This window comes from Oenanthe melanoleuca, chromosome 6 (genome assembly GCF_029582105.1).
Source record: "Oenanthe melanoleuca isolate GR-GAL-2019-014 chromosome 6, OMel1.0, whole genome shotgun sequence".
Classification (NCBI taxonomy): Eukaryota; Metazoa; Chordata; class Aves; order Passeriformes; family Muscicapidae; genus Oenanthe; species Oenanthe melanoleuca.
In genome coordinates, this window is record NC_079340.1 from 26,862,247 (window position 1) to 26,981,208 (window position 118,962).

At 40.0% G+C, this 118,962-nt stretch overlaps 4 protein-coding genes across 6 annotated transcripts; 3 read left to right on the forward strand and 1 right to left on the reverse strand.

Moving 5' to 3' along the window:
* Positions 1-1,422: 1,422 nt before the first annotated feature.
* Positions 1,423-25,289, forward strand: HABP2 (hyaluronan binding protein 2). Its single transcript, XM_056494447.1, has 14 exons — positions 1,423-1,577; positions 10,234-10,270; positions 15,309-15,437; positions 16,533-16,640; positions 17,096-17,212; positions 17,516-17,635; positions 18,247-18,418; positions 18,837-18,925; positions 19,050-19,281; positions 20,233-20,375; positions 20,691-20,825; positions 22,322-22,467; positions 23,271-23,471; positions 24,945-25,289. The coding sequence occupies exons 1-13, from the start codon at positions 1,509-1,511 to the stop codon at positions 23,445-23,447; spliced, it is 1,674 nt and encodes a 557-aa protein (XP_056350422.1). The 5' UTR covers positions 1,423-1,508; the 3' UTR covers positions 23,448-23,471; positions 24,945-25,289.
* NRAP (nebulin related anchoring protein) lies at positions 24,063-72,719 on the reverse strand. The gene is made up of 42 exons (XM_056494446.1): positions 72,452-72,719; positions 72,088-72,182; positions 71,270-71,357; positions 68,351-68,455; positions 67,712-67,816; positions 66,937-67,044; positions 66,008-66,112; positions 65,350-65,457; positions 64,274-64,378; positions 61,442-61,546; positions 59,595-59,711; positions 58,145-58,249; positions 57,086-57,193; positions 56,278-56,382; positions 53,279-53,377; positions 52,669-52,773; positions 51,399-51,506; positions 50,477-50,578; positions 49,766-49,963; positions 49,441-49,545; positions 47,129-47,227; positions 45,999-46,103; positions 45,447-45,554; positions 44,533-44,844; positions 43,367-43,471; positions 41,125-41,223; positions 39,221-39,325; positions 38,737-38,844; positions 38,186-38,299; positions 36,667-36,864; positions 35,372-35,476; positions 34,270-34,368; positions 33,347-33,451; positions 32,873-32,980; positions 30,984-31,295; positions 30,116-30,220; positions 29,363-29,461; positions 29,140-29,244; positions 27,522-27,629; positions 26,550-26,861; positions 26,170-26,322; positions 24,063-25,004 (listed from the first exon to the last, which is right to left on the reverse strand). Exons 1-42 carry the CDS (start codon positions 72,521-72,523, stop codon positions 24,903-24,905), a joined length of 5,214 nt encoding a protein of 1,737 aa, XP_056350421.1. The 5' UTR covers positions 72,524-72,719; the 3' UTR covers positions 24,063-24,902.
* A 6,119-nt stretch (positions 72,720-78,838) lies between these two features.
* Positions 78,839-99,054, forward strand: CASP7 (caspase 7). Of its 2 annotated transcripts, none has more exons than XM_056494448.1 (7): positions 78,839-78,899; positions 80,042-80,154; positions 93,539-93,687; positions 94,539-94,670; positions 95,142-95,317; positions 96,657-96,798; positions 97,510-99,054. In XM_056494448.1, exons 2-7 carry the CDS (start codon positions 80,042-80,044, stop codon positions 97,731-97,733), a joined length of 936 nt encoding a protein of 311 aa, XP_056350423.1. In that variant the 5' UTR covers positions 78,839-78,899; the 3' UTR covers positions 97,734-99,054. The 2 variants fall into 2 exon arrangements, with proteins under 2 accessions (XP_056350423.1, XP_056350424.1); XM_056494449.1 differs by having other exon boundaries at positions 94,542-94,670; positions 97,510-99,047.
* A 1,467-nt stretch (positions 99,055-100,521) lies between these two features.
* Positions 100,522-117,571, forward strand: PLEKHS1 (pleckstrin homology domain containing S1). 2 transcript variants are annotated; one of them, XM_056494450.1, is made up of 15 exons: positions 100,522-100,622; positions 102,242-102,376; positions 102,773-102,864; positions 102,956-103,062; positions 104,376-104,510; positions 105,633-105,708; positions 106,373-106,480; positions 107,141-107,236; positions 110,308-110,421; positions 111,379-111,494; positions 112,761-112,964; positions 113,188-113,289; positions 113,658-113,793; positions 114,554-114,644; positions 116,323-117,571. In XM_056494450.1, exons 2-14 carry the CDS (start codon positions 102,346-102,348, stop codon positions 114,620-114,622), a joined length of 1,386 nt encoding a protein of 461 aa, XP_056350425.1. In that variant the 5' UTR covers positions 100,522-100,622; positions 102,242-102,345; the 3' UTR covers positions 114,623-114,644; positions 116,323-117,571. The 2 variants fall into 2 exon arrangements, with proteins under 2 accessions (XP_056350425.1, XP_056350427.1); XM_056494452.1 differs by having other exon boundaries at positions 110,311-110,421.
* Positions 117,572-118,962: the final 1,391 nt, after the last annotated feature.

Genomic DNA, 118,962 nt, shown 5'->3' on the forward strand with positions numbered 1-118,962 from the left:
AAATCACTATGTGCCATGCAACATTTTTTTTACATATCATGAGCCGTGCACAAGGGCATATCTAAATAAAATGCACAGGAAACAGCATCACACAAATATGATCTACATTTTTCCTTGATCAAAGAGGCTGAGGGAAAAAATAATTAAAAAGTAAAAGCCTTATGCAATGAGATTTAAAAGAAAATTTTGGAGGCTGATAAGACGCATCTGGCACAACTTCAAAGTCCATCAAAGTACATATAATCAATGTTTGTCAATAGCAGTTTTGCATCCTTTAATTTATCTTTCATGGATATAAAGCATGATGTTATTAGGATCCAGTCCATACCTTAATTCTGTTTGAGATTTGATGAATCAGGGCTCTATTAAAATTCAGTGCAAATCAGCTTACTCAAGGACACATTACATAAAGTCGTGTGCTGTCTAACTCCTTTTATCTTGCTGTCTTTCTAACTAGTTAAAGAATCTGGAATTTCATAAACTTGTATTTGTGGCTGGCCACCAACACACTGTCCCAAACACGTATTGTTTGTAGGCACCTGCTTAAGGTATGTGGCATAGTCAGGATAGCAAAATTCTTTGTGCATTTTTTGGTGTATGAAATCTCCTTTAGGAATGTTCATGTGCCAGAGTAAGGAATCACCAGAAACAAGGTTCCCTGGCATCCAAATTTCAGCACCTGTCACTGTAATCAAGTGCTCACAACTTGATTTTTTTTCGCCACAAAATCACATTTTGAAGCCCTTGGGATTTCATTGTCTTTCTTCCTCATATTTCAATATGTGGACACTATTTCTATCACCTTCTTCCTTTTCATATTCTAAACTGTCTCAGAGACAGAATGGTCATTTCATTTGTTATTGTAACATACAGCACGAACAATATCCAGGAAAAGTTTGTCAGCATTTCCGCAACAGAGGGTTGTTTATTTTTGCAGTAATACTCTGATTTCCTGAGTTGCTACTGTTGTTACAAATGCTTCAGCCTCAGGAGAATTGAGGTTACTCAAGAATTTGGATTTTTTATTTAAAAAAAGAATAAATCCTTGTTCTTACATTAGTGGACGAAAGCTTGAGAACATGAACTCTGATTCATGTCTGAAATTTAGAAAATAATCAAATAACACACTTTGATTCTTTTAAAAATCATATGTTATATAACAAGATCTCACTGTTTTTCAGGTGGGAGAGAAGTAAGTAAGATTTATAACTTTTTTCCAATTTGAAATAATAGTTGAAAGATAATTCTAATACAAGGTAAATGTTTTTATTGTTAATTTATACTGTTCCCATCCTTGTTAGTTACTGATTTGAAACATTTGCCACTGGTCAATGCAGTGATTATCTGGACAAGATGCATTTATTTGATCAGGGCAATCTGTTGAACATTAAACAATATTTGAAGCACGGTTAATTATTTGCACTGAATTAGCTTGGCCTCGAAAGATTGTGGCTTGTCTGAAAAAACACAGGCAAGAAGAAAAAGCTAATTTCAAGAAAAAACCGAGGATGGTTAACAGTGCTTTGACACTTCAGGTTCTTCCACTGGTTATTTTCCTAGGAACCACATGTCTGGGCGTGAGTATGTTTTCATTCTCCTTTTATTCCATGTGCCAGCTCTGCCGTGTCTGCATTTCAGGCCACTGAGGTGACCAAAAGTTACTGAAACATGAAAGGGAAACCCCATGGGTTTTTTTGAAGGAGACATCTACAGTGTCAAGGAATGGCTCTTCTGGGTCCATTGAGTGGCCACATCACTCCTGGTGGTCTGTGGTGGGGACTGTGATCCCTCTCCTAGCCCTGGGCACTAGGAAATGCCCCAAAACCCTGGGCTGCAGCATGGGCAACTCATCTTAAAATCATAGAATGTTTTAAAGATCATCTTGCTCCAACCCCCTTGCCATGGACAGGGCCATGTTCCACTGGAGCAGGTTGCTCAGAGCTCCATCCAGCCTGGCTTTCAGTATTTCCATGGATGGGGCATCCACCCTCTCCTGGGCAACCTGTGCCAGTGCCTCACCACCCTCACTGTAAAAACTTCCTTCCTTGTTTCCAGTCTTCATTCTGAAGGGGCTAAATATCAGATTAAACAGGTCAGGTAGGCCCTGCCTTGGTAGTTTTGAAACCTCTTCTGTAAAAGAGAAAAATTCCACCAGACATATGTTTTGATTGACTGAATTATTGCTGTTGCTAATGTGGGAGGAAGGTTAATGGCAAAATATTCAACACAGCTAGGGGTGACCAGAGCTCTGCTCTGGCAGAGCTTGATATACTTTCCTACATCTATTCATCTCCTCCTTAAAGAAGAATGGAAGAATGACTTGTAATCAAAGGAAATTTAAAAGTCAGTTTAAAAAAAACTTCTTTTGTTCTTCCAAGCAATCAAGTAGATTTTCTCAAGAAGGAATGTGAGGTTCTTTTAAACATCTGATTTCTTAGTGACTTTTCCTGTGTGTGTAGGTTCATATTTACTGAAATGCATTGCAAAAATTCAGATGTTGAAGTGTCTAAATTGAATGCATTGGGAAAAATATATAGTGAAGGGATTTAATGTGGAATAGATTTTTTTAAGAGGTCTGGAACTTGAGATGGGTGATTTTCACAACTCAATAGAGTAATTATTAATTAGTGTATCACCAGGACCCATACCTCACTTGGTCCAGTAGTACATGTAGCATCTTACTGAGGGAATCAGCTCTAGGGTACTCAAATGCCAATTTTACAGAGTTTGTGGGAACACCATCTAATACCAATAAGCTCATCATGAATTTGGCAGTGTTAATTCATGCTCAGTAAGGAAGGTGTGAGGATAGTCTTAGACAACATGAAGTCTTGCCCAGGTTTTTTTTAACTAGTCTTAAGTTTAGATTGACTCAATGCTTTGACAGTCCTAATCTAAATTTGCTTTAAAAATTGCTATGGAAAATGTAGAGCATATCTCCCCCCACCCCTGAAAATTCATTAACATTGCTAAAATGCAAAAGCAATTCTGCTGTCACTGAAAAGCAGCACGACAGAATATTCAGCAGGCTAGTTTTTAATAAAACATGCTTTTTCTTCATAATTAATATAACAAGGCTTTCTGGCTTAGCTTTTGGCATGGATCCCAGAAAAAAAAAAAAAAGAGGTGAATGAGTTGCTATGATGTGACCATGGCATGACAAACAAGTTATGAGAGGACATTTTTGTCTTAATGATTTGTCCTGAAGAAAAAGTTGCACTGAAATAGTTTGAATGAGAAAATAATAGATGCTGCACTTCGCTGAAGCCACAGAAAACTCCCTTAAATTCCTATTTCATCCCTTTCTAGAACTATCTTTTTATTTTAATCTGGTTTGAGAAGTTTTTATAAGCAATTAGCTGATTAACAAATATTATTGGTGAAATATAACAGAAGTCAAACATGGGTTTAAGCAGTAGTTCATGTTGAGTCAGTCACAATAGAACAAGAAAATACTTAGACATTCATGGATCTATCAGGTTTGGATCAGAACCCTAAGACAAAAATTTTCATTCAGTTCCTGAAAAGAAACTGATTCCATCTGCATGAATCCAAACTATTTCCATAAAAGGCATAAAGCTGCATGGTGAGCACTGAATTTGGTCCTTTACTTTAGCATATGTGATGCAACTGCACCAAAGATTGTCTTCAGACATGGCAGGACTTCTTGGGTTGGGGCTTTTCCCCCCTGCTTTTCATTTCTGCTCAGCAAGATACTGTAGTAGAAGTGTGTCTGCCATCAAGGTATTGTATTAATCATTCCTTAATTAGTAAAAGAGAAATCCAAAGAACTCTGCTGCAGCTAAGCTGTGTATCCTTAGTTATCTAGACTTGCACTGAAGCAACTTTTCTGGAATGCACTCAGATTTAAATGATATGCTAAAATGTTGTGCTGAGTTGGGCTACAGCAATCTGGAACAGGATAATAGAAATTTGCATCCCACAACACTCCAGTGACAGACAGCCCTTACTGTACACCAGGCTGCAGCTCCCATTTAATATTGCTCTAAAGTTCACAGAAAAAAAAGTTATTTTTAAAGCTACAGGTGTTCAGGTCAGGCTTTTCCTCGTATCAGATATCCCTGTAAAGTCAATGTCCCTGGCAGCCAGCAGAAAGGCTTGCAAGGGTGAGAGCAGCAGAAGTGGCTCTTCACTGAATATTTTGGATCTTCAGAAAATTGATGTCTGCTTAGTTGTGATGGAAAGTGTTTTGAAATCATGAGCCCTGCCCAATCCAATAACAAAGTGCACTTAGTAGTGGAAAGGGAAGGATAAAAGTACCATTTAAGATCAAACAAATGCAAAAAAAGAAACCCTTATCATAAGGGCCAATCTCCCTCTTGGCTCACTGAGAGCAGGATACTGTCGCCAGCAGTGCAGGTCTTTCCTTGCCTCAGGCACTTGGAGACTAACATTTTAGGGTGTTCCAAAGTCAAGTCTGACATCTTTTTCTAAGCCCCAATGGATCCAGTTGTAAACTCCCAGTTCTGCTTCCCCCACCCTCACTGCAGTGCTGCTCCACGCACACAGGAGCTCCACGCTCCCCTGTGCTGCACACCCCTCACTGTGAAGAGAAGTGAATGCTGCCAAGCCCGCCTGGATCTGTGGCCCATGGGGTGTAAAACCCTTCTGCAGTGCTTGCCTAAATTTGCCTGATGCAGCAGGAAAGCAGCAAAGCCCTGGGAGCGCCCCCAGCTAATTGTGCACGGTGCTCTCAGAGCGGGAAGCGCTCCTCGCTGACCCCCGAAGGCAATCAGCTTATGCCCTGCAGCGTGCAGGTTGATATCCCCTGTAACTAAAGGGACTTAATGACTTTGCATAAGCTTTAAGTCTAGCAGTATAACCTGCATTCCCAGGCTGCAGGAGTGTTTGATAGCACAGGCACTCTTGTTAGTGTGACTAGCTGGCTCTTGCAGCCCCTGAAACATGTTTGGCAGCTTCCCTGTGCTGTGGCATCCAAGGCTGACCCCATTTTTCACCTGAGTGCCTTTCAACCACCAGTTAGCTTTAAAAACACCCAGCTACTACCAGGCCACCTCTTACAGAGCAAAGATTAATTTGGAAAATTTGATTTCTTGGAAAACCTGAGCAAGTAACTCCTGAGCAGAGGACCAAGCCGGTTTCAGCAACTCCTCTGAAGAATCTTCCTTTTTTCCTGGGTCCCTGTGGGTTTTGTATCAGGAGCCACCACTAAATAATCAGCAAAATAAAGATTTTAAGTATGAACGTCTCTGGGTACTCTGGGACTGGTTGATAAGGAACCCACTTACTCTGATGCACACATTGCAGTTCAGTGGGGAGGCAGGAGATGTCTTGTTAGCAGAGAAGTGAAGAACTCAGAAGTTTTGGTGGAATCCTTTCAGAGAATGGTTTCCCAGGCTAAAAACACGACATGTGTTGCATGTGTGCTCCAGATGAGAATGTGCCCTGCTTTCATTATACTGCAACCATGGCCTTGGCTGAGAAACACAATGTCATTGCTGGAAAAGCCACTTTCCCTTGAAGTTCAAAGTCTGTCGCTACCCAAGATGGTTGCAGGCAAAAATCTGGCCGATTGTAAGAGCATCAGAACTGTCGATTCCCTCCTCCTTTGGCAAGCAGCCCAGACAAAGGTTCCTACTGAGAGCTGTCAGCAGGATCAAGGGGTTCACTACGAGGAGGCAGTAGCTGTGTCTGCCCTCGTGGCTCCTTCATGGCTTGTGTCACTTGTGGATGGAAGTTGATCAAATATCCATCTTCATTCTCCAGTTCTACCCCATCCCACCTCCTTCTTGGCTGCAAAGCTATGGCTGCACAGATGAACAAATTAAAGCATGATCTTTGTTTTTCTGCCACGGAGGCCACTTGGTGACAAGCTGCAGGAGAATTTGCAGGACTTAACACAATTGTGTAATAAGCCAATTCCTACCAATGCAGTTTAACACTGGAATTCCTGTAGTGCTTTGTTGCAGTGTGTATATATGTATAGAACTAATTTTCATCTCTCTTGCTACTCTGTTATGCCAGCTTGAGTGATTACACTCTTTTCTCTGGAAGTCAGTTTTGCACACATGTAAATTCACATCATAACCCTGGGCTGTCACCTTTTCACTCTTTCTCCACCTGCTTTTGTGTTTCAGTGATTGATTTTTATTGTAATAAGAGGTAGCAATGTACCCAAGACACAATAAGCAGTTCAATTGCAGAATGCCCTTGGCAGCTGTAAATAATTTCCCTTGAATATGGGGTCAAATTTTCCTGAGTTTATTCAGAAAGAATTGCTAGAGTTTAACTGGACATTTTTGTCTGAGAAAGAGCCATAGGATTCCATCCTGAGAAAAAGAAAGCTCATGGTTCTGTCATTCTTGTTTGAAATCTATTACATTTCATTAGTCTCTCTTTCTAAAGGAGTTGAAATGGAAAAATTGAGTGTATCATGTATCGGCAATGTTTAATATTAGTACAAAATATGTTTAGCAGAATTTGAAGATTCTTTGTAGGAATGAAGTTTTAGTGAAGTGCTAATCATTGCAGTGACAAAAGACAGGAGAGGTCAGGTGAAATTAGGACATTTTGAATTTCCCAATTTTTTTCTGGGAGCTCTATAAATGTAGTTGGCTTCACAGTCAGCAGTGCGCTGGTACCCGTGTAAAATGTCCCTCCTAGCTTTCTTATTACCTTTTTTTTTTTTTTTTTTTTTTTTTTTCTTTTTTGTGGGGTTACTTTTTTATGTGTCTAAAGTAGTAAAATTTAAAATTGCTCTCTGCAAATTCTTCCAGTTCTGTCCCTCATCACTGCAGAATGAACAGAACCCAGCGATTTTATTCCCTCTTGAGAGAGCACACAAAGTATCGGTGTAGAGCTGCAGCAAGGAGAGCGTTTGGTGAAGCCAGCCCCACAGTGTCATTTCTTCTCCCCCCACCCCTTCCTTTTGTTCAAGCCCTGCTCCTCGCTGGGCTCAGCGCTGCACCTCTTCGGAAGGACAAGATCCTCCTCTGCTGGCCACGAGCAATACGGCACTGCAGGCAGGAGGGCCTGCCTTCCCTGCCCCTGCCGGCACTGCCTCCCGGACCCCCGCCCTGCGCACCCTCCTACAGCCTTCTTCTGTCTCCATGGGCAGCATCCCGCAACCCGCAACCCGCATTCTGCATCCCACATCCCGCATCCCTCATCCTGCATCTCTCATACCGCATCCTGCCCTTATCCCGCATTCTGCATCCCACATCCCACATCCCTCATCCCGAATCCCACATCCCTCATCCCACATCCCGCATCTTCATCCCGCATCCCTCATCCCGAATCCCACATCCCTCATCCCGCATCCCACATCCCTCATCCCACATCTTCATCCCACATCCCTCATCCCTCATCCCGCATCCTCATCCCGCATCCCACATCCCTCATCCCGCATCCCACATCCCACATCCCGAATCCCGAATCCCACATCCCTCATCCCGCATCTTCATCCCGCATCCCTCATCCCTCATCCCGCATCCCGCATCCCACATTCCACATCCCACATTCCTCATCCCGAATCCCACATCCCTCATCCCACATCCCACATCTTCATCCCGCATCCCACATCCCTCATCCCACATCCCGCATCCCACATCCCGCATTCTGCATCCCACATTCTGCATCCCACATCCCACATCCCGCATCCCACATCCCGCATTCTGCATCCTGCATCCTGCATTCTGCATCCCACTTCCTGCATCCCACATCCCACATCTTGTGTCCTGCATCCTCTCCCGGAGGGATGAAGAGTCCCAGCACACAGGAAGGAAGGACTGAGCTCTTCGTCCTCCTCTGCTGCACAGCACCATGGCAAGCTTCTCGCCATGAGTCAAAAAGATAAAATTTGGCCCTCTGCTGGCTAGCAGGGGTGAAAATGCTTCAAAACCAGTGTGGTCTGGTGAGTGGTCCAGGGGACCTCAGGACAGAGGAGAACACTCTCCTTGCTGAGATGTCAGCTCTGCCAGAGGTCTTGTCCCCTGTGGCTCTGCTGCTGCAGCTTGTGACAGGCACACGAGGAGGGAGAGCTGCAGCACAAAAGGAGATACAGGAGCCTTACAGTAAAGATTGTGTTTAACTCCTGGACTCTCTATGCTTGGTTCACCAGAAGCCTTTGTTCCCAGTAATATTTATACTGTGGCAGCAGGCAGAGGCTTTCATCCAAAAGCAGGAATCAGAATCTGGGACTCAGTCACCAGCCACCAAGCCATTGCCTGCTCTGAAGGATGATAATGTAAACCTGCACATTTGTGAGGGCACCACTTTACTGCAAAAGGGAGTTTAGGTTAGCTGCTTTCTGTGGTCAGCTCTACCTGTGTTTGGACAGAGCAGTAGGTGGATAACTGGGAAAGAAAGTAGTGCAGCACAATGCTGCCTCTCTCATCTTTCCTATTTCCTTGGAGTATGAGCATTGTGAGACTCTCATCTCCACCCTACAGCTGGGGAAACTGAGGCAGAGAACAGCCTGGTGCACCTCATTCAGCTTGAGCTGAAACCCTCCAGCATTCCCTGGGGTGCCAAGGGCTGCCCTGAGTGCAGGGGCAAGCTCACTAAATCAAACCTTTCAGATCCAAACCCTTTCCAAGCCCATAAGGCAAACACCACAGCAGGGCAGCACAGAGAGCTGGAGAATGAGATTAAATGTTTCTTGCATCATCCTGCTCCTAGTGCTGCTTCCTTGTTCTTTGTTTCATCTGCTCCTCCAAAAGAAAGGAGTACACTAGCAGGGTTTGTTTTGGCCTTTGTTTATGGATGAGCACTATCACTAATTGTAAATGGAGCAATTAGACCTTTGCTTTATATAGTCTCTGTTGGGGTCTGGCAAAGGATCTGACAAATGCTGTACCTGCACTCAAGAAACATATACACCAAGGACAGAGCTTTTACAGCCTTCTCATTTACCATCATCTCTGCACTCATTCAGGAAGGGCAATTGTGTGAGGATGTGTGTCCTTCCAGCTGCAAAGGATTTAGTTCTGTATGTGTGTGGCTCACTCAAATGCACCTGGGAAGGGGCTCTGCTGAGTGGTTCAGGGGACATTGCTCTCATTAAAGTCAGTGGGGAAGGGGAGAACTGGAGTGTCTGTTCTCTCTGGCTCAAACACAAGAGGGATGCAAACATGCCTGAAGCAAAAGCTCATTTATATATTCCAGATAATATTCACAAACATGGATTCTGGGCTTTTCATTTTGTCCTGTTTCTTATTCATTGCTTCTCATTCATTTGTTCTTAGTCTCAGCCAACATTATCTGAGAATGTCTTTCCTCTATATATAATGTGTGACTAAACAGGGCATATATTTACAGTCAATTGTATCTGTAGCAATTCATAGATGCACATAATAATTGTGTGTGTGTGTATGTGTGCTGTCCTTACTATGTGTGTTAAATTTGGAGATACATTTTATTCCCTAAAATTACATGAGGGATGAAGAATAGCAGCTTCAAATCTCTTTTACACCCACTGTTAGCATGTGTATCCTCACTGCAGGTGGGTAATCCTGTCCTCAGCTGGGATTTAGAGCAAGAGGGAAAGCAAACGGAAACTGTCACACTGGGGGTGCGTCCTGGTGTAGAGTCAGTGCCTTTCCTTTCAGACAAACCTCACTCACATTCTTCAAAGGCTAAGAGCTGTTTTCCTTCTTCTTCTGTTCCCTTTTGTTGCTTGCCCTTGATCATGAGCCAAACAGGAAAGGCTGGAGCCCCACGATGGAGGTGGGACACATGGCATTTCCTCCTGGAGACTGCCAGAAATAATCTCCCACATACGAAGATTGTTGACAGCCTTCTAGCTCAGGCGTCCAGGTCCCACTGGGTGCACCAGGTGTAAGGTCCTGGGTCATGCTGCACTGCCCAACATCCACTCTGCTGTGCCTGGGCACCTCCCAGCCCCTGGCTTTGGCAGCCAGCTGGAGTACAGTCTCAGAGAAGTTGGACAAACTGCCAGTGTGCCATCACTTCATAAGCAAAGAGACAACTTAACTCATTCAGGTCAGGTTTGCCCTAGATCACACCAGCTCAGCTTGGAAAAGCCAGATCTGTCCCATGGGTCGTTGATGTTTTGTTACTCTTTTCAAAGAGCTCTTAAAATCTAGATCAGTTAGCTCCAAAGTGGGGAACAGCCTTATCTGGACGTCCAGCACTGGGGGCAAACAGAATCTTTGTACTGTAAGCAAAGCTCTGTGCTGACTTTGATTTTTTGCCAGAAAATGACTCTCCGACTTTCATTATCTCATGCAGGCTTCCCATTTTTCCTTCTGGGCCAACCTGATGGATGGTAAGTGGTTTCAGTTTCTTCATTTCAACTTCTGCCTGCCACAAGGCTGAAAGGCTGGCAACCTGGTTCGACAAGACCCTTCACTAGCACCCAGTGCTGAATTATATTAACTTCATGGAGAGCCTTGCTGAGCTTAAAATATGGCCTATGATCAAGTAAAATGTCTGTTTGACTTCGAGCAAGTAATATAGTGAGTGCTTTCAGACCTCCACATGTGCTGTGTCAGTGCAGGAGACAATGTCCCAGCCAGGAGTGTGTCTGACACACTGGACCCAAAAACAGAGCAGCAGCACCAACGTGCAGCTGATCACAGGGTTCTCCTGGACCACACCTGGAACTCTCAATTCTGTCCCAAACCAGGACTTTTCTGCTACTCACACAGTGTGCCATGGTCTAGAGGAAAGGTCGTGGTGCTGGGCTGCAAACCTCACAGAAGGATAAGCAAAGAGCTTAGTCAGGGATGAAAACTCATGGTCAAATAAATGAAGGCTGCTTTCCCTAGCAGCATGCAGCTAACTGAGGAACTTGTTTCTGCAGGGCTTTGTCCCAAGTGCTAGAAGATTCACAAACAAGCCTATGCAAGTAAAAAATCATTAAAGGCTGTGTCGCATTAAGATGTTGATAAGGGAAAAGCTGTGATGAATATTGTGTGAGGATGTGTAAGATGTGTGAGGATTTGTACATCCTTTCACAGCCTATGTGGTTTTATTGATAAGTTTAGTATTTTTGTAGGTAAGCCCTGCTCTTTCTTTTCTTGATTTCAATGGCTCTTAGACCTGAGTTTATAATGCATATCTAATGAAATATTGCAATAATTTTTCTGCAAAAAAATAAGGTGGATTTTAGTATGCATTCATTACTCATCTACATTCCTGTTCTTTCCAGTGGTATTTGAGTTTTCAGGTCAAACCAGAAATCTTGTCACTCATATAGCAGTGCCCTAATCAATGTTGCTGTGCTAACAACATGGGTGTAGAAAACAAATTTCCAAATCATTTTTGTGTCTGAGCTCAGGATTTGGGTTCTGCAAATATTTGGCCATAGTCATGCACTTGATTCACCTGTTTACACAGTCTTGTACAAACAGGTTGGTCTGCCACTTTCACAATTTCTTAATTCATTCTCTGCCCTATGGTGTATGGTCTTTACATCTGTCCCTCCACTGCTCCTACAATCTCCTACTTCCCTTCCCCCTTAAATTCTCCACTCCTTCAGCCATCACAATTCCTCTTCACCCTGCATCCATCCCTCTGAGGAAAAAAGTGCTGCAAAACTGCTTTTAAGTTACAGCCACAAAACGATTTGAAAGGCTTTCTGGCTTTGTTGTTAGCTGGTCTCCCTTCTTTCTGAAGCTGCAGCTACTCCCAGCCACAGCCTGCTTGGAAGGGAGGAAATACTGTGAGGTCTCATCTCTGCAGAAGTAAATGGGGAATATCTCATTATTTAAAATACAGTCAGGATTTCAGCCTCATAAAAATAACACTGCAATAATCTCAGAGCTGGGGACAAAAAGTATTTAGGGGGGCGGTAGGAAAACTCATCCTGCTTAAATTAGGCCAGATTTCAGTCAGTCTCCAGAGGTTGAGAGAGCTGGAATAAATGCTGGGTACTTTCTGACACCCTTGATGTGTGTTGGCAATAGGCTTTAACTCTGCACATCACTCATCCTGACAACTGCAGTCCAACAAAGTTACCTGGCAATTCAGGTCAGCCGATGGCATGGTAATGCATCACTTTCCCTCTTGGAACATTAGTCATCACTTGATCCAGGGAAGGTTTTGAAAACAGTGTGACTGTTGGCATTGGGGTATCTGTTCTCTCTGTAACAGAGAGCCAGTGTAAGCTAATGAACAAGGGGATATTGATCAGAAATCCATTGCTTGATTGACAGCTCTTGGCAATGTGAAAACCTGCAGATGAAAGCTTGCACAGTTTAAAAGATCACCCAGACCTCAAAGCTGATTTGAAGCTTTAAAAGTCAATCTCTGTCTATCAATTATGGGGGGATTTTTTGTACTACACAGAGGAAAGTTATTCTTTGAAAATTTGCATGCAGGATGTCTAATTTAATTTCATGTAATAGTCACATTTCAGTGACAAATGTCAGATCACTGCTTTTTTTAAAGCATGTTAAGGTTTTCCAGCACTTACAAAGAATGAACACTCTGATTTAGTAATATGTTTAAATCAACCAGTGTATCAGACTTTGTGCTTTAATTATGTGCTCAGATAAAAAAAGTGTTGTTTTTGCTTTACTAAACCTATGGCTTGTTATGAATAATTTAAAAAAATGGAATGGGAGCACTTCTTAAATAAGAGATGTGGAAGCCAAATAGTTATTTAGTGTCAAAACAGTGATAAATAAGATGACATATTTTAGTTTGATATCATAAGCCCCAGTGAGGGTTTTCTGGTCTTTGTTTTTCACTGCTTCATGCAGCTGGAGATGACACAGAATAGCTGGGAGATGGGAAACATCACTCATGTGACCTGTAGGAGCTGTGTCAGTTTCTCAGTTTTGTGAAGAGGGATAGCAATGGGGAAAGCAGGACACTGGTTGTTTCTCAAATCTGTTGCACTCTTACATCACCTTGGCTGGTCTCCTGGCCAGTAACCTCAGCTTCCTGACTCCCATCCACATGGGGTTTGCTGATATCTTCTGACCCCTTTCCACACACCCCATAACTCCATGCCTTGGCCTTTAAATTCCTTGAAATGGAAATTGCCAGCCCTTGAGGGAGTTGCTCAGGGTTGCCTGCCTTACCTCAGCCCTGGCTACCTGAAGTTGCCCTCTTGGAGGGCTGCTGGGTGCCAAACTGGCCTCAGGTGTGCCATAGCCTCTCCCAAAACTGCCCCATCAGTGCACACGGAGGATTGGGCCCCAAACCTCTCAGAGCCACCACAAGCAGGTCTTGCAAAATGTGAATTGCATCTTGGCCATCTTGTTTACAGAAAAGCTGAACTTAAAAATAGTTCATAACTTGCCAAGTAATTACATAAGTGTTCTTAACAAATGATTAATCTGTTGCTGAGAAATCATGCCAAATAAAAATCAAGAGACAGTAGCATCATTTCTTAACAACACACATTAAGCAGCTGGTTTAAAAACTAGGTGATTCTACAATGGCTTAGCTATTTGTGCTCATTGAGAGCACTCATTTTTCCTGTTGGTTCAGGAGAGTTCTCCCCAGCCTCTGTAAAGCATGCTGGCAGGTTTGCAGTCTGCCTTTCACAGCCATCACCCCCCTCTTCATCCTTCATAACTTTTAGCAGGTACATTTTTCCATAAAAAGGGATACCCCATCCTTCATTGGTGGAATAAAAGCCAGCATGTCCCTCTAAGATTCTGGAAATAAACAGGGGATACAAAATCAGACTACTTCAGACAGTTCCCTCAACCTTAAGTCGTTTGCAAAATCTCCTCTCCAACAAAGTGAACTTGGAGGCTGCATTTCAGGCAAAACTTCCTTTTTGTTTTTCTTCCTTAACTACATCACATTAAATTTAATTTTGTTCAGTGTAGACAATGTCCTTATCTTTCAGCAAGATCCTTCTGTTCCTCAGCAAGGCGTACACTTCTGCAACACTTGCACATAGTCGAGACTCGGCTCCTGTGGAAATAATGAGCTGAGGAAAAGGAGTCTTGACTTGACATAGCAATAAATGAGGTGAAACTTTCCTCTATTTTTTTTTTTTCATGAGAAATGAGAGTTGGCATGTAGAAAAAAAAAAAAAAAGAAAAAAGATGGTTCTATTTTAATATGAAATATAAAACACCCATTGTATAAACTTGGAATTTCTTTCTTTTTTTCAGGAGCAAAGAAAGAATAAAGATAAAGGCTGGAAGTGAATGAATGAGGAGAGAAAACTAAGATAATGCAGTCGATAATCAGTTCAAGGCAGAGCATTATCCATGGGGCCATCGGTCCAGCCCTAGGGGAGAGCTTTTTAAAAAGTCTCTGTGCCTAGCTTAGCTTTGCTCATTACCATAGCTTGTCTTTGAAACACTGGAGTGGCTTCCACTGGCAAGAGCTGTACCTGTGCAAGGAGCCCCCAGTTCACTTTAATCAGAACCCCAGCATGGCTGGCCAAGGCACGATCCCCTGGGCTCCACTGGGACACTGGTTCTGCTGGGGGAGGACACTGGTGATACTGGGGAGGACACTGGTGATACTGGGAGAGGACACTGGTTTATGCTGGGGAGGACACTGGTTTATGCTGGGAGGACAGTGGCTCCTGATGGGGAGGACAGTGGCTCCTGATGGGGAGGACAGTCGTTCATACTGGGGGAGGGCACTGGTGGCACTAGCTCATGCTGGGAAGGACACTGGCTCATGCTGGGGAGGACACTGGCTCACGCTGGGGAGGACACTGGCTCATGCTGGGGAGGACACTGGTGACACTGGCTCATGCTGGAGAGGACAGTGGTGACACTAGCTCCTGCCAGGGGAGGACACTGGTTTGTGGGTGAGAAGGCACAAAGTCCTGCAGGTGCCTGGAGCTCTCTGCTCCCCATGACTGCTCTGGAGATGGCACTTGGTGTCCTCACACAGAGTAGAGTCCCTGTGCTGGGGAGGGCCCTGCCTCATTCTGCAGCACTGGTGGTGATGGTCAGCAAAGCAGCTGGACAAAGAAAATCCCTTCTTCTTGTAGGAACCTGAATCTCTTTTGGTCAGGTACCAGCCTCAGTGTCTGCCCTGGCTGTGGTACCACACAGGGGGCTCCTCATGCCTGGAGAGCCCTGGCCTGCATCCTGACCATCACAGCAGCCAGCTGGGCAGCCACAGCCCCAGGAGGAGCATCCTGCAGGGCCAGCTGTGCTCAGGGTGCCCATGCTGAGCATAGCTGAGCTCTGTCTATGCCAAGGAAGAGATGAATAGCATCTTTGGTCCTCAAGATGGTCACTAAACCCATTGACACCCCAAATAAGCTGAAAGGAAAAAGTGCTGTCCATCTCAGGAATAACTTCTTTCATAACTTGTCTCCTTCCAGTTTTAATTCCTCTGTTCCTTCACCCTCTTCTCACCCCTCCCTGCAGATGAGGCTGATGACAATGAGAACTACTACTATGATACAGAACCCAAGCAGGACACCAACCCCGAGCAGGAACTCTGGGATGAAATTAGCTGGCTTGAGACATCTTTAGGTGACTTCTTTGCCAGCAAAGGTACGTCTCAGGGGTGGGCAGGAAGGCAAGGAAGGGGTAAAATCCCAACCCTGTGCCTGAAGCATGAGTGTGGCAGGCCTGGCTGCCAGTCTGCTCTCAAAATGCCTGCATCAAAGGGATGAGATAGGAGGATCGTTTGCAGTGTTCTTCTTTGTATTTCTCTTGTAAGAATCTTGTGTTTTATCTCCAGGTTTCACAGGATGGATTCTGATCATGCAGAACATTTCTGATTGCTACTACAAAAAAGCACAGGCTTATTTGTCTATAGACACTGTAAGATGTAATTGCTGTTTTCACAGGATATATGTTCTGTATTTATGCTAAGAACCAAATGTAGAGCAGGTTTCTTCTTTTTTTTTTTTTTTTTTTTTGTCCTTCTTTTATCAGTTGCAAGGGTTTTATTTCCTTTTCTTTTTTTGTTTTGCTAAACTTCAGGAGAACAGAAGAGGATCCTTGAGATTGCTCAGGGGATTCAAAGGGAGAGGCAGGGCAGTTGCCTGTAACATTCCCTGAGTTTTCCCCTGGTACAAAGCAAGCAGAGCTGACTTTGGGCTGTCTCCAATACCAATTGCTCCTGGCAGCCTGGACTGCAGGGGAGATGTTGAGCACAGTGTCAGGAGCAGCACACGAGTGACTTCCAGCAGGTGCCAGCTCCCTTGAGCCACCCAGGGGTTTGGTAGAGTCTATAGGAAGTGGATGGCTTTTCCAGGACAGGTTTAATGCTATGTTCCAAACAGGACAATGCCAAATCCACATCACTCCAGACTCAGTGAATGTAGGCAGACAGCCAGAGGCAATGCCACAGAGGCAGACCTATCTCTGATCAAAGGAAGGGACTTGCCTCATTACTGCTCTGTAATAGGGCAAGGGGAGTAGAGGATCTCCACACCCAAAGCTGTGAGCTGCTGCAGCTTGGAATAAACTCTGCAGCAGCTCATACCACTCCTGTGGGTGCCAAGTTGATGCATAAGCACAGCACTTGTTACACAGGATGCTGTGCCCAGGAAGAGAGACTCCTGCAACCACAGAATGCAAAAAGAAAAAGCAGGTGATGAAGGCTGAGAGGCTGAAAGATCTCCATCCTTACCTCTGCAGACTCGTGCTTCCCCAACCCCTGCAAGAACGATGGCATCTGTGAAGCCAAAGGAAATGGCTTCATCTGTCACTGCCCCAAGCCATACGGTGGGACTACATGTGAGAAAGGTAATGGCTCTTCTGCTAACCTACACTCCTTATTTTGGTAGTTAATGTACTGTTGCAACATTTTTAACCCACTGTTTGCTGAGCTGAGTGTTCTGACAGCCCACAGCAGTCATGTCCACTGTTCTTAGGATCTTATCCACGCCAAAGCCTGTCTAAAGAGCATCCAGTAAAATAAACTGCAGGAGTGCAGAGCACTCCTCTATGCCCTGCAAGGTGGGCAGTGGAGAGCTGCTCATTGGCACCACAGATTTTTTACCATAGATACTGTGAACAAGAAGTGGGATCCCAAGTCCTCATCTGCCAAATGAAAGCATCCTTGGAGTGTCAGTGGAAGGCATGTTCCTATGATCTATGCAAAGGCACAGCTCTTGTGCACACAGAAATGTTGATGATGTTGGTGCAGCTCTTGTGCACACACAAATGTTGATGATGTACTTTATGTGTGTTTTCCACAGTGGAGGACATGTGTCTGGAGAAGAACTGCCACTTTGGTGACTGCCTGATTACATTATACCCACCCTATTTCAAGTGCAGCTGCAAGCCTCCCTACAAGAGACCCTTCTGCCAGCGTGGTGAGCATTCAGCTGGGCACAAATTGTGGTGGGGACAGCACCATGGCCAGCCTGCAGTGGGAAATCACCGTGCCCTAATCATGCTACAGCTGCCACCCATGGGTCTGGAAGTGTTATGCTTGATTTGCAGGGTGGTGGTTCAGTCCCTGCTAAAACCCCCAGAGATATGCATTTTATGAGATTTCAGAGAACTCATAGCCAACAGGCTGAGTGGGAGCTCTCCCCAGTGTCCCTTGGGCGTGTGAGTGGCTGTGTAGTGCTCAGCACACTGACCAGGCTGTTCTGTGTTTTCCATACTGACAGCATCCAAACAGTGCAGTCCAAACCCTTGCAAAAATGGAGGCACCTGCACACGGAACAGATACAGATCAAAGTTCAGCTGCCAGTGCCCTGAACCTTTCCGAGGGAGATTCTGCGAGATTGGTACGTCACAGCCCCTCAGGGGGAGGGCTGAACCTCCTGAGAGCCAGGGGCTCCCCCCTGCAGCCAGACTATCTGATGCTGTCCCTGTAGCATCCTGTGGTGGTCCTGTCACTGCTCCAAGAGCCTGACTGCACCAGGAGAGAGGGTCAGAGGAGAGCCTGACATCTGCAGCCACTGCTGGAAAAGGGGCTTGAAACAGTTCCCATCTTGGGGTTTTCTAAGTGTGCTTTGGCTAGGTCCCACTGGTATATAATAAGGGAGCATACATTTCCCACAGTCACAAGTCACAAGGGGAAGAAATGTCAGTTTTTCCTTGAACATTCAAAGTCTGATCTAGTGAAGATGCCTGCCCAGTCGCCTGTGGCTCCCCAGGCCAAAGGGACTGCTTCTGATGGGTGACATTTGAAATCAATCAAGCTAGAAGGTGGACAGATGTTGGGACATTATTTTAATTTCTGGCCTGTGGACAAAAGGAACATAATTACTTGGCCCAGTAGGTTCTTCTGATCCTCCATAAAATGAATGTAGGACAAGGAAGAGAAGGAAGAGGAGCCACTTTGAGCAAGGAACAGCACAAAAGTCATTTTCTTATGAGCATTGTCTTTCTGCAGGACCAGATGATTGTTATGAAGAGGGCTCCTCCATGTACAGAGGAAGAGTGAACCAAGCAGAAAATGGCAGGACCTGCCTGCACTGGAATTCCCACCATCTCTTGGACCACCCTTTCAATGCCTTTATGGAGGATGCTGACACACATGGCATCGGTGAACACAACTTCTGCAGGTAATATTTTGAAAAAGCAGCTGTAGAGGTTTGTGTCAAAGACATTCCTGAGGACAAACTGCTCAGGAATTTGAGAAACTGATGGTGTTAAGATCTCTCATCTTTCTAGACACTGCCTGCCCATAAAACACCAGAATGTTAGAGATGCCTTCTCTACCCATGCTGATGTGGGGCTTCCTTCTTTGTTTTGAACCAGTCCCACATTTTTCTTATGGCTAAGATAGGTATGGGAACAGAAATATGGCAGTATTGTATGCCTCACTCAGTCATCTTCTTTGCCAAATCTTATGAAATATTGTCTTTGTTCATCTCCCAGTTAGAAGCATGAGGCTTCTCCTTAAGAATCCTCAGCTCCTTCACTAGTTTAATGGAGATTTCCCCATTCCTGCTGGCTGATTCTCTCAACTGTTCCCTTTAGGAATCCTGATGGTGATGAAAAACCCTGGTGCTACATCAGGAAAAATAAGGAGGTTGATTGGGAATACTGTGATGTTTCACCCTGCTCAGGTAAAGAATTAGGAGCAAGTGATTTGGCAGCGTGTAGGTGGTCTAGAGCAGCAGGTGACTCCCTGTTTCTTAACTCTTCCAGTCTGATATTAACATTATCCACCTGCTGTCTCTTCCAATGCAGATGAAGAGGTCCCAACAGAACCTCCTACAGAGCCCCCTGAAACATTCCAAACATGTGGACAGCCAGAAGTTCGTAGGACACTCAAGAAGATCTATGGTGGATCCAAGGCTACAGCTGGAAAACATCCCTGGATGGCATTTCTGGACATTCAGACCAGAGATGGGAAGGAACATTTCTGTGGTGGAGTGCTAATCAAATCATGCTGGGTTCTTACTGCTGCACACTGCCTTGAGTAGGTGCATGTCCTATCATTAGGGTAGATAAATGTATAAAAATCAGGATGGTTAGGAAAGGCAGGCTGGTATCCAAATCATTTGCAAACAAAATGATTGCTGGGAATCCAGTAGAAAGGAAAACTTACTTGTGGACAGAAAAAAGAAAGGATGCATACATAAAAATATTTATATACTTGAATATGGTGCTTGCTGAAATAGCAAACTTAGGCCCCACTCAAATAAAATTACCTGAGGTAGTTGTGTGAGAGGAAAAAAAGAGGAAATAGTAAGATTTTGCAATATATAAAAGAACTCTATTAAAAACTCAGGGGATATTGGGATGCCATAAGCAACATCACATATTACAGCAGAATTAAGTTCTTCAAAACAGGCAAAATATGCACTTATCTTTAATTTTTTTCTGTGTCAGCTAGCTTAGAATATTGTATTTCCTCCAACATTTATATTGAATCAGTTGGAAACCACCACCCTAGGAAAAGGTAAATTGCACACTGGAAATCATTTCAACATTGATAATTTTAAATATGCTCAGACAGTGGCAAGCAGCTCTACTCCCATGGCTACAAGAGCTGCCACTCATCATCACTGCCACAGCAATAGACTGTGCACACTGCTACTCTGCCCTAAAATGCAGAGAAAACCATGTACATGCAGCTTTAATTCACTATTTCAGCTTTATTTCACTATTGCAACAAGTTAAGAGCATATGTGTTTTCCACCATCTCTGCTTTCCTATCCAAGCCTTCCTATAATAGTTTTAGGAAATCTTCTGGCCAGGCTCTACAACAGGAAGAAATATCTTGACTTCTTGTTACTAAAAGTGCAGGTTTGCACCACCACTGATAAAGAATGTTCATAAATGTATATAAAAATATCTATAAATGTATATTAAAATGTCTATAAATGTATAAAAATGTATATAAATGACTTTTTAATTTTTTTTTCAGAGAACCAGTAAAAAAGATCCAAGTATCCCTTGGAAAGCAAAACCTCCAGGAGAAAGAGGATCATGAGCAAATATTCGATGGAGTGGAAGTAATTTTACATGACAAGTACAAAGACAAGGGTGGTGTCCTCTACAATGATATTGGTAAATTCTTTATTTGATACTCTCGTGGCTCACCTCCAACCTTTGTTGTTTGAAGTGTTTCTCTCCCACTAAAGTCAATGTAAAAATCTCATTGAGGCTGTACTTTGGAAATATTAAGGCCAAATTGTGATCTAGACCCATTTGAATCCTGGGATGTAAATTGTGATGCAGAAGTCACTGTGTAGGAGAAGCCAAACAATGGGAACAGGTCCAATGGGATGTTGGGTTCACACAGCTTGGCATGGTAACAGCTGCTAACAATAGGGATCAAAATTAGCTCCAAATACATTTTGTTATTGTTTATCTCCTCTCCAGCACTACTTAAACTGCAGTCTGTTGATGGTTACTGTGCAGTGGAAACAAAGTATGTGAAAACAGCGTGTCTCCCTGACTTCTTCCTTCCTGCTGGGACTTCCTGCTTCATTTCTGGATGGGGAGAGACAGAGAGAGGTACTTGTGGGATGACTGGATTTTGGTGGCAGGGTGGGCTGCTACTTACAGAGCCAAATGAGGACCTAGGCACTAGTGAAACCAAGACATGGAATTCAAAAATAAAGTCAGCTAAAACATGTCATGCAAATTACTCATTAGCAGAAATCTCCAACTTCTAGATCAACCAAATTGTCAGAGTTCTGATAAGATGCCTGATGCATTTTTTTGCCTGCTATCTGACTCTCCATGTCATGTTTTCATCCAATGCCAGCTGCAGAAGGAAGTATCAGGAGAGGCTATTGTATAGCTTGTGTGTTTCAAGATAGGACCAAGAAAGACAGGAATTTTCACATGGTTTTCCAGCCCATTGGGTCAGATAAAGCTTTTCAGAAGCAGCATCTGGACCTTCAGATATACTGAAAAATAAAAAAAAAAACCCAAGCTTTTCAAGTTCAGCCAGCTCCATTCAAAAACCTTTCTTGCCCATGGTAAATCCTAAGGGGAGAAATTATTATGCTTAAAAAGAGATAATGGTAATTTTCTGAAAAATGTCTTTTCTCATGTTCTGGTTGGTGTGTTGCTGTAAAGGAAACTGTTAGGAAAAAAAAAAGCTGTTAGGAAAAAAAGCAGAAGGAAAACCTGTCACTGAGGCTGCAGTAGGTGCCCTAGTGCTCTGTGACTGATACAGCCTGATCTGATACATGGGACCAAATTCTCTCTTCTGATATAACTCCCATTGAAGTCCACAAGAGACAAGTGTGTTCATTTGATCAGAATGCACCAACAGAATTTAATGGACTTTTTTTAAAAGTTCCATATAAAAAGTCTCCCTTAAAGATGGTAAGGGGGATTTTATGGGTTTTTCCCAACAAAGAATATCAAGTACCCTGTACATGTTCAAACTAGATGACTCCTTCTTTGAGCAGAGCTATTATTAGCATTTCAGGAAATCACTGCAGAAATGGAATATTTCCTGAAACTCTAGCAGAACCAAACTTATAAACCACCTTTAATTATCTACAGATGTAGTACTTTGAAACTAAGGCTATTGCCTTTAGATGTCATGTCTTTAGATTCACTGTAATTAATCATTGCCCTTAAATATTGTATGATTTTCAGTTTTCATCTGTTTCATTAGTTTGCATGTTAAAGCATCTAATAGTACAAGTCTGAGAAGTGCTGAGCAGCTCAAAGTCCCATGGGGACCTCTGGGAGATGCAGACAACCAGCACCTTGGAAAAGCAGGATTACACAGGCAGAGCTGATTGGAACCAAATTCTGAATACCTGACTTCACTTTTATTCAGGCAGCAACTCTGTCCTGAGTGAAACTCCAGGCTTCTGCTCATTGGAAACTTATTTCAGGATAGTTCCTTCAATCCCAGACTAGCACATGCATCCCCCTGCTCTTCCCCCATCCCATGTTTGTCAAGCAAGCTCGTATTTTGAATAAATGACAATACATAACAGGAATGGGAAGAAAGTGACTCCATTTTTTTGGTGCACATCCCATAGATGACTCATCCCAGCTGCTGTTAGATGCCAATGTCAAGCTGATTTCACAGAAGAGATGCAATGAACCCAAACTCCATGATAACTCTCTGGATGACAGCATGTTTTGTGCAGGAAGGCTTCGGAAACCCGGGATCGATTCTTGTTCGGTCTGTTGCTTTTTCTGTGCTTGAACACTAATTTTTGTGTAAAGAGCCAGTACACTTGAGCTGTACATCCTTAGAGCTAATATTGCCACTGTCACCTACAGGATCTGTGGAATCAAGAGACCAGTCTGGAAAGCTTGGCTTCTGAGGCAGTTTGTCACAATAACCTGAAAAATTGCTCTTTTCCCCCTCAGTTTTGTTATGGCCTCTACCTTGAGTGCCAATTCTAATCTGATTTTCACTATCAGAGCTAAGACTTGCAGGGAGTCAGTATTGATGTTTCTTTTCATTACAACTGTGAAACAAGCTCATACTTATACCATTGAAAGGAAGGAAACAGTTTGAACAACACTTCTAAGGTGCAAATTACCACTGTAAAGCATATTTTGCAATAGAAATCAGAAATAAAACAGAGAAAAAATGAAACCAAGCAACTCAGAATAAGGCTATTTTGAGGAGTGTGAGACAGCTTAAGTTTTCATTTATGCCAGGGATCACATCTTTATCTTTGTGAGTTCAGGCTCTGAATTCCTGGTACTTTCATGCCTGGGAAATTTCATGTGACCTTGTCAGATTTATGTCACAGACTGGAAAAAAAAATGAAAACTTACAATCCAAAAAGTCTGGTATCATTTGACCTGGTGACAGAACTGCAAGTCCACTTAGGGGCTAAGCAGCATCTGATGGTACATCTGTTAGGAAAAAAACACCATTACAGCTTCAAAGTCTTGTGATGGGAAAGAAGCATTCTGATTTTGGCTGCTATTTTGCTTCACACTTTGAACATGTGTGTTTTCCTTCATCAGGGAGACTCTGGAGGTCCACTGACCTGTGTAGAAAATGGCTCCTACTATGTATATGGCCTTGTGAGCTGGGGTGAAGGATGTGGGTTAAAAAACAAGCCAGGAGTTTACACCCAGGTGACAAAATTCACCAGTTGGATTAAAGATGTGATTCAGTCTTCATCAAAGTCACGTCATTAGGAGACAGCTTTGGAATGACAAATGGTAAGATTGAGAGTTTTACTGTTTTTATTGATTCCCTAAATGCCTCATCTTTGACCAAAAGTATTACTGAAATGTTCCCATGGCCTACATGGGGCATCCTTCATTACTCTCTTGAAAATACCTTAAGAGTCTTAGCTGGAATGTCAGTGAGAGCTTTTCTGTCATGGGCTCTGAAATAAGCCCACATTTAGTAGCTAAGCAGGTCACAAAGTAAAGCTACTCCACTTCTTCCCCAAGCAAATCAGAGGCCCTGATAGCAGGTTTCTAGATCTGCTTTTCAAGCCATGAAAATTCTCCCAGCTCAGCTGTTGCCAGACATTTCCTCTTTCCCTCCTGCTCCTGTCTAAGGTGGTTTTTTTCTGCACTCATTGGACCCTGACACCTCAAAGCTATTGGTGTTTGCTCTTAAAGTACCATTTTTCACACATATAAGAATCCCTACTGGTTGAGTTTGCAAGATTGCAGCCATTGGAATTTCATGAGGAGGGAGGATCAGGCAGAACAATTATTTTTAAAAGCACTTTTGTGGGTACATAACCAAAAATTTCAATAGTGTTGCATTTCAGATTGAAAAAACAAACAAACTTTCAGTACTAGAATTATTCACTTTATTCCTGACTAGAGAGTAATTACATTTTATACTCCAGATCTACAATGGTTCATATGTGCTTAACCAGTGAGACCTAACAGCACCAAATGCTATTAAAAAAATCTGTCTAAAGTCATTGGATAATTTGGGGATTCTCATAAGATGTACCTGTCAAATTGTGTAACTTTTGCCCAATGATTATGCACAGAAATTTGAAAAATAGGTATTGAATTGGGTATTGGTATTAAATCAGGGTATAAAGAATAGACTTGTTTGTGAAGAGTTGATTTCTTAAAACAGTAATGTCACTCTCACTTGAATGCCAGGGTTTACAATCTTCTTTAAGGAGCTACCTTAAACCACCTGAATCGTGCTTTTTTTACTTTCTTAGGTCAATGGGGCCAATATTCCAGGAACACAAAAATCTCCAGAAATTCCAAACATGAAATAAGAGTCACCTGATTTATTCATTACAAATTATTTCATATTCTACCATCCATGGTACAAAGCTGAGCCTGCCAGTCATCTAGTACTAATTTCATTTACAGCTTTAAGTAAATAGCAGAATCTGTAATACATTCAGTGATAAATCACAAAGTATCCACACAAAAGTAAAATGATGGGTTATAAATTGCAATGTTTGGGTTGCTTTTAAAAACAAAAATTCTTAAATGCCATCTATTGTGTTTCCCAGAAAACTGGGAAAGCTACAGGATTTGCAGGATAAGATGAAAATCTAGTTATGTTATGTTATGTTTGTTATGTAATGTTATGTTATGTTATGTTATGTTATGTTATGTTATGTTATGTTATGTTATGTTATGTATATGTTATGTTTCTGTTTACTTCTGATAGAGCTGCATTTGCCTTTTCTTGACTTGCAGAATTTCAGAAGCATCAGGGTTGACTCCAGCTTGCTGAGATCCTTCTGTCTCCAACTGGTCCTGTAAAATCACACCCAAAAAAATTGTGAAACCAGCCAGTGGGTAAGGGAGGGTTTAAATTATTATTCTATAACAATATTTTCATATTCAAAATTACACAACTGGCAAAAAAATTGAGGAAAATCTAAATCACTGTTCTGCACTGAGTGAATTTCTGCTGTGGAGAAGTTCAAAAAATGGACCTGTTCATGTATGTCAGATACCTCACATACCAAAGGACTAAATGTGCTCAAGTCCTATTTTCTATTTTGAACCCTAAATAAAAGCAAACCAGCAATCACCTGAGTTCCACGTGGATTGTACCCCTGTAAATTTCCCTAGGACCATCAGATCATTATCATTCTTTTGACTTAAGAAGATATTGCCTGCAGTTCCCACTGCCACCATTACTCAACCATAGTTTTCACTTATTTCCCAGTAACTTTCCAGATGGGAATGCAAATCATGGATGTGTACTGTTTCTTTTGGTCTGGATTATTGCTTGACTTCTTAGTTAAAAATTAAATGATAGAAACATCTGAAGTGCAGTGCTTCTCTTTTATTGTACCTGAATGCTTGCTAACTCTAAAGGCTGCAAGATTCCTGTATGGATTTCTGCTCTCTTGTGCTGGGACACTGCAGACTGGGAATCACCCCTATGGAGACAGGCAGAAGGAAAGCCTGGAAAACTCCTGCTTGTAATATCTTTAACCTTGAGCTGGACAGAGACAGAGGAGGCTGGAGCATTGCCCCTTTGCACAAAGCCTCCCAGAGCACATTTTATGCTGTTAGGAGCCACACTCAGCCTGTCAATACAGCTGCCAGTGGAGATTACATGGCAACATGGAATTACATGGCAACATGGAATTACATGGCAACACGTGGTTCCTGATGAAAATGGGAAAAGAGAATGGGAGTTGCATGGGGAGCCCCTTCTACCTCTGCTTTCCTCAGAGGTACTGGGACACCTGGAGATCTGACTGCTGGCACTGCTGAATTCCCCTCAAAGGCTCTTCAAATTAAGATGTACACTAAGGCACAAAGCTGCAAGAGGGAAGTGCACATATCCTGTTCAGATAATAGGGAGAACTAGACCCCAGGGAGCATTCAAAGGTGTTAGACAGATGTGTGCAGGTAAGGAGCAGAGCTGTTGGGGTTAGTGAGAAGGAAGGTTTGCTCCACTTACAGCTGCAGGTCTGTACTGAGCAGAAGCACGCAGCAATCCCATCTCCCGAAGGTATGCCAGCTCAGCAGCTCTCCTTGCCATTTCCACCTTGTGAGAGCCTGGGGGAGTCCAGCCAATGCCTCTGAGCCAGTTCAAGTCAGACTTGTACTCCACCTGAGAGAATGAAACATGCACCAGGTTTTATTTTGCTGAGCTCTAACCAAATCTCATGCCCTGGGTATTCAAGAGAGAGCATATAAAGGAGCAGCAGAGTCAATAATAAACTAATTATTCATTTTTAGCAAGCAGACTGTGGTTCTTTCCAGGTGATTTTGTTGCAAAGGAGATTGCACAGACAGCCCCCAGCCCAGGGAAGGACCGTGTCACTCAGCCACACTTACATCACTCTGCAGCTTGTAGGCTTGCTTTGCATGTTTCACATTTAGCTGCTCAGGGTCACAAGTGTATTGGTGCAAGGGCTGCCTGTAGTTAACATTGCTTGCAAGCTGCTGGCTTCTCTTGGCATGAAGGAATCCTGGCTGGTTGAGGTGACTCTGGAACTGTGCCATGTTTAGGGCATAATCATTCCTGTACTGGAGGTCGCTCTGGAGTTTCCCCACTCTGAGGACATGTCTGATTTTGGGATCATCGTTTGCACTGAGGAATCCAATTTGCTGGCCTCTGTCTCTCAGGAAGGCTTCTCTGTATTTGTACTGCAGGAAGTGCAGAGGAAATCTCATTTTCACATTCAAATTACCTTCAAATTCTGTTATAAAATAACTCATCCTCCCCTAGCTATCAATCATATTTCCTGTAGTGCACAAAGACCAAGGGTTTGTTTGATATCAAACTACATCTCCTAATCTAACAAGACACTTTAGAAGAATTACCTTTGTGTTCATTTTTAAAGGAGTGGAAAGACTTAGGGGGCCCAAAATGCTCATCTCTCAAAAGTAATCAGAGATCCTCCTACTGTTGCACTCTTGGGCACACACAATGCACAGCTCAACCAATGAAGCTTCTCCATCTTTAGCTTTCTTGCCAGCTGTGGTCTTCTGTGTTCAAAGATAACCCACTTTATCCCAGACCATGTTTTAACTATTCATAGCCTAGTACCTATTTTATTTCATTAAATCATAGTAAGTCTTCCCAAGAAAAACTCTTGGGATGTAAGACAGAACAACCTCATATTGGACAGAACTAATGGTAGCCCTTAGTTGGAAGTCTTTGCTCTTAACCAGCACTTTGTTCTGTTGGATCACCAATTTTCCACACCAGAACAACGTTCTCTCATGTCAGACTTCACCCATTTTCACAGGATGGGGTGGCATGGGAAGAGGATTGGGAAGTGTTTGAAACAGAACAATTCTTACATCACTAGCAATCTCTCTTGAAGCCTTTGCTGTCTGGAATGGGATGGCATCAATCCTGAAATCATAGCCAGATGCCCTTGTCTGTTCCCAAGATGTTTTATACAATTTCTGTGTTGAAAAGAAAAGAACAAAACAGTCATTTCCCCCTGCAGTTTCTTAAATGCAGTCCCATAACTGCAATAATAAATGTTTTATCCTACTGGGCTTATTTGTATCAAGAGTCATCAGTACCATCTCCAAGGTTTTGATCCAGTTCTATAGCACTTCAACTTCTTTTCTATTCACCATAATGATAAAATGCCTCATCTGAAAAGTGCCACCAGGGTTTCCTTTTGTACTTGAATGTGGTTGTTTTTGATGTGATTTAATTTCTATTAGAAACTGTGATGCATCAGTCACATCAATATTGCATTGATATTGCCCTTATTCTCTCTTTTGATGCATCCACTCACAGTGTCTTGGGTTTCCTGGCATCCTCATTTCAATACCAGTTATTTCAAGCTTTTCAAATGATCCTCATCTCTATCCCCAGCCACATGTGGCTTCATTAACTCATGTGGAATAACAGCCAGTTCTAATGTGACTTTGAGGATGTGAATCACATTTACATCCTGAAGAGAAATTGCTCTAGATTTGGTTCTTCTTCCATTAGTAGCTTTCTTAAAATAGCTTCCAGTCTGCAGGTCCTGCTACACAGCCATGGCATCTTAGCTGACACTTTTGGCTGTCCCTTTCTGATTTTATTCATTTGCTTTCTGTAAGTCTTTGATTCGTCCCTTCTGGGGTTTGTGGCCATACGAAAAAAAGCACAAAATCCACTCCACAGTTTAAGACAATCTTCTGTTTCATCAGTGAATGTAGTGCTAGGTGGTGATAAATTTAAAAGTAAACTGAGATGCCAGAAATCCTGCAAGACAGCAGGGCTGAAGCAATCACTGTACACCTTGCTAACAGGGCTGACCTTTCACTTGTGTGCAATCCTTGCACACAATATTTGCCTTTTTAAATTTTTCTCTATTGCTTCAAAAATGTAATTTCTATTTGTTTATTTCACCTATCTTAAAGCTCCTTACAAACTAAGGTCATTCTGACTCTACAAGTAAAGACAACAGCTTTTTAGTCAGGGAACAGGACATTAGGAATAGACTGAGCTCCTCTGTATGAGATAACGTGGAAACAAATTCTCTTTAAACTACTTCCACTCACTGATTCAGTTACATCCAGATTGATGACAACTATACCTAAGGGATCACTTCAACACAGTGTCGAAGCTTCAGAAAGGTAGAATACATGGTCTAGGAAAGAGAATTCTTTCTCCTCCCTCACCCAAACAAAACCAACAAGATTTTAAATTGTAAACTAATCATATCTATAATGAAGGTTTGAAATCCTTAATAATGGCTTAGTGCCCTAGAAAATTAAATGAATACTCAAAAGGAAAGTTAGCAGATTTTCCCCAATTCCTCCAGCCCAAACCTAGGAACACATTGGCAGTGCACTGCCTCTGGCTTCTTTTAGCTCTGGTCAGGCTCTGAGAAATTGGCTTCTACATAAATGGAAGTTTTTATTCCCTAACAAGTTTACCAAGTCAGCTGCCCAAAGGAGAGGGTTTGCTTACATCACTGATGTAAAGTGCATTCTGGCGGGCTCGGATAAAATCCGGATGATCAGGAGGGAGGGTGTACCTGTGCCTGTCTTCAGAGCCTCCAGCCTTGTACAGCCTCTGTGGGGACAAAAAACACTGAATGAGGATGACACTGGAAGCAATGTCAAGATCAATTCTTGTATGCATCATGGTACAGCAAAAGTTAAGATCATTTATACATTAGAATGTAACCTACATCATTGCACTGGAGGTAGCTGTTTTTGGCATGAATCAAACTCGGAGAGTCAACCACAGCAGTGAACTTGAGACTTTCTGGCTTCTGACGGTACTTTACCTGAGAGGGGCAGGAGGCAACAAAACCAAACAAAGGAAAAAAACACAAGATGTTTCTGTTAATGATATATAAGAATTCCAAGAGTGTGATAACTGGGGTAAAACATAAAAGACTCTCTTCTGAAGCTGCTGCTCTGCTTTAGTCTCAGTTGCTCTTTCAGCTAGGGACTGGGGGTGCCTTTGTATCAGGCACAGAACTTTTTTGTGCGTGTGTCTATGCAAAGGACTTCCCACTAAAAATTCACATGCAAAAAGCTTTTGAACACTACACTTTTGACAGCTCATAATTTTTCTCCATTAATGCATGATACTGAGCAGGCAAATGCCCCTTCAGTGTGGTTGTCAGCGCTGTATCTTTCTATACAACTTCCATAACCACCTGCTTAGAATTTCATAATGGAGTTTCCTGCATCTATTTATTACTACATGTTTTGCTTATACTCTTGTGTTCCATTTGGAATGGAAAATATTCAGCAGGTGTCACACAGTGGACTTGCATCTCCCATACTGCTTCTTGGTAACTTACACCTTGTATAAACAGGCTCCCACATCAAAAGGAAATGATAAGCTACATTCGTAAGTGTCATGTAACGAGGAGCCTTGATGGTAAACAATTCCTACAGACTTGCTATCCCATGAAAGATTTATCAGTTACCTCACTGATGAGCTCTCCAGCCTTCTTTACACTTTCTATATGCGGAGATCTCAGAGCCATCCAACCAACTCCTTTCATGAAGTTCAGGTCTGATTTATAGCGATGCTGTTAAAAATGAAAATCGTTAACTATCAGTTTTGTATCCACAGCTATTAAGGTTTTTTAAAAAACTCCCTGGTTCATACTCACATTTTGAGGTTTTTCATTTGCCATGCACATATCAGATCGTGAAGCCAAACTGTTTGCATTTGTTCGTTCCACCAGGAATTAAATAATGTATCATATGCAAGTTACAAGAGAAGGCCCCACGAGTGAATTAGTATGACTCAAAGCAGTAAGTAATAACCTGTTTGTACTGGGCGTAAAAGAACCTCTTTTGAAATAATTTTATGAGGTGAGTTCAAGTCAGGAATACTAATTATTTTATCTGGTTCATGGTTCCTCGTTAACCCCATTTCTAGGAGGACACATTACTCTTTCTTTACTCACATTAAAGGCTTGCTTTTACATCCTAATCTATTAAAGAAAATCAGGCAGACCCAATGAAAAGTGAGAGTCTGCAAAGTGCCTGCAATTCCAACAATCCTGATTTCACTTCAGAGTCATGGTGTCTCAGTGTGGGACTTTAATCCAGTCACCCATTCTTCATTTTTGTTCTCCCCTACATGTTAAAAAGAGGTGACAACCAGCTAACTCATGTGTGCTGTACATTACTCTACCAGGCAGTGAAGGCATGGGCAAAACCATCATCACCATTTGTCTGCACTCCTGCCTTGGGGCTCTGAAGGCAAGAGCCAAGTGCTGAGGTTCTCCCTGTCACTCTCTAGGGAGCAGTACATGCTGGTAGGGTCCAAAATAAAGATTTTACCTCACTCTGTAGCATGTGGGCTCTTTTGGCCCACTTCATCTTCATGTCTTCTGGGAGTGCTGTAAATTCATGGAGTCTCTTTCTGTAATCTTGGTCACTCGCTAAGGCCTGGGCTCTCCTGGCATGGACAAGATTGACCATGTCCATGGGCAGATGAAACTGAGACCACACGTCCTGGGATCCCTTCTTGTACTCCTGGTCACTCTGTAACTTGGCAGCGTGCAAGCAGTGCAGCAACCTGGCGTCATCCAGAACACTTCTGGCACCAATGCATTTTCCTCTCTCCATCACAAAATTGTGTTTATATTGGTACTAAACATTTTAGAAAAAGGGTAAATGTGAAAATGGGCCAAACTTAGACTGGCTATTGCAAATAACTTAAGATAAATTACTGAAACATCTATGTTTTCTGTAAAACCAGTATGTATGTAGCACTGGAAAGCAATTGTTTGAATATCCCATTGCTCTCATGTTTAAATACCACAGGAGATGCAACATTGAAGTTAAGTGTAACTCATTGCATTTTCTGAATACACCCAAAAATTGATCATGTTTAACCTCAAATCACGTACTTCTATTATCTCTCTGAAAATTTTATTCCCATTGTTAGGATTGAGAATGTGAGAGAAACAAACAAAAGACAGAAGGAAAAAGAATCTATACAAAAGCAAAACACCATGCACTCTGTAGCCTTCAGATTTGCAAATGCCACCCAGCTATTTTAAAGAGTAAATTCAGTTTTCCTGGAAAGAATAAGAACCAGCAACCCCTCATTCTCATCTTAGCTGGGACTATGACTCTCCCTGTGATCTTGCATTTATCCTCTCTGTGAAATAGTGATGATGATGATAATGCTTATTTATACAGCATCAACAGGGTGCTTAGAACTTTAAAGGGAAGGCCTGGGCCCTGAAGAGTTCATAATGTAGTTGAAATGGGATAATAACACTTATCTACCACACAAGAGAGTTGTGGGGATTAAATTACAGCATCTAATGTTTATAAAGTGCTGTGAAGATGAAGGGCCAAATTCAGATCTGTTGTAAGTGGATGTAATTCTATTATGGACTTGTACCCTCTAGAGCAGATCTGAAGCTGTAACCAAAAGCACTCTGCAAAATATGGTTAAGTATATATTATAAATTACAGCTAGAAATGGTTGCTTCATTAAACACATGTGAAATATATCCATATTTTATCACATTAGAGACAAAGTATGCAACTAAATACTATACAAAATGAAGACTTTCTACATTTTCCTATAATTTATTATATATCTTGTGAAGGAGGGATGAACTTAGGCTTTGTGAGAAATGGGTACCATCATGTATATGACAATTCAAATGATGGGATATTTATAAGGATAAGATGACTTGTTTCCTCTATTTTAGAAGTTAAGGGGATATATATTTACAGGAACTTGCACTGATTTTTGCTTCCTAACCAGACAGGTAACTCCGGATTTTTGGGGATTCAAAAAACTCTCAACTTTTTATGACTTCATTTCAATTTGAAAACATTAAACACTTCCAAAAGCCAGCTCAAAACAGAGTGGACAGAGTTAGTGGGCACTTTATAATATGGGGAGCTAAAAGCCTGAAAAAGAGGAGAATTTCTGTTTTTTTTCAGTTTGCAAATACTTTAATTCATTTGCTATTTCCCACTGGAAGATGTTTAACCTGGCTTGGTTCCCGATTAGCAGCGATTCTTCCTCTTCTTTTTTTTCCTAATTCACACAAAGAATCTCATTCATAAGTAATATATTCTGTCTCACACTTGTCTCACATGGTTATGGAGTTGCTTTAATTCAGGAAAATCTGCTTTAGACATTGTTTTACATGAAGTTAACAGAAATTAGGCAAGAAGGGAGGTTGAATCATTCAACTCACATCACTGGCAATTTCTCTGGAGGCCCTGGCAGTCTGGAATGGGAGTGCTTCCATTGTCAGCTTGTAGCCTTGAGCACGTAGATTATGCCAAGATTCTCTGTATTTTGCCTAAAGTGGGAAAGGCACATGTAGACTGCTGCTTTACTTTTAAATGCACAAAGGAACAAACAAAGGAACCATCTTTCATTTGTTATTCTGTGTTACAGTCTCATTCTTTTTAATCAAAGGAATTTTTTTTTTAATTATCTTTGGGAAATCCTACTAACTCAGACAAAACAAGTCTCGTTCTTTATGTAGATTTAATTTACTCACAACCGTATATATGCTAATGGAGATAAATATCATTATAATCAAATCAGGCAAAGCATAAATAGAATAGACCTCAAATTTCCTCTACTTATCCATCTTCCTTGCCACTGCACAATTCATCCTGCATCTGAGATAAATTGTAAGGAATACAGAACAAATTCTTACATCACTGAGGTTGGCTGCATTAATTCTTGCCCGTGTAAACTCTGGCAGACCCAGTGTTGGTGTGTAGTGGTGCTGACTGTCCTCTCCTGCTGCTTTATACAGGCGCTGGCAAAGACATCAAAGAGACAACTGAAATTAATTTTCTCTCTTGTTTCAGTAATACAACAGCAGTACTTAAGTTGTTAATGATTGTGACAGCTGTAGTCAGCCATCATTGAAAAGAGCTGAGTGTATCATTGAAATGGCAAAGTTTTTTTTCTGGGCATAAAGATGTGGGGCTTTGGCAAGGCATAAAGGACATCTGCACTAATTTCTATAAATATATGATGATGCCAAACCACTACATTCTCAGCCTTGCATTGTGATGTTCCCAGCAGGGCAAAAGTAGGCCTAAGAATGTCAAGGGCATTGTGAATGTGTGGGAAATAAAAAGGCAAGCATTTCTGGGAGACTGGGCATATTTTCTAGCTTGAATTTTTTTTCCAAGCTATTATATAGGATTTTGATAATTTTTCTGTAGGTTTCGTCTTGTTTTTTTCAGAATTTAGAAAAGTGATTCTTTTTTAAAAGGAAAAGGCTTCTTGAGGAGCCCTCAAATGTGAATCATACTATGCAAATGAGCTCCCTTTAGAACACCCCACAGTCCTGATTTTTGAGTCTCTGTTTCATGCAAAAAAACTTCATAATGGAACTCTGTTGTATGGGTACTATGTGAGGTTTTTGAAAGAGATTGGATTGAAAATTAAATGTTTGGAAATAAACCAAAAAAAGAGACCTAACTGTGAAAAAGCACAAATCAATGATGCTTTTCTTATTTTGATGCATTTTGCTTTCAGAGCAGGGCTGTCTCTTCCCCAGTTCTCCATCCCCAGCTTGCTGCATTTTGAAGAGCGTATGTTGTGATTCAGGTTAGGAGAGCCTACCTCATTAGCAATCATATTGCTGAATTTTGCATGAAGGAGGCCAGGAGAGTCTGTCACCGACGTGTACTTGAAGGAATGCGGCTGCTGACGGTATTTACTCTGAGTTCACACAAAGAAAAATGAGCAGAATAAGGAAATTGCCTTGTCAGATAAGGGATTTTTTCCAATTCCACCGGTCTAGTACTGCTTCTTGTGTTTAAAACTCTAGTTTGTCTATTAATCCTTAGACTAATTTATCTTTTGCTATTCTGAGTTAGGTGCATTCAAGTCTCACAGGGGAAATGAAAAGTAAATAGGGAATAGTGAAAGAAAAGTGCTGCTGTGCTGAATATGCTGAAAACAGTAATGAGGTTATTTCATCCCTTGGTGTCATTAACCCAGGGTAGTGGAATTACAGCACAGGCAGTCCAGTCCAAAGAGAGAAGGAGCTGAACAAGCCCATTGGATTTTTTTGTGAGGAAAAAAAAGGTTTCACCTGGCCTGTGGCCCAATGTCAATTGTGAACAAAACAACTGCAAGGCCACTGCAAGCAGGGATTTGTTCCCTAGAACATTCCTACTTTTCCTTGTTCCACATCTATGTGAATATGGGCAAAAGATGCAAGATTTGAAACTAGGAGGGACTGCACGAAGAGAGCATAACAGATGAAATAAAAGTCCAGCTCCAGAGGGAGAAAAACAATAGCACACAAAAGCAGCAGGTGAAAAACAGACTGTAAAGGAGGAGTAGAGATGAGGACCCTGTAACACTCTGGGCACTGCAGAGTTCATTCTAATTTCAGACAAATAGTACCAGGTACTTACTACAGATAGGCACAGCTTTATTTTTAGTTTTAAAAGCCCATTTAAACTCCTAAATAAGTAACATAAAACAACTACCTGCTGGGTCTGAGAAAAGATTTGCAAAATAAGTTAGCAAAGTTTGCAAAGCCTAAAACTCCATCAGGTTCACCCATCTGCAGTTAGGACACGAGCAGAATGATCAAACACAAGGGGAGGGAGTCTGGCATTATCCTGTGAGTCACTTTGCCAGCCCAGTCTAATAGAAAGACATCTGGCAAACTCTTGTTCATAGTGGAGAAATCAAACCCCTCTTTTGTTACCTCACTGATGAGTTCAGAAGCTTTCTTCTTCCCTTCAATCTCCAGGGCCCCCGGGGTAATACATCCAACGCCTCGCATGAAGTTCATGTCAGACCGATACAAATTCTAAGGAAAACCAAGCAGAAGTAATTAGGAGTTTGAAGTTGAGATACCCTATATTTATTCACCAAAAAATATACAATAAATCCATTAAAAAGTATCTACCAGAGAGTTCTTGTGTTTATGAATGTGGCTGTGTGGATACAGCCCTGACAGGACTCTGAGGAATACTGAGCCTCATGAGCACCAAATGCTGCTTCAACTCTTGTCTTCCACCTGTAACCTTGAAAAAACCCTTTCTAGGTACATAAATTTTCTTCATATATAACACAAAAATCACAGGTAGATGTTATTGATTTATAAATATACATAAAATAAGACCAGTTTATAAAAACATAAGAAAATAAGTTTTCTATCTCTTTTAAGCAAGAGAAACTGCAGACAAACTACTCTTGATTTTTAACAGCTCTGAATGGTCATAATATAAGCATGGAACACCAAGAAAAAATAGCACTGCATACCCTTCATTAAAATATTTTCTGGACCACCAAACCTAGCAGTGACTCCCTGTAAATACTGATTTCCAAAAGTTACCAATAGGTTCCTGATAAATATATTTCAGTACAATACAATACAATACAATACAATACAATACAATTTGATAATGGGAAGGGTGAGGAGTAGGATGGATGGAAACCTGACTCAGAATCTCTGATAATGTGTGTTTCACCCAAATTAGGGTAACACAACTGGCATCTGATGTTACACTTGTTTGGACACAGTCTGCCATCTCTAAGTCTGTTGGCTGAAAGTGTTAAGGTGATATACAGCAGCATTTTGAGCATTTTGTGGCCAGGTATGTTTTTAAGATACAGCCCCTCCTGAGGTCTGCAGGGCAATGTGGTCTATGAAAAACACTTTGCTCAAGCTCTGCCTACAGATCTGTAAGGCATTATTTAGTTAACTTTACTCAGGACTACATAGGGAGTTAAGCTTATCCTTAGAATTTCAGTGGATGTGTCTTGGGCCAGGGCTTATACATGTATTACAAATCAAATCTTTCTTGTGAAAGCACACATGAAATTTCACCCAGATCCAAACCAAGTTGTAAACACAGTTGGTAAAGGGCTGTTAGAAAGACCTTAAAGAGAATATTTTTACCAACTGTCCAATCATCCTCACCTGAAAACCCTTCTCTACTCAATCATTAAAGGCTTTATCTCTCTAAAATGCGAGGTGGGGCACGTTGCCATTACCTCACTCTGCAGTTTGTAGGCGTTCTTGGCACACTGCAGCCTCACATCATCAGCCAGGGCAGTGTACTGGTGCAGCAGCTGCCTGTACTCCTGCTCACTGACCAGGGACTGGGCTTTCCTGGCGTGCACCAAGTGTATCATATCCAGTGGCAGGTGGAACTGAGACTTGGTGTCCTCAAAACCTTGCTTGTATTTCACCTATCAAATGAGATCACATAGATATCACAGCAAAGTAATTAAAATTCAGGTTTTGATCAGAAGAGACGTTCCTCATATTTCTTCCATTTTGCAGTATAAATTATTCTTTTTAACACAAGTTCCTTAAGTTGTTTAACCATACTGTGAAAGATCAATAATTATAATTAGAATATGTGGCAGCCTATTCTTTATCAAAAAGTGCCCATCTATATTATATTCAATTAAGCTGAGATAATTTATTTAGTTAGCTTTTATTAAAACTTGATACATTAAACCTATAAAATCAACCAAACTGGCAAGAGAAGTGCTATTTCTCTGCATGTTTAGAAAGTGCCACAAAAAGGGGCAGCTACTGCCTGAGTAAAACATGCAAGTAGCCTTATCTATATTAGAATTAGAACAAACCCTCAGGCCAAAATATTTGTTGATTTGGCCAGTTTAGTTTCATAATTTTAGACAAATTTTTAGTGCTGGGTTGTTTTTTTTTCACTTCTTTTCTCTGTCCAGGAGAAGAAAGATGCAGAAATCTTCAAAGAACTTTTTTCACATGACAGATCCCAATTAGATTATGCAAATTTGAGATGTTTAGGCTGTTCATTGGGATAATGAACAATCCAGAGTTATTGGTGGTCATCAAATGACTTAGAGTAACCTGACAGATGGATGAGCTCTTCAGACACTTCCTGTTACCATTTGTCTAAGCCTGCCATCACTCCAAGGCCAGCACTTCTGAGAACCATGAACACACTCTCATATATTTCACTGCTTTCTGCATCAAGCCACAGCCTTCAAAATGCACTGAAGAGTTACAATTCTTATAAGCAAACAACAAATGATGTGATTCATAGCACAGGTCAAGACCAGATGGGAACCATTCTCCAAACAAAAAAGTCCAACTTGAAATTCCATAGACTCATTCATCCTTTGGTCTTTCAGAAAAAAAATAAACTGAAAATAAATCCTGAACAACTAACTTAATTTACTTCTGTACAAAGACCAGTGCTAATTCTCAATTAGACCTGCATCTGAGTGATGCTTTCACTGAGTAAAATATTCTGTGATAGCACTGGTGGTATGAAGCAGAGTGTGCTAGAACACAGGCTTCTTTTACTGTCAAATTAATATTACTGTAAATAATGTAGAAGAATGGCAAGAATATCATGATTATATTAAAATATCTGGAAAGTGGGACAGAAAGCCTTTAGTTTTAAATAATAGGCTATTCCACAGCTAGTCCACAGCTAAGTGCATCTTCCTTGAGGAGCTGCTCACAGTTAGGAAACCAATTCAAGGATGCCCCCATCTTCTTCCTTGTACTTACATCACTCTGCAGAGATGTTGCATGGACTGAATGAGCAATATGAATGTCACCATCCAGGCCACACGAGCCAGCCATCTGCCCTTTCATTTTCTCAAATGCCTCCTTATATTTGTGCTAGAAAGGAAATAGGGAGAGAAATGTGGATAGGAGTAAAGAGAAGTATTAGTTAAAACCTGAATCAAAGGGTTTTCATAATACATACATTTTTCACAATTGAGTAAATTCTAACAATATTGAGTATGATAATAAATCTGAATGAAGCTTTAGTGGGTTCTAGGAAGACCTTACCCAGCTGCAATCCCTGTGAATGACCAGTCTGCAGCAGGCAAACTGCTCAGCTTTGCTTTCTCCAACCTGCCTTTGCTTATTTACCAATAACACCTGACGGTGGCTGCACCTCCAAAAGCAGCACTAACTAGTCTGAGGCCAGATGTGTCCCAGATGCAGAGCTGGCTGGACATGCTGTTTCCATCCAGAGTCACCCAGCAGGGCAGGTGCAGCCTGGAGTGCCTGACAGGTCACTGCACAATGTCAGCAGGGCGCTCACGTACATCACTTATGATTTCACCCGAAGCCTTGGCTGCCTGGAAGGGGAGGGCATCCAGCTTCAGCTGATAGCCACCACCTTGCATCCTTCTCCAGGACTCCTTGTAACGAGTCTAGGGAAGATGGAACAGAAATAAAGAAGGTTGGCTGTTCAGAGGGTTGGCATCACAGCATAATTGATATCCCAGAAGTGTTACCACATTCTAATGCAGAGGGAAAACACAAATGAAATTATCAATGCACAACAGGAATTATTGCAAGACAATTGTCCATTATAAAAGACTGTTTGTTCATTCTTAATCTTTCTAATGTAGGTGAAGTTGGAGATGAAGTTTGATTTCCTGCAGTACTTCAGAAATATTTGGACCACAGAATGATCATATAATGGGGAAAGGAAAGAAATCTAGTATGATTTCCTGTTTAGGACAAACAGCAAAGCACTATCAACATTTTCCCTTTCCTTTAAAATATTATAGGTCAGGTTTATACCTCACTGATATTCATAGCATTTAATTTGGCTTGAAGGATTTCAGGAAGATCTGTCGTTGGTGTATACTGATGCTTTACACTCTCTCCATGCTCCTTGTACAGCCTCTGAAAAGAGATGTATTTCAGTTGCAAGTACTCTCTACATGTTCAATCATTAGTTCAAACAAAAACATTAACAATTAAGTTTATGGAAAGCAAACACTACAGAAAAGCAGCAGAGGCATTAATAAATACAGGTAATTGTACCTGTCAAAATGGATTCAAAAGGCTTTGGGAGCCTGATACACTTATCAGCTGGAGTATGCTAGAGAGGAGCTCCTTGAAGTTTTGAGTGTGTAAATCAATGTATATGAAAATTCAGATGTTTGAATATTAATTTGATAAAACTTCTAACATATGTGAGTGGGGAGAAGAAAAATAAACAGTAATAACTGAGAGTGTGCAGCAATGAGTAGCCCACTAGCACTTTGAAATTCCACAGAAATACAGAGAGTTGAAGATCAGAACAAACACCTCTCCAAAGGTGTTCAGTTTTAGCAGATAAACGGGATGGTACATCTCTGTGCAATTGCTCCAAATTATTTTCCAGAATTAGTTACAGAGGGGTCCTCAATAGCCAAGGGGAAGAGATTTAAACACCTCAGAAGGTGATTTATCCCATCATAGGTGTGTCTGTGTGTGCCACTCACATCAACCCTTGGAGGAAGAACACAGAGCTGGCCCAGGACAACTTTCAGATGTCTGCAGACAGGTAAGAGGAGTTCTGTGCAGTTAACTGGAGCTGGAACTTCCCCTGCAATGGCTGTGCAGAGCACCCCTTCTCTTAGTATTTTTCTTTGCCAGCCTAGTTTTCTTCTTACATGGGCACCATAACTTTCAGGTGGGTACAGACAAACACCTTTTCTTGGCCTCAGATATGACCCATGGCTAGAGCACCTGAGCTGCCTTTCCCAGGCTGTTATTTCTGCAGGAGAGTTCAAGACCCTCTAGGTTATGATGGACCCCTCCATTTCACCCATCTGACAATTTTTTGTGCTGCAGCTCCATAAGAGGAAAATTAATGAGAGCTCCATGAGTGAAGAAGTAGAGCACCAGACTGGTTTTGACTGTGGCTCAGTGGAACAAAATGACTTATTTTATCCTGCCTGAGATGTAAGCCTTTTGAATCTTATTAATTAAACCAAAGGCACAGACACCAAAAGTATTACAATAGCATGTGTTTTACACAAAGTCTTTCATCTTCTCCTTCACTTTAAAAATATCTATTTTCACAATAAAACATCCTCTCATGTTTGAAACTTGTCTTTTTTGAGTGACTTTTGCTTATTATTCACTTCTGTATTATCCCAGTTAAGTCTACAATATTTTTAAATCGCTCTTCTATTAAAAATAAACATGTTTAAACACCAAACAGCCTCAATTCTTCCCTTTAAGGTTTCCCCTCCTGGATTTCTCTCTCAGCAGGATGACAGCTTGAAATAATTTATTTTTCCTTCCTTGTCAAGCTGCCTTATATTTTGTTTCCAAAGAATATAAGAAACTGAAATTTGAAAGATCTGTTTGAAAAGGGGAAAGAACCCAAAACATGTTCTTCTTTAATAAATATTAAAAGGCCAAAATCCTTTAAAGGTCAAAGGTCAGCTTTACTCCTAAATTTTACTTCTGAAAATAAATGGGACAGAAAGTGCTTTCTGTATGAAAATCCCATTCACTTCTGTGGGATCTCTTCCCAGTCCAAGTTAGAAAGATGCTCTTTGTGGGATGCACCACAGCAGAATACAGAAGTTTCATGGTTCCCAAGGATAATCTCAGAGAAAGAGAGAGAGAGAAAGCCAGTGCTTCAATCAGGTCGTTCAAAGAGGATACCACTCTTATAATCATAATGTATATACATTATAACTTACATCCACAGCCTGGTTATAACTAATTCTAGCCTGGATCATCTCAGGAGTGTCTTTAATACTGGTAAACTTCAAAGCATATGGATGCTGACGGTACTTCTTCTGTTGAGCAGAAAAAGATCAAAGCTGTGAATTTTGTGCTGCTCTTTCATGCTATTTGAAAGAGAAAAATCATAGGTTGCTGGAGATTAGAGTGAATTTGTGAACATAATTATTATTCCTCTTTCCTCATCTTTATGTCCTAGGTACTTTCAGATTAATATTTGTTTCAATTTAACAATAACCTTTTGCCAATTAATATTAATCTTTAAATATAAGAAAAATATTTCAAAATCAGGTTCTGCTTACCTAAATACTCCAGAACTCAGGATTTTAAAATCTTTTCCACATTACTTCAAATACAGTATGACCAATTGTATTTTTAATTTATAGTTCCTTTAAGCAAGAAATGATAAATTGTAGTGTGTTAATAACAGAAATCATTTAACTTGTAGTTTAGTTAAACTACAAACCTTAAACCTGCAGCAAATCTGTGCAGTCATTGACACTGTACCTAATTGTTATGGCATATCTTCTAGATAATGATATTCATTTTTCTTGCTGCTAAGGACTCATAGCAGCTTCTGAGAGCTTCTTGGTCTTGTTATATACACATAATTAAGGTGTAGGCAGCTCAATGAAAAAATGACACTTTTTCCATTTGGCCAGTTCATAAAAGCTTCCCTTCCTGCAGGAGTTGTCTTAAATCCATCAATACCCTTATCACTTCTCCAAATAGAACATACTAAATTTTCCAAATGCAAATTTGGAATGCAAATTCCAAAATTTTCAAATGAGATAACTCACAGCTTGTCATTTTCCTTTAAACTGAGCTGTGACTTACAGAAGTTTATTTAAGGCAACATCTTGACCCTTCAAAGACTAAAAATACCAATGTAAGCACTTTAAAGTATTATAAGCTTATAAGCAATGTTTTGGCTTCCAAAAGTCATATCTTTAAAATGAGCAATCTTACTGAGTTTAACAGGGAACAAAAGTGGTTTATGCCTTGTTTTAATCAGATTTGGAGACAAAGCAGTGTTGACCAGAACATCTCTGCATAAAATTGCTAGAGATTATATTCTGGTAATTGTTTTTTAGCAATATTAGAAGGACTAGTCACATATGTAAGAAAGGACGAGGCTCATAGGCATCTAACATTACTTAATACTCACAAAGAGGTTGAGATGAACAACCTAGAAGGTAAAATTTCTACTCAGCAGATTTCACTACAGTAACATCCAAATGGAATACCTATACAGATTCACAGTTACTATTCCAGCTGGCATTACTGTACCAGCTTTTATAAAGCTACCTTGTTTGACACTAGCTGAGGATCTCATTTATGGTGTCTAAAAAAAATCCTTGTTCACAATGGATGATTATATGGGGAAAAAATATAGTGTTAGCAATCAGTCAGCTGTGAAAGGATGACTGGTGTTTTTCTGAGACACCACAGACTGAATAGACACATTATTCCTGCATCATAGCTATTGAAAAATCACAGGATTCAATCTCTTACAGCAACAGATTTGACCAGCAGGACTACCTCTGAAATAACAGAATATTATGAACCTTTTAACCATTTCCACCAGAACTTCATTTGAAGGCCTGATGGAACAGGCACAAAATATTCTGGAGTCTGCCCTCTCCTGTCAGTGATATTGGTTACAGGGAGAAATAAGGATGAAAACTACTTGAGTAGATAGATAGATAGATAGATAGATAGATAGATAGATAGATAGATAGATAGATAGGCAGATAGACAGATATCTCTACAGACAGATATATCTATATGAATTTCCATAGCTAGCATGAATATATATGAAAAACGAGCAAGAAGGACACGTGTGTCTGTTACAAAAGAAGGTTCTGGGTCCAATGTCTCCATTTTTTCATCATCTCTCCTGTTTTGGTTCATTAAAAAGGTAGGCTAGTGGGTAGCAATTGAGCACTGTTTGATTGCCATTATTATTCATAATATCATTTGTCACCTACTTTGTTTTTGCAAAGGCTATATGGACTCCTACTGGTATGTGTTTGGTATCTGGTTTCCCCCTAATTACCAGTCCTATCCCTGGTTTTGAGGGCTTTCATGTGGTATGCCTTTTTCTTTCCCCTTTGAGTGGAAATTATTTTAATTTTATACAGACATTTTGCACACATTATGCAGCAAATTCTGTTACATGCTGTCATGAAATCTCACCTCACTAATGAGTTCTCCTGCCTTCTTAGCCTGTTCCACATTTAATGACCCAGTGGCTATCCATCCAGCTCCTTTCATCCAGTTCAAGTCTGCTCTGTATCGGTTCTGACAAAGGAAAGAAAATGTCCTATTGTCGGCATTCATACACTTAAAATGCCATTAAAGGACTCTGACATCTCTGGAACAACAATGAAGTCAAATTAGCTCCTGCTTTTGTTTTATTCACTATTGCAGAGTTGCAAGGAAAGCAAAAAAACCAAAAAAACAAGAACAAAAAAAACCAACAAAAAAAAAAAAAAAAAACCCAAAAAAAACCAAAATCAGAATGAAATAGAAGTATAAGGACACACCAGCACTTGTGCAATATGCCTTGCAAGGTAATTTTTAAAGGTGGTCTATACCTTACTGTTGCTTGCAATTTTTACTCTAACTTCAGTTTTATTGTATAGGGGCACTCTTTAAAAGTTCATCCATGACTTGCAATAAAAAGAAAATTATACTTAGCATTTCCCAAACCATACCCTTTTTTTTTTACTGGAGACAAAACATTTTGTTTTGTTTGTTTTTCTATGTGTCTTTAAGGAAGAAGAGTACAGGAGCACTTCTCACTTCACAAAATCTCTTCTACCAAGACTGAATTTAAATGCTTGGCTGATTTCTCAAAAATTCACAAAGCCATACCTCAACAAGGCCTGTACACATTTCTATCTCAGTCTCCTTGAAAAGCTCTGACTTACAACCTCAGAATGGAAAGTCTAACTTAACTGTGTACAGTATCAGACAGTTCATCTGATGGTTACAGCTGAACATGTGGTCTCCATGTGGAATTTTATCACCAATTTTATCACCATACATTATTTAGCCTCCCTGTACACTAGGAAACAAAAAAAAAATGTACATCATATAGGAATCCTAGTGCTTTATCAGCATTTGAAGTAGGCTTTGAAGAAGCCATGCTCATAAGTGGAGTTATAACCCTCCTCCAAAACACTGCACAACTTAGACATACCCCTTGAGGAAATAAGTGGTTAATATTTACTGTTAATATTCCCTGTTTAATAGCTGAAAAATCAGGTGCATTAGGATGTCATGGCATTACAAGCATGAATGCCTGAAGGAAGCCAGCCCTAGGTGGGGCTGAGGATGGGGGGCAGCTCTGCACTTACATCACTTTGCAATCCATACGCCCACTTGGCCCAGGCCACCCTCCTGTCCGTGGGCAGGGCTGTGTACTGGTGGAGAGATGTCCTGTATCCTACATCTGTGGCCAGGTTCTGAGCCTTTTTGGCATGAACAAGGTTAACCATATCCATGGGCATCTGGAACTGACTCTTGGTGCCCTCAAAGGCCTTCTTGTACTCCAGATCACTCTGCAGCTTTGACACCTGCAGGGAATGAGCCATCTGCGAATCCTCCTCCACAGCTCTCACTCCAATGAGCTTACCCTTCATCTTCTCATAACCTTCCTTATATTTAACCTGTGAAGAAGAAAACAGACCAAGAGTAAATTATTTCAGCTGCCAAACTGATACCCTTACTGGGAGTAAAGCAATGGTCTGTCAGTGGTGTGGCATGCTGGGTCCTCATACAAGCAAGATCATTTGCAAAATAGAATGAAATGCCTTAGAAATCAGTGTCTATAAAGAATAAGCCCTTCCTTGGTAATAATACATTCACAAAAACGTGTAAGAAATATTTTCTTTTTGGTTCTCTCTAGGAAAAACAACATTCTTCAAGAGGTCAGAAGGTTCTTTCAGGAATTTTCTGGCCAGGCAGATGTATTCAGTTATGATGTTTCACAGGAGATTTCCACTTCAAGTTCTAAAATTCACCCTCAGGTCAAAATGAGAATAGGAAAACACAGTCAGCATGTGGGGAAAAGCTCTGAATTGCTTAGAGCAAACCTTCTGACTAATTACAGAATGCCAATCACCCAGACAATTCCTCCATCACTCCTTAGCACGAATCCAGTGAGGGTGGCTCAGAGCACAGAGACATATGTGACACATCCCCAACACTAGCAGCAGCCTGGACTGTCAGGTGTCCTGAGAAAAAGAAGGTTGATGGAGTCCATACTCACATCACTTGCCAGATCCCTCTTTGCCTTAGCTGTCAAGAATGACAAAGCATCCAAACGAAGCACAAATCCTTTTTCCTTCTGCTTCTCCCAGCTGCTCCTGTAGAGTTTCTAAAGAGATGACAGCAGCACAGTTTCTTTATTACTATCAATCCATTCTATTTGTTCTGTATTCACAGTGAAAGCTCTCAAGTAATGAGTCCCCCCTACACCCCATGCTCAGAAACCACATGGCTACAGATCAGATCCTGGTGTCATCCTTTGCATCCTGCAACTGTGGATGCTCTGGTTACTGCAACCCCAACATCCCACTGGCTCCAGTGAAACTGTCAGTGTGCTGCTTGCCTGGAAGCATGGGAAAATGCACAGCTTCAAACTCTAGAAGTGGCAAACAGAACAGCAGACTACTATTTATTAGGAGCATGGAATTAAATTTCAAGTTTTTATATGTTAAACATGAGGACCTTCTCTGAGAAAGAACAAATGTTTCACCTACAGAACAAGGATTTCACAGCAGCTGTAACCATTCACAGGAGTGAGGGAATCACACAGTACCTCACTGATATTGGCAGCATTTGCTTTGGCCAGCATGAAGACAGGGTCATCTTTGCTGATGGTGTACTGATGAAGGAACTGCTCTTTCCCTGACCTGTAGGCAACCTGTCCACAGGAAGCAAAGCAGGGTCAAAAAGCAGTAGTTCACATTTGATGTTGAAGGAATACTGGTTAAAACACCCCAAATATTCAAGTATTTGTAACAGTTAATTTATTTGGGAAAGTTATTCTTTAGCATCTTGAACTTTTATGTTAAATATTGAGTTAAAAACTGACCTACAGAGTCAACTACTACTGGTCAAATTTACAGGAAGCTTTGAAACAGCACATATATCAGGATACTTTAATTTTATTTCTCAAAGTTAGCTACTTATCTAGCTATAAAGCAATTAACACTCTACAAAATGCATGCAAGGATATATTTCACCCTGTGTTAAACTGCTGCTACTTGTTGGGTAGAATGAAAGCCTTTCATAGGACATAGAAACAGAGAATTCTAGGCATGAAATGAAGAACACAAAGCAATTGAATCTGCAGAGAACATTTGTGACCTAAATGTAATTGCTGACACAATATTCCAGTGAGGACTAACATTACAACTTGGAATGAAAACATCAAGGACCTTTTTATGATCTGAGTAGAAATCATCCCCATTTTATATCCCAGGGCTACAACAGTAGAGAAATTAACTGCTCTGTTTTAGCCCATGAATTTCTTGGAGGAGCTGTTGAAAAACTATGAAAATATGCCCCATTTCACAAAGTGCTATGTTTCTTACCTCCTACAGAAAGAGAAGTCCCTACTCTAAAGTTCTAAATCTGTGGTTACTATTCTGATTTCAGCACACACAGAAAGGCAGCTTGTCCAGCACACAAGAGATGAGTAACAAGAGTGAGGAGCCCATTCCCAATGGGCTTGGTGTTTCTTGCTGTTGCTCTAGTTCAAGAATTCCAGGAGAGAATTAATCAAATAAACAATAAAACCCCTCAGAATGAATCTGAAGAAACTTTATACATTGAAATGCTTCATGGCTGGGGGCTCTCCTACCATCACACTGGTGTACACATGTCAGGAATGACCACATTATGCCTAAGCTGATTGCAAAGAGACAAACTCAGTCAAGGACTCACATCACTTTGAAGTTCCTGGCTTTTCTTGGCATGCTTGATCTGAGAACTGTCAGCCACACTGGTGAACTTCAGAGCATCAGCCTTCTGCCTGTACTTTTTCTACAGCAAATTAAAGCAAGTTACACAAAATTTTCTACTTGCCTTCCCCCAAAAAATGTATCACTTTTTTAAAAAATACATGAGTGATAGAGCCAGAAGTGGCCTGTAAATTCCCAAAAGAGTTTTAGCACAGGTATCAACAAGATAAGCTTCCAGGTACTACCCACTGCTGATATTTTGAGGTGAGGAGGGCAGTGCACAGGTGTGTGCTAAATGCACTGTTGCAGTCACTGCAGGCATGGTATCTTTGGTGCCAGATGTGCTGTCCACATATCTTACAGGACCCAGGTGTCTCACCAACCAGATGTATGATTTTAGTCAGGACCCAAGAGAGCTGATAAGCCACAGTCAGTGTTATTATCTCGTTTCCTTACAAGAGATTTCTCAAGCACATGCATGGGTGATCCAAATCACTGAACTTATGTTACTGAGATATTTTTAAACTACTAAGATGATAATTAAATTGAACAATTTCAGAGTCCTGAAAGCAACTTGAACTCAAAATCTTCCCAGTCTTCCTCTTTTCAAAGCAAAGCAAGGCATGGACATTGCAGTCAAGCCTTTCTGGGATGAGCAGCTATGAGAGGCCTCCACAAGTTCAAGTCTCAGGCATGGGAAAAAATATTGTTTTTTACTCATCCTCTGGTGCCAGTACTTATATAAAATCCATTTCAATGGACAAATGTGCATAGAGACTAATATTTTTAGTTTGGTAAATAAGACTGTCCATAGTTTCATTCAATTTTACATTTTGTTTTACATCTGCAACACACTGAAGTGAATGGAAAACTTTAATTGACTTCATAAGGCTTTAGAGCCTGTTTTTAGTTAGTGTCTTTGCCTCAACCTTTTGCACCACTCATTTGAGTGTGAGCTAAGCATCCTTTCTCTCTTTGAGATAATACAAGGAAATGCAGGACTCTGTTTCAAACAACAGGTGATAGGGGAGACCAAGCAAACACTTGTTTAATTTAATTGAATTCTTATTCTACCAGTTCAGTCATGAAGTGGGGCATTCAACCTAGAAAGGGTGTAAATGCATTTTTTTCATTATCTGGCATTTCAGGAGAGAAATTCTTCTGTTTGAACTGATGGGTGAACAGATCAGTTTACACTGTGTCTCTGCTAGGAGAACACAAAACAGAAGTTAAAAAAGCATGCAGCACTTCAAAGAGGTGCTCATGCTTTATTTTAGAAACCTGGATGAGAGGGAGGGAGGCAGATTAAAACCAGCATGTTTTGTCACATTGCAGGGAACACAATGTAGTGACATCCTGCAAAGAAATGACAAAACAGCAGCCTTTGTATGGCAATAGAGATCTCTGAAATAATATCCACCAGTCTCCAGTTCAGGTGGCTGTCAGCCATCTCCTGGCCTTGCACAGCACTGGAATGAAAAGGCAGATCATTATGGATTAAATATTTGTGGAAGTGATTATTACTACAGCACTCCCCAGAAGCAGATGTCAGTCTGCCCATAGCAAGACACCAGATCTGAGGTAGCTGCTCTTCTTTTGCTTCTAAGATGTATTTTTCCCCTTGCAGGAGTAGTGAGAGGATGTCAGAGACCCAAGGTGTCAGAGTGTGATCACCAGTAACTAACTGGCTTCTGTTCCTCCTTCCAGAACTAAGTGGGATTTTATCCTTCTTGTCAAACTTCCCCTAATTTACTCTTCTCTCTGGTCTCTAGTTTTTCTAGCACTAGTGAGACTGCTGAGGAAGTTTACTTCCATAAGGTTAATGGCAGTGCAAAGCCATGAATTAATAAAGCAAAAGCAAGGAAAAGCAGCAAAAGCTGAAACTGCCAGTAAAGTCACAGCCCCTGCTTGCCAAGGAGCAAGGAAATTTTCAACTATGGCTAACAAAGATTTAATTTTTCAATACTGCTCCTTAAAGCCCCTTTGTACTTCATGCAGCATATGAAACTCAATGGAAATTCAATGCTGCTCTGCAAAATGTGCAGGAGAATGAAAAGAGATGGAAGCACAACTACAGGGATCTCTTCCTCACAGATTATTTTGATAATTACATAAAGGGAAAACATAATTTTAATCTCTAACCCAGAATCTTCTAAACTATAGAATAACTAAATTATGCCATCAGTTTTTCCTTTTCTCAGGTATTTCTTGTTAGGAATCTCTTACCTATTCCACACAATGAAATAAGTATGCATGACCCTTTGAACAAACAACAGGCCTGAGAACTTTGCTTACCTCACTGACTAAGTCTCCTGCCTTTTTGGCCTGTTGTATATTGAGACTTCCTTCTGTGATGCATCCAGCTCCTTTCATCCATGTCAGATCTGCCCTATATTGGAGCTGCAGAGGAAAATTACATTTATTGGCACAGAGAACATGAGTATAATGTTTGCAAGTGAACATGTGCACCCTTTGCAGTTTCACAGCCATTGCAAAGACATTTTAAAAAGCCATAGTAGAATCTGACACTGTTCATACAAAACAAGAATCAACCTCAAATGGAAAAATTATAATCTCTTGTACTGCTTTTAGCAGTTAAGGTGGGTGTACAGCATCTTACATCACTCTGGAGACCATAGGCCTTCTTTGCCCACTTGGTCTTCATATCTTCTGGAAGCACTGTGTACTCATGGAGTCTTGTTCTGTAATCCAAGTCACTGGCAAGAGCCTGAGCCCTCTTAGCATGCCTCAGGTTTATCATATCCATGGGCAGATGGAAGTGGGCCTTGCTCTCCTCAAAACCCTTTTTGTAGGCAATCTAGAAATAGCAATGAAAATAGATTGTCTGTATCAGGTATCACAAAGCCATCAAAGTTACCTCTCTTGTTTGGGCCCTTACACAGATTAGGCAAAAAAACCCAAACACAGGTAGAAATCAGGTCCTATAAGGGACAAAACAGATGCCAGGATAAATTTTGTTACAGTATATCTTACTTTTAAACATACCTTTACAGACTTGAAAGTCCTATCTAGAAGTGTTTATATTGAGGTCTTAATATGATGATATTTTGTTCATGATTTATGATAATTTGTTATATTTCATATTGAGGTTTCAACAGGATGTTATTTTCCTGCCCCAAAATAAGGACACTATTGCCCAAAATCCCCTGCTGTGCAATCATTGCAGATTAACAGATGGTGAAGGAAACCAATTTTGTCAAATGCTTCCAAGAATTTCTTACAGTGAGAGCAGAACAGTTATAAATTGTATAGTGTTGCTCAAAGTTACATAATTATGAAAAACATAAGATGTATAAGAGAAATTATTTACCTCACTACTCATCTTGGCCACCTTCAGAGAGTGCAAAAGTCTTGAATCCTTGGTTTCAGTTGCTTTTCCTTTTGTTTTTTCATATTCTTCTTTATATTTAATCTGTCCAAAAAGCAGCATAAATCTAAGAATATTTCCAATTACCCTTCAGATGAGCAATATGTTCTTCACTGATGATTCGGATGCTCAAAATTTAGAAGAGCTCAGTCTGATTCCCTCACAGTCACCTCAAATTTCCCAGATTTTCTCAGAAATTCCAAAGATGCAAGGTCAGTCTCATTTTTGAGGTCTTTAACCTCATTCTTTAAGGCTCAGCCCTCTGAGGTGCATATGCTTATGAACTTTAATTCTTCTGATTAGCTAAATTATCTGGTTATTAGAGGCAAGATAAGGAATCAATCCAGGCAAGGAATTCAAGCCTTGATTTTTTTAATGAGGTGGGATTTTAGAATCTCCACCACTGCTGAACACTTTCCAGCTGCAGAAAATGTGTCTCACTTTTCTGCCTCTCCACAGGCTAAAAATCTTGATATAAGTTGTTTAGAAAGATTTTTTTTGGAATTTTTTTTATATTCATGTGTTTATGTTAAGGGAACAGACTATAGAAATATGCATTCCCTTTGTAGTAGATGATAATACTATTTTTAAGGCTATAAACAATTCAAAACCCTGAATTTCACTGTGGGTTTACTGTGTAAATTTTGCTTCACACTGTATACAAGATTTTTAAAAAGTAATTTTTGGAGACTAAAATTTCACAGCAGAATCTGAGAAAGTTTCCAAGTGTTCATTAGCCATTGAGAAAGATGGACAGCCAAATGCAGGATTTAAAAAACTAGAAGAAGTGAGCTCTGCTTTATTTCCCTGTGCTATAGCTACTTATATAAAGAATAATTCCCAGGTTACTAAATGCATAACATACATCACTGGCAAGATCCCTTGAAGCTTTGGCAGCAAGTAAAGGCAGAGAATCAAGTTTCATTTCAAAGCCATGGCCCTTACTCTTCTCCCAGCCTTCCTTGTACTTAATCTGAGAAAGGAAAGACAGCAACATGTCACTAACACATAAACACACAGGATTTTCAAACAAAGGTGGAAATGGCTCAGAGGAAAACAGAAGCATAAATGTGCTCAGTCCACAAACTGGGACCTTCTCAAGTCACAGCTCATTGTCATTTTTGAGCTAATTAATTGTCTAGGATTGAGTCAAAAATTTATTCTTGAAGTTCACAGGCACCTAATGTCCCAGAACATCCACCAATAATTCTCAATTTCAGGCAGATATGGAGGAGGGAGGGGTTTTTAAGCTATTTTTCAAGATTCTACTTGAAATTCCATTAAAGCAAGATCAAGTATGCCTTGATCCACTTCATCCACACTATGCATGCACCTAATGAAAGTACAAGGTTTCCAGGAAGCCCCAGTTTGTGGATTTGGCTTTTTGCATCTTTATATTTTACCAGAATCTAATAATGAGCATGCATCCCAACACAGTACAGATGCAAAGAATGTTCTTTCACAACACTCTGCCAATGCAACTCAAATAAAACTTAGAGGAAAACCACAAGACACAAAAAAACTTGCAGCAATGTCAACCCAAACCCATGAAAAATCATGAAACTGGTTTTAAAATAAAAGTCACACCAATAAAATCTGGAGACTTTTTTCCTCATTTTGCCCTTGTCTTGGGGTGTTTTCCTCTGAAATTATCAATGACTTAAAAAATTAAATAGAAATTCAACTTTTCCTGCAAGTACTTGGTTTTTACCCATAAGACTCTAAATGAATCACTTTTGCCAGGAATTATAAATGGAGCAACAGTGGGCTTGATCCAAGTTGGCCAAAGTCACTTTTTCTTTCCATTGACTTCAGTGGACTTTGGATTACTAGAACTGTGCAAATGTTGGTTCTTCATACAAATGTCACCTCAGAAGCAGTTAGTTTTGTGGAGTGAATACTGATTTACTGATTTAAAGGAATTCAGATCATCTGAAAATATCTTGGGAAAAAAAGTCTAGAGGTTTCACTGTCCTTGAAATAGGATCCCTGTCTATTCTGGGCACCATATTTCATGTTGTGTATTACAAATTACAAGTGCTGAATGCTTCCAGAAAGAGTGTCATCATCTTTACAATAATTTCAGTCTGTTAACAGCATCATGAGTGCCAGTATTTCCCCAAGGCCTGACTTACCTCACTGTACAACTCAGCATTGGCTTTTGCTTTCACTAGTAGTGGTACATCCTGGGGTAGAGTGTAATTTGTTTTTGTCTTCTCATACTGGGCTCGGTAGTTCAACTGCATGTGTTGAAAAGGTCAGCATGAAACTCAGTCATTTTTGAATTGATAAAAATAGAACCATTATGCTGATTGATTGCTGTTAAATTTCAGGTTATTGGTGCCATAAATTACAAATACACTCATAGGAATTTATGATACAAATGTGAAGGCAATAAGCAAACTTTTACTTAAGCACTAGGAAGTAGAAATTAATTCTATAAATAAAAGAGCTACTGATTATCCTTAAGTACAAAAGATGAAATTCAAAACCTTGTCTTAATAAATACACAGAAAATTTCTTTAAAAAACACATTGATACAAATCTTAAAAGTGGAGACAAATATTTGATCTACTGAATGCTTCCACATTTTTGAAAGTTATTTCATTCAATATGTAATCTTGGTTTGGTTATGAATCTGCTGAAGAACTGTCAAGAATAAAACACATAAGGCTACAAATGCTAGGAAATTTAATTATCTCATCATTCCAATTAACAGCACTGGCTAATGATGGCAGAACTTACATCACTGAGCTGCTGTGCATTTATTTTGGCTTGAGCAATTTGTGGAGTGTTGGCCACAGAGCTGTACTTCAGCTTGTCTATGCTTTGCCTGTAGTTCACCTAATTTTTAAAAAAATAAAAAAAAATTAGTAAAGGAAGAAATGGTCAGACTAGAAAATGAGAGATTGAAGTTTTGCTAACTAATACTATGGATAAAATATTACTTAAACCATAATAAATAGAGTTGAGGAAAAATGCCAGGATCTCTTGGATGAAGTTTGATTTAGTGCTCTGAAAAGTTCCCTGTCTGTGGTCACAGATTTTTATCTCACTTTTAAAATTACTTCACTTATAATCCCTTCCTGTCAAACCCACAAATTCTTACAAAGATGCAGCACCAGCTGCAAATAATTGCTATAAAATCCCCCCAGTCATTGCTATAGAACTCATATTCTTAACCATCACTTTGTCCATTTTTATCTTTATTAGAGAAGAATTGTTATAACAGTCTATGAAAAGATCTGAAGTGTACCAATGGGTAGAGCAAATGAATTCTCTTATACTTGGTCATTACTGAGTTTTAATGCAATAAATTAATCACAGATTTTCCCTGTGTGTTCAGAATTTTGTGCAGATGTTGAGAAAAGTAAAATACATAATTATAATACAAAAAAAAGTCATTCTAATGTCAGCCATCAAGAGGACTGGAGCCCACTAAATTACTAATACATTATATGGTAGCAGCAACAATAACTTATAAAATAAATATGTAAAAGCCCAAACTTATTCATGATTTTAAAAAATCATATGATACCTCCTTTCAAACCTGTTGCTGCAAAAGAACTCATTGCTATACTACAAAACACAATTATTATTCTCTGTAGGCTCTCATTAATATTCACTGTAGTTAATCACCACTTTGCAAACATTGCAAATCACATTGCTTAAAACTAGTTTCTTAAGAGCACCTCTTTCCAGTAAAGTGGAGCATATTTCTAGAGACTTTGAGTTACTGAAACTATTTCAATGCAAACCCTCTTATCTCCCATATCCTCACATAAACTTCCTCATTCTGCCAGAATGATAAAAGCTAGGAAAAAAGGCCTGAATTATCTCACAGGTCCAAGTGATTAAGGTGCTTAAAACAGTGCATTTGCTTTCTCAGAGGCAGAGAGAATTTTAATTCCATGGAAAGGGATCATTTCTTTTTAACTGAAACTGTATTTATTGCTACTTGTGATTGCTTAGTGTATGACAGAGTTGTATTGCTGAAAGAGTTCAGAGTAAGCAAGTTGGTTATTTGGGAGCACACAAGTCCTGGGGATAATTCAAAATCTCACATCAGGGCTGGTGCAACTGAATCTCTGTGGCCAGTGGAATTCAGTGTTTCAAAGCCTTATGCTGACTATCAGTTGTAGAGCCACTGGAATTGCTGAAATGTTTTGTACATTTTTGGACATGAATGTGGGAGCACTATGCTTACCTTGAACTCTTTAAGAACACAGCTCTCTAACACATTAAGCAACCAAACAATGAATTTTACTGTTCTTAGCAAAGCTGAAGCCACTGCTGTAGAGGCAATAGTTCATCTCAGAGTTGAAGTACACCCAATACTTCCCCAAAAATATCAGAGTTCCCAATTCTAGCTCTTCACGCTACCATCCTTGTCTAGGAAGAGGTCAATGAGCTCTCTAAGGCATATTGCTCCTGGTTCATTGCCATTTCAGTGTAGAGACAAGGGGTACATCCTTTAGAAAGTCAGAAAACCCTGCAGAGCTGCTGCTCTCTTGCTGTTGGTTTTATAATCAATGCCTGGTGACTGCTCCTAGCTAAGGCAAGCTGCCAGCAGCAGGGATCAGTGAAGCTTTTAATGCTTGTGAGAGCTGGCAGGACCCCAAGCTGTGCAGAATGCCATCCTGCATTTACCTGGCTCCACACAGCACAGCACACAGAGGAGCCAGCCCAGGCACAGGCTCCTCCTCTGATGGCTGGAGGGGTTGTGACCACCCAGCTCCCCTTCCAAGGGAGCCCCTCTCCTCAGGGACTCACCAAGGGGTCACAAAGGTGCTCCAGCCTCCCTGGCCTGGCTGTGCTTCCAGAGCTCAATGCTGCTGTTGGAGCTGCCCCTGGATGGTGAGAAGCTGCAGCACAGAGCTGGGACAGGGCAGAAGTCTGATCTCACATCAGGAGTCACTGATCTCACATCAGGAGTCACTCATCTCACATCAGGAGTCACTCATCTCACATCAGGAGTCACTGATTTCACATCAGGAGTCACTGATTTCACCTAAAGAGTCACTGATCTCACATCAGGAGTCACTGATCTCACATCAGGAGTCACTCATCTCACATCAGGAGTCATTGATTTCACATCAGGAGTCACTGATTTCATGTCAGGAGTCACTGATTTCACCTAAAGAGTCACTGATCTCACATCAGGAGTCACTGATCTCACATCAGGAGTCACTGATCTCACATCAGGAGTCATTGATTTTGCATCAGGAGTCACTGATTTCATGTCAGGAGTCACTGATTTCACCTAAAGAGTCACTGATCTCACATCAGGAGTCACTGATTTCATGTCAGGAGTCACTGATCTCACATCAGGAGTCATTGATTTTGCATCAGGAGTCACTGATTTCACATCAAGAGTCACTGATCTCACATCAGGAGTCACTGATCTCACATCAGGAGTCATTGATTTTGCATCAGGAGTCACTGATTTCACATCAGGAGTCACTGATCTCACATCAGGAGTCACTGATTTCTCCTCAGGAGTCACTGATTTCTCCTCACTCTACAATCTGTGCTGAGCTGAACCCAACAGTCAATGGCAGCACTTTCTACTGCTCTGAGACCTCTTGACACTGCACTTTTCTGCTTTAACTTAGCAATGGGTCTTTGCTCCTACCATTAAATCATCATTTGATTCATGCAATCTATCACAATTGCAGAGATAATGAGATATACAAGGCATAGAGGGGAAAAAAAAACAAAAACAAAAACATAAAATTATTTACATCTTTCAGAGGGACCAGCTTTCTTGTTGTCTGGTATGAAGGAGTGAGAGTAGCTGGGTAGTTGTAGTCAACACCATCATGTTTGTAATCAGACTTATAGGCTATCTGAAACACAAGGAGAACAAAAAAAAATCATTCTTTTTCTTTTTTTTTCAGCTGTCATTTGTTTGAATAATTATCAGTCAAGAGGAAAGAAGAAACAATAATATTAATATTAAATGCAAGAAACAAAGTAAGTTCAATGTCATGAGTGACAAAGAAAATGAAATTATTTGCATAGTTTAGCCACTAATTGATTCTTTTTCAGCTTCTCAATTAATCCAATGCCAACAGTGGGAGCATTAACTTAACTTCCACCTATGACACATCTCTTTTATCTTTCTGCTTAGTTCTCAAGCTTCTTACAGATTTGTAAATAATGTACTTGAAGGAATGGTGTGTAATGAAATAGCTTGACTAACCCAGTAAATTAAATTGGAATCCAGAAATCTTCATTAAAGGCTGTTTTTTCCAGCAAAGGTCTGACCCTGGGGGTGGTGGCAAACAACCTTCAGCATCCTACTGATGTCAAAGAAAACTGAAGGATCTCAGTATGTTGCCAGATCACTGAAATTTCTTATTTTAACTTCTTCCACACAGTGAGCCATAAAGCAGTACAAAAGGGTTTCCAGAATTTCCCCTCTTCTCAACATATCTATCCATCAGATCCCCAGTACAGCAGGATCTAAAGTTTTCTATCAACTTAATTCTGGAAAAACTGAAAAACAAGGAGGCAACAAGCCTACAAGTGTGATTAAAAGGGACTCACATTGCTTGCCAAGCTGCCAACTTTCATGGCATGGAGCATCCTCTTGTCCATGCCAATGCCCACATAGTGACCTTTCATTTCATTCTGGTAGGTTTCTTTGTATTTAAGCTGTACAAAAAAAAAAAAAAAAAAAAAAAAAAAAAAAAAAAAAAAACAAAACTCTGAGAAAATACATTCAACTTCTCTACTGAAGAATTTCAGCTTTTAAGAATTTCCATTTTTTACAGTAGGGAAACAAATTGTTACAGCTCTGGTCTCCTAGTGTTGCTCCAATACAGGAACTCAATAGTCCACAACAGTCCTGGTATGTTAAAAAACAAAAGCTAAAACCCTCTGTGAGTTTCTTTTTCTACAAGACATCATTTACTTGCTCTTCATATCACCTGAGTGCCACATAAAGAAAATACTTCTGCATTTCATCAGAAATAAATACTAGAACAAAGTCCCAGGGAGACAATATTTGTACATTAAGAAATGAACAAAACTGGGCTGTTTTGGTGCATCTTTCACCAATCCCAGAGTGGGGGATCTGACAAGAAAAATTGATCATTCTGCCATCTCAACTGTATGGCAAAATATTTAGTCCTCTGGGATTTCAGTGAATGGTAAGAGGCAATATGAAACAAAATTCTATTTCATGAGATACTAGAGATATAATTATTAATATTGATGATTTTCACACAAGAATTATGCTCTTCTCTAGAATGAACTCTGTGAAGTATTTTCTGCTAGTCAGGAAATGGACATGCACAATTGAAATAAATAATAATTATGGCAGACAACAGTAACAACTGACTGCTACTTCTCTAGATCAGCAGTACATGGTAAGTAACTTCTCTTACAAATACCATAATAGTTTTTTTCATGATCCTAAATAAAATGATCCCCAGCTATACATCAGGACACACTAGGATAAGTGTTGTACAAAAACAGGCTAAAATCAGTTATAATCACATTTCCAGCACACATTTATCTGAAAGACACACACACAGATGACCTTTGATTCCAGCAGCTACCAAAGCAAGCAAGCCACACACAAGGGTGGCACAGAAAACTTACATCACTGGTGAATTTTGAGACCTTGCTCACATTCTTGAATTGTGGAGTGTCACAGTAGTTCATGCTGTAGCCTTTGTTGTTTCCAAGATCCTTCTTGTACTCCACCTTAGTGACAGAAATGCACAATGGGAAGTATGGTAAAACCTTAATCTGCTCTATCAAGTTCCTTCACGCACTTTTTATTAGGCAGACCCACTGCTTGGAGATTTTGATACATCAGATGGCATATGATAAAAATTAATATGAAGAGAATTCTCATATACTCAGTTCTCATTTTATAGGCAAAAGAAACACAGCTTCATCCTCTGCAAGGTATATGAGACAGGCAACAGGAGGAAAACTATCAACAAAAACAATGATATGCAAAGAAATTCTAAGGTGAGTGTGGAGCAAATGAACATGTACAAATGTTCCATGTACCAGACTCCAGCAAGACCTCAGCAAGAGCTTTTGTTCTCTTACAGTCTTTCCTGTTTAGGGAACATGTACTCGGCCTGTAACAGCTGCAGTGAAAGACTGAGAGATGAGAAGAGCTCAGCTTGCTCAGTCGAGGAAATCAAAGGCAGAGAGAAGAAAATGATGTATTTGTAAACCTCTCAAAAAAGTAACCATGCAGGGAGAAGAACTTTTTAAACTAAAGGGCAATGCTAGCACAAAACACAGTGGCAATAAAGTGGACAGGAATAAATGTAGGCTAGAAATTGGAATAGGAGGATTATACAATGCTGTGTCAAACCAGCAGGAGCCAGGAATCATTGGCCCAGGAGGCCCCTTCCAGCCCTACTTCCAGGGGTTTTTCATTATTGAAGGTTTTATACTTTGACATCTCAGGAGTATAAGTTTTTAAACTGCCATGGGGAAGTTCTAGAAACTCACATTTATTAATAGTTTTATAGCTGATATGACACTATAAATAAATTAATAATTCAGAATCTACTGAGAATTCTGTTGCAATCTTCCCTTACCAAGCAGAAAAAGAATCAATTATCAGTGACTCACAGTCTTACACATGATGGGAGAAAATAGAAATGTGCATAACCAGAATGGGATGAATTTTATCTCTGTTATTCTTATTTTTTGATTATTAGAATGCCCTTTGAGACATTCTAAGGTACACACCTAATTCATCCTAAACCATTATATCTTAATATCATATTAAAAGCACAATTCAGGTTTGGGGTGGGTTTTTGTCAGATTTTGGTTCTTTATGTGGTCAGAACTAGAACCACTCCCCTGGGGTTAATTTCCACACTTTCATACAGGTTGCAGCACCTGAAGATCTGTTCTTGAGTTTTCTCTCCAGCTGCTGTGGTACAAACAGATGGTTTTTGTTATGTACAGTGCAGTAAGAACAACAGCTTTTTTTTAAACTTGCAGTCCTTACTCATCAAACAGAAATGTTTGTACAAGCTGCTCCCAAACTTGTTAAGAGATTGATTCAAGCCCTTACCTCACTGACAAGCTTGTTAACACTTTGGGCTTGTTTAAGGACCAAGTTCTCTTCAGCTGTTAGGGAGTGAAAGTGAGCTGCACCTTTCATCTTGGAAAGATCTTTCTTGTATTTTATCTGAAAAGAAGTAGGGAGAATTACAAAATAGATGTGCACCTTTTCATCCTTACTATTTAGACTGCCTTCATGAGTCAGAATAATATCTTCCCTGTGCTGGCTTTGATAAGTAAATGGAACTTGCCAAGCTAAAAAACTGTATTTATTACCTTGAATAAGCCAAATGTAACCCCAAAGCCCTTCACAGTCCCTCTCAAGACATATTACTAGATAGCATTTTTTATAAATTTTGGCATAGACTGAACAGTCCTGGCTGTTCATAGCTTGAACAGATTACTGGCAGATTCTTGGCTGGAGCTTGTGTGCTTTTCTATTAATGAAGTTAATCTTCGATATTTAATTTTAGTCAGAGAATAACAGATATTCATCAAGTTCTCTGAAAACTTTTCCTTTAGTAGAAAGCAGCTTTTTTTTAAAAAAGCTGTATCTTTTTGTACTTTTAGCATGTTTAAAGGAATTGTATTTCTCTATAAAATCAAGATTGAAATAAGGGATTTTTAAATTTAATTTAGACATCAGGTTATTGATGTAAATTGGATGGGTGAGGAGAGGTAGTACTTGGCCTCTTATAAATTACTTTATATGAACTGACATTCAAAGTGTTTTGTTTTTTTTATTTTCCAAATCTGCACACATTTCCTCAGGCTCTAAAACTATAAGGCAGGTTGGTAAGTACTGCAGTATGCAAATTTTATTGCCATGAGCCAGTCATCCTCTTCACTCTATATATTATAAATTAATGAGGAAACTACTGACCATTAGAATTTCTAAAACCTATAAAACTGTAATCTTTATCTGGAAAGGTTAAATATTTCATGTTTAAACAGGGCATCACTGAGTTTGTCATCAGACTGGGATTGGTCACAGAGGATTTGAGGTGTTTTGTATTCTCCCAGTGATCAGCTCAGGTAACAGAACATGACTGACCCTTCCACTCCAGTTTAGTGCTAATGTCTAGTCCAGACTAATAGAAGCTGAAGGACTCAACCATCTCTTAGGTCCCCAGAAAACAGACTGAGCTCATCAGCTCAGCCAGCCCCACTGGGGACAGGTGTCCACACCACAAAATTGTCACTCACAGGAGCCCTTCAGAGCAGCCACAGGGTACTGACCCACAGGCTGCCCCATTTGTCACTGCCAGAAATGGTCTCCCCAAATAGGGCTGGGGCCCCCTAATGGAAGGGCTGGGTGCAGGAATCACACACCACCACCTCCTTGCCAATTCTTTAGGTCACCCCCAAAAGCAAAAATCACATCCCAGAAATAAGCTCACTGTTGTGATGTGACAGTGTCATACTCTATGCTTCTTTTCCTCCATATGACTTGCTTTGTGCTGGAGGCATGATACATCAAAATATCAAAACCAGTACAGTTCATTCATCCTCCATTTATTCACTACTGGGAATACCACAGTAGTCCACAGGATGATTAAGGCAGTTGAAGGTTTCATTAATAATACAGGTGCAGATTTGCCAGGAGGGTTAACCTAGCAGTAGGGATCCCCATTAGTTGCTACATCCATCTCCTCCCTCATGCAAGTTGGAGCTGTGCCCCCTTCTATTAATGGATATTATTAATCCCCTGAGCCATCCACTTCCCAGCAATGCAGCAAAATGTCACTTTTGTTTACTTCTCAAGTGCAGTTTTAGCATTCTCCTCCCAGGCACTGCTCTGACAAACTGCTGGTTTTAATTGTTTATGAATTGTATTGATTCAGGTTTCATACTCACATCACTTGCCAATTCATTTGCTTTCTTGGCATTTTGATAAGCTGGAGTGATCATAGCAGGAAAGCTTCCTTTCCCTCTGTGCTCCTCAAACTCATCCATATATCCCTGAAGAAAATTCACAGTGTTTACAAATCACACATGGGCAGGTGGGGCCATGGGTTATTTCACAAAGCCCCACAGTCCTTGTTAGTAGGAAGGTTAATGGCCTCATGATTTTTATTTTTTTTATGAAAAGATGACCAAAATATAAGAATAAATTGACTTGTTAAATTACCTATGCCTCTGAAGCTACTTGTGCTGCATTCTGAGAGAAATTTAGGTAGCTGTTAGATATGGAGAAGAGAGAATTCAAGTGTACAGTGACATACACCCTTCTGATGTCACCTCATTTCCTACAGAGGTATCTGCTTGCTTCTCTGTTTGTCAACACATTTCCCTGGAATATTATAAAAATAGCTAATGGTTTGGTTAGCCAGGAGACTTGCTTAAAGCCAACAAGTTTAACATAGGAGCAACCTTCCTTTGTGGTGTTACAGAAGCTATTTGATCTTTTCATGGTCATTTTTCACATCATTATTGACCAAAAATAATACTTCTCTAGTGCAGTGATGTATTTGGAAAAGGGAATAATAAATAAAGCAGACATACCTAGATATCAAAATGCCAAACTCCTTAGTGAGCAAAACCACAAAATTCTCTTGGTCAGATTAAAAAAAACCAAAAAATTGTTGTGGAAGTAACACCCTTAAATCCATCTACAGACAAGTTTATGTGTAAATATTTGAGAAATTGAAACTCATTTAGATAGTTTAACAGCAAAATACTAGAGATTTTTTTTTCAATTGTAATGGACAATAATAACCCCAAAGCCTTCTGTACCAAGACTTGGGGAGAATATGAAGAATATACAAAGAAGAATACAAACAAGTGAGATATAGTGCAATGTATCTTCTCTGCAATATTGTGTAAATCTTTTGTAGTAGAGGCTGCTTGAATGAAAATAGAATGTGCCATGAATAGAATGTATGTCAAGAATGCCATGGAGAGCACAGACAGGAAGGACTACAAATATCTGGGATATCTCTTCTGTGTGTTCTCAATGCAAAACCATCCACTGTAGGTAATTTTGTGCACTATCAATGTCGTGTTTTAAAACAGGTCATGCCATAAGTTTGTGAACAATATGATGCCATAGTTACAATGGCATTAAATTCTTCTATAAACAGGCATAGAAAATAAAAAATAGAGTTGATTAATCAGATGAGGTTTTTTCTTAAAATACCATTAATGAGTTTGAATTCTCCAGACCAACCTGTCTTTTGCTTCTAACTTTTTAACTATTAAAATAAATATATTTTAATATTCTTTCTAATATTGTGCATCTATTCAAAGTTTCAGAAAACTACTTTAGCCACCCTTAAGGTTTTTAAACATGAAAAAAACAGATGATCAGCACAGGAATTTTACAGTAGGATTCCTTAAATTGTCTCATGTTATATATAAAAATATGCACTTGCATATATATATATATATATCTGTCTGATGCACACTCAATTCATTGTTGATGATCTCAACAGTTAGAAATCTAATCCCTGTACCCATGTTAAGTCACAATTTACTCAGAAAGATCCATTAATTTCAGTGACTCTGTGTTATTTGACTAATAATATCAGTATCCAATCTATAAAGATTAAAACTCAAATCGAATTTGAAGTCCATGACTGAAGTTTCAAAGACACTTTCAAAGAAAGAAAACTTAAATTAATTCTAAAACAGAAGCATTCTAATGCTTGGAAATGTACTTAGTGCTTTTTCAAATTCATTTTATTTGTTTTTCCCTATTAAAACTTGTAGCAGTTCAAAAGACAGAGCTAATTGAAAGATTCATTTCTACAATTATAAACACATACTCTTCAAGGATGATTTGCTTTTCACAGAATAATCAATGTAGATTTGGACAGAAGAAGTGAAGAAATGTAAAGTACCAAAGGTTTTAGGAAAATACAGTCCCTGTTCTTTCATTTCTCCAAAGTATATGGACCTGCTGAGGAGCAGGACAAAAACCCCTGAGATTAACCATATAGTTTTCTTTATACAACACCACTATTCAATTCCTTTCAAATTCTATTTAGCTGCATTCAGTTCTATTTAGCTGTGCTATTTCCCTAACTTAATTGAAATAGAATTTTAGGTGCATTTTGGACAACCACAAAACCAGTTGTATTCTCTTAAAAATGCCACTGAACAAAACAGAATTAAAGTCTGTCTAGTTCCACAAACACAGAACTGCAGTGTGCCAGGCTTTTCCCCTTTTGTAGAGGAGGTGAGATCTGAGAGATTCAATGCTGTTCACACATATTTAGAGCTGCAAATCTCCTAAGATTTGTGAAAATATCCACTAGGAAAAGACACCTAGCTATCTGCCAACTGTCTACCATTTCACAACCTTTTCTCTTTTCTCCTGACTGAATTTCCTTATTCATGGAATGGGAATATTTCCTCGACTAAACATATTTCAGTGTGACACAGAAGTGTGGAGTGTGTGCATGCACACAGATAAAATTTGCCAAGGTCAGTTTTTAGGAATGGCCCTGCCCTAAGGGTCATGCAGTGACAGTGCAGCCACCTTGTAGCCACATTTTCAGGTGCCAGTGACAGACACTTGCACTTCAGGAGCACAGTGCTCTTTGCACACCATCCTTTCCCCTGAAACCTTGTTTTCTCACACAGGAAAACAAAAGTGAGAATAGATGTCAGCAGTTTCTAAAGCCTTGAGCAATCAGCTGTAGTAATGATCAGCATCAGCATGGCTATCTCTTGGATGTTGCATACCTGTCCATATTGATCTGCATTTTCTCTTGCAAAAGCAACATCTGTTCCAGCTGTATGGCTGGCTTTTCCCTTGATCTCCTTCTCATATCTTTGATGATACTTTACCTAACAGGAAAAGAAGGAGATGAATAATCTGGGTGAGTTTAGTCTGGTACACAGATGCTGCACAATAAATAACAACCAATGACATGCACGTGTTGTCAATAAAGGATTCTCAAAATTCCCATTGTCACCAACCTGCACAAGTCAAATATGACACTCGAAGATACGAAAACAATAGAATAATATAATAATGCAGTAGGAGCACAGGACTTGCCACTTCAACCCAGACCATTGGTTCAGGGTGTTCAGCACCACCTCCTTGACAGTGGCTAATCCCTGATGCTCCAGCAGTTTAAAAAACATACAGCTGATTGTAATGCAAATTCAAAGTTACCACAGAGCTTTTTTTTTATACCACAGGGTCACCTGAACCTCATCACTAAATGGGTTTGTTCCTGAAAGATGCTTTATCCCCAGTGATAAAGGGAATTTTAGGTAATCAACCTTCAAGTTTAGACCAAGATTTTCACTACATTTGCTGAAGTCTAAACAATGCCTGTAACCTGATGCTGCCCTTTAATCACCTTGTGTGTTTGCTGACAAAAGTGAAGGGTTTTCCACAGATCAAAGGCAAACAAAAACATGTCATTGTTTTAGAGTCAGTTGCTTTTACCTTCAAAATTATGGATCTCTTATTTTCCTCAATGACTCTTAACAATGTTTTAAATTCACTTCCTTTGAGTTGTATGCTCTTCCATATGTTATCTTCTCCAACAAAAAGAGCTTTTCTTTCAGTTTCCAATAACAAAGCACAATTAACTGTACATTTTGAAGGAATACTGATATCCTTTTATGGTGCTTATTAAAGAGTACAAGGGTGTTGTGGTTTTGTTATGTTTGGAAAGGAAAAGAAAGCCAGTAAGAATCAGTATGCCATGCTCATGGAATTTCTGCCAGTAAATATTTTAATTCAAAATTTGTGTGACAGTTTAATGGTTTTTTTTCCCAAAAGAGACTTTGCTTTGGACACTTACATCACTGGCTAATTCATTTGCTCTCTTGGCAATTTGGTAAGCTGGAGTGATCATAGCAGGAAAGCTGCCTTTTCCCTTCCGTTCTTCAAAGTCCTCTGTGTATTTCAGCTGTAAAATTTCAAGACAGTTCAGGATCAATTAGAGCAAATGTACCTTGATTGCACACACAATCAATCCTTAAAGTTGCAAAGTCAGACTTTCAATGGCTGTCATCTGCCAGAAGGAAGATGAACCATGAAGTCTGAACCTTTGCAATTTGGCCTTTAACTACACAATCACACATCTTCTGCATGGCCCCTTTGTCTTGTTCAGGGTGTAGGATGAAAAGGGTTTTTTAAAGAAATAATTCAGGTGTTTGCAAGATGCCTGCTCTATTTACATTAGAGTCAGGCAGCTTCTTTCTTTACTTTGCATGGCAGCCAGTTGCTGGGTATGGGAGAGACTGGTTCCCCAGCTTCTGTTCTGACAGCCTAAAATGGCCTCAAATTGAATGTGGCCTTTGTAACTGAAAGTATTAAATGCTTAATGATAAAACAAGTCTGCCTTTGAAACACTGATTTTTTATTATTCTTTGTGTTCATATTTTCAAGTAACTTATAAATACCCAAGGAACCACTTGCAGAGCCAGAAAAAGATCAATCTAGTTTGTATTGCTTACATCACTTGCAAGATGTGCTCCAGCCTTTGCATGAAGTATATCTGGAGTGTCTACAACAGAGGTGAACTTTGAAACTCTCTCTTCATGCCCACGCTTATATTCCACCTGGAGAGGAAAACATACATTTCCATATTACAAACAACAATCAGCAAAAGCATATTTCCTGTCAGAAGGCTTCTAGAGAAAATGAGCAAGAGCAGTTGTAACACTCTCCACTCTCCACAGTCAAGCTATCCATTTATTAAGGCCCAATTTCCTTAAAGTGAATACCAGAAACAGACAAAAATGGACCCAGATATTCAAATTTTCGCTTGATATATGTGAGCCATACATGTGATTAGAATACCATGAGAATAGCCATTAATGTCCCAAGATCATACTGCAATGGCAATGCAGATAGTACCTGCAGAAAACAGTGCAATACTTCAAAATTATTTTTATGGGATTTATATTTACTTATCTTTTTCATGTGAATTTTTCTTTTTATAAATAAGCAATTTTCTCTGTATAAATTTAAAGTAGCCTGTATATTAATTAATTTGAATATTACAGCTATTTGATTTCAAATAATAAAGTAAAAAATGTCAAATGTAAATAATTAGATTAATAACGCCATAATGTGAAAGCAAAGGTAATGAATTAAATGAACATTTCAGGGCAAGTCCAAATCTTTTCCAGGTTGTGATAAATTACATCAAAAGTTGCCACATCTTCCAGGAAATATCTACATTGTCATTTAAGCTATATGATTGTCTTCCATGGTCAAGTGGTTTGTTAACTCTGTTTTCTGCATCATGTTAACATGTTCTCACTTTGTGAGAGTAAAACAAATACTCACCATAGAATCTAACATCTCAAGTGAATGGCCTGAACCCAGCATTCTCCAAACTCAGAAGTGTAAAATATAATTAAAACCCCCTGTGACTTACATTACTGCTTAGCTGGGTGGCTCTCTTAGCAACCTGATAACCTGGAGTGATCATAGCAGGGAAGCTGCCTTTGCCTCTTCGTGGCTCATATTCTTCTGTGTATTGAAACTGGAAGATTAATTTGTTTATTAGAGAAGAATCCACTGGTTTTTAATGTTATTCCTCTTTTCATGCCTGCCTCCTAAAGGTATGTATCATTTTATTTAGAAATAAACAAATTAAAGGATTTACACTTTATAAGTTTGTTAGTCACAACTGTTTCCTGCATACAAGAGAAAATATTTCTCATTTGTATCACTGTAATCACTGCTAATTGCCTATATTGATTAGATCACTAACCCATTGCAAGGACACAGTCATAATTCAGAAATAACTTTCATCAGTCATGGAATTTCAGTCAATAAAAAGTCTGGTCTGTGGAAAATATAACACATTTTCCACCATGAGTTCTGCTGTACTGAGAGAAAGAGCACTGCCTGCTGGATCAAACCACCTCAGTTTGCTGAGCAGCTGAAGTGTTTCTGAGTTACATAAATATATAAATATATGATGGCAATAGAACTCTTGTGTGACTTTAATCACTTACATGGCTAACTATTGTTATTGTCTCTCCTTTGGCAATATCTTAACAAAGATCAGAGCATAGACAGACCCTCCAGATATTCTTCCTGCAAAGCCTGGAGGTGGCATCTTACCAAAGACTGACTTGGATGCACTTGTAAGTCTTCAGAATATGAGAAACCATGAAAATAAAGCCAAACATCAGTGCACTTACATCAGCCAGAGCCTTCTGTGCCTGTGTAATCTTGACCATCTCAGGATCTGGGATTGTTCCTGGGTACCATGATTTTCCTTCTTCATAGGCAGCATAGTAAGCATTCTACAAAACAGGAACTAAATAACTACCTGTCTTCACCCTGGTTTTAACACTCAAACAACTGATCTGACAGGGAGGAAAAAAGGAAACACACAGCACTGTGGAAGTGAAACCGTGCAGCACAATTCCACATCCCTTCAGAGTGCCAAGGCAGAACTTGTACAGCAAGAACTGACATCAAGATGACAGGATCCAGGATCCTGGAGTGAAACTCAGATAACAGCCCCTGGGAATCAGATCCCCTGCTGTGAAGCTCCAGTGCCAGTAGAGAGAAGACACATAGAGTATGGCTGTACCTGCACTGTAGAACACTCTTCCTTCCTCACTTTCTGGTTCTTCTATCCTAAGCTTTCATTGAGCTATTTCATCTTGAAAAGTTTAGCCAAATGAGAAGCAAAGGCTTTTTTTTTTTTTTTTTTTTTTTTAACATTGAAATGTCGTGGTTAACTCCTAACAATCAGGACAGCCAGGGCCAATCCTTCCAATCCTTGGTGTCCTGCAGGCTGCTGGCTTAGAGACTCGAGGGATATTTCTTACCTGGGTAGCCAGCTGCTGGGCTTTATAGACACTTTCAATTTCTCTGGACCTTACATCCCACTGAAAGACTGATTTCAGTTGTTCACTCTCTTCTCGATATTTTATCTTAAAGAGGAAAAAAAGGATAATTACTAATTTTAGTAGTTTGTTAGTATTTTATTAGTACATACCACACATTTTGGAGAAAAATAACAGGAGAGACAAGGTGATGATTGCTTTTAGCCCTAAGGCCAAAACTCTGCTTTCTAGTCCACACCCAGCTTCTAAGGTTTCTACCAGTGTAGGAGCTGCACATATGTAAAGGAGCAGCATATTACACCTGAAACCTGGCATGACATTCTGAAAGAATAATTTGACCTTTAGATAATACTTTTGTGGGAAATAATCTATGAGAATTGAAATCTCTAAGTAATTTCAAGCAGGATATATCCATGCATTAGGTGAAAACACTGTTATCAAGTGAGAATTATTCTACTCTCCTATTTCCAGGCACACTGTTCACAAAGTATCATATCCTAACTGTGCATATATAAGTGACTGCTGTATTTAGTCCTGGGTCATTATGTTCCTACTGCTACTTTTATCATGATAGAATGTAGAAATCCAACTGAAATCACAGCTCTGTTATACAACTCACTCTTCAGACCAGAGTGAAGAAAACCCAGAGTAGGAAATTTAAACTGACTGGACAGAAATGTTACTGAGTACATGTACCATTATTCCCATTTATAAACTAAGCACAGAGGTGCAGAGAGCTGAATGATTTGCCTGCTAACACAGAAATTCTGTATAGTGAGACCTAATTTATATCTTTGCACTCCAGTTGTTGTATCAACATGAGACTTATGTGAGAACATCATGTTGGGATTGAAGAAACATTCTATTTTCTGCATCAGAAATAAACTTAAATATAAAAACAACAAACTTCCATAGTAGCAAGTGAAACCTTTTTCCAAGTTATATCATTATTTTATACATTTACTAGTGAAAATCTTTCCTGCTCTCAAAATTTCTGTACATTATACAGAAGTACTTCCTTTAAGCAGGTACTGCAAAAACAACTTCTTTAATACCCTCAGCAATTTTCTCTCTGGAACAGAACCTTATTATGTGATTGAAAAGGACAGAAGGTGTTTAAGGTGTGTAAAACAAGGGAAAGTGATCTTTGAGCTGTAACTTCTCTGACTTGTGTACTCACATGCACTGGAAGTATCAGTCTCATATCACTGCTTAAACCAGAAATAGAACCTGCAGTAATCCCAAACTCATTCCTGAGCAGACCCGTCACACACAGTTTAAAGTAAGTGAGACAGTCATTGCTGAAATAGTTACAGCCCATGATACTGCAAAAACTGAGGCATAAGAATGCTGTACAAAATGATAAATGATTCAGTGTCTGACACAGGCTGTTCATGTGCATCAAGTTTTTACAGCTAATACAGGACATCAGAATGAATTTTGCATGCCATAATCTGAGAAATACAACTTTGTTAATTTTAGTGATGGCTAACCACATCAAAACTCATTGCTTTACCTGTGAAATATATTCACAATGAGTAATGTTATTCTAGAATATAGAAAGAGGTGACATTCAAGGAGACAGCACTGAGCAGAGAAGTGAGGTAGCCATCGATTATGGGGCGTTCCTGTGTTTTATTTCAGGTTTGAGGATGCCTGGAGGGAACAATGCGGGATATCCCGGGATGCCGTGGGAATGCCGGCGGGCCCCGAGCGCCCCTGGCGGCCGCGGGGGGCACAGCAGCGCCCGCAGGGCCGGGGCGCCTCCATCCCCAAAAATGCCTCCATCCCAAAAACGCCTCCATCCCCAAAAACTGCCTCCATCACCAAAAACGCCTCCATCCCCAAAAATACCCCCATCTTCAAAAATACCTCCATCCTCAAAAACACCTCCATCCCCTAAAACACTTCCATCCCCAAAAATACCCCCATCCCCACAAACACCTCCATCCCCTAAAACACCTCCATCCCAAAAACGCCTCCATCCCCAAAAATGCCTCCATCCCAAAAAACTCCTGCATCCCCAAAAACACCAAATACCTCCATCCTCAAAAACACCTCCATCCCCTAAAACGCCTCCATCCCCAAAAACGCCTCCATCCCCAAAAATACCCCCATCTTCAAAAATACCTCCATCCTCAAAAACACCTCCATCCCCAAAAACACTTCCATCCCCAAAAATACCCCCATCCCCAAAAACACCTCCATCCCAAAAACGCCTTCATCCCCAAAAATACCTCCATCCCCACAAACGCCTCCATCCCCAAAAATGCGTCCATCCCAAAAAACACCTCCATCCCCAAAAATACCCCCATCTTCAAAAATACCTCCATCCTCAAAAACATTCCTCCATCCACAAAAATGCCTCACCCCAAAAATGCCTCCATCCCCAAAAATGCCTCCATCCCAAAAAACCCTTCTAAGCTCCTCGGACATGGCGCTTTCCCACCTCAGTGGAAACACTCGACAAAGTATTTCTGGGAACCCCCGCCTGCCTCCCACCCCGTTATAATTTATCTGTTGTTTTTTTGCACATTCTGATGAGATCACAAAGCAAGATGTTCTCACTTCCAAAGGTTGTGCAATCCCGCTTAATCACCAAGTTTACAGAGCTCTGGGCAGTTTAGGTGAACTGTGCTTCTCTATAGATTATCAGATATCCAGGTGAGGAGATACAATCAATTTTTACTTCTGAGAGCAGAAGTAAATCTAGATCCAAGATTTCTTTCACATGAATAATCACATTGAAAAAAAATTATGATTCAAACCCAGCTGAGATCTTACTGATCTAAAAGGACACAGGAAGGTAAGTACAAAGCACATATTTATACTTACAAAACTAGAGACATTAATATGTTATCAAAATGTACAACAAATATATTTGACCCTAAAGCTTCTTACCTCACTCACCACTTCTGACAGTTTTTTTGCATTCATATTTATTGGTGTTTCAAATACACTTGTGAATGCATTGTTTTTTGGATTGTGCCTGGAAAAGGGAAAGTGTAAAATGTATCAGGAATGTACCAGACAGCCCATCAGAAAGGTTCTCTTCAAGCACTCAAAAACAGAATACCAGCCTCCACCCCTCTATACAAAACTTTTCCCCTACTCACAAAGAGATCTTAGATTACATTCAAGTTATTATTGTAGGGAGAAGTTGCCTAGAGCAAAATTAATTTTAATGATCATCATATCAATGCTGTGTTTCTAATAACAAAAGAGAATAATAGAATAAAAGACAACTGTCATCTCTTTCTGCTGACAGATTTGACAGGAATTGATCATTATGAAATAAAAACTTCCTAGAACAAATCAACTCCAAAATCTGCATTTTATACATTTTCCTTATGATTAGCTCCACCTTGTTAACTCTTAGCCACTGATTTGGAAAGCACTGAATTTTGTGGTTGGTTTTATCCTCTTCCCACTGAAATGGAATTTAATTTGGTTATCTTTTAACACAATAGCCAAATGAGGAAGCTTTATGTGTGGTTAAAAGGGTTTCCCATTATTTGTGATTCATATAAATCCAAAGATGCAGATGAAGGCACCAACAATACCTAATTTCACCTCACACATGGGACAGACTGAGTCCAAATGGTGATCTTCCATTCTATTAACACGACTAACCAAATTAAACCTGTGCTTAAAATAAAATATATTTAAAAAAAAAAAAAAAAAAAAAAAGAAGAAGGAAATAAAGGAAATACACTTACGCTTGACAGTAAGGCTTTTTCTCATGGCTAACAAAGTTGTTTACTGTTAACATCATCTTGCATACTTCACAGTGAAAACAGGCTTTATGCCATGTCTGGAAATGCCAGAAAAGAGAAACCAAACATACAAAATTAGTATTTCATTATTATTCTGCTAAGTTTAAAATCTCATTATTGATCTTTACCATTCATTTAATGAATTTGATTTTTTTTTTTTCTTCTAATATATGCATGTTATTAATTCATTTCAGTTCTGAACCCAGTTATGAGCAAAGAACTTTTGGAACCGAGAGATTTGCACAGTGTTAGAAGTGCCAATCTGTACATTTATTATAGTCCAAAATGATAAAGAAAGAGAACTGACCTGATCTATACAGTTAATCTTCTCAGCAGGGTAAACCCCATAGCCACATCTAGCACACGGCTGCACATTCATCTTGAAATCCACAGAGTGAAAAATATATAGTTTTATACAAAAGGTTCAAAGAGTATGAAAGTGACTTTTTGGCCTGTGCAAAGCACACTCTAGACACTCCAGTCAAGGCCTTTTGCTGTGGTCAATGGCTCCCATTAAAGCTCTGAATTGAAGTCTGTTGCTCCCTTTGCTGACCTTCTGTTTCAAAGTCAGCTGCAGGCTGGCTTTTAAAGCTGCCAGTTAGTAAGAGCGGTTATTTTGGCAACTGTGTCAGTGCAGAAGGGAGGGTAGCAATATCTTTCTCTAAATAGAAGAATGAACTCACAGAAACGAATCACGTCCATGTGAATGTAAGGGCCTGATCATTTTGTATTTCAGTTTTGCTGTCAAACCCAGGATGAAGAGAAAAGCACATTCAGCAGCAGCGTTTTACCATTAGTTTCTGCTCACCCTGATGAGCAAGTGGCGTCATGGGGGAGTAGTGTGGTTTTAGGAGCAGCCTCATAGCAGAAGGAGGGACCACCAGAGATACAGATGGGTTTAACAGATGGGTTTGAAGTGTCCTGGACCTTGGGCGGATGTAGAAGTTCACTGCCATTGTCCCAGATAAGTTATTTACTTTTTCCTTTGGTGCCAGCTCAGTTGTACCTAGTATGTTATGTCAGCAGAGCACACTCTTTTCTCATATCTTCCTGTTTCATCCACCTGTCACTCCATCTCCAGGTGTAGGAGGATGCACGGTGAAACAGGCAGAGCCTCTTATCTCAAAGAGTTCTAAACATGATGGGTACAAATCCAAACTTCTATCTCCTACAGGAAAAACTTCAGAAAGGAACTATGCTTTTGTATAGAATGAACAAAGCAGCTATTTAAGTGTTCACCAAAAGTAGATTGGAATAAATCAGAATATAAAAATTCCTTCACCAAAAATTGATAAGGAATGTCTGATATTAGGATTCAAGCAAGCAATTAGAGTTGTAAAGTCTGCTCTGTACAAAAGTAGCTATTAAATTCTACCAGCTACAAATGGTCAGTATTTAAGATTTACATCTCACCTAATCATAAAACCTCCAGCTGCAGGGCTCCATAACCCTGGGACACAGATAAGAGTTATCTCAATCTGAGTAAAAGTCTACTTAGTCATCCATGCATCTGCCCCACTGCCTGCAGCAGTCCTGGGATATTGCTAAGCACTTCCCTTTTCTATAAATTGCAGACAATTCCGTCATAGTAATTTCTGTCTCAGCCTTCTGGGTATGCTTAGAGAGCCTCCTATTCATCTCTCTATTGAGATATGCAGTTCTGCTTAACTTATTATTGCTACTTTTACTGAATGCTGACAATGTACTGGCACAATGTACTGTCAGCAACTGGTGTGCTGAAAATAGAGTCTCTAATCTGAAGAGCAGTGGCATAAAGTCCTGAAAACATTTAAGGCCTTTCAAAGTAACTAATATCAGTATATAAACAGATGTATTTTCATTTTTAAAAAATGTCCCCAGAACATAATTTCCTATATTAAAATAACTGCTGAGCTACCTCATGTTATTGTTTTTGGGATCAAGAAAGATTTATGTCGACCAAGTTACATCACAAGAATTATCCCACTCACACTTGTGAACCAAAATAGTTTGGAAGGCTTCCAGTTCCCTTCTCACACAGCTTTGCATCTTGTCCCAGATTGCCATTCTGTTTATGCAAGTGACCTGTATCAGGATCACAGTGGCCGGGCTGTCCCCTCCTTTTTTAGCACTTGGCACACTACCAGTTGTCTCCTCTTTGTGTTGATCCACTCCAAGAGTCACATACTGTATATTTTCTGGACAGTCTTAGTTGTCTCCATGCTGTCTGAAGCTCCATGCTGGAGCCTTTGTCTCACATTTTAGCAAGGATAAGGGTGCATGACCTGCTCCTGTCCCTGCATTGCTTAAGACTCACCTGAAATGAGTTCAGAGAGGTGGTGAAAGCAGGACATCCCTGAACCACACAAAACCATAAAGACTTGGCAATTGCAGAACAAGTAATTCATCCAGGAGTCACCTGAGCACTGATTATGTAAAAAGGACTCCAGCATGGATCATCATGCTGCCCATGTGCACTGGGTACCCACAGAGCATACAGACACTCCTGAAGGGAAGGAGACTGTGTGCTCCTTCCAAGACAGATAAAACCCTTTATTTCACAGATAACTCCTATTTCATTTCAAGATATACAAAGCCTGTTTTTCCTCTTTCCATAGTGACAGATTCTAGCAGCTTGGCTGGAAGTCAACAAATAGACTTACCAGGTTCTCCTGCTTCTCCCAAGTCACAGCATATTAGGGAGGAGAATTGTGGTAAGACACAGTGTCCTCTACAGCTGCTGTCTTTCCCAGCCACACTACTTCCCTCACATCCATTGTGCACCAGTTCTGCTGGAGTCTCTTAAAGATTTTCCCATTTCTGAGGACTCAAAAACTGTCCTGTTCTTCACCACCCTGGATTAAAGCCGACTTGCTAAGAGAAAAGGGAGTTTATCAAAAAATAAACACGGAATGGTCTCATTACAAAGTATGCACTGCATTTGATCATGCAAGGAATTAAATCACAAAACCAGTGCAAGTTTGTTATCTCGACAAATCTTAGCAAGACATTTTCTCTTCAGTTAAAAGCTCATTGTGGCTTTTTTCCTCCTTTAGTAAGGCCTCATAAAGGCTTTTTGATATCAATGAAAATCTTAAAAGGCTTTACTTAACAGTAGAACCTTAATCAATGTGCTTTAAAAGTACTGTGGTTACACATAAAGTACAAGAAGACAGTACCTTGAAAGTGCAAATTAGTGGGAAGAAACATTGTTACCTCTCCAGCCCCCTTAAATTCTTTGAATTAACTGCACAGGAAACTTGAAGCACATCTGCATCCTCAATCTGATTGTAAAAAAGCACATATTAGTTATACAAAGTAACCTCTCAAGAGACATTTAAGTCAGGGTCACCTCCACTGTCACTCCTGAATTCAAGCTGTGCCCTTCCAACCACATGAAGAACAGGAAGCCAGACAGCACAAATTATGGGAACTCTATCTTCCCTCTTTGCAAAATAACCCCAAAGGTGCTGGTTCACTACACAAAGTGGGAGTTTCATCCACTGGTAAAAGCTGCCTGTAAAATTTCAAGCACTCAACCAGCCTCGTCTGTGTTCACCTTCTCTGAACCCTGTGGTTAATTAGTTACCTGGGCTCAGGGCCTTTTGCCTCATACAGTCTCTCCATGCTAATCAAATTTAGCATAGTAGCAAATCCAGCTTGGAAAAATATTGAAAGAAAACCGGAAAAGATTTATCAACACCAACATCTCCCAAGACTTGAATAAAAACTTCTAAGGAACCACCTTCCAAACTTGTCCAGTTGCTTTTTCCATTCTTGCTGTTTTGGAAACCAACCAACAACTGTTTATATTTCATGTTTAAAGGGTTTATGCTTATATATTCCCCTTGTTGCCAGTGTCAAGAAAACCTGAGAGTGAAGAGATTTTCCAAATGCTTCTAACAGAGTGAGATGAAGAGAGAAATCAAAAAAAAGAACTGAGGGGGCAAGAAAATATCACTGTTACAGAGAAGAGAAAGAACTGGTGAGGATATGCTACAATCTAAGCTAAAAGCTTCAAGAAAAGTGTGGAAAGCATGTAAAGCATAGCCCACATCACCACAAGTGTCCAAATATGCCCACTTGTTGTGTATCATAACACAAATAAGACTCAAAACTCATAAAATATGACGTGCAACAGATCATCTCTGCCTAGTTATAGAGAAATCCCAACAAAACACATGCATCAAGCCAACTGAGGTGCATTATTCTACAGAATTCCATAAAGCTCTGGTGTGCTCAATCACCCTGCCCCATATTCCTCACAGCATATCAAAACCATCCATCCTTCCTGGCAAAATGCATGAAAATCTAACAACTGCTGTTTACAAGGGAACACATTGTGAGTGACTCCAATCCTCCATCCTAAAAGTATCCCCACACCTGCATCCCAGGTCTCACAAAACCCCATCCTTGTTTTCACAGATGTTGTGCAGAACACAGGACACAGTTATTATTCCAGACTATTCCAGGTACTAGTCAGAAGCCTTGAGCTTTCTAGTTTGTACCTGCCATCCACCTTTCAGTTTCCCAAAGGCATGCCCCATTTTCATCCTGCAGCTGCTTGCAGTGGTTAAAATGCAATAAATAAAGTGCTTATTATCCCCAATACAAATATCCAGTCAAAGGCTCCATTATTAATGTTTTTAAGGAGGAGAGTGGGTCTCCAGGGCAAAGGAGAGGAATGGTGATGTTACAGGTATCACACTGGTGGTTCTGCCCCCTGCCCAGTAATGCAGCTGTGCCACATTCTACATGAGATTTTTTTTCCTTCCTGACCCTTTCCTAGGTGGCAATCACTCCATGCCCTGAAGCAAGATACTTCCTTCTCCACACTGGAAACAAGCAAGATTTTCTGAAAAGAAGTCTAGCACCTTGTACTGCATTAAAATTAACATGTATTTAAGAAAGATATTGCATCATACCGAGGCATCTTGGTCTTTATGAATGCCAGCAACCAACATGAAAAGAAAATAGAAGTTTCATCAACAGTTTGAATCCGAAATTCCCCATAACCAATTCTAATAGTAAACTCTTGATAATTGGCAAACATTATCAGACAACTTTTTTGATAGCAATACAATGATGTTTAGGAAAAAAAGCCTTTTAGTTCTGCTAATTTGGCTGTGGTGACAAGATGGCAATAGATAAACACTTTCATCAAGATACAGAAGTAAAGTTTCTGTATATCCAGGGTAACACCCATACACATAATCAAAAAAACATATTTGGATGTTCTGAATTTTAGGTGCCGCTGCCAGTCACTGCTGGTCATTACAGAGTCTGTCCTGTCCTGTCCTGTCCTGTCCTCTCCTCTCCTCTCCTCTCCTCTCCTCTCCTCTCCTCTCCTCTCCTCTCCTCTCCTCTCCTCTCCTCTCCTCTCCTCTCCTCTCCTCTCCTCTCCTCTCCTCTCCTCTCCTCTCCTCTCCTCTCCTCTCCTCTCCTCTCCTCTCCTCTCCTCTCCTCTCCTCTCCTCTCCTCTCCTCTCCTCTCCTCTCCTCTCCATGATCTGTACATTTCCAGTGTCTCTGCTGTCCGTGGTGATCCATTATGGATTTGGAAGCGATGCTCTCTTCTTGAAAAGAAGCAGCTAACAGACGGCATGAGAGGAACCATGGGATCCTGTTAGTTTGATTTTCAGGAGAAAACTTTGGCTTTGCATCCAGCCAGGAGCCACAGGCATAATCCCAGGAAGCAGGGAGCAGTCCCAGCAGCAGCGAGCAGACACACGGCGAGAGCTCCTCCATCACATCGAGGCACTGACCTGTGGGGAAGCAAAAGCCTGTTTGTTACCATGCCTGTGTTTTGTGCCAATTAGGAGGCAGTTACACTGAAAAATGTCTCTTTGATGTAAATCTCTTCAGGTAGTGAATGTTAAACACCAGGCACCGCTGGGTAGGTGTATGATTTTGCAGGATCGGAGCCCGCATTCAGGAGTAATTAGCAAGTCTGTGCCAATCTTCAGTCCGTGCACTGGACTGCTGGGCCTGATGCTGCGGCTGCACAGTGGGAGATCGTAATTAGCAGAGATGCAACACGCAGAATAATTGGGAGGATAAGGAAATGCCACTGAAGTTTATATAGGGGGAAAATTTCCTTAGATCTAGACAACCTCGTGTCACCATGAAACTTTCTGCTCTTCTTTGGCGGGGTGTGTCAGAGCACAGCTGTTAAAAGGTGGCAATTTCGGTGTCCTGTGATGTGGCCGGCATTGCCTGGGGAGCCAGGAGGGCCCGGCGGCTCTGCCCGAGACCTTCTGCCAGGGGAAAGGGCTGGAGATGGGGACAGGGATGGGGGCAGGGATGGAGACAGGGATGGGGCTGGGGAAAAGGGTCAGGGATGGGGACAGGGATGGGAACGGGGACAAGGTTCGGGATGGAGGCAGGGATGGGGAAAGGGATGGAGATGGGGATGGGGACAGGAATGGGGCTGGGAAAAGGGATGGGTCTGGGGACAAGGGTCAGGGATGGTGACGAGGACAGGAATGGGGTCAGGGATGGGGATGTGGACAAGGGTCGGGGATGGGGACAGGGACAGGGATGAGAACAGAGATGGGGTTGGGGACAAGGGTCAGGGATGGGGACAGGGACAGGGATGGGGTCAGGCATGGGGTCATGGATGGGGTCGGGTTACGGGGATGGGGTCAGGGAGAGGGAAGGGGACAAGGGTGAGGGATGGGGCCAAGCCAGCGGAGCCCGCCCCGCCCCGGCACCGCCCCGCTTGAAGTTTCGCTTTAAGTTTCGCTTTCGCTCCCGGCCGGCCGGACCAGCAGCAAGGCAAGCCCCGGGCCCTGCCCAGCCCTTTCCCTTCCCCCGGCTCCCCTGTGCCCCTGCCCAGCCCCTGCCCCGCTCTCCCCTCGGGTCGCGATCCTCGCCGCGGCTCCGCTCCGGGCAGCGCCCGCTGCTCCCCGCGGCCTGGCCGCGCTTCCTCCGTGTGTGTCTGTGTGTCTGTGTGTCCTTCCTCCTTGTGTGTGTGTGCGCTGGTCAGAGCTGAGTTTAAACCCAGCTCTGGGAGCTGCTCTGCCGCCCGGGGAGCTCCCAAACCTCTCCCGCCCGGGTGGTGCACGCTGGTGTCTGTGCGCTGCTGCTGCTGCCGGGTGTCCGCGGTGGTTTTCCGTGTAAACGTGTCCTCTTTTCGGTAGATAAAAGCACATTGAATCTGCCTAACCGTGGGGAAGGGGCAGGGATCACTGTTGATGTCCTGGTGGAAGTCTGGGAGCAGAGATCAGGTGTTTCAGTGCATCCCAGCCTGGGCGAGGTCCTGCGTCCTGCTTCTCCCTGCTGAGCTGGTGCAGATCCGTCTGCTGTCCCTTCTTGGGGCTTCCCAACTGCTTAATGCTCTAGATTAGATTAAAACCACGCATAGAAAATGCACAGGACTCTTTCCCTTACACACATTTGACTGTTTACATACAAATGAAAACACAGGAGTCCTTGCTTTCATCCCAACATACTTGTGGAAAACTTTCTGGGAATTACTTCCATGATGTGGACACCACACTCAGGCACATGGCAGGATTCTTGGGTCTACCTTGTGTAGGACTTTGATGATCCCAGGAGGTCCCTTACAACTCAGAATATCCTATTTTATGATTGTATTCTATAATTTTGTGATCTTTCACCATAAAATTATTTTTAATTCTACTATAATCTGCGTTTTTGAGAGTGGTATTAGACGAATTCCTTTAGGTAACTGCCACAAGAAAACAGAGATGGCTGAGCATGTGCAATGCCACAGCAATTCAGGACCAGAAATCTGTAGCCACTCTTTCTTGAGGAAGTATTATACAAGGAAACTGACAAAAACCCTCACACGTGTCTTCTATAAACCAGACCATAAGCAATCTCGTTCATAGCAGTATTTCTAAAATGTCTGTGCTCGCTGAGGGACACTTACATTCCTGTACTTTTATTTGTAGATGTCAGAGGATCAGCTTGGTGATCTCCCTGCTGGAGAGGGAGGGGATGGAGATGTCTCTGATGTAGTTGATGCAAGGCCAGACAGAAGCAGCAGGTTCTCAGTTTTTAGAACGTAAGTTCCTACTTGTACTCCTGTTCTTGTTGTTTTATCAGCTGCCATGGCACCCTTTTAATCAAAGAAACATTAAAAAGGCTTGATTTGATGTTCAGTTTGCCATGTCCACAGTGTTATTGATGGTCTGGATAGAAAGGTGGTTTATGTTGTATAAATTCAATGTATCTGGTCTGTACCTTAAAGCATTTTTTTATAATATCTCCCTATAGGGAAATCTATAATATCTCCTGTAAGTTTTATTTGGCAGCTAAGAGACCACCAAGTTCATTTAGCATCAATTATAGTCCCACATCTTAAACATTGACCTTTGCTGGAGCTGGGAATTGAATATGCCATTAATTATCTATTTTACTGCACTCAGCTCAGCTAATCTCCAGCATCACTGGAATCCCCTGCTGACTGTCTAAGTTACTTTAAAGCCTGGATGTGCCATCTAGGTTGTAGCCTCACCAAGTCTAGAGATGTAACCCCTTGCAGAACACATTAAAAGCCTTTAGTTTTAAAGCATAGCAGTCTCACTGAAGCAAAAGCTTACTTTCATTAAATCAGTGGGAAGCAAGAATTGTTTACTGCTCGTCTGCACTCCTGGAAACACTGGATAAATGTGTGGAAATGCAAAAGATGAAAAATGAGCAGGCAAAGTTTATAAATACTGTTGAATGTCAGCAAATGGTTACTTCAGGTTGGATTTAGTAAGATTTTGCAAGAGATATATAATGCAAAGTCCAATGCATTTACAGAGATTTTGATTTTTTTTTACTATTGGAAATTTACATTAAAGTGAGCAATATAATTCAGAGAGTACATGGCTAATATACTTTTATTTTTTATGTTTATTCTATGAGTTTAATAGGGGTAACAAATCTGTGAGAGAAGGGAAGATGCTTTAGTCTTAAAAGACTTTTGATGTGCTGTTAAGCAAGTCACTGTACTTTATTTTATCATTCCTCAAATATGTTTTAAGATGTGTATGTGTATTACTAATTTTAACAAATAGAGAAATGTAACATTTGTTTCTAAATCTTGTCAAATATTTTTCAAAGGTTTATTTTCAGCTTTATAAAATGTGTGTTTTGATATTTGATTTGGTCCTCTTTATAAGAGGTGATATGCTAATACTATTATTAAATTATGCAACTCAAAGTTAATTTCCAAAGGAAAGGAAATAATCAGCATTTTTATGACTTTTTTCTATAAGAAATTTTCAAATAATTTGGCTATTCATCAGTTTGAGGCATTCATCTTTTGGGAACTCCTTGAAGATGCAATTTGCAACACTTTTCTTCAGAAGTAAAAAATTGCTCATTAATATGAAGTAATTGAGACAATTCAGATTTTGTAGAAAAAAATACTTTTGAGAAATCTAACAGAGTTTCTTGAAGCAAGTAGTGGTTGCTTAAAGAGGAATGAGGTGCTTGACAATTAAGGTATTTGTCTTTATCCTACAGAAACTAAAAGTCTTTGGTCTGAAGGAAAATAGGAGAGAAATGTGAGAGGATAAAGGAAGATGGGATATGATCTAAAACTATGATTGTAATAAAGAGGAGAGAATGATAATTCTTTGTGCCTCACAGGGAATCTAGGGGGACATCCAATGAAAAGTTCAGGCAGTTGGTTTAAAACAAGTGTTAAGTTGTAATTTTAACATAGAGCAGAATGTCTAGAACTTAAAGCCAGGGGATATGCAGATGTCAAGATTTTAGATAAGTTCAGTAGTGATTAGACTGTGTGAAGAAAATTCCAGATGTTAACAACTTTGGTGAAGATGTTCTAAGTCACATCTCTGTGAGAATATATTCTGTATCCAGTTTCTTTTGTTTGCTTTCTTCAGACTCATTTCTAGTCAGTACCAGATACCAGGCTGGATGCACTTTTACTGGAACCAGTGTGGCTCTCTGTCTTGGTTGCCAAAGCTTCATTTTGGCAGCATGAAGTTATACATCTTAAATAAGGTGTATAGAAAGCTTTAGAGTGACTATGATTTTATTGTCCCTTTTTTTTTTTTTTTTGTTTTATCAGCCCAATCTTTACCAGCTGTGCAGTACTCTCAATGAAATTCTTCACTGCATTTCATGTACTATTGCTTAACATATGTAAGTTCAATAGGAAAATAAGAAACTTGTGATGTTAAATAAGCACATTAATTTTAATTTGAGAGAACAGAGCAGTGAGAAGCTAAATTCAAAGCTGTGCAAAAGGACCAGCTGTTTCCAGTAGCTTCACAGCTTCAATTTGCCACTCTGGCTGTGACAGGAGATCTACCTTGTCAGAGCAGCAACAAGTAAATTAAAATCTTGCTCACTACATATTTCTCTCTGGGCAGTCTGAGGCTGCTTTACCAAGGAGGCCACAAGGCTCAGAACAAGCCAGGATGGCAGATTCTTCTGACATCTCAACAATTTAGGAGAATTATCTTCTACATATTTCCTTCTCTTTGGAAAAGTGCTAACACTTAGCTAATGTTGGTGAGAAAAATGCTGTGGTGGGGAAAAGAGTTTGGAGAAGTTTTGGATTAAGTCTGCCAGCCGTGTTTGGCTCTGGGTATTTTTTTTTTTTTGGTTTTCAGCCACTAGATGGCAGGAAGGTATTAATTTTGTGTACTGCAAAAAAGTACAATAAATGGGCTGCGTTGCAGTTGAACAGAAAGTCGTGTTTCAGAAAGCAAAAGTATCAGGACACATTCTGGCAAGAATGTGCTCCAAAAAAAGTTTAAAATGTGTTTAAAGAAAGATTCAGTTAAGGATTTCAAATGCTTATTTTCTTTTTTTTAGCTAACTAACAGAATTTTTCCCCTACAAGTTGGAGGGTTTTTACTGTGCTATGTGTGCTTCTTTTGTACTTTCAGGGCTTCAAATATAATCTTGCTTCTCCACAAGGTAATTTAATATCTTCATTTGTTATCTTCTTTGTTTTATTGGGGACCTCCATTAGGGAGATTGATAGCAGCAAATGCTTTTAAGCATCCAGGAAAGTTAATGTAACATGAAATAGAATAAAATCGGCGGTTGCACTGTGGTAAGTAGATTTTTCTTAATCCTAATTAAAGTTGGTTTTTTTTTTTCAACGATGCATCCAGAAATTCCCAAGGCTTGGTAGACTTGCATTTGCACTGTCAAAAATCCTGGCTGCTCATGGGCTTCACTGAAGAAACAATGCAGAAGTGTTTTGTTATTAGTAGTATCTAGGTACCAGTTTTATCCTAATTTAATTGTACAGAACCATTTGTCTTCTGGTTACTTTTATATGCTCCAGCCTTACTGTGTTGTTTAACAGTCAATATTCCCCTGCTCATCTGGATACAGAAAACACAATTTAAATATCTATTTTAAAATATTTACAAATACTTAGTTACAAATGAAAGTGTGTGATTCTATAGTCCCCTCAATGCATGGAATGGATTGTAAGAAAATCCCACTGAGGAATTTGAGAGGTTTTGTTGTGCATGTAGTCACCAAGAATATTTTAGCTGTTTAACACTGCAAATCCAAAATATCTGTAAGATATTTATTTCTGTCAACTCACACCACTTTAAACTGTGAGACTTTTGAGTAATTTGAAAGTTTCCTGGAAAAGCCAGTGTGCTTCTCTCCTTCTGCAGTTCAGTGGTTGTGACAGTTATATTGTTAAGATACCTACCAAGTTTGTAAATCAGTATTTAGATGAAAAAGTTTCATGGATATATACCTTTTCTTTTCATGTGTACAGTGTTTATTTGAGTTGCAGGACATCAAAGTGGGGAAGCAAAGATGTTACCAAAGACTGTCAATTTTAACCTCATGACCCTTGCCTCAAATAACCTTGTCCTTCAAAGAATAAATATTCATTTTTGAGATTCATCCTCAGCTGAACCTCAGGTCTGGGGTTGCAACAGGTGTAGAAAATTTTCTTTGTTTCAGCTAAGCTTTTCTGTTGTTCTCTGTGTTTTGGGGATCTGTTTTCCTTCCACTTTTCACAGTATCATGTTAATTCCAAACTGGAAGGGACCCACAAGGATCATTGGGTCTGGCTCATAAGTGCCTGTATGGGGATTACCAACAGTTTATTTTTATACTGATTTGTAAGAGAAACTGCTTTTCAGGTAGAACTTTTCTGGAGAACAACTTCACAGTGATGCAGATACATAAGTTTTCCAGAGTTTCCATTCTGTTACACGTTTTTCAGTGTCAGGATATTATAGACCTTTCAAAGTAAATATTGCTTAAAAAAGTATCTCTTTTATCCTTAGATAGACTAAAAATAGCAAGCTACTTAAAAGCAAATAACAGCTGATGAATCTTATCTGAAGTTATGTTCTGGGCTGCAACTCAGATGTCTGAGCTGACCTCCTGTTTCAGCCTCACGTTTCCTTAATGTCTCTAGGGAAGTCATTGTGTGCCTTAGTTTGTCCTGTAAATGGGTGATGATCTTTCCTTTTACTGTCACAGCTCCAAAATCTGTCACAATATAATTTTAATTTTGTTTGGAGTTTGTTTGTTGTGCTTAGCACAAGGTAAATATCAATTGTTTATGTTCACCTGAAAGCACCAAACATAACATTTCAGAAGTAACCTACAGCCTGGTCAAGTTCCTACAAAGACAATTAAGAGATTTTAACAAGGAACAACAGGGATATTTCATTTTTATTGCTCTCTTTTAAAGTCTGAGTTGGTTTTGTTTTGTTTTGGCTTGTTTGGTTGGGGGGGGTGTTGGTGGGGTTTTTGTGTGTGTTTCTGGTGGGGATTTTGTTGTTGTTTGTTGTTGTTTTGTTAAAGCAATTTTTGTTAGATCTGGAACTCAACTTCTGGGGAGCACTCAGGAGTATTTAACAATGAGTGGAAACTCTGGTCAGTGCTTGTGCTTTCCCTTGGATGCTTACTGGATGTACCTCATAGGAAAAGCCCAAGTATCTTGAAATAGGATATAGTCTATTTTACAAGAACTCATTGATTCACAGTCAATATTTGTTTCCAGTCTCCTTAGAGACTTCTTAATGTGAAGTACAGCAACTGCATCTGAAGTAATCACAGTCAAGTATCCTGATTTCTTTTCAGTGTAGTGATTTATTTCCTTCACTACAACAAACTCTGGGCTGTATCATGCAGAATTTGGAGGACAGTTATTTTGTAGTATTTAAGCTTTCAGAGCAATCCAAACAAATTTAAGCCAAATTTATAACAAACCAAAACTGTTTGTGGGTGAATATGTAGGGAGTAGTTGTATTAATTAAAGTACAGAGAGGCTTTGTGAAGTATGCATGTTAATTTGCATTACTGTGCTGGAAACATTCATAGTGTAACTGGTGTATAATGGTAGATGGTGGAGCAGGCTTTGACAGAAGGAAGAGGGATGTATCACCACGTGAAGCCTGCTGTCCCACCTCCATCTCCCAGATCCCTGTGCTCTTACACGGGAGCAGAGATGGAATGAGAGCTGGGAGCTGTTTTCCTCTCGTCAGCAGGGGTAGCTCAGGCCTGCATGACCTCAGCTGGCAGGGGATGGCTCTGAATGGCCCCACAGAACAGTCCAGCGTGCCCCACTGCTGACGCTGCAGGGCTGGCTGGGCACACAGAGCACCCTGCCTCCAGTGTGACCCCGAGCATGGTGGGCTCCTGGCACTGCAGGGAACGTCAGACCTGCTCCTGAGCACAGGCTGAAGCTGTTTGCAGATGCAGTGTGGAGTACCATTTGATGAGGAGCCAAGGTACTGTAGAATGTTATTCACCTCCTTCCTTCTCTCTGCCACCTGTTTGGAAAAGTCATGAGTTTATACCCTAAAACAGTTTAGTTCAGCTAATCCTAGCTCCACTGGCATTTTGCAATTGCTAATCCTTGCCAGAGTGTTCTCTGAGCATCAGTGTTTGGAGGGCTTGCTTTATTTTAGGTCATTTTCCAAGCAATCCATATGTACCTGTTAATGCCTCTTAGTACCTATGAAAAGTAAAAGAAGATTCACCTTTTTTTTTTGTATATAATTGTCAGTTTTCTATGTACATTGTACTGCCTAGGTATGATCATGCAAGATTTCACTTTCCAGAACACCCATGGAAGGTATGGATGTGCAGGTTTTCTAGAAATGAGCAGAAAGCCTTTCAGCAAGCAAAAAACTTTTATTTGTAAAAATTTACCTTTTGAATGTTTTTTGGCTATTATGTTGCATCCAATATTATGAGGCCTGCATGGCAGATATCATGCAGCTAGTTGGGAAGCTGAATCTCAGTGATAACTGAGAGTTTAGAACTCTGTTTTGCAGGCATCACACCACACAATTGTCATGTGGGTTGTAAGTGATCCCTAAAATACTAAGTGCACAAAACTAGGGCACTGCTACCTGGTTTTTTCTTTTTACTTTTGTCTTTTTTTAACTGTTGTGAAATGTGGACAATATTGAAACTTTTTGTTCTAGGTGCAGCTGGCTTAATCCCAATGCACTTGGTCTTCTTCATTTGTATATAATAAATTAAACTGCAGATGTGGTTTTGATTAGAATTAGTTAAGGCCATCACTAACACATACTTTAAAAAGAAGGAAGGCATATTTGGATTAACTATCAGAACTTCAAAAGACATTTACAAAGTATGCCAGAAGTTGTAGTCTGAGGCTTGTTCTTTCAAACAGCTCAGCTCTTCCATTATACCCTGAGTTGTCTTGGACTGGGTTTCTCAGGATTTTAGAGAAGATTCTTTCTCCTAATTGGAGATGGATCTGAAACTAAAATGGAACAAAGAAACTACAAGAGCAGCTTAGGGTCTGAAAAAATGTTTTACTTTTAAAATGTCTTTATTTATGAGGTATGTTAAATGTATTCAGCATTTCAGTTGATGTTAAATAGTCATATACAGGTACTGGCAGTTTTCTCTCTTCAGGGAAACTGATGTGCAGTAACCAAAACCTCCATAGTGGAGGTTTACAATAAGAATGTGAATAACTTTACAGTAAGAATGGCTTTGCAAATAAGAATTTTAAAACTATTCTCTTTTACTGGACAGAATCCCAGAGTGGGTCAGGTTGGAAGGGAGCACACTGGGTCAGCTGGTAGAACATGGGGCATCAGTTCTTGCACTACCCTCCCCTGGAAAGAAGCCACATGATCTGCAATTATTTTATTGAATAACTTTGTTTAGACTTCATTTTGTAATGGAAAAACTAAGACCAAGAGATATGGAGTTACTTCCCTGAAGTCGTTCAACAGCAGAAGCACAACTCACTTTGGTTTGTTTAATACTTTTCATCAGGTTAATTGGGCAAAGCATATGGTCTTAATAAATATATTTATTCTGTGTTGTACTCTCAAAAGTGATATTAGGAAACTTAGGGAAATGCCAGGATTTCTTTAAATAAATTGAAGTGGTTTATTTTGCAAATTTTCTGTGAAATCTGTTACACTACTATTACTTATGTCTTATCAAGAACAAAAGTATGTTTGTAGTATGATATTGTTTTTTTGGATAAATGAACTCAGTCCAGTATTGGAAAGAATTTTTTAATGATAGCTAAGGTCCTTCCCAGCTCTAGTATTATCTTGATAAGTTCAAGGAAATAATTTCATTGTTTACCTAACTCCTTTCTTTTGATATTGCTTCAGCAATATTTTCTGTTCAAAATTACTATGTTTGCAGTTATTTGAAGGGCCTGTGACATGAATTTCCAAATGAACAAGAGGTACTGTCCTAGTAGGTTCCTAGTTTCAGGTTCATTCAAGGAAATGGCTTTGCCTCTGTTGGTTTTCAAACTGGCTTTATTTAGTCAGCTGACAATTTGATTCCAAAGTTGTCCTTAAGAAGTCATGAGCTAATTTCAAAGAGAAACTGAAGGCTCATTAATTCCTACAGCCCTGTTCTTGAGAATTATTGCATTTCCTGAGCAGTCCTGTTGCTCCCAGGGGGAAAGTGGAGTTGTTCATTGGGGGCTGTGGTGTTCCAGGAAGCACACTGGCCATTTCCCTTCATTCCACCCATTCCCAAAAATGACTTTCCAAGTTTAGACATCTCAGCAAAGCAATATATCAATAGGCAAGGGCAGCACAGACTTTATATATCATCAATAAATATGAACTTCAGACTCCAGTATTATCAGTTTAGCATGTTTCACTGAAATTTTGAATTTCTTTAACAGATGAAACAAGATCCTGACAGAAATCTGGGAACACTGTTGTTTGTGTGTGTGGTATTGTGTTTATGTTTGCTATTCTAAACTGCAGCTGTCAGTTTTCATGCCTTTTGTGTAAGACATATGTGTGCCACGGTAAGCAGTGTAGGTGAAATAATGTTTAAATGCTTTTTGGGGGATTCCTATTTGCAGTTTTGTAGGACCACTTTTCTTCTCTCTGCTAAATGAAGACTTTCTATTGTGTGGAAAATATCCTGACTTTAACATTAGAATTTTTTTTTAGTTTTCTTTTGACATCTATCTGGAATATATTTTCAAATAACCTTCTAAGGACTGGTGATTTTGTTGGTGCTCATCTATCAAAGTCAGCAGTCCTTTGCTAATGTTTGCTAAAGGGAAATTGAAAATGTACAATGCTTATTTGAACTTCCTTCTACACAATTAGTATTGTCCCTTTTTCCTCAGGAGACTTTTGTTTCAACTATTAAGGTTTTTCTTTCAGTTTCTCTACTGGAACGTAATTTGCAAGCCTGAGTATGCACTTTAAAGTGCACTCTGATACAGTTTTATTATTTGGTCTAGACCTTGTGGTTTAGTCTTTATCCCCTATAGTTTATGCTTTCTGATTTTTAGCAGTAAAGGAATATTCATTTTTATAAAAGACAGTTCAAGTAGTCACACATTCTTCTTGTCCAGAAATGTTGCTGTTCTGCCAAGCTGATGCAATATTAATGGGAAAAGGCAACAGGATAATCTGTTATTTGCATGCAGTTCTAAATCTGTGTGACACTACCAAAACAGATCTGACAAAGAACAAAGAGTCTGGCTTAGAGAACTTAAGATCTAAAAAGCTCCAGTCAGGTTTAACAAGTGTCTTTTGCTTGATATTGCCAACAGGGTTCAAGATTAAAAAAAAATCAAAGTGGGGAGAGTGTACAGTAATTAGACATGTATTAAATACAGTGAAATTAGACTGGATAAAGGTATTAAAGCTGAATAAAAGTATTAAAGCTGGTAGTTTGAAGAGAAGGTTATGTAGAAGTAAGAGATCTTAATGTATGATCATCAGAAAGTATCAGACCTATCAATTATGGAGCTCACATCAGACCACTAATTACTAAGGCTAAGGTAGAAACATAGAATAAAATATTGAACCTTGTTTTGGCTAATTTATAAATTCTGTTTCCTGTTCAGTTTTTTTTTTCATAACTCTAAGTTGATCTCCTGCACATTCAGTTTTACTACACATAGCTTGGTGATGCCTTGTGAATTCAAACACAATCTTATTTGCATTTTCATTGCTTTCTGTCTATTCTTTCACTACCTTTTTAAATAAATAAGTACAGACCAGGATTTTTCTCCAAGAGAGCAAACAACATTTGTGATGAGCAGTAGTCACAAACAGAATTTGTACTGTGCATGCAACCATGGAAGGAGTGGGGGTTTAGGCAGAAAGAGCAACATAGAGCCACATAAACTGCATTAAAAAATCAGCAATATAGGCTGTGTAAGTTTCTTTAGGGGCCTTAGAACTAATGCTTTGTCCCATGCACTCCACAATATTGTAATTGTAAAGACTGCTTTATTTTTTCTGAATAATTTTAAGGTATAGTTGAATGTTATTGGTGAGATTTTTATCCTTAAATCTTGAACCATGTTGAAACAATAATTTATTTCAAGTATAAAAGAAAAGGTTTGTTGTGATGAGTAGCAGTCCTTCAAATAATCACATCCACTACTTGTGTGTGTTTCTCCATTGACTTTGACAGAATTTTAGCCACTCATGTTGATAAAACACCTGACTACTACTATTTAAAAGTTTAGTTAAAAAATGGTAAATAGAATAGATAACTTAACTTTAAAGTTAAGAAAAGTGAGAAGTTGATAATAATGATTTTCACAGGGTTGATATTGACTGAGTCTAGACTTGATGAAATCACATTCCCACATGTGCTGCTGGCAAGCCTAAGGCCTGGATTTAGACACTGGGTTTAGAGGGTGAAAACATGCAAGCTGTATGAGAGGAGTGGAGTTTCAGTTTTGGTGAACTTTTGACCAAAGGGAGACAACATGAAATACATGACAGCAATAATGGAGAGAATATTTCTGTGTAAGGGAAGGATCAGTGACCACTAATGGAGTGAGGAATAATGGCACAGCTGTTATTAAGACATGAAGAATGAATAAACAGTCATGAAATTCAACTTTCTGTTTAGTCCAAGAAAGTTTGAATCCCAAAAGAGGGAAATTAAAGACACTAGATGTCAGAGAAGCAGGAAGAAATCAAGCAGAGGGCACATAGCTTAAAACATTTTATAATAGCATATAACTAATCTGTGGAATATACAAAACTAATCTGTGGAAAATACAGTAATTAAAAAGATTAGTAAGAACAGCAGTAAACATTTATATTAGCAGGTGTTCAGTTCAAAGTTCAGAAAAAAATATTTAGCCTTTCAGTCATAAGCCAGCCTGTCATTGACAGGAGTTCTTCAAGGCCTGGTTATTACTTATTTACAGCTTTATTAGTTATCATTACAAGGTCTGATTTAGCTTGTTGAATCTGAAAAGTTGGACTTGGACATTATACTGTGAGTGTAGTCCAGTCAGGCCACATTGCTATGCTACATTGGCACAGGAACCAGAGTTTTTGAACAAGGATTTCTGTCTGGGCTGCAGGTCCAGCCTAAGTAAATCCATGGCCTTTGCTTCCTTATTCACTCAGTTTGGGCTGATGCCAAAAGATTTCTGGAACTTTTTATTGTCTTCCAGTAAAGAAGTGATAGGTGTAACCACATTGTGGTTTTTAGTATCTCATTAACCTGTTCAGCTAGGAGGAGTCATTAGAATGAAACCATAGAGCTCTGTAAAGGAATGGGGAAATATCTGCAGGGCTTGCTGGGGCATTTGACTGGCACAGAGCTCCTGGCTGTTTGTGAGAATTCCAGCAGCAGGAATTCCATCCCTTAAACTCACGAGTGTTTCTGCATGAATGAGTGCAAACCATTGAGCTTGGCAGTGAATGGTTTCAGAGAAGTTGCATGGCTGCACTGCTGTGCCACTTCAGCCTTGCTGCTTTTTTCAGTGAGCCTTTTTTGGGGTAATGTGGCTGCCTGATTTCTGGGCTGGACTAAGGTCACTCCCAGCACTTTAGAAGAGCAGACAGTGCAAACATGATACTGCTCAAATGGGTCCATCCCTGAGTGTTGACAGCTGTTGTGGGTTGGACATAAACAGAAATGTGTGCACAGTCCCCTTGAAAATATCCTATTGTCCATAACAGCCACTGTAGTTGGAACTTTGTCAGGAGATCACTGAAGCCAGATAAATCTGTAGAAACTGGAAATCTGTGGGCTGAGGAAATTCCTCTTCATGGACCTGAGTGGTTATTTGTTCTTCTGAAATTTCTTTTTCTCTCTTTGACAAAAAACTGTTTGGTGATGGAGGATCAGGGGAAATTTTAAGTTAAAATAAGAATCCAAGATCTCTTTGAAAGTCAAATGTAATATCAGCATCATACAGCTCTGACTAATTCTTTAAAAAAATTAGTTAAGAATTTTTCTTGAGGCAAAGCATATTTAATTATTGCTTCCAGAGCCCTCAAGAAGCCCATGCAAAAATATCCATACTTGAAATTTGTCAGAAAAAAATTCCTGTATTTCCAGACTTAATCCTCAAGTAGATATGGTTCAATATCTTGTTTTTTAGTCTCTAAGGGAAGTCTAAAAGAGAACATGATACTAAGATGGTCACATGCAAAAAGAGTATAATGAAAGCCTGCCAGGTGCAGCTATTTAATTTGGCCCTTTATAACAGAGCATGACAGTACTCAAAGATAAGAAGCTGTTTTGAAATTGAATTGCAGTAGCATTTATACATGATGAATCATTTAAAGAAGGTTTAATTTAGATTCCAATTAGTCTTGTCCTTTAGTAATAAAAAAGAGGACACTTAAAGCTAAAAGATGACTATTGTTAAATCAGGAAGGTAAGAAAATAGATTACCTTAACAAAATTTAATTAATTCTTAGCAATCTCATGTCTACAGGTTACTATTGAAGTAAATAAATTAATAATTCTTTAGGAAGATGTCAGAATCAGAATAGTGAAAGAGCTTAAATTAATTGTGATTATAGGAAAAATCTAATTTTGTTATAACCAAACTGTATTATACAGTTCTTTGTGCTGGAAGTAGTTTATGTTTTCCTCTCAGACATCAGTAATAAATACTATTGGAAGCTGGATGGTGGAACAAATGAGAGAGATGCCAATAACTTCTTCTGCCCTTTCCTGAGCATTGTTTTAAGTTGGCTGGCTCCAAAGCTTGCTTATGTTTCTGAGGTTGAATCAGACTCCTTGTAGGCTCTTACTGGCTTCAGTTCTGCTTGAGGAAATCTTAACAACACCTGAAGCCAACCTGCTTGGACCAAAAAGTCCACTTCTAAAATCAAGTACTGAGTTCCTCATGCTTGTTCATCAGGTGTGAATGCTGGCTGTAATTGATTTGGTATTAGTACTTTATTTAGATTAAATCTGTGAGTAATGTCTGTGCTATTCCATGGCATCACTTTCTAATCCAATCTAAGACTCCTGTACATAGCAAAAAGATCAGTACCAGTCACATAAACAGAGAAGATATATTGACATAACCCATTAACATCATTATTATAATAACTTGATTTGTTTTTTCTTAGTTTTATTTCACATGAAGTTCAGGTGTCAGTGATTACATTGAAATGTTCTTGGTTTTTGCATAGGTTTGGTCTGCTGTTTGGCAGACCAAATTAACACATGACTTGTTCACATCTATAACCTTTACCAGCAGAAACTATCTACTGCTTAGTCTCAGTCTGCACAGAATTTAGTGTGAGCAATTCTCATCACACAGTTGGGTAAACTGCAAATCTTCATGTTCCTGGAGTAGCTGTTAAGGAAAATCTGTCTTTTCTTACATTAATTACTTATAGTAAAAGTAAAATATGCCCAGAACAGTTTGTAAAATGTTCCTGCCAGCCTGACTTCACCTAGGCTGTTTGTTTTATCTCTGGGTCAGGATCTGTGTGTGCTGCTGCTGGCTGCAGTTCACTCCAGTTATTTCACCTCATCAATCCATCCACACACAACAATCCCTTCATGGAAATCACAAGATCTCTATGCCTTGATCCGAAATGTAAATGGAGAAAACAAATATTAGAGAAGGAGAAACGTTGGGCAGGGCTGCAGGAATGGTTTGAATTACAGTAAATAGCCCATGCATGTGACTGGTCACTAACAATAATTTCATTTGGTTCACCTAGAAAAAAGAAGAATGGAGAAGAAGAGCAGCCAAAGCCCTCTCTCAGTAATCAATACCGAATTGTTACACCCACATTCCAGTACAATATGGATTACAAGAAAGTTGGCAAATGTATTATTATAAACAACAAAAATTTTGAAGATAAAACAGGTAATGCTCTTTCTTTGAGGATACTCATTACAGACCATAGAATTTTTATATTTCCTTTAATCAATAAGTATTCTATTTTTAGGGCATGGAATTTTAATGAATGCTTTTTCTTTTTTGATAAATAGTTGTTCCTAAAACTTTTCCTGTTCTCTAACACTTATGTTAGAGTTTCTCTTTTCAACATCTTTTCAGTACATGTCTCAAAGACCATGTCTCCTTGCTGTACCAACTTCAAACTAAACCTTTGTTCCAGAGTTTAAAACTATGTTGTTAAAATTTGAACTTTGGCATCTGCAACCCATGTTATAAATTCTCTGTCCCTGAGCTACAGCTGTGAGCTACAAAAGCTAATAGCTGTAGGTGTGCTGTGTTCACACTCCTGCATTTAACTTTCCAGACCACATGTGGTTTCAAGGTAGACAAATACTTGCGTTATAATCAGGCTTGTAGGATTTTTCCTGTACACTTGTAAATTGTTTTCCCCAAAGATTCTGTATCAGTTCCTTTTACTGGGTATAATAGGGACAGTTTTCAACAGGTTTTCCATGGGGTGCTTTGTGCCTGTGTTGGACTGCATAGACAAAAGGAGAAGGATCATCCTTGAGGTCCTGTGTTGCAAGGTGCTGAGGGCACACCAGCATTTTTCAGAATGAAATATGTGTTAACACTGATCATTGCATTTTTCAAAAAATCTCACAGTTTGTTCTCAGTGCTGCTAGAGGGTTGTTTTCAAAACATGTCACAGAGATATTACTGAAGTTTATCAATTATAAACTTAAACATTTGCCTTTGAACACATGAATCATTTTGGGTTGTGTAATGTGCAGTCAACCATGTTCTTTGTTTTCCAGCAGGAATGGGCACACGCAATGGCACCGACAAAGATGCTGGAGATCTTGCCAAGAGTTTTAAAAACTTAGGGTTTGAGGTCCTAATATACAATGACCGAAGCCGTGGTGATATGGAAAAATTACTGAAGCAAGGTAAAAATTCAGGATTGTAGAATGAACCAGAGGGGAGCAGACATTTGAAAGTCACTGAAAATCACAGCAGGTTAAAGTAGAGCAGATTGCTTAGGCCCCTCACATACCATTTTCTGTATGGAAGGATTTGTTTTTTTAATGGACTGAGCTTAATTCCCCACCTCATCCCCCAGCATCAATTCAGAAATGCACAGTGTCCTTGTGCAGCACTTGTCCTGTGTATGAGCTGAAGAGCCTTGTCACAGTAGATAAAGAGCTCAGCCTGTTCATTCCAGTGGGCTGAACTCAGAGTCAAGTGAAGGAAGCATCCATGTACTCAACGAGTTCATCACATTGTAGGAGATGATCCACTCCTTCTCATGCCTGGCAGTAGCAGCCCAGTGTATATTTACCTCAGAAAAATGTGTTTGCTGAACATAATTTCCATTTAAAACGTAGCTTCCTTTTGACTCAGAGTTGTTTGCCTTGTAGCTGCTGAGGAGAACCACAGTGATGCTGCCTGCTTTGCCTGTATCCTCCTGAGCCATGGGGAGGAAGGGCTCATCTATGGCACAGATGGACCCATGGCTATCAAGAGCCTGACTGCACTGTTCAGAGGAGACAAGTGTAAAAGCCTCATAGGCAAACCCAAACTGTTTTTCATTCAGGTAATAGAAATAAGGTAAATACAGCATCCTACTGCTGCAGCAGGGAAAGCATGCTCTGCTGGTTGTCTGCCCTAGAAAAACACTGTGGCTTGACTTACTGAATGTTGATGGAGGTTTTGTGAAAAAATGTGCTGAGAGAGGTTGCCTATGGGTAAAATAATTGTCTGTTTTTGAAAGATAATTTATATATGAGATTCACAGGTGTAAAGAGTATTATCATTGTAATTTCCTACATGGTTTCTCTTGGTAATATAAGAACTTCAAAGCAGAAAGATAAACTCATTTCTATGCAGACAGAGCTAAGGACAGTACATGATTTTCAGTAGTAATAATACTATCCAGGTCTCTTTTAATTAAGGCTGCCTCTACAAATTACTGCTAAAAGAAACATTTTTCTTTTCCTAAAAAATTTATATTGCATTTTTAAATTAACATGTAATTAATTGTATAGTAGTTAAACTTTTAAAGACAACTGTTTCAAACAGCATTAACTGACATATGAATGAATTCTGAATTATGTCTGAATTCTCTTTTTTCACATAATACATAGTATTATTGACATATAAGAGTTGCAGCAGATGTGGTTTTCCCTAGGCTAATCCATCAATTAATCCTCATCCTCAGAGTGAAAACTGTTTTAGACTCTTCATACTATTAAAGTGATGCTTTTCTAATTACATTTTTGAAATTATTACTTTATAGACTTTTAAATTGTCTTAATAAAGGCAACCAGCCCTGTTATATAAGCCAGTCAGACTTGCTCTTTTGCAAGAGCTGTCAGTCAAAGCTGCTGATCAAGAGCTGAAAATTACCCCCCTGGAGCATTGTCCCAGTGTGCCCTTTAGCTAAACCCATGATTAAGAGAAAATTAAGAATCAAAGAGATAAATGGAAAAGTATTAAAAACACAATGTACTTGTAATGGGTGGTCAAACACTAGAACAGGTTCCCCACACTGTAGAATCTCCATCTGTGGAGTCCACTGTCAATAAATTGTCCAGGGGTCACACTGCACGTGGCATTATGTAATAATTGAGTGCTGGGAATTACTCCAGTCTGGTAAAATCAATCATGGTTAGAATAAACCAAAGCTGACATGGCACTTGCTGACAAACAGCTGAGGTGCACAGCCTCAACACCTTTGCCTCCCTCTGCTTACAGGATGTATATTTTCAAAAGGGAAACTAGAAACCTTCTCACTGAACAATGAGATATCCTCCAGAATTGCATCTCTCCTTTTAATACATGCAAAGTACTGCTTAGAACTGAATCCTTTAAAAGTTTTTGATGAATGCTAATTGTTATAACACTGTGCTTCTGTTTTTATTCTCTGCTTTCAGGCCTGCAGGGGCTCTGAATTTGATGAAGGTATACAGACTGACTCTGGACCTGCCAATGACAGGTGCCTGGAGACAGATGCCAACCCCAGATACAAAATCCCAGTAGAAGCAGATTTTCTGTTTGCTTATTCCACGGTGCCAGGTAAGGAAAAGAGGGTCAGGATGGGGGTAGGAGCCTGAAAACTCACCATCCATACAGACTGGGTTGGAGATGGACCCCCAGTGATGATACACTGCACAATGATGGACAAAACACAAAGGCTCAGTGTGCATTGGGTGTGCATCCCTTCTACACTGGCTGTAGAGGAGAAGGGAGATTATAGATGGAAAAGGCAGAGCTGTTTTCTGGGAATCCTGCCCTTCCTGTGGTGTGTTGACTGCATGATGAAGGCAGGGCGTGTCTTGGGTTTGTAATACTGTATTTCTATTTTAATTTTCCTAATAAAAAACTGTTATTCCTAATTCCCATATCTTTGCCCGAGAGTCCCTTAATTTCCAAATTATAATAATTTGGAGAGAGGGAGTTTACATTCTCCATTTCAAAGAAAAGCCTCTACCTTTATTAGCAAATACCTGTCCTTCGAACTAAAACAGGGCAGTACAAAACTTATTCTCAGAAAGGAAACCTGTTTAATTTTACTTCTTGCAGATTCCCAAATGCCAAAATGTAGAAAAGTACTTAAGCAATGTGAGGTTTGGAGAGTTAATATACATTATTCTCAGCTTTAATGAAGTAGGATATGTGACACAACTGTGAGTTCAGCTTTCTGTGTGTGCATTGTTAATCTTTGCCCAGAATCTTTCCCACAAAAGAGCAAAAATAACTCCGTTTGTTTTCTTCCTTTCCTGTCAGGTTATTACTCCTGGAGGAATCCTGGAAGAGGCTCCTGGTTTGTGCAGTCTTTGTGCTCTGTGCTGAACGAGCATGGGAAGCAGCTGGAGATCATGCAGATCCTCACTCGGGTCAACTACGTGGTGGCCACGAATTTCGAGTCGCAGTCGGACGATCCGCGCTTCAGCGAGAAGAAGCAAATCCCCTGCGTGGTCTCCATGCTCACCAAGGAGCTCTACTTCTGAAAGGGCCTTCTAGGGCAGCCCCTGGGGAGAGCTCAGGGCCTGCCTTTGGCTGGAGATGTGATTGTAGACAGGAGTAGCACATCTGTGATGACAGAAATGTGATAACCCTAGATTTTTATGTTGTATGAGCTGGGGTGTCTGGTGGATGGACAACATGCAATATTCTAAAGGAGCTGTGGGCCAGCCTGTGTCTTGGTTTCCCTCAGTGTGGCTGTCATGATTTATGGCTAGTGAAGATGTTATGAGTCAGCTACCTGACCCATAAAGTTTTTTTCCCAGAAAGCAGATTGTAAATTAAGAATAAAAACAAAAAATCTTGAGACTCCTCGTTTACTGCTAGGTCATGGCACCATAGCCTCCTTGGAATTTCCAAAGATCATATTATGGGTATGTCCAGTTTGTAGCTATTTAAAAGGGTGTTTCCTGTCTAATATATTAATTTCCTTTTAATGAACATTATTATTGAAGACTAATGGTTGCTCTGTGCTCAATCTGGAAGTCATTTTAATTGGTCATCATTCTAGCATAAGATGAATGTATTAAAAAAATCAATATTTTTAGATTTACATGAACATAGAAATGTAGAAATGTAACAAATAGAACAATCAAAAATAAAATCATGGTAAAAGATTGGCAAATTTTATTTGGATGATACTGGATTAAAGTGCCATTGTAAAGATATTTTGCCTTACAAATGAGAGTTGACTGAGAGAACAACTTGAAATGGTGGTATTGCAATTCTTCTGCTTGCAGAAATAAAAATGTCTGCTTATTGATTCAGAACTTTTGATCCATCAGAAAGTTAAGGACAAGGCTTTATTATAAAACATTAAAATTTAATGTTGAAAAGGTAGAATTATATGTTCCAGTAACAAATGTATGTTTAGATTTAACTTCTAGTTGTGAGGAGTTTTGCCAAAACTGGAAATGCTTACTTGAATCAGAAGTGCCTTCTTAGTTACTGTACAGTCTTAATTTTGTGTTTTAGAGTTATGTTGGTGGTGTTTATATTTCTACTTTTTATATTCACTTTAGTTGGTAGCTAGGTCAAAAAAGCAAGTTTAATGATATGGTTAAACTGATAAAGAATGAGTTGTTCACCCTTTTCCCACTTAATGTATTCTATGATCCTTGCAATCTTCTGAGAAAATAAGTGCATAGTATTAAAGTTACCAAATTGTTAAGTTTATTTTCTTACGAATACTGTGACATAGGGAGACATATATTTTTTCCATAAGTCAAATTTACAGTTGTTAGAATTATATAAATGGTGCTTTATGGATGTATTGAGCATGACATCAATAAAGACCTTTTTTTAAAAATTTCTTTTGTATGTCTGCATGTTTGTCACTCAGTCTGGTGAAGTAAAGACCAACCAAAATATATCCCTTTCATTACCTTTTTCATTAAAGAGTGCAAGTGGTCTCTGGCATCTTTTCAGGAGGAGGTTTACAGTGTCAGTGGAAAGGTAGATTAGAAAAGTAATTTGGCATTGGGTGACTTGTGTTGGACAGGCCACATCCTCTCTTGGAGTGAACCAAAGTTAATGGAAGTATTTTATTGGAAATACCATATTCTAGCAGTGCTTAGTCTTGCCCTTTATGCAGTGAATTGTCCAGTGCTCCATCAGTGCATGTGAAGGTGTTGTCCCCGTTGCTTCTGCCAAATAGCTCCATCTTAAGCTGTTTTCTGGCATTGAGGATATTCCTGGTTTACCATGGCCAGGCAACATTTCAGTATTTATTACTTCTCTGGAAGCTCTTTCATGTCTTTATAGTTCCTTAGTGTTTATTTGCTTGAGGTTTAGCCTGTTTTTAAATTTCTGTGAACAATATTCTGTCTCCAGAACTATCCTTCAGGCCAGTTCCAATATATGAGATATAGAAATATCAGCAAAAACTACCTGAACACACTGCCACAGAGGAAAGTAACATGGAAATATTAACTTGGAGTAGAAGTGAAAGACAGAGAGAGAAAAACATACCCTTGCATCAGGACAAGGATCTCTGCTAGATGAGCATTACTTTAGATCATGTCCAGAAAAAATCTACTGTTATTTCAAAAGAAGATTTTGTACCAACAGACATCACCTCTGAGTGGTAGCTGAGAGCTGTGCCAGCCCATGAGCCTGAAGAAGAAGAAGCCTCAGATTGAGGAAGCTTGACCCTTTCACTAGAGCAAAGCCAGGTTGCTGAATTTAAGAGCTGCAGAGTGTTTTAGCTCTTTCCCCTGATCAAATTTATGACTATTTTCTATCAGAAAGCAATTCCCTTGCCATCTGCAGGATCAGCCAGATGGTTTAGTGTGTAAATCCACTTTCATTCTTGATACACTGAATGTTTCTGGAGAGAATCCCAAAAACTCACAGCCAAGACCAACACTGAAATTACCTTGTCTTGACATAGGCAGCATAAGAAACCCTGCCATTGTTTAATTAAATGCTGTTTAAATCTGAAGTTGGTTTCAATTTATGGTACCTTTATGACCTTTTAGGGTTCCTACTGTTGCCTTATATTGCAGCCTAGAACAGGAAATCAAGGGACTGTTCAGAAAGCTGTACTAACAAAACCTAAATAAACTGTCTCCAGGCTTTTTTTCTGTATAGGAGACATTGATCACTGCCTCTAATGTGCATATTTTTCATTGCTTCTAAGTGAATATTAATCTTCTGGATTTCCCCTTTTCCAGAGCAGTCTTTAGTTTGCTTCCCATGCAGAAAGAGGAATTTCCTTGTGGGTCATATTTCAGGGTGTTTGTATTTATAAGAGGGCAGTCACAATTCAGGGCAAGGACACACCGTGTTTTGCTGCAGGAGGCAGTACAGGAAATCTGGATTTACTTGAAGGTGTATTTCTCTAAACCCTTCTTCACCATGAAGACATTTTGCTTGTAAGTATTAGCACAGTTTGTTTTCCTTATCTTGGAAATTTTTGAAGTTTTATAATAGCTTTCATCATCATGACTTGAGGCATTTTATTTGTGTTTTGAATGAAGTGTCTCATTGCATTTCAAAAGGTTTGGAGCAATCAAATCCCTGAATGCCTGGCATACAAAAATCTGAGGGGGTATAAACACAGAATTGGCATTTTTGAATTAGACATAACTTGTTTACAATGCTGCTTTTCTTTTGAAAAGACAATTAAATGTAACAATTAAAAACTTTTTCCCAAAAGACAAAGTGAGATAGCACAACTAATCTCACAGGTATTTGTCTTCCCACATGCAAATCTTGACTTTTACTGACATCCAGAAGAGACTTTCATCCTGCCAGAGACTCTTGGAACATTGTTTTGTGGTAATTGCATCGTTTGCCAGTGGAGGTGACTGCCAGTCACACTGAACAGAACAATACATTGCCTTTCATTGCAACCCCAGGTGTGCCCCTGCTATTGACTCTGTGTACAGTCATTTTTAGTTTTGGAAATTGCTTTTTTGTCCTTTTATTTTTCTGGCAGGCAACAGATGAAAACTCTAGAAGGATATTTTATAACAGTTTGTCACAGCATTTGTACAACAAGCCTTTCTCCCCAAAAGGCAAAAATTGCAAAGTTTCCCCAAAAAAAACCTCAGATAAGGACAGAAATGTGCAGAAAGCTCTGATGGACTTAAATTTGCAGCCTGGAACAGGAGGAATGAAATGCTATAGCTTTAGTTGTGTCTCAGGGGTAAAATTCCATGTGCAACCCACCCCATTCCTGACCACCCTACTCCTGACTGTACCATGTTTGCTTTTGGCACCATGGAGTGAATCACTGAAGAGACAGAAACAGAGGAAAGCCCTTAAATCCCTCACTGCAGCCAGAGTTCTCAGTACAGAACCAGAGAACAGCACTTGTAATCCTCCAGGTTTTCCCAGGAGAGGCTCTGTGGTTTCAGGTGGCACAAGAGGGTCTGTGCAACCTCCTTGTAGGTGAAACAACTTCCAGCCAAGATCTGAGTTTGCAGGGAGTGGGAGTTTTGAGGTAAAACAAGGGGAAACTTTTGAAAAGGCATTGTATTAATACAGCAAATTTGCAAATTATTAAAATTGCCATAGTATTATAATTGTGTTTTCTACATATTTTTAAAACTCTTTGGGCCAAGTTATGCCAATTTTATACAGGACTGATCATACTGGCAAAGCAGTGTCAGAGACATACATGGATTCAGTATTCCAGATTACAGGTGTTGTGACCAGTGCAAAAGAAAGGGCCAAAATAAATTATCTTGGCAGCTCTCATCACTTCCAGGCAAATCATCTTTATTGTCCATAAAAATGGACAATATTTCTTATTTGTAATTTTGTGATTGCAAAATAACAAATATAGCATGTAATGTATATTGCAAAATAACAAATATAGCATATAGTGTATATTTTAAAATAACAAATATAGCATATAGTGTATAATTGAGTATGATATTAAATTATTTATAAATATATTTAAATTAGTAGTTGTGGCTATTTTATGTATGTTGATCATCAGTATGAATCTGAACAGTTGTAAAGTTTTTTGTTATTTTCTCAACAGCAATTGTGTGTGCAGTGAAATGCTGCCCAGCAGCAGGCAAACTGAAAGGATATAGCTTCAACATTTTTGCTCTTTTTGTTATCTGAGTGGAAGAAATAACCAGGATGGCTTCTACAAGTAAAAGAAATTCTGCAGGTACAAAATTTCTTGTACTAAAATTCGTCAGTAGTAAAGTTGGGAGATGATCCATCCTTAGCTGATTGAATGTCACTAATACATTTCTTTAGGGGTGCATTTCAGATCACTAATTATGGAGCTAAATAAGACCAGAGCCCAAAAGTTAAATAAGATCAGTTAAGATCTTGATATCTTCTGAGCCCCTGCATTTTCACTATCATTACTTTGCAGTTTGGGTCAGTTGTCAGCATTAGCATCAGGCTCTGTGTTTTATAACTGATTTGTGTTTGTCTTATGGCCATTTAAGCACAGAAACCCAGTGCTAAGCAACAATTTCCAGTTCAAGCAGGTCTTTTTAAAAAGATTAATTGGCAGCAAGTTAAGTAATGGTGCTGTTCATTTCTCTTTGATTAGTGAGAATTCAAAATACATTTTGCCCTGAAGGTGGAGTCTGCAAGCATGGATTCCTCATCAAATCACCACCTCTTCAACTCTTCAGCTCCCAGGTATGCTAGCACAGATTAGTCATATTTCAGCAATCCCTCATAACTGCTATCCTGAATTTTAATGAGAGACAAATTGCTTTTTCTTTGGCAGAATTCCTGGAAAAGGCGTCTTTTTGTCCTGTCCAAATCCAGCAAAGGGAATTACATCCTGAAGTATCTAAAAGGCCAACACGTGAAAGGCTCCATAGCTGTGGATCAGTATGTAGCTCAAATGTATCATCTTTTTTATTTTAAATCATGTACCAGCACTCTTCAATGGCCACTGATTGTACAAGCACTTGCTGCTGACTGGACAAGGGAGGATTGGGTTCTTGATTCAAACCCAATGAATTCCACAAAAGAGTCCTTTGGGATTTGTAGGCTTTGGGTGCAACTGTGATATGTAGAAGTGAAAATCCTGAATTGCTTTGTTGTAATTTAGTTTTGTGTGAGTGATTGTTGTGCTGTATCTGCCAATGGGATACCTGGCTTGGCTCCATGGTCCCAGGCTGTGCTCCTGCAGCAGAACATATTTTACCTCCTGTGAGGACAGGCTATGCCACCCTCAGCTGTGGCACACACCCTTTCCCTGCTTACAGCTTCAGAAAGTGCCTTGCAGGTTTGTGCAAAGGTCTCCTGGCTTTCTCAGAAACCTGATTGTGGTTGCTCTTTGCCTCTTACTCTTCCAAGAAATGGCTCTGTTGTCTCGTTTGGGTTGGTCATTTCATTCCTGGTGCCAGCTGCAGCAAGGCTGAGTGTCACTGGCTTTGGACTGGCAACCTCTGCCATGTCATGGATAGTATGAGATTTGTGCAAGGGAAACAGAAAATGCAATGGGAAATGTAAATATTTTTCTGTCAGTTCTAGAGGTTAATACTCCAGGCTCCTGGAATTGTTAGGCATGGAGGTCACTAACCACATTGCTGTTGTGCTTCTTCCATTAAAAGGATTAAAAGGAGGCTTTCAAAAGTATTGCAGCTTGCTCAGTGGTCTGTGGTTACATTATTACCATAATTATTGTTGTTATTACTTTTATTAATTTGGCTTCTTGGAAGTTAATGGAAGTAGTGCTTCAAGTGTTTCAAGTATCCATTAAGAGTACTTCTGTTCCTCTTCCCCTCTATTAAAACACTATTAATATACAATTAGTTTCAAATCAAATCTATTGTTTTATAGTGGTTAAAAAACTTCCACAATAATTTTTTTTAAATATTGTTTCTTCTCAAGATTCTGAATTAAACCAAAAGCCCCCTTTTCCAGAAATGAGCATCCACAGTCTGGGCACTTTGAAAAACTTAATTTTATATTTTTGCCTGGAGATTTTCTTCACTGAAAGACCACCTCTTTTGAATGTGTACATTTATTTTCTTGAGCACTTTTTTCTGTGGAAAAATGTTGAACTTTTCCCTTGCAGATCTCATAATATTATACTGTGCTTGGAGTATAATATGGACAGGCATACACATATGCATGTCTATTTGTATGTAACTGTGTATAGCTATATGGGGTGTTTCATATGGTTTTCTTCACAGAATGATAAGTATTGAAGTTGGCATAAGTAATGCTGAAATTATGGAAACGGTGAGGAAGATGTTCAAATGCCTTCCTGAGCAGGTGATGTCCATCAGCACTGGAAACAGACGTTACTACTTCATTGGGGACAGCAGGTGGGCAGAGCAAGGTGTCAGTGTGACAGTTGTGTTAAACTAGTGTTTAAACTAATGCTAGCAGCACTAAGCTGCTGCCCCAAGGCAGGACCCTGCTCTTCACAGCCACTGCCTTCCCTTCTGTGATGGCACAGCTCTGGGATGAGGGCATTCAGCTGCCTGACCCAATGGAAAACAGCTTTTTTCTATGGCATTTCCTCCCCTTACTCATAGCTATGTTGATTTTCTGCTGGTTCAGGCAGGTGAGCTCCCCTTCCCTGTGGGGGTGGCAGTGGCAGTGTCTCAGCATGGCAGTGCCATTTCAGACTGTGCTGCTTAGAGAATAGCAAATAGCAGAGACCTTTGCCTTCTCACCCAGCAGCTCCTGGGAGTTAGAAAAGGTTCTGCTCCTCATGGATAAATCACAGGGAATAATATTGCCTGAGAATTAGGTTATTAATTAAGGGGGAAATTCTCCTGAAGGAAAACAGATCCCAGAAGTTCTGACTGGGGATTTTGCTGCAGCAGGGTGGTGCAGTCCCTGCTTTTTCAGGCTGGAATTGAGTCCTGAGCAGGGGTGTTTCTGTGGGGGTGATCAGCCAAAGCTCAGTCAGGTGAGGGAGGAGGGTGTTTGTCACAGTGCTCCTGTGCTGCTGATTCCCAGCATCTCCTCTTCAGTTTCCCAATCACGAGCGTGTCAGGGGAATTTTTGCCTTTTTGCAGAAGAGCAGCTGATGTGTGAAATTCTGATAAGAAGAAAAACACATACCTGAGTGCTACTTGAGCGTGCCACCCAACGCCCTCCCCCTGGGCACGGCTCTCACAGCCACACTCAGTGGGAAACATTCCAGAATTAATCCAAATAAATCCACTGCAAGCATGAAAAACAGCTTCAACCATCCTTCCATGGTGTGTTTCTCATCCTGATGGCCCAAATGCATTCCCAAGCCTTGTTAGCTCTCTGAGTCAGACTTTGCCATCTGGCTATGACCACAAAGCACTCTTTTCTGAAAGGCAGGTGCAGGGTTTCCCCCTTGATCTCAGGAATTTTTGTTTTTGGCCCCACAGGAAGAAGTAGGCAGGCAAAAGGATTGCCCTTGTGTGTTACATGTCAGTAAGTTTTCATTCTTCTTCCAACTTCAGGCAGGAAATAGAGGACTGGGTCACTCTGATATCTTCAATCTGCAGGGAGGACGAAAGAAGTGGATGCTGCCCTCAGGTGACGTGTTACTGTATTTTATTTTAGAAAAAAAAGGCATTTTTTTTTTTCATTACAGAACTGTGCAAAGGAATTTTCCTGATCTTTGTCTTGCAAATTGCCTCTGACCTTGGTTATTCAGAAATTCATTTTCATATAAATCCTGTACCCTGGCTTTTTGCATCAGGCAAGCCTTGCACAGTCTGCCTGCACTGGGGTTGATTTTACACTGGAGAAATCTCTTTGAAGAACAAGCCATATGGAAAAGAGAGGGGGATGGATATTATGCTGCAATGAACAGCACCTTTGATGCATCAGAGTGAAAACTTGTGTGTTATATTTACTGGGTGCATTTCAGACATATTTACATGTTGCTTTACATCAGCCTGTCAGTGTTACAAATCACCTGGAAGCCCTGGTGGCTCAAGCTCAGGCCCAAGATTCTGTGCCTTGTCAGCCAGCCAGGCCCACCAGTTTAGGCTCAGCACTAAGTACTCACATCTCTGCAGCTTCCAGACAGCTCAAATTGCAAGCAGGGCAAATTTATGTCTGCCTGAAAAATGCCATGCAGACAATGCCTCTGAGCCATTGGAAATACAATTTGCTCTGGTGAGATGTGTCAGTATATTTTAGCCCACACCCAACAGGTGTCTGTTTTCTTATTCTGCTTTTCCCTTATTTCTAGAACCAAGATCTTCCAAATCCAGAAGTCAGAAGCAGGCCTTCCTCTTTGCCACTGTCCTTTAATTCTATAGATATGACTAACTTTCCAGACAGGCAAAGCTACCAGAAGGTAAACAAATTAACTCTCCTTAATGAGTCTGTGCCTGGGCATTGACTGTGAAATTTCTTTCTCATGGCTGTTTTTTCCCATCAGAAGTTATTCAGAGTTTCTGCAGTGGGTACCTGGGTGGTTTTTCTGGCTCCTGGGTAGGACCTGGATGGTAACACCACAAAATCCTCACAAGGGAAATAGTTTTGGGGCAAGTCTGCATGTGAGTGAGGGCAAAGAGACAGTAATCACTGGTTGTCTCACCTGACTGGCAAATGTTAGTGCACATTAAGTAAACTCCTGAAGATTTGCTTTGACATGCCTTGGCAGGGGCATGTGATGATTGTTTTGGCAGCTGCTAGCCACATTCCTCCTGATTTGTGATTGTGCTTTTATTTATCAATCTCTTTTTAGGCTGCAAAGCTCAGAGGAGAGTTCAGATCCAATTCCTCTCTGCCTTACTGACTTTCCCCTCAATATTTAAATAGAATGGAGGGGGAGCATTGCTGCTGTCCCACAGCAATTGCAGTGCAGGTATCAGGATGAAACAGCAGCCAAGGAATTGCTGGGTTTCTGTATCCACTGCACTCTGTGAAAATGGCCTGGCAGAGGAAGCTGAATGTGGGTCAAGCACCCCCAGTGTATCTTTATGAGGAGTCAACTTTTTTCCTTTGTATACAGGAGAATGGTTCCTCAGAAGACAAGAACAGGCCTTATTCAGATCCTGGCCCCCATCAGGCTCGGTGTGACTCACCAAGAGAAGTTTTTCCAAGCCTGGTGAGCAGAACAAATCAAACAGCTCTTGCCTTGTTCTGTCTGCAGAAGTGAATATTGGCTTTTATCTCACCTGGATATCTGTGACTACAGATTATCCACCTACTTTCCTAGCACATCGAGTTGATTTCCACTGTGAAAGTTTCCTAAATATTTAGTCTGTTTTCTTGTTTACCACTGAAAATTATCTAAAATCCTGCTTGAAATACCTGAGTTTGTTTGGGAGTTTTGGAGTCAGAGCCTCAGGGCCTCTGTGCAGCAGCTGGAACTTGTGGCTGCTCTCTCAAACTTGATGAAGAAATTTGAGAGAGGGATTTGTCCCTCTCTGCACATTTCTCAGCTGTGCCACAGTTCTTCCTAAATGGTTTATTTCTTCAGCCTTTGCCAGTAGCAATCGAGTCGATGTAACTAAATTACAGAACAAGAGCTTGTTAAATTGAGGCACATCTTAGAACTGACCTTCTGTCAGCATTAATATGTCTCCAAGTCATTTCACTTCCATATCTAGCAGGAGTGATTTGGAAAGATAAAAAGATGAATGTTATCTTGTATTACTGGCTAAGTGTTCTGACCTGTGTTCCCTGAGCTAGTGCCTGCAGCAGTTTTCCCCTGTTGTGGATTTCAGCCTTTACAGCAGTCAAGAGGACAGAAGGCATGACCAAGGCTCTACCACAGCACTCTGCAGCTTAAACCCATCTGTATTGACAATTTATGCATTGAACTATGACCTGCAGTGGCTGAGATACAGGGCAAAGGATTTGTTCTGCTGTCACAGCTAACAGGGTGGTAAATCACATGCTGCAATCACCATCCTTGCATAGAGGCTGACAGCAAGTATGAGATAATACAGCTAAATTTGGTGGGAAGAAGTGAATAGCTGAAACTACATTGCAATGCCATGGGCAGTCAGCATAGCTCAGCTGATGCACAGTACTTTATAAAGTTGCAGTAATTCAGTTGTGAGTCTGAGCTCTGAAATGAGTCTGAGCTCTGAAATGCACTGACTTAACCCTTGGTCTGATTTTAACCAGTCCTGCTCTGGGTATATGTCAAGAATTTCTTTGTGTCTCTTCCTTGTGCATGCCTTTTCAGTCTAATTCATTAATTCTTCTCATACCTATGATGCCTCAGAGGGCAGGTATTATATGCAGCTGTTCAGGCTAGGACAGGCTGACCATGAGGGTTAAAAGATAAGGAATTTGGATTTTAGCTTTTTAGCCTGAAGCAGAGGGAATAGCACAAAGCTCATGTTTCTGTTTTGGCATGTGTGAAAATAAATAACCTTGCTGTATAGAGAACAAGAACCAACAATGTTTGTTCATGGGATAAAAATATTTCTCTTGCCTCATAAGTTTAACATCTGCTAACATCTCCAGACCTATTCTCTGCTCAGTGACATGTAGACAACTGACTTCCTAGATAATTCCTTGTATTTACTTCTTTTTAGCAGTGTGACTCCTCATTTCCCCATCTGATGTGTTTTGCTTTTTATTGGTGGTTCCCTCATCCAGGCCCAGACCTGGAAAACTCTTTGTTAAGTAGTTGTCACTCATGCAAACAGGATTCTCCATGTCAGTGGCTCTTGTCATGCTGGCAGGGACCCTGGAGGGATGTGGGGACCTGGCTCCTTCTCAACCCACCCTTTGGAGCTGCCAAACCTCATCTGACTCAGCAATTCAGTATCAGCTGTTTTGATACACAGCTTTCAACATCTGAAATGCATCAAAATTAGCAGCCCTGCCTTGCATCACCCTGTACTGTGCATTCCTGTTTTGCAGGCAACAGGGCACCCTTGGGATCTGTTCCACACCTGATTTTTTGAAAGAGGGATTCCTCTCTCTAAGGGCAATATATATTTTTCCTTAAGGAGCTTATAGGTAATCAATGACTCAGTTGTTCTCCGAGATTCATTTCTATATTTTGCTACAGCAAATTTTCTCCATAGTCTATTTTCTCTCCAATGTAAATCCATATTATGATTCAACAGACATTTGAAGTTTGTCCTGACTCCCATGGCATGAGTTGATCTTAATGCTATCAAGGCAAGATGGAAACCAAGAAGGAAAAAAAAAATACAATAATCATCCTTAATTAATATTCATTTCCAGTTTCTTCTTGTAACTTGTAAGAAAGTAATTAGTTTAATTTACTTTACCTTGAAAACAGTAATATATTCGTGGCATATTTAGCAGTTATTCAAATTATCACCATGGAAATCAAGGATGTAGGTGTAGAGATAAAAAACAGTTGCATCACAAGCATGGCTCAGAGAATTTAACTGTGAGGCAGCTAAATACTAATTACCATACTCTTCACTACACTGAAGTCAACAAGGAGACATAAAAATAAATAATTTATCTTTGTGACTTGAAAAGGTAAACTTGGTGGAGGCATTAATTTCTCCTTGGCTTACCAAATTGCCTCAAATTTAATGTTTCAGGTATTTATGAAGGCAGAATGTCACTCAGGACACAAAGGATCCTATGTCAGAGCTCCAGCCTTCTGTAGTGTCTTTTTATTCACAGAGAAGTATGAGATAATAAATTTCTCATTAGCCAGGGAAATCCCAAATTCATTCTCTATGATAGTTAAAAGCTGCTTAAAAAGGACAAATATATCCCAATTCACCCCTAGATTTCCTACAGATTTTCTTCATAATATAAGAATTTCAGAACTGATTATAAAAAGAATTTTTTTTCCACACGTGGGACTCTAAATTCATGCAGGTTCATACACAAAGTGTTTAAAACAGTTGATTTTCAAACAAAATAACCGGCTGTGATCATGAAATCAATTGCAACAGCCTGGTTACCACTAATCCATCTATGAGAAATACCAATAGCTGTGGCTGGTTCTTTCTGTGTGCATTGAATTTCAAAATTATGGGCAGGAGCACAGATATAGAAACCTTGTATCTAGAACAGGCTGGCTCTGAGCATATCTCACTTCAAGGAGAAATGTTTTTTACCACGTATTCTGTGAATATTTGCTGATTCTGTTACTTCTCCGCAAAAAGGAAAAATGCACGTTAATCTGTGTTACTGAGCCTGCTAAATACAAACCCATTCTTTCAGCAGGATAAAACTCTGGGAAAGAGTGAGGAAAATCTGCTGTTGTCAGATCCAGAGGAAAGCATCAAAAAGGATGAAGAAGATTATTACCAAACTCCCAGCAATGTTTTGGCACAGGTAGTTTATCAACTGTGGTCTGTTAACACCTCCAAGGACACAGGAGACATTAAATGAGCCAAAGAGGAACTGGTAGGAGGAACCACTTGTACCTTGCAAAAGGAATATATAGATAAAGCAATAGCTAATAGAGCTTTCATTTATACAAGAAAAAAATATGCTAGACTCATTCAAAGGATCTTCCTGGTGCAAAGTGGCATTTTGACAAAAACATTGCTGATTTTGTTGAAATTCTCCAAATTGACTGTTTCATTGTAAATTACTTTTGCCTATTATATAGTGGGGTAGAGTTGTTTCTTTTTCTGAAAGTGAAAACTTCATTTAGAGAATGTAACAGTACATTAGTTTTATATCTTTTGAAATGTAATTCTGTTGCAGCACCAATAAGCTGCATAAAAGCAGCACTTTTAAAAGACTGCAGTACATTTTGGTATCTACATTTCACTGTGAAACAAGGCAGCAGGGAAAATCGTGCTGTTAATTTGATACAAATTTTGACACTCAGTTTGGAAGGCTAATTTCTCTAGGCTTCCCATGCAATTAGTGGTCAGTTTTCTGCAGAAGTCTCAGACTGTACATCTGACTAAAGGACATTGACAATGGCCATGTGGTCATATAATCTAAGTGCTCTAAGTCAAGCACACCCAAAGGGGAAGTCTCCTTTTTCAGCCTGCTTAAATTAAAAGGCAACATTTTGTTGTTGTTGTTGTTGTTGTTTATTTTTTCTGTGGCAGTACTTCAGAATATAGCTGGTCATGTCCCAGTCTGGCAGTGCCAATAATTCCAGCATTAACTTGCAAGTTTCAAGCACCTGGGAATTGACTGATTTAAAGAAACCCAGGCTATATTAGCCAATATGTTTAAACAGCATGAGCACTGAACAAAATAAGGAAATTAATGGAGTTTCTTTTGTAGGCAATGACATTAATATCTTAAATTGCTGTGTGTTCCTGACAGTGCACTACTGAAGTGTCAAATCCTGACCCTACAGCTGAGTCTGATGTTCCTGTGCAAGAGATGCCAGTGCAGAGCAACCCAGTAAAGGAGAACATTTACATGTCAATGAAATCACTGTAAGTAACAACTTCATTCATGTTTTTGAAATTAAAAGCTACATAGCAATAGAGATAGAGCTGACATCTCTGGTATTTGCATAACAAGATCTAGAGGCTGCATCTTGTTTGAATGTTGGGACTTCAGAAAGTTCAGCACTCATGGGACAACTGGAGTCAAATTCAAACTCATCAACATGAAATTTAAGCTCACACTGCAGACTCCTGCACCTACACAGGCTCTGACTATACAATGCAGCAGCTTTTGTTGACTCATACTTTTTCTGAGTTTTCATGACACAACAGCTCACCACTTTACTGAGTCACTGCAGCCAAACTCCAACAACCTTTCAGACAGGTGCTCTCCAAAGCAGGCAGCATTATCCAGAGGTCAAAAGAGAAAGGTAGAGATGGGGCATTAGCTCCCAAATTTTCCATTAAGAAGTTATGTGACTTAGGACATGAATTTCCTTTTATTTTGCCATCCAAAGAGCAGCTCTGTCGCTGTGTATTTTGAAGGTACAGTGTTTGCCACTTCACTGGACTTTGTGTCACAGTTTTAGGGCCACAAGAAAACTTTACAACCTCCACAAGATAGCACTGAATACTGAAGAGAATTGTGCCTGCAGGATAAAGCTCCTCCTGAGCTAGCAGCTGTTAGCTGACACCTACAGTCAGTCAGATATTAGTCCACATGGAGGGAGGCAACTGGAAATGCAGACCCACTAGCCAGTCAACCCCAACAGATTAATTCAAGCTTGACTGTGTCTTTGGGACCCCCTAAATGGGATTACTATAAAATCCTCACAAGGTTATGCCATCTGAGTTAAAATATACCAAGAGCAGCTTTTGCTACTAACCCCAGCCTTGTTTGGGGCACAATGGGGAGGCAGCTCCAAGTAATATTAAGCTTATCAAATAAAACTAAAAGGAGTTCAAGTAGTTCTGAGTTATCACATCTCCCAAGAGATAGCTTTACATCCCTGCAGAACCCAGTACAGCCAAGTCCAACAATCTGTACTCAGTTTCTTTGTCGAGGCATGCTGTGAGCTGAAATGTTTCCAGGCTTAATAAATAGTTTTTGCATACTGAAAACGTTTATTTTGAGATTTATGGTCCATTTTTAGAAGGGCTGTTTATTTTACTTAGATTTTATTTTGTCCACTGGATATTCTACAAGAACTTGTTATTCTTTGCTTTATTGAGGGCTGCTTGATCCATCTTCAAAAACAGCAAGAGTGCTTGGAATTGTCAAACCCATTAATTTTTATCATCATTCCTCTTTAGTAAGCTGCTGGATGAGAGATGCCAGCTCACGTGCAGACGTGATGGGCTCCCATCCCCTCCCAAATGCCAGAACAACAGCCCAAGAGGCTTGGAAGCAGACAAAGACACAAAATTCCCAGAAAGCAGCATAAACCTGAAGCCAACCCTCCAGAGAAGACAAAACTCTTTACCCCTCTCAGTGGTTCACTTGTCTATCCTGCTCAGGTAAGTGTCTTCTCCAGCTGGTTGCAGAGAAGACAAATGTGTTCATGGGCTCCATCTTGCCAAGCCTGTCAGCATTCCAGAGGCACTTGGATGATGCTCTTAGTCATAGCACTTAGTTTTAAGGAGTCTGCGAGGAGCAGGGAGTTGGACTCAATGATCCTTATGGATCCCTTCCAATTTGAGCTGTTCTGTGATTCTGTGGTCTCTGATGTTTTTCTCTCAGTCAAGTTACAGATGAGATGCAGCTGCAGAAACTGGATATTTTCGTACCCCTGGCTGATATTAACAATTACCTAAAACTTACTGAAGCAGCAGGACGAATATGGTAAGTCTGGATGTCTTGTGACAGTGCCTGTGAGATGGGAGCAAGTGACAGGCACAGAAGTGTTCAACTGTGCAGTTTTGGCAGGGCAGAACAGAGCAGGGGCAGTGCTTGTTGGCACTTCAGGGATTCCTCCTGCTCTCTCATTCTTTGTGTACTTGAGTTTGTATTTCAAATGCTGTTTTGAAGGTCTCTACAGAGTCCAGCATGCTGTGTAATAATTAGTGATGGTTGCAATCAGAATCAGATCAGAAAGTTACAAAGTCACTGAGCACAGGTGTCACTTCCAGAGGGCAGCCCATCAGTGCAGTCCTGCCTGCACTGCACTGACTGAATCCCTGTGTGTTTCCTTTACTGTCTGTGCTCCACAGCGTTTCCCAGTGGGCTGGTCCTTGCAGGCTGGGCTGTTTGTTTAACCACGGGGACCATGTGGTGGCTGTTAATGATCTGCAGCCCCAGGGTGTGGAGGAAGCTTACTTCTTCATCAGCAGGTCCACCAGAAAGGAGGTGAGCTTGGCTAACCTTGACTCAAATGTATTGAGCCAAATGAGAAAGCAATTCCCTTTTTTTGCATTTCAAGAGGGTCAATCCAAACCAGTTTACTCTGGTCTAGGTTTGGCATGAGTAACTCTAGCACCAAATATCTCCTCAGCATCATTCTGATGTGGTGTCTTGTACTCCTGAGCTGTGTGGGGAATGCAAGGCCAGCACTGCAGAACTTGAAGAGTTTGAGCAACACCAAGAGATGTTTCTGGGCAACCATAACCAAGAGTTACTTGGGATTTTTTTGCCTATGCATATAAATTGCAAGTTTTGGGAAATAAATCTTTGCCTCCAGTAGATGTGTGGCTGCTTATAATGGTTTTTGGTATTGAGGACAGAGCCCTGGACTCTTGTGTCCTATTGCTTATCAAGCTCTACACCTCTGTATGAGATTGTGTTTTTTGAAGAACATGGGACATTTCTAAGATATTCTTTAACCCAGCTGTGATCTCCAGTGTGTTTCTGAACTCATATTTCAGTATTCGGGTTCATGACCCATATCCAAACACATTCATTTTTGAATTCTGCTGAGAAAGTTGAGGTCATGAGATGCTATTGCCATCTAAAGAAAGGAAAGCTAGTCTCAGCAAGGAAAAAAAAAAAAAACTCATCTCTCTTAATGGGGAATTTTTATTTAGCTAGTTCAAGTACAAGTAAGATAGTTGCATAAATGTTGATCAGATATAACAAGCTATAAAAATGCCTTTTTTTTTTCTTTTTTAAGGTGAAACTTACTGTATGCAGGATTCCACATTCAGACATCTTCCATGCTAAAGGCTGCTCATGTTCCTGAAAAAAAAGACCTCAATGATTAAGTAAGTGCCAAAACTCAAGGGAGAAGATCAGGGAGGAGAAAGTGATGTATGGAATACAGAGATAATCATCTTCTTGAGCTGCCAGGCATCTCTTGCTGCTGATGTGCACAGAACAGAGAATGCAGATTTTGTTTTCTGTCCTAATAACTCATTTTGTGGCATGAATGGCATGTATTTGTCTTATATTTCATGTTGGCATGTATTTCTGTAACATGAGAGAAAATGATTGTCAGATAATTTAAGTGACCTTTGCACTGTGTATACTTTTCATTTCAGCAGAAAATACTGGTTGGTGCCTCTGCTCACCTCTTTACACTGAGTTACAATGATTTATTACTGAACTCCTGATCAGTTAGAGGTGGGAAGACAATGAGCATTTGGACTAAAGCTGTGTTTTCCTTGGATTCTCCTTAGCTACAAAAAGGCTCAAGTGAGCTAAGAGCTGCAGTGTTGGAGGAAAGGCTGGTATATAAAATATTGTGTAGTGATTTGGTGGGACCTCTTTTGTGTTATGCCCCTCTTATGATACAGCCACAAAAGTACATCCAAGGGATGACAGAAAGAAGAGCTGGTTAGAGAAAAGGAAATGTGTCTGGAGCACCTTTGGGTTCACTGACATCCAAAATAAGCCCTAAGTGAAAAAGGAATGAATGGATTTGGGAGAGAGAAGGGCTGGCTGCTCTGTGAAAGGGTTCCTGGTAAAGACTGGGAGAACCATGGAGGGAAATGATGTAGCTGAAGGCATGTGCTCTCCCCCCAGTGCAAACAGAGTTCACTGTTTCCCACAGAGGATGTCTGGATGCTACCAAGCAGTACCACAGGGATGCTACTAGTGCAGCAGGATTTCCAGAGCAAGTGCTGATTTGTTTCCCAAACAAGAATATTTCCTGTGAATATTTATTTGTGGACATGCCTTCCTCACATTGCTACCACAGAAACATGACCAATTTTCAGCTGATAGCACACCAAAAGGAAATGGATGAGGAACTGCCTTCAGGAGTGCTGCAGTGGATGCCAAAAGGGAGTTTTGTCCTGTCCTCTGCTGCTTACAGCACCATGGTGTGACATGGCAGAACACATCCCTGTGCCCTGTATGAACACAGACACATTGTGTGTGAATTTTTACACACACATATTGCTGTAAAATAGAGACTGACAATATACAGTGATGTGGCAACAAACAGAATCACTGGGTTTGAGTAGTGATAATTTTATCTTGCCAGATACAACCAAAATAACTACTGGGTTTAGCAGGCACAGGATTACTGACATTAAGAGATTTATATAAGCTTTGATTAAGGTGGATTTGGCTCAAAGGAGGTATTTATCCAGCCTCCAATTGAATAAGGCCAATTTGGCTACTCCAGTAAGGAATTACACTCACAAAAAATCAGCATTGCTGCAACTTACTTTAATAGTAAATTTGACAAATGTGCTGAACTTTAAAAAAAATCGTTATAAAATTTTATTGAGCTGAAGATGAAAACAGTATAGTGTAACTCAAAACAGGCAAACACAAATATGTATATAATCTATTCAGACTCAGCTCCTGTTCAAAAGATTAATTTCCAGACTGAATGTTTCCACAGCCTGTCACTTCTGCTTTTGAGATAAGAGTGTTTGGGACATGCTTGCTTCTCAAGATGGAAAAGATCACATTTTGATTTTGCTGTTTCAGGGGTGTTCAAAGGCCTGTTTGTGCTGAATTCTGCATAAATACAGAGGGAACTCCCAGTTCTGGAGCTACAGAGGCTGAAAATGCAGAAAACACATTCCTTGGGAGCTCTTCTCCAAAGCTGCTATGGGATGCTTTGCTCTGCACTGCTGCTTTGAGCACAGCAAATCCATTTCTGCCTAAGGAGCCCCAGAGGGATGGGATGGGATGGCTACCACTGCACTACCACTGCACAGGGCTTCTTCCAGCCCTGTAACTCTGTCAGTCTGCTAGCACAGTCCCCATGGCCTGAATCCTGAAATCACACATCACCTACTTCAACAGCATCTACTCAGGATCTCATCCTCAGCCTTTCCTGGCCAAAGTTTGCATCAACTCTTCTTCTGAACTGTGGAAAAGGAAAGTCCAAACTTTGTTGTGTTGTTTCAAGACTCATATCTCTGTAAAATTAGGAATTTTTTTTTTCTAATACTTATCCTAGACATTTTTTTTTCAGAAAATTACATGATTTTTTCTCACCCTGTTTTTAGTGGGCATAGAGAACATTTGGATTGCCACTGTCTGCAGAGAAATCATCATTATGGAAGGTGGTTTTCTACCAGTTCTCCCTTCTCTTTTTCTTAGACCAATCATCCTGCTTTCTTCCATCATTTTTTCAAACAGTTCCTGAAAATGGCCACATGACACTGAACTGTGAGACAAATGCCATGTGTTTCCAGTTATGGATGGACAAAGGAGATGACAAATTGAAATTAAAATAATTTCATTAAAAAGAAATCCAAAGCCATGAAGCAATTTCCTAGAACTTCATAGAGAAACATTTCTCAAAAGATGTGAATTAGTGAAGAAGATGCCCCATGGTGGTGGGAGAAAAGCCACCTCCATGGAACCTGCTGCTGAAGCAGATGCTGAGCACTGCCTGCTGCCCCTCTTACCATGGAAGAATGTTACTTTTGGACAAAATCAGGATTTGGTTAGATATAGCACGTACAGAATAATTCCAGGTTATTTTAGAGAACGGGGGGATCACTTCTGTACTTCAGTAAACAGTTACAGATGTGTTACTCCATAATAGATGATTATGTCACTTTGTACAATGCTAAATGCAGATAATTAATGTCACATATTGGCTGATTCATAACACTTACAGAGACACAATATGGAAATGACATTGGTACAGTAAATTCTGGTAGGGTGTGTGAAGTTGTCCACCTACATGTGATTAATAAATGTGCTAACACTTTACAACACATTGTATGCTGCAAAACACCTCATTTTGTCCTAATATAGCCCCTCCTTGTCATGCAAAGATTACCTATAACTTCCCAGTAATCTGCAGCTGAGTCACTAAACTTTTTTTAAAAAGCTACACTTAAATAAAGATTTAGGTTGTTTCTCTGGCTGTTAATTTGTGGCACATTCCTATGCTGCATTCACTCATTAGTGGCTGCTAATATTTCCCCTTGGATTCCCAAACATGAATCATGCTTTTTCTACCAGCATCTAGCTAGGAAGATGGCAATTGCCCAGGAGAAAAGAGTCCTGGAAGAGACAGAAAGTGATGGTAAGGGAAGTCTCTGAATTGATGTGAGGCCATTGAAGTTAAGAAAAATAAAAAGCCTATTGAGCAGAAAGCACAAACCAGACCACACAACCTCCACACTTCCTCCCAAGGGCAGCACTCCTGAGAACTGGGGCTGGATCATAAAGTGATCAGGAGAGCACAAGTCCTGCAGGAAAATGAGTCCAGCCAGGAAGGGCTGTGCAGTGTCCACCCTGAAGTGAGCCAGACAAAAGCTTTGTGTAATGCTTAATTCTCTTATTAGAGTTGCTATCTCCAGCCTGGGGGATTGGAGGATATCCTGGGGGATATATAATAGGGATATCTAAATAAATACCTACATATCTAATAGGGATAGCTAAACAGCAGCCAGACATACTTCAGTGTGGCTGGAATTTCTGCAAAGGGATTCAAACAGGAGCAACTGCAATAAAGGAGAGTGATGATACCGTGCACACTGCAGAGAGAGTGGATCTGTGGTGAGCTGGGGACACCAGGTGCTTAATCTGTGTTTTACCCCAGATTTTCTGGTGACCTCAGTAGAGCCACTTCCTCACACACACTCAGTAAAATTCAATAAGTGGTTTCAGGCACATTTGCATCGTGCTGTCTGTTACCATGAATGTGATCTCCAGCACTACATTCAGTACTAGGAATTGCTTTATCTCCCAGAAAATTTCTGGGAAAGCCTCTGTCAGACATGTAACAGGCATGAGGGTGGGTTTATTGGTGCCCTGTGCTGTGGGGAGATGCTGATGTCCAGTTCCATGCTAAGGGAGAAGCCATCCTTGATGTCCTGCAGAAACTGCAGTACCTGAGTCCCTTCAGTCACTCTGTCGTGAGGAATTGGTGATGTTCCCACTTCCCTGAAAGGAACTGACTCACTACATCTTCTGTTCATGGAGAGCTGCACCAGCAGGGACTGTGGAAATCTCAGTCACATGGATTCCTCCAAAATTTCAGCCCCATTAGGGGACACATCAATACTTGCAAAGGTACTTCCCTACTGGTGCTCCCTTGGTCAGAGCAGGGCTAGAAAGTGCAGGTACTGACTGTCCACCTTTGGGTCTGTGCAGATGGCA

Coding starts and splice junctions, on each gene's coding strand:
- HABP2 (XM_056494447.1), top strand. CDS start 1,509: ATGGTTAACAGTGCTTTGACACTTCAGGTTCTTCCACTGGTTATTTTC. Junction 18,419..18,836: donor GGTGAACACAACTTCTGCAG/GTAATATTTTGA, acceptor TGTTCCCTTTAG/GAATCCTGATGGTGATGAAA. Junction 20,826..22,321: donor ATGGGGAGAGACAGAGAGAG/GTACTTGTGGGA, acceptor CACATCCCATAG/ATGACTCATCCCAGCTGCTG.
- PLEKHS1 (XM_056494450.1), top strand. CDS start 102,346: ATGGCTTCTACAAGTAAAAGAAATTCTGCAG. Junction 113,290..113,657: donor GAAGCAGCAGGACGAATATG/GTAAGTCTGGAT, acceptor TGTGCTCCACAG/CGTTTCCCAGTGGGCTGGTC. Junction 113,794..114,553: donor GCAGGTCCACCAGAAAGGAG/GTGAGCTTGGCT, acceptor TTCTTTTTTAAG/GTGAAACTTACTGTATGCAG.
- NRAP (XM_056494446.1), bottom strand. CDS start 72,523: ATGAATGTGCAGCCGTGTGCTAGATGTGGCTATGGGGTTTACCCTGCT. Junction 49,964..50,476: donor TGGCCAAGATGAGTAGTGAG/GTAAATAATTTC, acceptor TGCTATTTCTAG/ATTGCCTACAAAAAGGGTTT. Junction 29,462..30,115: donor CTGGAGAGCTCATCAGTGAG/GTAACTGATAAA, acceptor TGCCCCTCTCAG/GTAAAGTACCGTCAGAAGCC.
- CASP7 (XM_056494448.1), top strand. CDS start 80,042: ATGTCAGAGGATCAGCTTGGTGATCTCCCTGCTGGAGAGGGAGGGGAT. Junction 80,155..93,538: donor AGGTTCTCAGTTTTTAGAAC/GTAAGTTCCTAC, acceptor TGGTTCACCTAG/AAAAAAGAAGAATGGAGAAG. Junction 94,671..95,141: donor GGAAAAATTACTGAAGCAAG/GTAAAAATTCAG, acceptor TTTGCCTTGTAG/CTGCTGAGGAGAACCACAGT.